We start from the raw sequence: 144,179 nt of genomic DNA, 5'->3' as shown, positions 1-144,179 counted from the left end.
GATAGCCATTCTGACAGGTGTGAGATGGTACCTCATTGTTGTTTTGATTTGCATCTCTCCGATGATTAGTGAATTTGAGCATGTTTTGCTCAAAGTCACTAATATGTCTCTTGGTTTTCTGAATGTCCTCTTTTGAAAAGTGTCTATTTAGGTTCTTTTCCCATTTTTTGATTGGATTGTTTATCTTCCTTTTATTAAGCTGTATCAGTTCCCTATAAATTTTTGAGATTAAACCCTTATCAGAGATAACATTGACAAATATGTTCTTTCATGCAGTGGGCTTTCTTGTTGTTTTGTTAATGGTTTCTTTTGCTGTGCAGAAGCTTTTTATTTTGATGTAGTTCCATTTGTTTATTTTCTCCTTAGTTTCCATTGTCCTAGGAGCTGTATCGGTAAAGATATTGCTACGACATATGTCTGCTATTTTGCTGCCTATTGCTTCTTCTAAGATTTTTATGGTTTTCCGTCTTATGTTTAAGTCCTTTATCCATTTTTGAGTATGGTGTAAGTAGGTGGTCTATTTGGCAATGTAGCAGGATACAAAATTAACACCCAGAAATCTAGGGCTTTTTTATACACCAATAATGAATTCACAGAAAGAGAAACTAAAAAAACAATCCCATTTACCATTGCATCAAAAACATTAAGATACCTAGGAATAAATTTAACCAAGGAGGTAAAGGACCAGTACTCAGAAAATTACAGGGCACTGAAAAAAGAGGTAGAGGAAGACATAAACAAATAGAAGAATATACTGTGTTCATGGATTGCTAGCATCAGCATCATTAAAATGTCCATACTACCCAAAGCAATCTATAGATTCAATGCAATCCCCATTAAAATACCAACAGCATATTTCACAGACCTAGAACAAACTCTCCAAAAATTCATCTGGAATTAAAGAAGACCCCGCATAGCTGAAGCAATCCTGAAAAGAAGAACAAAGTAGGAGGGATCTCAATACCAGATATCAAGCTGTATTCCAAAGCCACTCACTGTTCTCAAAACTGCCTGGTACTGGCACAAGAAGAGACATATAGACCAATGGAATAGAACAGAGAACCCAAAAATTGACCCAAGCCATTATGCTCAATTAATATTTGACAAAGGAGGCAAGAGCATACAATGGAGTCAAGACAGTCTCTTCAATAAATGGTCTTGGGAGAATTGGACAGATACATGCAAAAAAAATGAAACTAGACCACCAGCTTTCTTCTACTTTAAATGACATTTTGATGCTTAAAGATACATATTATTGAGTTGCTTGGTATCAGGCTGCTCAGAAGGCTCTGAGATGCAATGGTGAGCAAGGAGTTCCTGCCCTTAGACATTGGAGACCATTGTGCAAAACAAACTAATATCAAATCACAATAAAATGCAATCGAGAGAATTATCTTTCATATGGCAGGAGCAGTCTTGGGCAGTAATTACCAAGTGGTTTGTTTGTTCGTTTTTGCTTACATACCCCCCAAAAGAAGTTCTAAAATTTATGTTCCCTCCTCACACATATTCGTTGCTGTCTAAAAATTTTGTCATGTTGGAAATTATATAATCCCTATGTTATAAATATTAACATTTTAAAATAATAACACAATAGTTGGAAATTATATAATCCCTACTATGTTATAAATGTTAACATTTTTAAATAACACCTAACTCTTTTATGTTTATGCAACGGGTAGAATAGAAACTTGCTACTCACCATCATCCATTGCTTAAAATACATAAATTTTATCCAATATTTTTATATTTAAAATCTTTCAGTGATTACCCTTTTAATTACTTTCATTCAATAAAATACAGATATTGGTTGAAATTTATTTTTACTTTATTTCTAGTAACTATGAGGTTGCAGTTGTTAAAATTTTCCCTCTGGATTAAATTATAATTAAGATTATTAATAGTATATAATTGATCAAGTAATATGTATAAACAAAATTTTATTGGAAAAAGTATGTTTTAGTGAGGCGAATGGAGCTTTAAAAAAAAAATAGCTTGTAGCCTTGTCCAGTGTGGCTCAGTTCGTTAGTTATATCATCAGCCTGTGCACCAAAAGGTTGTGGATTCGATTCAGGGCACATACCCAGGTTGTGGGCTGGATCCCCAGATGGGATGTGTATGGGAAGCAACTGATTGATATTTTTCTCTCATGTCAATACTCTCTCTCTCTCTTTTTCTTTCTCTCTCTCTTTCTCTTCTCTCTAAAATCAATGAAAAGCATATCTCCTGGTGAAAATTATTTTTAAAAAATAATAACAATAATAATCAATTAAAAAACATAGCTTGTTTATCCTTGGACAGATACTTTATACTAAAATGAGACAAGATCCAGCATCATCTTTATTTCTATTTTAGTTTGTGTATATTAAACTGAGAAATCTTATTTGTATAAATAATGGGAATTGGAGGACAATGACTTAGCAATTTATTCAATTCTTTGGACTTTTTCTGAGTTACACCTAAAATCAGATAATAAGCTATCATCAGAAATTATATTTAATATGCATCATCTGACAACTCACTTTGATCTTATTGTAATTTTGTTGAAAGCAAAGAATTGGAAACCACCTAACTCAGTAAAGAATTTGTTGCCCAGCAATTACAGTTACTCACTTACTCAATTTCTGGGAAGTAAACCAAAAAAAAAGACTTTTACCAATGCTTAACAAATGATTGTTAGTGGTAGCTGTTACTCTCTCCTTTAGTTTGAAACTGGAGCCAGGATGGCCTTTCCAAACTGTTCCAATGGAGGCCAGTGGTGGTGCCTTTAGATGCCGGCCTTGGACCTCCCAGAGAACTGTGAGGTGTCATCGCCCTGGCAAGTCAGTACCTTGGTCCTGAAGGGAGAATCCAAGCTGCCCAGACACCACTGCGATGGCTGATTGTAGGGATGAATTCAACTGGCCACAGGGTGCCGAGATGGAACATTATTTCTGGTTGTACCTATGAGATGTTTCAGATGATATTAGCATTTTAATCCAGGGACTTTGCAAAGCCTATTGCTCCCCCACCCCAGGTGGATGGGCATAATCTAGTGCCTGGGGAGCTGGAATCCAACAAAAGGCCCTCTCTCCCAGTCCTTCAATCAAGGACATCTCCTCTCATCTTCTGTCGGAAGATGGGGATTTACACCAGTCTGCAGGCCTTCAGACTTTCCTACGAACACCAGCTGTCATGGGTCTCCAGCTTACAGGTGGCAGGTCATGGGACTTCTCAGCCTCCAGAATTTCATGAGCCAGTTCCTCATGATAAATCTCCTTTTATTCACATTATATCAGTTCTGTTTCTCTGGAGAACTTTGGTTAACACACACTATAAAAATGTGTGTTTCACATCTAAATATAAACATTTCATGTTATATAAATATTTAAGTTAATTCTACATATAAATATACTTTCTTTTTTTTCATATAAATATACTTTCTACCAAACCTTGAAGCTGCAAGATTAACAGTGGTTATTTATGCAAAACCTCTGCCATATAAACTAATGCCCAACGCAGGTCTTCATTGCCAAACCCATCAGTCAAATCTGACCTCTTTCTGACATTTTTAATTTTAAAAAGTATATTAATACTCACCCCTATAATACCCAGCTCCCTGATGAATTATAATTCTGAGAAAGAGAAAGAAAAAGGAGGTACTGAAACTTGCTCTAGGTTTTACTGAATGAAGTAAGGTTGACCTCCCTAGTTCTTTCTAAAATTCTGCTGTTCACACATGACCCTCCCTCAGGGTCCCTCAGGACCGTATTCAGTGACATTAGCTGGGGGAGGAAAGAGGAACAAGTTATTGAGTGAAAATTATCATTATTCTACTGCCCCACTCTACCATGAATTTAAATTTCATAACATCACACTATAAGGAAAAATACCTTATTTCTATGACATGCTTTGCCCGTAATGTAAATATATGTAAAGAGAAGTATAAATAAATAAATAAATAAACAAACAAACCTTATGGTACCTTGGCCAAAGGCGACTTCTCTGATGCTGATATTTTATTTTTTAAAATATAAAAGAGGAACGGAGAGGGATAGAGAGTTAGCAACATCGATGAGAGAGAAACACCGATCAGCTGCCTCCTGCATACTCCTCACTGGGGATGTGCCTGCAACCAGGGTACATGCCCTTGACCGGAAATCAAACCTGGGACCCTTGAGTCTGCAGGCCGATGCTCTATCCACTGAGCCAAACCAGTTAGGGCTGATGCTGATATTTTAAATGATCCCTTCATTTAGAACTCCCAGAAGTTTTACACACACACACACACACACACACACACACACACACACCAGGGTAATGTAGGGTAGTGAAATTCAGCATGGCTGAAAGGTGGGACATTTTTGGAAAAGAGGAAGAGGCCAGTTGTAAAAAGTGCCTGAGCGAGGAGTTCAGAATATTCCTGTACCAGGTGGTGGAATCTCAGGTTAATTTTAAGAAAGAATATTCTGGACTCCTTGGAAGTTGAGGGTCCTTAAAACTACCCATGACCATATACCTCCAAGTAAGGCTTTACTTATCCTCGTGCCCAGTTTCTATACTGCTGGTCTATTAAGTAGGAAATTAGCAGAGACCCATATAATCAATAGGAACTAACCCATTAAAGGGACATGGGGAAAGTCCTGGCAGGCTACCTCTTAGAGTCAGAAACAGCAGATAAGGTGTCTGTGGGAACTATGCTGTATCAGAGGCTGTATAAGTGGACAGGAACGTTTAGATAGAAATTACTTTTTTAGTGCCATCAGCCATCATTCCCACACACAAGCATGTGCTCATATTTCCTGCTTCCTATCTGAATGATTGCCCATTCTGTCCCTCCAAATCCTTTCCACTCCCCAAGGGACAACTTATATCTAACCACATAACTTCCTTCTTCATCTAATGGTTCTGGAACCAATTCCAATGTGGTTGGGTGAGTGTTTCCCCACACCAGGACTAAACAATACTTGAACACCAGCTGCATGTCCTACAATTCAACTCGGTTCTGACACTATCTACTGGGAGACAGCTTCGGATTCCACAAGTTAAGGACTCAGTCCCTCATGACTGCCCGCTCCCTCTCCCAACTTCAGATGCCGGTCAGAAGCACTTTTGACTAACTAGAGATAGGAAGTTCCAACTAACCCTGCCTTTGTGTGATTAATTTGCTAGAGCAGCTCACAAAACTCAGAAAAGTGTTTTACTTACTAGACTATCAGTCCACTATGAAAGGATATGACTCAGGAACAGACAGATAGAAGACATGCATGGGGCAAGGTATGTGGGAAGGGGCTTCCATGCCCTCTCCATATGCACCACTCCCAACTCAGTTCTCCAAACCCTGTCCTTTAGGTTTACATGGATGTTTCATTACAGAGGCATGGCTGATTAAATCATTGGCCATTGGCAACTGACTCAACCTCCAGCCCCTTCCCCTCCTCAGGGATGGCGGGGGAGAGAGACCGAAAGTTCTCTGGCCAAACAGCCCATCTTTAGGTGTAAGTCAAAAGTCACCTCTTTAATATAACAAAAGAAACTTTTATCACTCTCTGACACTTAGGAAATTGCAAGGGTTTTAGGAGCTCTGTGCCAGAAACAGGGACAAAGGTCAAAGATATATTTCTTATTATGAATCACAATGTCACAGTCTCCATCTTCTCAAACTCCCTGGCTACCATTTGTGTCACAGAACTGAGCACTGGTTCTGGCCTACAGTGCTGTCTTATAGCTTCTGTACACTCCTGGTTTCTGTAGCTGAATTCTGAGCAACTGAGATGAAGCACCATTCCATATTATTCTTCTGTATTGTACTGTCCAATTATGTATTTATCTGCCTCACTCCAAGTCCATGAACTCCTACTAGTAAAAGGGAAAGACTTAGGCTCTAGCATTCTTATTCGCAGCACAAGAGCTAGGCATTCAGAAAATATGTGTTGAATGAGTGAGACTTCCACCTGGATAAGGGGAACGTTAATCAGACCCAGACGAATAACAACTACTATAAATGAATATTTCTCTATCATAGACTTCAGGGCAGAAAGTATTTTCTCTACTTCACAGATGGGAAAACTCAGAGCAATTAATTTACCCCAAGTCACACAGGAAGTGGTGAAGCAGAATTTTATTCCAACGCCATGTCATGCCCCTTTGGCCACATCATACTTCCTTTAATGACTGCTCTTTCATAAATTGTTTTTCATGTTTAGTTGGCAAAAGATTGTTATTACTTGGTGAGACTACCAAGGAAGTGCCGGAAGAAAATGATACCAAGCATTTACTTAATGCAGTGAGTTTTAAAGTCTCACTCTGTCATGAATATCTCATACAAGAAGCTGAAGCTGACCATAAATGATTCTTGAGATGACACATAAAACCAATGCCATCTTCATTCCTTACTACATTCTTAATACATTTGGATCTGTTTCTAAGTTTTGTATTTATTTTTATTTCTTATGTTATACAAATGACTAGTTGCTTCTGGAAAAAGCCTTCTGTTTCCTAATAGTGTAATAAATCTTCCAAATGTTACAAATTTCAGAATTCAGTCCTCCCACAGTTGAAAAAGTTCTGAATGCTGGACTCAGTCCCAACTGGACTCCTCTTTCCACACTCCTATAACAATAGCCACCGTACAATTTTTCTGAGACGGGAAAGGGAAAGTCAGACTTAGATTCATCCCAAAATATAAAGAATAAGCACTCGAAGCCACACTCAGAATATTTTCCTCTACAAGTTCTGCATTTCGTGTTATGCTTAGCAAAGTCTTCAGCCTTCTAAGATTAAACAGATACTTGGTATCATTTTTCTTCTAGCACTTCCATGACTTGAGTTTTTACATGCGCATCTTTAATTCTTCTAGAATATTTTAATTATTTACAAATGGAGTGAAGTAGGGATTAAAATCTATTTTCCCCCTAATGGTTAATTAATTAGCCGCCTCAATAATCTCCATTGATTGGAATTGCCATCTTTATGGCATACTATGTTCTCATACAGGCATGCCCCTTTTTTATGGTGCTTCACTTTATTGCGCTTTGCAAATGTGTTTCTATCAACATCAATGCAACACCCTCAACTAGCAAAAACGATGCCATCTTCAGCCCTAGCTGGTTTGGCTCAGTGGATAGAGTGTTGGCCTGCGGACTGAAAGGTCCCAGGTTTGATTCTGGTCAAGGCCTGGGTTGCAAGCTTAGTCCCCAGTGGAGGGCGGGAGGGCAGAGGGGTGCAAGAGGCAGCTGATCAATGATTCTCTCTCATCATTGATGTTTCTATCTCTCTATTCCTCTCCATTCACCTGAAATCAATAAAAAAAAAGATGCCAACTTTGTGAAGGCTCAGATAATGGTTATCATTTTTAACAATAAAGTTGTTTTTACTTAAGGTATATACATTGTTTTTTAGACATAATGCTATTGCATATTTAATAGGGTACAGTATAATGTAAACATAACTTTATATGTGCTTCACTAGAAGTGGTAAAATTTCAACACCAGTAAGCTGAGAGTTACACATGAATACAGAAATACCTAGAACAACCCTAAGGAAAATATACAATGTGATATAATTAAAACATTATCAATAAATCAGAATGAAACTCCTAAAAAGTGTTATCTATGGAAAGGCAAGCAATAAAGAGGAACAAGAGGCAGAGGGAACAAACAGAAAACAAATAGTAAAATGGCAGGCTTACACACCAACAACAGAAAAGAGCAGGAGAGCAGATTTAAAAACATAATCCAGCTTATACTGTCTACAAGAAATCCACACATCAGGTCATAGACAGGTTGAAAGCAAAAAGGTAGAGGGAAAAGTCGGGTAAATTATCAAAAGAAAAAGCAGGAATAGCTATACTAATACCAGATAAAGTGGACTTCAGAGCAAAGAAAATTACTAGGGACAAAAGGGAACATAACATAATGACATTTTGCTGCTAGTGTATTTGAAATCTTGGGTGATAATGATAAAGGCTGCAGTTGTAAATACACAATCTCAAAAAATGTGTTGAGAAGTCATTGTTCATGCCCTCGATGATACGGCTTTCACCTCAGTCAGAATATGTTTACTCTCCTGATTATAAAATCCATTTTTATATATCAATATACATTATGTGCATACAGCTTGCTAAAGTGGAATAAATTAATATTTACGGGTATTTATAATTTCTAGTCTAAAAAGGTAATTTCCAAAAGCATTATTGAAAAATAATAATAATCAAAGGGGCCTGGGGAGTAGGTGGAGGGATAGATGAAAAAAGAATGGCAGAATGTTGTGGTTTGAGTAAAAGGTTGATTTGATCTGCCATGTCTAACAGGGTCACAGTGACTGCGCTGAGGACAGAGTTTAGGGCTGTGAAGGGGTGAAGCAGAGAGACAGGAGGCTAGTGCAGTACAGAGACGCAGTTGAGAATAATGGTGCCTGAAACCTTATGGTGGCAGAGATACTGAGAAGACCTCAAATTCTGGATATATCCTGAAAGATGTGACAGAGACAAGTCAAGAATGCTTCCATGGTTGTTTTGATTTGAAAATTAGAGGTACTCTAGACTGAGATGGGGAAGGCCATGAGCAGAGGAGGGTTAGAGGAAATATTTAGTTGTTTGATGTGGGGCTTGTTAGGTGTGAGATGTCTGCTATCCCTCAAAGGAAAGATAATTAGCAGATGCTCTGGAGTTCAGAGAAGAGAGCAGGGCTAAGACTATAATTCTGGGAATAATTAGCATCCAATGGCATTTAAAGTCATGAGACTGGAAAAGCTCACCTCCGGAAGAACTAACTATAAATGGAAAAGTCCTGGGTTTTCAAGTGCCTAGAAGTCAGGGACTTGAGGAAGTGGGTCTACAACTGAGAGTGAGGATAGGGAGGAGACTTGAAGAGAGAAGAGAATGTACCAACTATCCATTTGGAGAGTGGGAGAGGAAATCGTCTAGGGAATAGATTGTTGGGCAGCCTACTACTTACGATGAGTGTTCATGAATATTAAATGTCAACTATAATTGAAAAATAAAATATTATCAGAAAAAAATAATACACCCAGGAATGCTCAATACTACTAATATAAACATTGAACATTTTGTGAACTAATCAGTTCTAAGACAGAATTTAATTTAAAAAACATTTTTTAAAATTATGGTCTTAACTGATCTTTAAAAATACCTTTCAGTAGTTTTTTTAAAAGGTGATTGTTCATGAATTTAAAGTGAGACAGGTCAACATGTTGTACATTTTTTCCCAACTACACAGAATTAGATGGGCTTGGGATTAAACCAAGCAAATGAGAAAGTACCGAAGGAGTTGAGGGTGTATAAAAGAAAACATAAAGCAAAAACTATTAGAAATGCAATCGTAGCAGATAGTACAGCATATTACAAAGCTGCAATATATGTTGTTAAATGTGGTACCAGTGTCAGACTGCAGAGTTACCAATGGAGCAGAATGGAATTTTCAGAAACATATGTAAGAATTTAGTATATATTAAAAAGTGGCATTTCTAATCATTAGTGTGGCTATTTGATAAGTGTTATTGGTATAATAGTTAACCAATTGGAAAAAAATGTATACGTTGACTAATCCTCATTTAGCACTGTATACCAAAACAAATTCCAAAGGAATTAAAGATTTAAATGTTTTAAAATTAGAGCATAAAGGGCCTACAAAAAATATTCACAAGTGTATATATAATGTAGGATGAAGATGGACTTTATTCTTTGAGGTACTCATGTGATAAAGGTCACATTTCCAAGAAATTTTTACATTAATGATTTGGGGGGTATGTGGACATAGAATATAGCAAACTGTCAACAGGAAATATGTCTGGAAGCCTGGATTTGGGGTAATCGCATGTGCCTCTGGAAACTTCAGTGTATCTTGCAAACTTTCTTCAAGGTTCTGTATTACTTTTGCTTAGCTTTTATAATACTTATTATTTTAAATTAAAGAAGTGATGTATACTTATAACAAAGGTAAAAGTGAAGAGATGTGTAAAGATAAAATTCCTAATTTCCCTATTTATCACCCCATCTAACTCCATTCCTAGCCACTTGAGATAATAAAATTAACAGCATGGTGTTCATCCTTTTCATATTCACACACACATACAGATGTATATATACCAGTATACATATACTTTATATAGTTTTGTAATTTTCTTTTCAAAATAGGTTCACATTATTAAATATGCATTACTCAACTACTTGCTTCTTTCTCTTTCCAAATCAATAGGTAAAAATCTAAGTTATTCATATGAAGAATGCTGTGGATAAACCATAATTTATTCATACAGTCTCCTTTCGATGAAGAATGAGTGTCCAATTAGGGAACTTACAAACTGCAATAAACATATTTGGACTTTTATCCTTAAATGTTAATGTGCTTATTTCTATAAAATGGAGTTCTAGAAGTAGGAATGCAGAATTAAGAGGTGTGTGGATGCTTAATTGCGAAAGATATTGCCAGATTACTTTCCCAAATTATAACAACTGCAGTAGGCAGAATTCTAAGATGACCACACCATCCTCACCACGTACCTACCCTGCACTAATCCTCTGTATTCTGGATATTGCAGATTCCTTAATTATATTCTATGACCTTCAAATAGGGAGCTTATCCAGGTGGACCTGACCTAATCACATCAGCTCTTTATTTATTTTTTAATTATAGTTGACCTACAATTTTAGATTAGTTTCAGGTATACAACGTAGTGATTCAACGTTTATCTACCTTATGAAGTGATCAACCCAATACGTCTAGTACTCATCTGTCATAAAGCAGAGTTTTCTCCAGCTGATCACAGAAAAGGAAGTCAGAGATTCATTCAAAGCACAGGAAGAATTTGGCTTAAAGATGGAGAAGGTCACTTAAGGAATCTGGACATCTACTGATTGCTGAGAGTAGCCTATGGCTGACACCCAGCAAGGAAATGGGGACCTCAGTTCTACAACTGTAAGAAAATGAATTCTGCCCTAACCAGTTTGACTCAGTGGATAGAGCATTGGCCTGTGGACTGAAGGGTCCCAGGTTCGATTCCGGTCAAGGACACATGCCTGGGTTGCGGGCTCGTTCCCCAGTGGGGAGCATGCAGGAGGCAGCTGATTGATTCTCTCTCATCATTGATGTTTCTATCTCTCTCTCCCTAAAAAAAAAAACAAAAAGAAAAGAAAACTAATTCTGCCAACAACTGGTGAGCTAGAAGGGCCCCAGATAAGAATTGTGGCCCCAGCAAGCACTTTGATTTCAGCACTATAAGATCCTAAGCAGCAACACTGTCCCTGGACCTCAGACCTACAGACACTGTGAGCTAATATGCTTGTGCTGTTTTGAGCCACGAAATGTATGGTGACATAAATAAATATGGTAAGAATTTACCGCCACAATAGTAATGTGCCAGGTACCTATTTTCTTTGTCTTCTTACCAGTATCCAAAGTTACTATATGTGTTTTTTAATTGAGTCAAATAATCTAAAGATGATTTAAAGTATATGGGGGGATGTGCATGGGTTATAGGTAAATACTAAGCATGCCATTTTATAGAAGGGGCTTGAGCATCCATGAATTTTGGTACCCACAGGGGAGAGGTAGACCTGGAACCTGTCCCCTGTAGATACTGAGGTTGGACTGCACAGGTTTACAGAAAGACAGAGCCAAATCTACCCTGTTTCTATGACTCTGATGTCCAGTGAAGGAAATTTTCCTTAGGAAGACACCTCTGAGCTCCAGGCTCCAGACTCTCTCCCAACTCACCTAACCTCTACCGATAACAGTCCCAGAGTGTACACAGTGGTTTCCAATTTCCCAGGACTGGGAAAGACTCTCAGACACCATGATGCCACTTCAGTTCACATAATCTTGCCCAGGAGTGTAGCAAATGAAGCTGAAAGTGAATGAAACAGCAGAGAATAGGAGCAGAAAGGGAAGAGGGGTTAATGAGTCAGAGCCTTCAGGCCCCAGGAGAGGAGCTGATGTCTCGCACAGCTGCATCCCTGGTTAGCACATGTGACCATCATTAATCTATGAACTCAACTTGGCAGAGATTTCCTACTTTATATATTAATTTTTTTAAAAAATGACTAAGTGGTATTAACAAGAAAAAAGGACACTCACCAGCATTTTGAGAAAAGGAGAATAAAACAGGCCGCTGAGCGGATGACTGTGGGGAGGATGACAGGCTAGGGGAAAGAAGTGCAGATTAGTAGTTACAGAGAGGTAAATAGCAGAATAGGGAATATAGTCAATAATATTGTAATAAGTATGTATGGGGCCAGGTGGGTCCTGGAAATATTGGGGAAGCATTCTGTAAAGTATATGATTGTTTAACCACTATGCTGTACGCCTGAAACTAATACAGAATAATATTGAATGTAAACTGTAATTAAAAAATTTTAAAGGTCATTGGGTGAATCAAAAGCAGAATCACAAGGAGAACTGGCTTATCTTTGGCCCCTTCATCCCCAAAACCAGACTCCTGACTCCCTGGGCCTCTGCAAGCACTGAGCTCGAAGCTTTATTTTCTGCGGCTGGATGTGAAGTGTGACACTTGACCACAATGCTGGGATAGGAGGTGACTCCTGAAGGCAGCACTTCCCTCCCTTTCACACAAGGACACACAATTACAGGCCCTAAGAAGAAGAGCCCTAGGTGTTCAGAACAAGTCAGCGCAATAATAATAATGCTTCCAACAGTCCAGGTATTGTGAGGCCATCAGTTAGAGCGAGAGATTCTCTTTGAACCCATTCAACCAGAGTGAAACTGTCTGTGGTTAAAAAAAAAAAAAGAAAAAAAAGCAGCCCTTGGTTTCATGGTCTTCACCTTGCCACCTTCCACAGTGACGAGACAGAAACCTGTCTGGGCGAACATGGGGGAATTCATAGCAGTTGTGATCTGTCATAAAAGTAGCTGCTCCGGATGTGTTCTGGCCAACCAGCTTCTGGTGTCCTGACCATGAGAATATCAGAAAGGGGCCTAGAGGCAGAGCTGAGGGAAAGTGGTCTGAAACCTGGAGTCCTGCCATTACAAGTGTCACCTTTCTAGCCGGTATACTCCCATTTCTAGGGAAGGCTCTGTCTGGGACTAAAATGAGGGGTAAAAGGTACAAGGAAAAGGAGACACTGTCACCTCATGAGTAAGCTATTCGCATAAAGTGGAGACTTTATTAAGTACTTTATAAATGAATCCATGGTGACTTCAATAATGATTAATACTAACTAATTAAGCAGACGCTATGTTAAAATCTTTGGTCTTCATTTCATTGAAAGCATCACAACAATCCTATGAAAAAAGTACTGTTAATGCCCCCCATTTAACAGACAGAAAAGTGAAATTCAGGGACCTTAAGTCCTCTTCAATGACAAAGTTCATCAATGACAAAACTGGAACTGAGCCCTGGTCAGTCTGATTCCAAGACTCATGTGCTTAACCATTGTTTTTATGATTGAGCTCTAAGAAAAGGTTCTTAGCAGAAACAGCATGATGAATGAAAGAGGGAGGATTATACTAGCGGAAGAATGACCACCAAAAATCCCAAGCAGGAGCCCTTCTTGTATCAGACCTAAATGCTGTACCCAAGGAGACTTATTCATTGAAATCCTCTCAGATAATTTAAGTGGGAGACCCCACGTCTCCTTTTCATTTTCTTTAGCCTTTCCAGACAACCTGAAATTGAGAATGTGTTCTTATGTTCCCCCATCACATGGGTCCCATCACATAGGGTCCTTTTTACTATGGCACCAGTACCTTGCACAGTGCTTGCTAGAGAACAGATACTCAGTTAGTTATGAAACTAATGATTGAGTGAATGGATGAATTTTATATCTCTTATACTCTTCTTTCTGATCCTTCAAAATGATGCATTTCTAAGTAAATACATAATAGTAGTAGTATATATGTTAATAGGAACATAGATAGAAGTAAAATATTCTAGGTCTTTTTATTCAGAAAAGGTAGAAGGTAGACTTTGACAATTATGATGGTAACATTTCAAATATAATCCCTAAGAGTAATAGAAACAAAGAGGGGAAATTGGAAGAAAATAAACAAAAATTCAATTAATATAAAGACAAGGAAAAGCATAAAAAGGTGAAAGAAATACAAAGCAAAAGTAAGATGTAGGGGGAAAAGTAAATATATAATAACTTTTAAAATATGATGGCTAAAGTTAATTAAAAGACATATTATTTACTTACATTTTTTAAAATTCAGTTATATCCCATTTACAGAGAACCCATTATAGGCTAGTTATAAGAGAACCATCTAGGACTGTGGGCAAACCATGGCCTACAGGCTGAGTTAGGCTCACTGTCTATATTTTTAATAAATAAAGTTTTATTGGAATACAAGCATGCCATTTGTTCATACTATCTATGGCTCTTTCACTCTGCAACAACAGAGCAAAGTGAGTAATTGCAGCAGAGAATATATGGCCTGCAAACCTGAAACTATTTACTCCAGCACTTTATAGGAAAAAAAAAAAAACCTGTGCTGATAACTGATCTAAAATAAAAAGGCATGGAAAGATTAAAAGATTCAGTTGATCTAGAAGATATTTCTTAAAATTAACTTCTTTGCCACTAACAAAGTAGTCCCAGAAAATAACAAAACATTGCCAAGGGAAATCAAAGAAGACAGCAAAATAGAAGAATATACTATTTCTCCTGGTTCAGGTTGATAGTCCTGAAACTTGTTAAGGTATTTCACTGTAAATTATTCCATAGATTCAGTTCAGTCCTGATCTAAACTCCCAGCACATATTTTATTTTGTTTGTTTTGCTTGGAATTGGACAAACGAATTCTAAAATTTATATGGAATTTTATGGGAATGTCAAAGACCTAGAGTAGCCAAGGCAATCTTGCAGAAGAAAAATAAAGCTGGAGGGCTTACACTATCTGGCATTCAGACATGAAATTGAAGAAATTAAGACACTCTTATATTGGCACAAGAATAAAGCAGTGGTAAAACATAGAGAACCAGTAATATACACACAGTCATCTGATTTGTGTCAAAGATGCCAATTCAGTGGGGAAAGGATAGGCAATTCAATAAATAGTACTGGATCAATTGGATATCCATCTTTAAAATTAATCTTAACTCCAACTTTATCATACATGCAAAAACCTATTCCAAGTGGATCACAGACCTAAATATGAAAGCTAAAACAATAAAGATCCTAGTAAAACAAAATAGGCGAATATCTTCTTGAACTTGGAGAAGTCTACGATCTCTTAAATAGGATACAAAAAGTACCAACCAGAAAAGAAAAGAGTGATATATTGGACTTCCTTTACATCAAGAACTTTTGTTCATTAAAAGACACTCTTAAAATAATGAAAAGGCAAGCCACACAGAGAGATATATTTTTTAATCATACATCTGACAAAGAGTTATCTAGAATATACTTTTTAAATTCTATAAATCAATAAGGAAAAAAAGCAGGCAACCCAAAGGGGGGAATATAAGCCAAAATTCATATAGTCACTTAATAAGGAAAAAAAACGCAAAACATCCAAATGGCCAATAAACATATGAAACTGTGCTCAACATCGTTAGTCATCAGAGAAACGCAAATTTAAAGACCACAATCAGATACTACTACACACCCACCAGAATTACCAAAATTAATATACAAAGAATCCCAAGTATTTGCAAGGATATAGAGCATCTGGAATTCTTCTACAGTATGGTATGGGTAGAAGAGTCAATTGTTACAATTATTTTTATTGAAGATACTGTTTGGCAGTATCTACTAAGTTGAACACATATTCTATAACTTATCAGTTCTACTCTTGAGCACTTATCAATACACTAGAAGCCTGGTACATGAAATTCATGCACTGGGGGAGGGGGTCCCCCAGCCTGGCCTGTGCCCTCTCACAGTGTGGGAGCCCCACAATTGATCGCCCAAAGATGTAGGCCCCACCCACCCATCTGGGGCTCCTCGATGGATTGCCCCAAAGAGGTAGGCCTGAGTCGGGGGTCCCACCTCCATGCCACAAGGAGCCGCGGGACCTTCAGGCCTCGCCGCACAGAGCCACGGGACCCACCTCCACGCCGCACATACAGTGTCAAGCCCCCGCCCACCCGTGCACACAGTGTGAGGGTGTCACGGCATGATGACCACATAGGCCTTTATTAATAGGATGTGAATGCTTATTCCTTCCACCAAAGTCATGTACAAGAATGTTCATAAAAGGGTGATTCTTATGCCTAAAAACTGGAAATGCCCTAAATGATTGTCAGTAATAGAATAAAAAAATATTCACACACTGGAGTACTTCAAAACAATAATTTTAAAAAAACACACACACACACAAAGACCCAAGAACCTTAATAAACCACAAGCAGAATAGACAACACAAAGATAGACCCATTCTGTTACCTACATATATGTGGCCAATTATTTCCAACAAAGGTGCCATGATAATTCATTAGGGAAAGTAAATCCAATCAATGGTGTTGGAACAACACACATCCATTTGTAAAAAAAAATAAACTTTGATCCTTTCATACCATACGCAAAAAATAACTCAAAATAGATCATAGACCTAAACATAAAAGCTAAAAGTAAAAAACTTCTAGATGAAAACATCTTTGTGACTTTACGGTAGTCAAAGATTTCTTACATAGAAAGCAAGACCCATAAAATACAAAGTTGATCAATTTAATTTAAATTAAAATCTTCTGTTCTTCAAAAGAGCAGGCGGGGAGAAAAGCCAAAGACAAGGAGAAAATTTGCAATACATACAACTGATAAAAACTTTTGTATCCAGAACATAAAGAACTCTTACAACTGAATACTAAAAATATAATCAACCCAATTTTTTAAATGGCTGAAATATTTGAATACACATATCACAAAAATTACACAAATGTCTGATAAACACATGAAAAGATATTCCACATCATTAGTCATCTGGGAAATGTAACATAAAACCACAGCTACATACTACTACACACCCACTAGAATGGCTCAGATTTAAAAGACTGACAATAAAAAGTATTAATGAGGATGTATGAGAAACTGAAACCCTCATATTTTACTGGTAGAAATTGAAATGACACAACCATTAAAAAAATACTTGGGTCATTTATTATAAAGTTAAGTTTACATTCACTATAATACCTAACAATTACACACCTAAGTAATGACCCAAGAAAAATGAAAACATATCTCCACACCAAGACCTGTACATGTATGTGCTTAGCTTGATCCATAATAGCCAAAAGCTGAAAACAACTCATCAAGAAATAAATGGATAGCCCTAACTGATTTGGCTCAGTGGATAGAGCGTCGGCCTGTGGACTGGAGGATCCCAGGTTTGATTCCGGTCAAGGGCATGTACCTTGGTTGTGGGTACATCCCCAGTAGGGGGTGTACAGGAGGCAGCTGATTGATGTTTCTCTCTCATCGATGTTTCTAACTCTCTATCCCTCTCCCTTCCTCTCTGTAAAAAATTAATAAAATATATATTAAAAATTAAAAAAAGAAATAGATAAACTACCTAAACCACACCCTAGTGGTCATTTACTCTAAGTTACGTCTGATGTGGTGGCCTTTTTAATAGGCAGGAGAGAAGACTGGAAGGGGACTTAGCGTGAAGTAGGGGGACAGAAGAAGGAAAGAATAAAAGCTTGGGAGGAATCTTGACATCATGGACACAGTGCTAAGCAACATTTTTTTTTTTGCTATGTTAATAGACATGGGGAGATAAGATAAAGGTGTTATTTACCAGCTGCTCTTTAATTCCTCCTGACCACCTTTAGCCAGTGCCGGCCAAGCATCTTCCATGGAGAAGACTGTGTTTGATAATTTGAAAGAGCAGCAAGGAGGATGGTCTAGAATTATGAACAAAAGTGATGGAGAGGCAAAGTTACATGTGAGAACCCAGCATTCACTTGCTCTCAGCCCTGCCTCTCCGGCGGCCACAGAGCCCTGGGTAGATGGCACCCAGAAAAGCAGATGTTGCTACTTCTGTTCTTTCTTAGGAAACTGGAAGAGGATCCACATGTTTCAAAGTCCAGTTAATTAGTAAACAGACACATATGGACACTGGGTTCCAGGCTCTGGAGGCACAATGATGACCAAGAGATTGTGTGTTTGTGTGTGTGTGTGTGTGTGTGTGTGTGTGTGTGTGTGTGTTGTTTTGTTTTTTGGTCTTCATGTCTACCAGAAGAGAAAGATTCAGAAAATGCATGAGAAAGGCCCTAGCCAGTTTACTCAGTGGTTAGAGCATTGGCCAATGGACTGAAGGGTTGAGGGTTCAATTCCAGTCAAGGGTACATTACTCGGTCACAAGCTGGATCCCTAGCCCCAGTTGGGGCTCGTGTGGGAGGCAACCACTCAATGTGTTTCTCTCAATTGATGTTTCTCTCAATTGATGTTTCTCTCTCTGCCTCTCCCCCTCCCTTCCATTCTCTAAAAATATACTCAGGTGAGGATTAACAAAGAAAAAAATGCAAGAGAAAGTACAATAGAGTGCATAAGAAGGGTACCTCGTCTATCCTTTGGGGGAGAAGAGGAGGTGAGAGCTGATTTTCATGAGAAAAATGCTTCCCTTATATTCATATACTGTCTCATGACATGCGATATCTTGTTTCCTTTAAGAAGATAAAGGATGCAGGAGAGGTAGCAGGGAGGTGCTAGTTACCTGGTTACACAGGAAAAAGAGCATTGGTATGGAGGCCAGATTGGTCATAGTCCAAGTCAGGTTACCCAGGCATTGGTGTGGTCCCCTTCTAAGGTAACTCACAGATTTTTTTTTTAAGTTGGTGACAAAGCCAGGGTTGAGTGCCAGATTCATCCAAACCACAATCTGGAAATAACAGGAAATGCAAAATAGGCCTGACCCCAATCTACCCTGCTGCTTTGTTGAAATTACCCTAGTCACCCTGTGATGGTAGGACACCCTGAGTTGCTGGGAGAAGCTCTGGCCACCACTAAACTGGAATCCACGGGTTGGAAAATAACAGTTGAACTCATTTTTATTCATCTTTCTTATGTCTATGTAACTCACATTTATTTCACATTTATTAATATCAGACGTATTTGGGGTATTTATTTAGATGTTTGGTGATGTTTTGGTGGCCAAAAATAAAATATAGGAACTTAACTCTTGTTTACATCATGTAGCCTCTAGCAAAACTGGTTTCATTATGTGTCGTTTTTATTAAAGTCAAAGTTTCCAATATCTTATCCTGGCCAATCACCAGCTCCCAGGGACAGAGCCAAAGCAGAAAAAATGTGGGTCCCAGGAGCAAGGTATTAAAATTGAAGACAGGGTCCATCCACATCTGCCCCAAGCAAGGAGGCTGCAGAAGAGAATATGAAATATGCAATGCGACCTAAATTTCCCCTTAACCAGAAGGGACGGAGGGAGCTGGATGAATAGATGGATTGAGAGAAGGAAGAATAGGGAGAGAAGACAGAAATGCAACAGAAAACATCTGGGGTAGAAGGGAAAACTAGCCACATGTGCAACCAGTAGGGAAATGCCTCTGGTTATAAATAAGTCAACTATACCTCCCTGGAGGACCACATGAAATTTTTCTCTAGTTTTCAACCAAAACTATGGTTGTGCCAATCAGGGTTGAAAAAGCTTAAAACTCAAAGGAAACATTTCCGCTGCTGTGGGTAGTCTGGGGAAGTCCATGCTAACTCTACCCTGTCCTGAAAGGATGTTCACTCACTTTCAGGACAGGGACTAAGAGAGAAAGATTAAAAATGAGACCAAAGCAACCACGACCACAACAAAAAGAAAGAGAGAGAGACAAAGACAGACTTAGAAATGAACACCCACTTGCTTTCAGATGAACAAGTTGAGTCAAAGTGGTGTTAAGGTGATAGATCCTATAGGGTAGCCAAGAATCCCCAGAACTAAACAAATACAGTGGTTTTCTTCTCCTAATAATTTGATTGCTGCAGCCTCTACTTGGTGAGGACAGGAGGGAGAAACAAGTTCTAAGATGCATAAGGATTTATTTAATGCATATAATTCAATCGAGTGATTGCCTGCCTCTTCTGTTTGTTTCTGTTTTGTTGAAAAATTCACTTCAGTTGAACTAGCCTGGGTGAAGTAGGAAGAGGTGGTTTGGGGTATAAGAAGAGATGGTTTGGGGCATCTCTAGAGAACTCTACCTTCCTTCCTCACCCATTCCTTTGCAATCTCCTCCCCACCTTTCTCTCTTTGTGGACCATCCACACTTGTATCTATACTAGCCTCAAAGTCAGGCTCCTCCTGCTAACCAGGACTCTTCAGCCCAAACCGGCCATTTATGAAGGACTTTGATAAGCATCATTTTTGTCATTGTTCACTACAACCATGTGAAAGAGTTGGCCCAAATGTCATTTTTTGCTGTCTTACAGATGAGAAAACTAAAACAAAGAAACAAAATGACTTGTCCAAGAGGAAGGGGCAGAGTTCTGAAAAGAACCCATGTCTTAAGCTCAAGTCTGAGTTTCTTCAAGCAGGTCACACTGGATACATGAAATGAATTTTATGTCAAATCAAATTCATGCTGAAACCTAGCAGCTATAGCATTAGTAACTAAAAGTGATGCTTCCGAACTAACAACGAGACATGATATATCCCCAGTTAACATATTCCACTTTACATATGTGAAATCAGAAACACCAGTCCTTGGAGAACTGGCTGGACTCTAATACCACTTATTTAGTAAGACTTTTCGAGTATTGTAGTGCATGCTGTGGGGTGCCACCCAGATCCCTGCATTCAGAACCAAAGCCCATTCATTGTTCCCCCAGCACTGGGAGTAGGGAGCAGTGGACAGCTCTGTCATTCTCTGCAAACTGCCCTGGCCTGTGACAGTGCTTTGCCTGAGGTCTTGCCTCACTGCAGGGGCCAACCTTTATCCAACCACTAGGGCAGTGATGGTGAACCTATGACACGCGTGTCAGAGGTGACACGTGAACTCATTTTTTTTGGTTGATTTTTCTTTGTTAAATGGCATTTAAATATATAAAATAAATATCAAAAATATAAATCTTTGTTTTTTACTATGGTTGCAAACACCAAAAAAATTGTATATGTGACCCGGCACCAGAGTTAAGTTAGGGTTTTTCAAAATGCTGACACGCCGAGCTCAAAAGGTTCGCCATCACTGCACTAGGGGGATTAGCAATAAAAGCCCAGTTCTCTTGCCTCAAGGTGGAAGGATTCTAAAGGAGTCATCCCAGCTTTAGAGTTATCCAAAGTGTCTATTGGCTCTTATTTGGCCTTTGTTGTAACTGTTTCACATTTCAACTCTTCCCTCTGCATGATCCTACTGCCTTCATTCCCCTGTAGATGTTGCTCATGAGAATATCCTATCTCCTGTGGGAGTTTTCCAGTGAAATCTTATCTAAGACAAGCACAGTGAGGCAGGCTCTCTTAGGTGCCTTTGAAATACTTGGCCTAGTGAGGGAGGCAAAGAAGCAAAGGAGTGGTTACAGAATAGGGTGGTAAATCCACAATGGAGCCACATATCCTGGGGAAGAAGTGGGATAGGGATTTTGATGGTTATAGTAATCCATTTGGGAGAGGAATGTTGTGCAGATATTGAAGAGAAAATGCCAAAGGACTTAGCTGGACAGGATTGAGGCTTGACATGATTTCAGGGAACTGAGGATTTTTCTGCCTATTTCCTTAAAATACTTTTCTACTGGTTTAGAACAGCCTACTTCCTAAATTTCACCATGTTTTATCAGAAGATTCACAGCAGGTAACTCATAAATGCTTTTTGTATTGACGGCTGGATGAGCCTGAAATTAAGGCTTTTTCTGGAACAATGCTACAATGAATTTGCAAAAATAATCTAAATTTATAATCATGAATGCAGAGTTCATTTGTGTTCTCAGACTTGTGATGACTAGATTAATTGGAATTGCAGCATCTCCCCAAAGTGAGTGGGGGTGTGGGGATGGGGGTAGAAAGATATAGTCATGGCTGAGGGTTTCCTCAACTACAAGGACTAAGTGATGCTTAAACCCATCCTCAAATGGCTAAAATTACTATTAGGCTGGTTTCTCCCATTCTCAGGAAGGTGTGTTTTACTAATCTGTTTTACAAGATCAAAAAATTTCTAGGCTCAATAGGTTGTTGGTGGCTGCTCATTATAATCCCCAATCTTTTCCAAAATAGATGACAATGATGATAGACAGATAGATAGATAGATAGATAGATAAAATAAAAACTGAAGTTGGTCTTTAAACCCCCTGGGGAAGACCAAGTAGACTCAGAGTCCACCCATATTAAGGGTTTCTTCAACCAGGAACTTCCTATGAGAAAGAGGAGGAGAGAAGAAGAATAAAGGCAGAAAACCTAGTCATTCAGCAGAAGACAAGAAAGATAGTATCTGCCACACATGTGAAGATTGCACTTTATCAGCCCTTAGCGAATCTCAAAGGTCCCTGGGGCACTTTATTGTCTTGGAGGAATTTTCTTAGTGTAGGGATTTCCCCAAGAGTCTCGGTCAAGTTTCTCACTCTGTAGTTGCAAGAGCCAACTGTCTCACTGTCCAAATGAACTGGACTTTGTGGATCATTGGATGTGCAATGCTATGTGCATGAACTAAAGTATAAGTAACTGGAATTTTTCACTAACCTTTACTTTCAGGTGGAGAGAAATTTGCTCCCCCATCGTCAATAAATAAAATCAACATAATTTCCAGTGTCCTGGAATGAGTAAGCACTCCATCCAAACTGCTCTAACTTCTGTGATCAATCTCCAAAATATTTTTGCTATGAGTTGATCCTCTTTTTACAGTAGCAGCATGTGTATTGGAGAGTATATTTGACCTTGAATCCCAGGTCTGCCAATTACTGTCAGTCTGACCTTGAGCAAGTTACTTAGGTCCCTGAGCCGCAGGTGCTTTATCAGTAAAGCAGAGGTTCTAATGTCTGTGTCGCTACAGTTCTTATAAAGAGCAAATAAACTGTTTGCAAAACACATGATCCGTGGGCTTAACAAATGACAGCCATTGTTATGAGAGTTTTACTCCATATACTCCAAAATACAGCCTTTAAAGAGGAAAAAAAGGTTCATTTAATTACTTGATGTCTAAGTCTTGATATATATGAAACAGTACTGTTGGATTAGTTGAATTATACCATTGCTTTCAACTCAGATTTTCTGATTCAATTATAGCTAGTACTAGAGGCCCGGTGCACAAAAATTTGTGCACTCGGTGGGGAGAGGGGGGTTCCTGGCCTGTGCCCTCTCGCAGTCTGGGACCCCTCAGGAGATGACCACCTGCTGGCTTAGGCCCGCTCCCCAGGGGATTGGGCCTAAGATGGCAAGCAGACATCCCTCTGGCAGCCCGGCAGCCCTCGGGGGATGCCAACTTGCCAGCAGGGAGCAGACCTAAGCTGCAGTCGGACATCCTTAGCGCTGCTGAGGAGGCAGGAGAGGCTCCCACCACCACTGCTGTACTGGCAGCCATCAGCCTGGCTTGTGGCTGACCAGAGCTCCTCCCATGTGAGAGAGCCCTGACCACCAGGGGGCAGCTCCTGCATTGAGCGTCTGCCCCCTGGTGGTCAGTGTGTGTCATAGTGACCAGTCATTCCCAGTCTTTCTGCTGTTAGGGTCAGTTTGCATATTACCCTTTTACTATATAGTATAGAAGCCTGGTGCACGGGTGAGGGCCGGCTGGTTTGCCCTGAAGGGTGTCCCGGATCAGGGTGGGGGTCCCGCTTGGGTGCCTGGCCAGCCTGGATGAGAGGATGATGGCTGTTTGCAGCTGATCACACCCCCTTCACTGTGGGGGTCCTGCTTGGATGCCTGGACAGCCTGGATGAGGGGATGATGGATGTTTGCAGCTGGTCACACCCCCTTCAGGGTGGGGTCCCCACTGGGGTGCCTGGCCAGCCTGGATAAGGGGATGATGGCTGTTTGCAGCTGGCCACACCCCCTTCAGGGTGGGGGTCCCCACTGGGGTGCCTGGCCAGTCTGGGTGAGGGGCTGAGGGCCGTTTTCATGCTGGCGGGCGACTGAAGCTCCCAACCTCTCCTTTTTTTTCTTTTGTTTTTATTCTGGGATTTATTTACCTTCTATGGCTGTCACTGGAGCTGAGAGCCGGCTTTAGCTCTGAGGCTCAGCTCCAGCTCTGAGACCTCGGCTGCTGAAAGCAGGTATCTGGGTTTGTTTGGGTTCTATAATTGTAACACTGTTGTGGTCCTGCTCGCTCCAGCTCTGACGGCTGAAAGCAGGTTTCTGGGGTTTATTTACCTTCTATAATTGCAACATTGTTTCTTAGACTGCAGCTCAGAGGCCGGCAGCGGCAGGCGGGGAACCTTGGCTTCCTCCATCACTGGAGCAAGCAAGCCTCCTGTTCGCTTCAGCTGCCTGGCTGCCGGCTGCCATCTTGGTTGGCAGTTAATTTGCATATCTCGCTGATTAGCCAATGGGAAGGGTAATGAAGTTAATTACCATGTTTGTCTATTATTAGATAGGACTAGAGGCCCGGTGCACAAAAATTTGTGCACTGTGGGGGGGTGGGGAGAGGGGGCCCTCAGCCCGGCCTGTGCCCTCTCGCAGTCTGGGACCCCTTGGGAGATAATGACCTGCTGGCTTAGGCCTGCTTCTGGGTGGCAGAGGGCAGGCCCAATCCCTAGGTGCAGCCCCTGGTCGGGCTCAGAGCAGGGCTAACTGGGGAGTTGGGGCACCGCCCCCTGTCATGCACAGAGCAGGGCGGATAGGGAGGTTGCGATGCCACCCTCAGTCATGCTCAGGGTAGGGCCAATTGGGGGGTTCGGGCGCCACCCCCTGTCACACACAGGGCCCATCAGGGGGGTTGGGGCTCCGTACCTTGTCACGCACAGAGCAGGGTCGATCAGGGGGTTGGGGAGTTCCCCCCGTCACGCACAGAGCAGGGCCCATCAGGGGGTTGGGGAGCTCCCCCCTGTCACGCACAGAGCAGGGCCGATCAGGGGGTTGAGGAGCTCCCCCCGTCACTCACAGAGTAGGGCCGATAGGGGAGTTGGGGCACCGCCTCCTGTCACACACAGAGCAGGGAGAATCAGGGGGTTGGGGCACCCCACCCTGTCACACTCAGGGCAGGGCCGATGGGGAGGTTATGGCTCTACCCCGTCACACACAGAGCAGGGCCCGTGGGGGGGAGGGGGGGTTGGGGCGCCGCACCCTGTCACACACAGAGCCGCAGGGCGATCAGGGGGTTGGGGAGCTCCCCCCTCTCAGGCACAGAGCAGGGCTGGTCAGGGGGTTGGGGCGCCTTCCCCTATCACGAACAGAGCAGGGCGGACAGGGAGGTTGTGGCCCCGCCCCCTGTCACACACAGAGCCGCAGGGCGATCAGGGGGTTTGAGCACTGCCCCGTCACGCTGATCCCGGTGCCAGGAGGCCTCGCGGCTCTGCTGATCCCAGTGCTGAGAGGCATATTACCCTTTTACTATATAGGATAGAGGCCTGGTACACAGGTGGGGGCCGGCTGGTTTGCCCTGAAGGGTGTCCTGGATCAGGGTGGGGATCCCCACTGGGGTGCCTGGCCAGCCTAGATGAGGGGATGATGGTTGTTTGCAGCTGGTCACACACCCTTCAGGGTGGGGGTCCCCACTGGGGTGCCTGGCCAGTCTGGGTGAGGGGCTGAGGGCTGTTTTCAGGCTGGCGGGTGACTGAAGCTCCCAACCACTCCTTTTTTTCTTTTTTTTTATTCTGGGCCAGCTTTAGCTCTGAGGCTTGGCTCCAGCTCTTAGGCCTCTGCTGGTGAAAGCAGGTATCTGGTTTGTTTGGGTTCTATAATCGAAACAGTGTTTCAACTCCAGCTCTGAGATCCCGGCTGGCTGAAAGCAGGTTTCTGGGGTTTCGTTTAGCTTCTATATTTGTAACAATGTTTCAAACTGCAAGCTCAGAGGCCGGCAGCGGCAGGCGGGGAACGTTGGAGTCCTCCGTCACTGAAGCAAGCAAGCCTCATGTTCGCTTCAAGCTGCCTGGCTGCCGGCCGCCATCTTGGCTGGCAATTAATTTGCATATCGCCCTGATTAGCCAATGGGAAGGGTAGCAGACGTACAGCTAATTACCATGTTTCTCTTTTATTAGATAGGATATGAACAAAGCAGATAGAGAAACTATTATTTTATATAGAACTTTAATATGTTTTGATAGAAAATTCAGTGAAACAGAACACTCATTTCCCAGCATTTTGATGAATTAAAATCAGTGAGCAATGAGCTTATACTCAGTGCTCACTGATCCAACCCAACTTGAATAGTAAAATACCAGAGAAGAAAATCATTGTGAAACCAGACCACCAAAAATCAAGTCCATTATTGCCTGTCACTACTGAGCCATAAGCAGAGGCAAAGGGGAATCATTTAGGAGCATTTACTTCATATCACCAGCAATATGGAGCAAGCAGCAGGCTTCATGCTCCCCCCTTCTCCTGCCAGCTGTATGATTATATAGGAGAAAGGGAAAATAGCCGTGTGCAGTGCAGCAGGGGGTTTTTAGGGTTTTGGGGTCTGCAGTGTGTGTGTCTGCCTCCAGGAACTTGAAGTCCCATAACAAGGTAGCTAATCTTTTATGGTGATAAAAACAGCTTAGCCCATTCCTAGGACCAGAGAGAATGGTCATTGTTCCTGAGGCAAACTCCTGGAGGGGGTCAGGGTCCAGACACAGCAACCAAGTTAAAGCATGTCCTGTCCTGAGTCTGCTCTCAAAATGTATTTTCTTTTTTGAGTAATAGGCCCATCCGGGCTTAGAGACGGTCTTATCTTTGTAGCTCTGTTTTTCTTCTCGCAACACATTCTCCAGTGTCCCAGGATCTATAAGAAAACCTCTTGTCTATAATTAGTGAGGTGAATAATCATTAAACAACTGTGGTTCTATTACGTGCCTTTCTGATATCAATTGAAACAATTAATTTGCTTCTCTTTGTGGGTTATGTTGAGGTGTGGAATTTATGAAGAAAAGCTTAAAAAGTTGAAATTATCAAATCCATGGAAGAGAAATAAAATTTCAAAATGGTGTTTATTAATCTAGAAACCTGGGTTCTAGTGCTGTGAGACCATGGTGGAGTCACAGCCTTTCCAACCATGTCCTTGTCTATAATGGGATGGATGACAAACCCACTTGTAGGGCTACCATGTGGCAAAACACAAATGCAGCTAACGCCAGTACCCTAGGCTTTACCACATGTTGAATTTGCATTTACCCAGCTGAGTCTTACAAAAGTGATGCTTTGAAGGACAGAAGGGTAGAGACTATTTCCATTCTGTTTTATAGAAGAGGACACTGATGCATAGAGTTCTTCTGACTCTGGTAAGAAAAGAAACAAGGAAAAGAGAGAAAGAAGGAAGAGAAGGGTCAAGAAGCATATTTGCAAGACACTATTGTTAACCACACTCTCACTTTCGTTAGCTCCTGTGATCCTCTTAGGCACTGTCATCCCATTTTGTCGATGAGGAAACTGAAGTTCAGAGAATTTAAGGTAATGGTTTACCCACAGGTAGTCTACTGGTAAATGAAGACAACAGACATCAAGCCCCACACTCTTCATTTTCACCATATTGCTTCCAAGAAGTGATCAAAGACCAAGAAATTCAGAAGGAGAGAAACATGCTACAAAAAGAATATTAAAATCAATCTTTTTTTTTTAAATCCTTACCTGAGGATATTTTTCCATTGATTTTTAGAGAGAGTCGAAGAGAGAGGGAAAGACAGAGAGAAATATCGATGTGAAAGAAACACATTTATTGGTTGCCTGCTGCATGAGCCCCAACCAGGACCCGGGCCAGGGAGGAGCCTGCAACTGAGGTACATGCCTTAACCAGAATTGAATCCAGGACCCTTCAGTCCGCAGGTTGACCCTCTATCCACGGAGCAAACCAGCTATGGCTAAAATAAATCATTTTTAAGCAAAACTCTTTTCTCACAGATTTAACTGAACTCTGGGGGAAAATGTATGTAGGGTAACATGAGGATTAGGATAAGCTTTGAGGAAGGATTTAGCAACAGATTCAGTTTCCTCACCACTTATGAGGTTTGAAGGACACCATCAGAATATGGTTCAAGAGAGCCGAGGATGGGAGAAGAGCCGAGTGTCTGAGCAGCACTCCCAGCTTCCTCTCTTCTCCTCTCTGCACCTCGCTCTCACTGCCTGCCCGCCCTGCCCCCCTGCCGCCTGCTCGCTCCCCAGAGCAACTTCCACCATGTCCACCTCAGCGAGTTCCCACTTGAACAAAGGCATCAAGCAGATGTACATGTCCCTGCCTCAGGGTGATAAAGTCCAAGCTATGTACATCTGGATTGACAGTACTGGAGAAGGACTGTGATGCAAGACCCGGACCCTGGACAGTGAGCCCAAGAGTATAGAAGAGTTGCCCGAGTGGAATTTTGATGGCTCTAGTACTATGCAGTCTGAAGGCTCCAACAGTGACATGTATCTTGTTCCTGCTACCATGTTTCGGGACCCTTTCTGCAAGGACCCCAACAAGCTGGTGTTCTGTGAAGTCTTAAAATACAACCACAAACCTGCAGAGACCAATTTAAGATATACCTGCAAACGGATAATGGACATGGTGAGCAATCAGCATCCCTGGTTTGGAATGGAATAGGAATATACTCTCATGGGCACAGATGGGCACCCTTTTGGCTGGCCTTCCAATGGCTTCCCTGGACCCCAAGGTCCATACTACTGCGGCGTGGGAGCAGACAAAGGCTATGGCAGGGATATTGTGGAGGCTCACTACCAGGCCTGCTTGTACACTGGCATCAAGATCGCAGGGACAGATGCCGAGGTCATGCCCGCCCAGTGGGAATTCCAAATAGGACCCTGTGAAGGCATTGACATGGGAGATCATCTCTGGGTGGCCCGTTTCATCTTGAACCGAGTGTGTGAAGACTTCAGAGTGATTGCAACCTTTGATCCCAAGCCCATTCCTGGCAACTGATATGGTGCAGGCTGTCACACCAACTTCAGCACCAAGGCCATGCGAGAGGAGAACGGTCTGAAGTACATTGAGGAGTCCATTGAGAGGCTGAGCAAGCGGCACCAGTACCACATCCGAGCCTACGATCCCAAGGGAGGCCGGGACAATGCCCGGCGCCTCACCGGATTCAACAAAACCTCCAACATCAACGACTTCTCTGCCGGCGTGGCCAACCGTAGCGCCAGCATCCGCATTCCCCGGTCTGTGGGCCAGGAGAAGAAGGGATACTTTGAAGACTGGCGCCCCTCTGCCAACTACGACCCCTTTGCAGTGACGGAAGCCCTCATCCGCACGTGTCTTCTCAACGAAACTGGCGATGAGCCCTTCCAGTACAAAAACTAAGTGGACTAGACTTGCAGCCATCCAGCTCCTTCTAATCACTTCTTCATCCAGCGCCCACTCTCGCCCCTCAACTGTCGTAACAAATGTAACTCAAAGGGCAGAATATCAAGGTCTTTTTTTATTCCTCCTGCCCAGTTAATATCTCTTGCTTTCTTTGGCCAGGTTAGCGGGGTCAAGTTCTTAGTCTTTTCACACACACACACACACCCTTTTTTTCCCCTATCACTGAAGCTTTCTAGTGTGTTAGTGGGGAGGGGGTGGGGAAACATAACCGCTGCTTCACTTAATCAGGTGTTTGTCCAACAGGCGTAGCTATCTGGACAGTGAGCATAGTATTTGTGAAGGGAGGGGAGGGACCTTTTTCTTCTTTGAGGTAGCTGAAGGGGGTAGGAGTGCTGGGCTTGTTCTGTGAGTAGGTTACAAACTCCCTTTGGTTGGGAAGTTCCATAAAAGGTTATAAGCAGCTTTCTAATGAAAGTGAGAATTAGGAAAGGGCGGGTGGGGCAGCAGGCAGGAAGCCCTCTTACCTGCCAACTGTGACCCCTTCGCAGTGACCTGCTTCCCTGGCCTGGGGCTGAGTGCCCTCACTGGAAGGCAAGCTCGGCATAAAGGGATGGGATGGGTAGGCCTACCTTCGAAGAAAAAGTTCTCGTTGCTTGGTCCTCCGTTTATAACAAATCAGAGTAGTATTTTTATATTTAAATGCAAAAACAAAAAAATTATATATATGGGTATGCAGTTATGTGTGCTTTTTCTAAAGGACAAAAACCATTCTGGTCACTGGGAGCCAAAGTTGAGGCGAGAAGTCTGATTAGAAATAAGGCTCACCTTTTGAGGGGAGAGGGTTAGGGTGGCAGTGCTCAAAAAGTTGGCTCTTAGGGGCTGTTAAACCCTCACTACCATTTAAGGGTTTCTCTGTGCCCTGCCTGCTCTTCTGGACATGGGTTGGCTAACAGGAGCAAATAGCAGTCACCCGAGCCCCTTGGCTTTGGATTATAAAGACACATGTATGCACAGGGGTTTAGAATTATGAGTTGGCTGGTCAATTTGAGCATGTATGTTACTGACAAGGGGGGTATTGGGTTATTTTCTGGGGGACTAGTATGTCACTAAAGCAGGCCTTTTGATATATTAAAAAAAAATTTTTTTTAAAGCAAAACCAGTTTAGATTTTAATCATATTTGTAGGGATTTGAAGTCTCTTACAGAATTGCTTGTTTGCTTCCACTGTCTCCTTCCTGTCTGCTCCTAGAGGGGAGGGGGACAAGACTGGGGTTAAACACTTGTAATTTTGTATCCTGGTATCTGTTCTGAGTGTGAAATATTCCTTTTTGTTCATTAAGATACTGAGGAGTTATTTTTTTCTTTTATAATAAAAAACAAACAAACCCCACCTCCACACACACACACACACACACACACACACACACACACACACACAAAGAATATGGTTCAAGATCAGCAGTTCTCAACCTGTGGGTTGCAACCCCTTTGGGGGTCGAACGACGCTTTCACAGGGGTCACCTAAGACCATCAGAAAACACATATATAGTTACATATTGTTTTTGTGATTAATCACTATGCTTTAATTATGGTCAATTTGTAGCAATGAAATACATCCTGCATATCAGCTATTTACATTACGATTCATAACAGTAGCAAAATTACAGTTAGGAAGTAGCAACGAAAATAATTTTATGGTTGGGGGCCATCACAACATGAGGATTTGTATTAAAGGGTCATGGCATTAGGAAGGTTGAGAACCACTGTTCAAGATCTTGAAGGGGAGAGTGGATGTTGTCGGAAGCCTGAAAATCCCAGGAATCTACAACAACAATGCCCAGTGAACACCTGTGAACCTGGGAACACCAGTCCCCAAGGGGTGCGAGCACACGGATTTGGAGGAGCCCTGCACCACCTCATGGAAAGGAGAGAGAGAACTACATAACCAGACACTTGTAGAAGAGAGATCATGGGGAGACAAAGAAACAGGCATCACCAGAAAAGGAAATAAACAAAATGGAGGCAAGCAACCTGTCAGAGAAAGAATTCATAGAAATGGTCATAAGGTGGATGAAAGAATGGAAGACAAATTCAACAATATGTGTAAGAACCAAGAGGAAATGAAGAAGAACCAAGAATACATGAAAAATGGCATCGTTGCTATAAAGAACTCAATAGAAAACATCAACAGTAGACTAGAAGAAGCAAAGGACCACATCAGTGAGCTAAAAGACAAGGTAGGAAAAAATACCCAAGCAGAGCAGCTTCTAGATAACAAAATTAAAAAGCAGGAGGAGAGCCTGAGAACTTTGGGATAACATGAAATGAAACAACATCCACATAATAGGGGTGCCAGAAGGAGAGGAAACTGAGCAAGGAATAGAAAACCTGTTTGAAGAAATAATGACAGAAAACTTCCCTAATATAGGGAAGAAAAAACTCACACAAATCCAGGAAACTCACAGAGTCCCAAACAAAATGAACCCCAAAAGGCCGATGCCAAGGCACATTATAATTAAATTGACAAACACCAATGACAAAGTAAGAATCTTAAAAGCAGCCAGAGAGAGACAGAAAGTTACCTACAAAGGATCCCCCATCAGACTAGCGACTGATTTCTCAACAGAAACACATCAGGCAAGAAGGGAATGGAATGAAATATGAAAGTCATGCAAAGGAAGGGTCTGAATCCAAGAATACTATATCCAGGAAGGCTATTAATCAAAATTGAGGGTGAAATCAGGAGCTTCACAGACAAAGACGGAGTTTATTACCACCAAGCCAGCAATGCAAGAAATGCTAAATGTTCTGCTGTAAAAACAAGAAATAGGAAATGAAGAAGGAACACAGGGGTAAAGAATAAAAATGGTGACAAACAAGTACCTATCAATAATAACTTTAAATGTAAATGGATTAAATGCCCCAATCAAAAGACATAGGGTAACTGAGTGGATAAGAAAACATGACCCATATATCTGCTGTCTACAGGAAACCCACCTCAGAAAAAAAGGATGCACACAGACTGATGGTGAAGGGATGGAAAAAGGTTTTTCAGGCGAATGGAAATGAGAAAAAAGCTGAGGTAGCAATACTTATATCTGACAAATTAGATCTCAAAGTGAAGGACATAAAAAAAAGATAAGGAAAGCCACTTCATAATACTAAAGGGAGCAATCCAACAAAAAGAAATAACTCTGGTAAACATACGCACCCAATACAGGAGCACTCAAATACATAAAAAAACTTCTGGAGCATATCAAGAGAGAGATTGACAGCAATACAATCATAGTAGGAGACTTTAGTACCCCACTATCACCATTGGACAAATACTCTAAACAAAAAATCAGCAAAGAAACACCAATCCTAAATGATGCACTAGATCTGATGGAATTAATTGACATCTTCAGAAAATTTCACCCCAAAGCCACAGAATATACATTCTTCTCAAGTGCAGATGGGTCATTTTCAAAGACCATATATTGGGTCACAGGCAAAGTATCTTCAAATTCAAGAAGATAGAAATCATATCAGGCATCTTCTCAGATCACAATGGCATAAAACTGGAAATCAACTACAATAAAAATAATCCAAAAAAATCCAACATATGGAGACTAAATAGCATGCTATTAAACAATGACTGGGTTACCAGAGAGATCAAAGAAGAAATAAAAAACATCATGGCAATAAACGACAATGAAAACACAACCCAAAACCCAAAAGCGAAAGCAGTCTTGAGAGGGAAGTTCATAGCTCTACAAGCCTACTGCAAAAAAAACAAGAAACAATGGTAATAAATTAACTAACCCTACAACTCAAAGAGTTAGAAAGAGAGCAACAAGAAAAGCCCAGTGTAAGCAGAAGGAAGGAAATAATAAAGATCAGAGTGGAGATAAACAAAATAGAGACAAAAAAAAAAAACAATATAAAAGATCAACAAAAAACCAAGAGCTGGTTCTTTGAAAGGATAAACAAGATTGATGAACCTCTAGCCAGGCTCACCAAGAAGCAAAGAGAAAGGATCCAAATAAACAAAGTCAGAAATGAAAGAGGCAAAATAACAACAGACCCCACAGAAATACAAAGGATTGTTAAAAAAATACTATGAACTCTATTCCAACAAACTGGATAACCTGGAGGAAATGGACATATTCCTAGAAAAATACAACCTTCCAAAACTGACTCAGGAAGAATCTAAAAATCTCAATAGGCCAATAACTATGGAAGAAATTGAAGCAGTAATCAAAAAGCTTCCAGCAAACAAAAGCCCGGAGGCAGACAGCTTCACAGGGGAATTATACCAAACATTCAAGGAAGAACTAAAACCTATCCTCCTCAGACTATTCCAAAAAATTCAAGAGGAAGGAACACTTCCAAGCTCATTCTATGAAGCCAGCATCACCCTAATACCAAAACCAGATAAAGAGAACACAATGAAAGAGAATTATAGGCCAATATTCCTAATGAACATAGATGTCAAAATCCTCAACAAAATCCTAGCAAATCAGATCCAGCAGTACATCAGAAAGATCATACACCATGGCCAAGTAGGATTTATCCCAGGGATGCAAGGATGGTACAATATCTACGAATCAATAAACGTGATACATCACATAAACAAATTGAGAGATAAAAACCACATGGTCATATCAACTGATGCAGAAAAAGCATTTGACAAAATCCAACACCCATTTTTGAAAAAATCTCTCAGCAAGGTGGGAATAGAAGGATCATACATCAACATAATAAAAGTCATACATGACAAACCCATCGCCAACATCATACTCCATGGGCAAAAACTAAAACCATTTCCCCTAAGAACAGGAACAAGACAGGGATGCCCACTCTCACCACTCCTGTTTGACATAGTACTGAAAGTATTAGCCATTGCAATTTGACAAAGAGAAGAAATAAAAGGCATCCAAATTGGAAGAGAAGAAGTAAAACTGTCCTTATTTGGATGGCATGATATTGTACATAAAAAAACCCTAAAGACTCCATCAAAAAACAATTAGACTTAATAAATGAATTCAGCAATGTAGCAGGATACAAAATTAATGCCAAGAAATATATGGCATTTCTATACACCAATAGTGAACTTACAGAAAGAGAGACTAAAAAAGCAACCCATTTACAATCATACCAAAAAAAATTAAGATACCTAGGAATAAACTTAACTAAGGAGGTAAAAGACCTCTACTCAGAAAACTACAGGAGGTTGAAAAAAGAGATAGAGGAAGATATAAACAGATGGAAGAACATACCATGTTCATGGGCTGGTAGAATATATATCATTAAAATGTCCATACTACCCAAAGTAATCTATAAATTCAACACACTCCCCATTAAAATACCAACGGCATATTTCACAGACCTAGAACAAACTCTCCAAAAATTCATCTGGAATAAAAAAAGACCCAGAATAGCTGCAGTGATCCTGAGAAAGAAGAACAAAGTAGATGGGATCTCAATAGCAGATATCAAGCTGTATTACAAAGCCACTGTTCTCAAAACTGCTTGGTACAGGCACAAGAACAGACATATAGATCAATGGAATAGAATAGAGAACCCAGAAATCGACCCAAACCAATATGCTCAATTAATATTTGACAAAGGAGGCAAGAACATACAATGGAGTCAAGACAGTCTCTTCAATAAATGGTGTTGGGAAAATTGGACAGATACATGCAAAAAAAAATGAAACTAGACCACCAACTTACACCATACACAAAAATAAACTCAAAATGGATAAAGGACTTAAATGTACGACGGGAAAACATAAAAATACCTGAGGAATCCAAAGGCAACAAAATCTCAGACATATACCGAAGCAATTTCTTCACCGATACAGCTCCTAGGGCATTGGAAACTAAAGAGAAAATAAACAAATGGGACTACATCAAAATAAAAAGCTTCTGCACAGCAAAAGAAACCATCAACAAAACAACAAGAAAGCCCACTGCATGGGAGAACATATTTCCCAATGTTATCACTGATAAGGGTTTAATCTCCAACATTTACAGGGAACTCATACAACTTTAACAAAAGGAAAATAACCCCATCAAAAAATGGGCAAAGAACCTAAATAGACACTTTTCAAAAGAGGACATTCAGAAAACCAAGAGACATATCAAAACATGCTCAAAGTCACTAATCATCCGAGAAATGCAAATCAAAACAACAATGAGGTACCATCTCACACCTGTCTGAATAGCTATCATCAACAAAGCAACAAATGACAAGTGCTGGAGAGGATGTGGAGAAAAAGGAACACTCGTGCACTGCTGGTGGGAATGTAGACTGGTGCAGCCACTATGGAAGACAGTATGGAGTTTCCTCAGAAAGTTAAAAATGGAACTCCTATTTGACCCAGTGATCCCACTCCTAGGAATATATCCCAAGAAACCAGAAACGCCAACCAGAAAGGATATATGCATCCCTATGTTCATAGCAGCACAATTTACCATGGCTAAGATTTGGAAACAGCCTAAGTGCCCATCAAGAGATGAATGGATTAGAAAACTGTGGTACATCTACACAATGAAATACTATGCTGATGTAAAAAAAGAAGGAATTCTTACCATTTGCAACAGCATGGATGGAACTAGAGAGCATTATGCTAAGTGAAAAAGCCAATCAATGAAAGAAAAATACCACATGCTTTCACTCATTTATGGATAATAAAGACCATTATAAACTGATGAACAAAAATACAGAGACAGAGCAGCATCGAACAGACTGTCAGACTACAGCGGGAAGGCCAGGGAGGGTTGAGGGGAGCAGTAAGAGATCAACTGAAGGACTTGTATGCATACATATAAGCATAACCAATGGACACAAGACACTGAGGGGTAGAGGAGGCCGGGGGAGGGTCAAGGGAGAATAAAAAAGGAGACATATGTACTACTCTTTGTAACACTTTAAGCAATAAAACAAAATTTAAAAAAAAATTTTTAAGGATACATAGGCCAAAAAAATAAAAATAAAATAAAATCACATAGTCTTTTAAAAAAAAAAAAAAGAATATGGTTCAAGTTTTTTTGTTTTTTTGTTTTTTAATATATTTTTTATTGATTAAGATATTACATATGTATCCTTATCCCCACGTTACCCCCTACCCCCCCCCGCTCATGCCCTCACCCCCCCCCCGTTGTCCATGTCCATTGGTTAGGCCTATATGCTTGTATATAAGTCCTTTGGTTGATCTTTCCCCCTTACCCCCACCCTCCCCTACCTTCCCTCAAAGGCCCGACAGTCCAATCAATGCCTCTCCGTCTCTGGATCAGTCCTTGTTCATCAGTTTATGTTGTTCATTATATTCCACAAATGAGTGAGATCATGTGGTATTTATCCGCTCTCCAGTTCCATCCATGCTGTGGCAAATGGTAACAGTTCCTTTTTCTTCTTCCTCTTCTTAAAGAATACCTTTCAGCATTTCATATAATGCTGGTTTGGTGGTAATGAACTCCTTTAGCTTTTTCTTATCTGTGAAGCTCTTTATCTGACCTTCTATTCTGAATGATAGCTTTGCTGGATAAAGTAATCTTGGTTGTAGGTTCTTGCTATTCATCACTTTGAATATTTTGCCACTCTCTTCTGGCCTGCATGGTTTCTGTTGAGAAATCAGCTGACAGTCGTATGGGTACTCCCTTGTAGGTAACTGACTTTCTTTCTCTTGCTGCTTTTAGGATTCTCTCTTTGTCTTTTGCTCTTGGCATTTTAATTATGATGTGTCTTGGTGTGGTCCTCTTTGGGTTCCTTTTATTTGGGGTTCTCTGCACTTCCTGGACTTGTAAGTCTATTTCTTTCACCAGGTAGGGGAAGTTTTCTGTCATTATTTCTTCAAATAGGTTTTCAATATCTTGCCCTCTCTCTTCTTCTGGTATCCCTATAATTCGGATGTTGGTACGCTTGAAGTTGTCCCAGAGGCTCCTTACACTATCTTCATATTTTTGGAATCTTTTTTCTTTTTTCTTTTTCGGTTGGGTATTTTTTGTTTCTTTGTATTTCAAATCTTTGACTTGATTCTTGGGGTCCTCTTGTCTGCTGTTGGATCTCTGTATATTATTCTTTATTTCAGTCAGTGTATGCTTAATTTCTAGTTGGTCCTTTTTCATATCCTCGAGGGTCTCACTAGATTTCTTGAGGGTCTCACTAAATTTATCGGCGGTTTCCATAAAATTCTTGAAAAACCTTATAAACGTGGTTTTGAACTCTATATCCAGTTGTTTGCTTTCCTCCATTTCTGTCATTTGTGACCTGTTTCTTTGTCTCCGCATTTTTTATGCTTCCCTATGTTGGTGGAGTGGTTTTGTGTGCTAGGTGTCCTGTAGGGCCCAGTGGCTCAGCCTCCCCCGTTACCTGAGGTGGACACTCTTGGTGCATCCCCTTGTGGGCTTTGTGCACAGTCTTGTTGTAGTTATTCCTTGATTGTTGTAGGATCACTGGGAGGAATTGACCTCCAGGCCAATTGGCAGTGAGAATCAGCTGTGTCTGCAGTGGGAGAACTTCTGTGATGAAGACACCCTTCTGGGGCAAGACTTGCTTCAGAGGGGCTTTGGTGTTCACTGAGTCTGCCCCCTGGGTGTGTCCCTTATGGATCTGAGGAGTTGTAATCCGGATGGTCCCCCTCTGACCACTGGGTACACTGGCTCTTCAAGGTTACCCAGCAGGAGCTATGAAGAGAACTACAGATTCCCCTTCCTTTTTTGGAGTTTGGAGGTGCCCTGATGAGGCCCAGCTGTGAAGCAATGCAAGCTGCTGTGGGGCCTTGGGCCTTCTCTTGGAAGTTCTGGGTCTGTGGCCCAGCTGCAGTTTGTTAGGTAATTTTCAGGTTGCAAAGGGCCAGGGCATTCATATGCAAAAGCCTCTGCTGCAGCCTGGGTGGGGCGGGGTCTCAGGGAATCAAAGGGCGGAGCAAGGAACTATGGCGGATTCTCAGCCCTGCCCTAAGGGGCCGCGCAAGTCTCAGTGTCCTGATAATTTAATTGCTGCAAGCACCTCTGAGGGAAAGCCACCCTCGAGTTCCAAGTTCTGCCCGCTGCCAGACAGTCCAGTTTCTCCCCGTATGAGTCCTGGGTCCCCAGAGACTTCCCGGAACCAGAGTTCAGAGCAGTCGGGAGCTTGTGACTCCCTCCCGATTCAAAAAGACAGCTGCGTCCTCAGGTACCAGCCCCTTTCCGCGCACTCTGGAGCCTCCGTACCTTTGCACTTTACTTCCGCAGCTCCTGGCCCTCAGTGTGCTTTTCTCTTTCCTTCTAGTTGTAGATTTTCCACTCTGCCAGCCTTCCTGTAAGTTCTGGATGATGTCCGTTTTGTCTTTTTATTGTGTTTTGAAATTGTTGTAGGAGGCAGCAATTTCAGTGTTTCCCTATGCCGCCATCTTAGTTTCTCCCTCAAGTTTTGATTAAACCCTGACATCAAAGGTTCCATCATTCCAGAAGGATTCAAATGAGAGTCTGTGTGAAAACAAAGGGATGGATGTTAATTTAAAGTTCTAGTTGTGATCCTTGATCTTTTTTAAATGGAGCTATCTTTTTAAATTATAAAAGGGTAAATATTTTACACATTTTTTAAAATTCAGAAGTAATTAATGTAGAAAGTACCCCCACAAACTCCCCTCATAGCCCCTTCCCCAGTGACAATCATTGTTAACAATTTTATATAGTGCCTTCTCTACTGTATTTGTTTATGCATATATCTACTTTTACCTACATGTGTTCATTGTCTACATACTGTTCTCTAATCATTTTTTCCACTTCATATAGTAGACCAGTGATTTTAAATTTTTTTCATCCTATGGCACACATCAACTAATTTAAAATTCTGTGGCACACACCGATATAGATATAGATATAGATATAGATATAGATATAGATATAGATATAGATATAGATAGATATAGATATAGATATAGATATAGATATAGATATAGATATAGATATATCCAATCTGACCCCCAAAAAAACAGGTATAATTTTGATTCTTTCATTCTAGATGACTATTGTTATATTGACTGTTATCATTTTTTTATTTGACAATCTAAGGGAAAAGAGGTTAGTGGCCCTGACTAGTTAGGTATTGCATGTTTAAAAAATTCTTGCAGCACACTGGCTGAAAATCACTGTGGTAGACAATGTTCCAGGTCAGTAAGGTAGATCTACCTTTTTATTTCAATAGCTGCACAGTGGATATACTATAATTACTATTTTCCTTTTCTTTAAGGATTTAATACAGTACTTTTTTCAGAAGAAAGATATATTGCTCAGCCAACTTTTCATTCTCCTGTCCAGTTTCAACTGCCCATAGAGTTTTAGTTGTTCCCACCATGTAGGTGTGAAAACAGCCATTTCTGTCTTTCCCATAATCTCTGATCACTGGTCCACTAATTCTATGTATGTGAGAAATATTGATATGAAATAAGCATTCATTTCTAGAACAAAGTAGTGTCAAGTTAAAGGTATAGTATCTTCTGCTTCACACAGAACTTGTGAAAAATAAAAATTTTATTGCATGACATTCAAAATCAATATCCCACGGTCAGAGAAGTGATCACAATCTCACTTCATGGCAGAGGTCTTATATACCAAATAAAGGAGTTTTGATTTTCTCCTAAAGGCAATGGGAATTGGTGGGGCATGAATGCACTTGATAGCAGGATCAAATGAATGATATAGGAAAATCTCAGAGGCTGAAGATAATGGCTTAGAATGAAGAAAATCCAGAGGCAATGTGATCCAGTTGCTCATAAGTGAAAAGGCCTTAGTAAGGTATTAAGTATTATACTTAGTAATACTTTACCTTTATCTTACTTTTTAAAGGTATGACCTTATTAAGGTATTTGGAGGGAAAACTGACTCTGGGCCTATAATCACTGCTGATGGAAGTACAAATACAAACTCTGGCCTCTTCTTTTAACTGTCCCTTCTCCTCAATAAATTGCCAAAAAAACCGCCTCACTTCCAAGGTGGTTTCATGATACGGCCTCAGTCCTCACCACGTGGGCCTCTCTCTAGAGAGCTGCTTGAGTGTCCTCATGACATGGAGGCTAGCTTCCTCCAGAGCAGGTGATTCAAGAGAGGCCAAGGAGGAGGTATGGGCTTTAGGACCTAGTGTCAGGGGTCACACAGTGTCATGTCCACATATTCATTTCATTGGAAGTGAGTCCGTCAGTCCATCCCACATTCAAAGGGAGAAGAAGTAAGTGCCATCTCTTGAAGAGTGTCAAAGAATTTGTGGACATATTTCAAAACCATCACTGGAGTCTAGTGTCTAATCCAGATTGATGCACGTTGAGGGCAGAGGGTATGGAGGACTGGGAGACAAAGTTCTCCAGGAATTCACAAAAGCCAAAGGGAGCTCTTCAGCCCTTCACAGACCATAGAATTGGGAGGATTCCATTTAGTTTATCTAGACATCTGAGAAGCAGGGAGGCCAGATGATATTTTCGTTATATTGTTAACCTCCACATGTAATCAAATGTGTTAATGAGATCTAATCCTTCCTGTTAGTCCTCATAAGTTACGGGAACATCCCAAGTATTTCATTATTTTCATGTATCCCAATTTTTAATCCCAACAACAACAAAAAACTGGCACCTTATTAGCATTCAGGGAGTATTTTTCTGTGGCCTCTGGACAGGATTAGACTCATTTCAGTTGGAAAAAGTGAACCTTAAAATGAATCTTTGTGCACCTGGATCCTCTTTGCTGCTCAGGTTTTTGTGAAAGGCAGGATTCCCTCATGTGTAAGGGGGTATTAGACTGAGAAATTACATTATTTGACCAGTTTATTGAACCAGTTGGACACTATATGGTACAGACAGGAATAAATTTTACTTTTTATCACCACTGCCCTGCTTTAAGTTATCTATAATTAATTCATTTACCCTCCCTTGATGAAATCTCAAGCAGCTCTCATAGATTTTTCCAATCACTCTCAGATAATAAAAATGTTACTTTATTCCACCTACTCTAAGATGAACTTATTTTTCCATTTTAACATATCACCCCTGAATCTCAACATCATCTAACAATCAAAATTGGAAGGGTTTTTTTCTTTCCTTTCTTAGTAGTATATTAAAAAATGGACCATCTTATAATCAATAGCATCTTATATTCAATGAAATTTAGTAATCTTTTTCTTCATGTATTAAAAAAATCTTGCCCTAACTGGTTTGGATCAGTGGATAGAGCATCGGCCTGCGGACTCAAGGGTCCCAGGTTCGATTTCCGGTCAAGGGCATGTACCTTGGTTGCGGGCACATCCCCAGTAGGGAGTGTGCAGGAGGCAGCTGAATGGATGTTTCTAACTCTCTATCCCTCTCCCTGCTTCTCTATAAAAAATCAATAAAATATATATTTTTAAAAATCTAATCAAGTGTAGTAATCCAAATATAAAACTTCTCCCTTCTCTGAGCTCTGGCCTACTTCAGGCTTGGAAGTCTATAGTGAGAGAAAATGGGGTGGTTAGATTCCTCATCAGCTCTTATTTCTCCTTCTCCTTTATTCCCCAGCTGATGCTTTGGGACCTTTCAGGGATTGGAGTGAGGTGAGTGAAAAGAAATAAGGTAAATGAAAGTACAATTATGTTTCACAGTACAATTATGTTTTTGTATAGGTATTTTCTCTGTGAGGGATGTTCTAAATGTCATTTTGGTGGGGGGGGGGGAAGAAATGTCAATTTGTTCTTTCTTGGAGTGGTTTTATGGCTTTCTCAGACACAACTTCCATCACTGGGGATCTCTCCCCTACAGATCCTTTGATATACGCTGTGCCTCCTCCAGTGGGTCACTTACAACTTCCCTTGTAGCTACTGGTTTCTTGTGGTCCATTCCTCTATTGTGTTCAGTCCTCTTGGGTGGTGTCCCATTCAAAACAACCCAATACAGTTTCCTCCTGTGAGGCCTTATGGATTCATGGGAAATCCAAGCACCCTTCATCACACCAGAGGCTAGAAGTTGTGGTGGATTCTAAAGGAGCCACTTTCCCTCCGTCTGCTCCAAATAATGGAGCTCAGGCCACTGGCTCTCACTTTTAAAACAAGCCATGTGGAGGGTAGCATGAAGGTGGTGGTATGTTTATTGGTAATAAGTAGGTCTAGGCCCACAAAGTTTCTCAGACTCAGCACTATTGGCATTTTGAGCCAGATAATTCTTTGCTGTGAAGAGTTGTTCTGTGCACTGTAGAATATTTAGCAGCATCCCTAGCATCTACTAACTAAATGCCAGTAGTTCCCTTCCCAAAAATGTCTCCAGACATTGCTGAGTGTCCCTGGGAGACAAGGTGGGTGGGTGAGGTCAAAATCACCCCTTATTGAAAATCACTGGTCTAAGGTATAACCTTGGGAGTGAGTCTAAAGACAGTGATTCTCAAATTTCTGAAATAGTAAGCTAAAGCAGTGCTTAGAACAAAGCATATCTTTAAATGCATGGAAAAGAAGAAAGACAGAAGATCAATAATCTAAGTACCTATTTCAAAAAGCTAAAAAAAAAAAAAAAAAGGAGCCCTAACCGGTTTGGCTCAGTGGATAGAGCATCGGCCTGAGGACTCAAGGGTCCCAGGTTCAATTCTGGTCAAGGGCATGTACCTTGGTTGCAGGCACATCCCCAGTAGGGAGTGTGCAGGAAGCAGCTGAATCGATGTTTCTAACTCTTTATCCCTCTCCCTTCCTCTCTGTAAAAAATCAATAAAATATATATTTTTTTAAAAAGGAGCATATTCAACCCAAATCAAATATAAGAAAAAATAGTAAAAATAAAAGCAAAGATCAACAAAATATAAATAAGCATACAATAGAGAAAAACCAACAAAGCCAAAACCTATTCTTTGAAAAAAAATTAATAAATTTAGATACCCCTAGCTAGAATAATCAAAAAAAGGCACAAATTATTAGTAACAAGCATGTAAAAAGGGTCAGTACTACAAATCCTACAAACATTAACATCATAAAAAAATGTTAGAAACAACTTTTTGCCAATAAATTTGAAAATTTGGATGAAATGCTTAGGTCTTAGAAAAATGCAAAATATCAAAACTGAAACAAAATTAAATAGAAAAGATGAATAGTAATATATATTTAAATAAATTGAATCTATAATTTAAACATCCCCACAAAGAAATCTTTAGGCCTACATACCTACACCAATGAATTCATTCAAGCATTTAAGGAAAAAATAATCAAACTCTTTCAAAGAATAAAGAAAAATAAAAACACTTCTCAATAGGATTTATAAAGCTAGCATATAAGGATATCTTAAAGGTGGGAGGGAGGAATCATAATTTTTTATGAATAGCAATTCTAAAACAAAATAATTAAATTGAATCAAGAAGCATACAAAAGATAATGCATTATTGACAAGTTGGATTTATTCCAGGAATACAATGTTTAATATTCAAAAATAGCATGATAACATCAATAAATCCATAAAAAGCATGTGATAAAATTAAACACTTACTCATGACTTTTTAAAACTTAAAAACAGAGAACATTAAATGTTTTCTTTTTTTAATGGCATATACTGTACACAAGGTAGGGCAGCTCACATGCCCAGTTCTGGTAATGCTGGCTAAAGACAAAACAACAGAATCAGTGGTTGGTACTATGAAACACACTGATAAATTCCCCAGCTCTACCTGAGGCCTGAGGATAGGATGGGTGGGTATCCAAACGTCTCTGTTTTACCTATTCCCCAGGTTCACGCTGTTGATCAAGGAACCACTATATTAAGTGACTGAACTAATCAGGAAAAACTGAGGCTATGCAACAACACCACCAAAATCTCAAGAGCTAAACACAACAAAGGCTTATTTCTAACTCAAAGTTTGCTGTGGCCCAAGGTACTTTGGGGCAACTTCCCTCATGCAGCAGCTAAACAACCCAGAATCTCAGTGCTTCTGCCATCTTCCAGCTGCAACATCTGAAAATGGCAGCATCCTTTGGTTGATTCCACAGATAAAGACAATGCTGGAGGTTCTCAGGCTGGCAATTAAAGATGTTAACCTAGAAATAACATGTTCGTTTTGCTCAGAAGTATTCACCTGGCCCCACCTACCTGCAAAGAGATAGGGAAGTGAAACATTCTCCTGTTCTTGGAAGAAGAGGGCAGGAGAAGAGGGTATGGAAAAGTTCTAAAAGCTTCTACCGAAATGACTCTCCATCTACCTCAACACTAGACGTGAAATCCAGTCTGTTGCCTAGCAGCTCGTTAGAAAAGCACACCTTCTGGGCACTTCCTATGGTTTTGAAAAACAAAGTCCAAAATCTTGACATGAGCTTGATGTGCTCTCAGAGCCCTATGCTATCTGACCTGCCTACCTCCTGGCCTCACCTCCTTCCTGTTTTTCCCACATCCTGAGCATGCTGGTTACACTTGATTTGCTTCCCAGCATACCGTGGTCACTCAGGGTGTTACCTATTCTGGTCTCACTGCATGGACTCTTCCTGGTCTGTTTACCTGATTACCACCCATCTTTGTTTTGTAGGCCCATAGCACTCTGAATTTCTCTGTTGCAGCATTTCTCTCATTTCTCTAATTATTCAACTTTTTTTGTAAACATTTAATGTTCTCATTCCCTCCTAAAGTATGTATAGGAAACATGTCTATCTTTTATTCTGAGAAGATAGCACAGTGCCTAGCTCACAACAGATGCTCAGTAAATATTGACTTACTGTATAATTTCCTATTCTGCTGCAACCAATTAACACAAACCTAGTTTCTTAGAATAGCACATGTATTATTAACTTAGAGTTCTGAAGGTCAGATGTCTGACACTCGTCTCACTGGGCTAAAATTCAGGATCAGGCCAGGTTGCATTCCTACAGGAGGCTCTAGGCTCTGCCTCTTGCCTTTTGCACCTTCCAGAGGCTGCCTGCATTCCTTGGCTCATGGCCCCTTCCAGCAATGGCTTCACTCTGAACTCTGCTTCCAGTATCACTTTGCCTTCTCTGACTCTGACTCTCCTGCCTCCCTTATAAGGATCCTTATGATTACATTGGGCCTACTTGGATGGATAAATCAAGATAATCTCCCCAATTCAAACACCCTGGGGAGCTTTCACATTCGGCAGAGGGCAGGGGGTAGAGGGTGCTGTGACAATAGGATGAAGAGGGTGTCTGTGTGGAAGAACAGTGAGATGGGGGTTATTAGGTTCTGAGTAGGGTGAAGAGATCTAGCTGTAGGTTTGGGAGCCGGTGATGATGGCAAGGCAGGGTAGCAGATGGAGCAGACAAGGAGGGTGACCACACAGCTCAGTGCAGGCTGTCAAAGGCTGAGTGGGTAAGGGAGCAAAGGTGATAACAGTGACCCATCACAAAGCCACTGTGGGGTGAACAGGGCCTCTGAGAAGGTGAGGGGAGCAGAAGAGACAGCCTGGCTGGTGGGGCCTAAGCAGGATGAAGAGGATATTAGCACAGTCCCGGGTTGGATGTCAGAGCCTGAGCCTTATGGACCAAGGAGGCAGTTTATAACAGTCATGAAAAGGAGTTGCAAATACAGAAAGAGAGAAATCTAGAATGACTCTGTGCTATTAAAATTATCACTACTTGGATGGACTTATACTTTTCAAACCTATAGACAGATATAAAAATACGTATAGACATAAAGGTGTGTGTGTGTGTGTGTGTGTGTGTGTGTGTGTGTGTGTGTGTGTGTGTGTTTTCCCTAGCTCTATCCACTGAGAGGACCTGGGAGCAGTGACATCCTAATGCCAATAAACAGACCAATGTCCACATTTTCATCCCTAAATACCATTCTCCACTAAAAAGAACCAGGCTTCTCAAAGGAAATGGCTGGGAAATTACAAGGTGAGCTTGGAATATCTGTGCATTCCAGAAAGTTAGAAAGTACTCAAGGAAGATAGGGACACTGCCAAATCAGGGGCAGATTAGAACCCAATGAATCAAGTAGGAATCCATGAGTCCATACTTATATAAATGAATGGATTAGTTAATTAATTGATTGATTGACTAATAGAGATTGGAGAACATTTTTCCTTACAGCAGAATGCCAAATAGTAAATGAAGAATGAATGATTAAATTAAATTAGAAAATCACTATCTGGCCACCATCATAATACTATTGATTCAGACAAGATTAATCAATGGATGCTAAAACTAATGGGTGAACATTTGATGCAGACTAGGATATTTAAATAGAATCAAATTCCTCCCGCAAAATAGACATTTTAAAGGGAAAAAGAAGGCTTTTACAGTAAAGAAGCCTGACCCATATTCCTAATCAAATGATCAAAGTGAATGTCACCATTAATAAAACAAATTGAAATTGTGCACCACCTACTGGAGGCAGTGAGAAGATCACCACTTCTGTGATTGATACCCCGGGCAAAAATAAAATTAAAAAAGCATTATCTAAATCTACTGATGAAGAGACATCAGACCGATCAAGTTGAGGTCCATTCCACCAAACACCTAAGCCCTGTAATCATATATGGTGTCAACGCCCTGAATGTCAAGGAAAGACTGAGAAAAACTCTCCTGTGAAGACTAGAAAGACATGACAACTTAATGGAATACGTGATCCTGGACTTGGTGAAACTCCAGTGGTGTCTGCAGATTACTGGGTAATAATGTACCAGTGCTATTATGTTTTTTGGTTGTGTTATCGCTATGTAGAAGGATGTCCGTGTGAGGAAATCACTCATTAAAATATCTCTGGGGGCAGGATAGGGCAGGACGGGCGGTGCAGTTGATGACAAGGCATCAATAGTGGTAACTTCATCTTCAATGTTCAGAAAAAGAAAAAGTTATTATACCATTCTTGCCAGTATTCTTTAAGTTTGAAATTATTTTAAAATAAGAAAACAACATTAAATTGAAAATCTTTCAACTCTTACAGGTAAAGCCAAGGACTACAGAAGATAAAACTAGAACTATTATTCCCTGAATGACATTTGCTTTTGGTGATTTACAATATTATTTAAATCAAGTTTTTTTCTGACATAAAAATATAGCTCCCAACTGCACGATTCATCTATAGAATGAAAAGGAAGGACTCTGGTTACCCTAGTGGGAGGATAAAGGGGAAGCAGTGAGTAGAAGATAGTGGGGAGGAGCTTCTGCAACTCTAGCATTATCTATTTCCTGTTCTAGGTTCTGGAACTTGGGTGTGTATCCTTTTTGTGTTCCCTCAAGCTGCACATGAAAGGTTTATGCTCTTTTCTGAACACATGTCACACTTCAATAAAATTAAAAACTACATAATCCCTAATCTTAAAAAATTTATCATCCACCAAAAATACTAGTTGATGACAGCTCTGTCAGAACGGCATGTCCAACACTCACAAATCAGCAGTGAACCATAAAAAGAACCCACAATGAAGCTCTGATTCAAGGAGATTCAAGGCAGAAGGTCACAGGGACCCAGAAGAGTCATAAAATCCACTCACCAGCTCTCCATGTCACCTTATGCAAACGTGGTAGATGGATGCCAAGATGCTATTTTACTCCCAGGTTGTTACTGCCTTCCTCTAATAAGGTGAAGAAACAGTCACAGATGTTTATTGTAATGGGACTTAGTTTGACGCCTTAACAGTTATGAGCATGTCTAAGTGAGCCCACAGAGCTGGTGGCAGTACGCCAAAGGGTGTGGGTAGAAATAAGGAGCCCTTCTTCCATGTGCTGGATGGAATAGGGATGTACCTTCTCCGTCAACATCTGTCTAAGTGTACCAGCCCTTTTCCTCCTCAGCATGAGTAATTCTTACTTACAAATTTCAAGTCCCACAATCAGAAAACACTACAGCCATCAGAAAACACTACAGCCATCAGAAAACACTACAACCATCAGAAAACACTACAGCTGTGTGAGCACTCAGACCCTGCTCCTCAGGTCGGGCTCTTACACCACACCATGGTTCTGCCCTTTTTTTTCCAATTCCATTTGACATTCAATATTATATTAGTTACAGGTATACAGCATAGTGGTTAGACGTTTATGTAATTTACAAAGTGATTGTCCCAATAAGTCTAGTACCCACCTAACATCATAGTTATTACAATATTATTAGCTATATTCCCTAAACTGTATTTTACATCCCTGTGACTATTCTGTAACTAACAATTTGTACTTCTTAATCCCTCCACCTCTTTCACCTGGTCCCCCAGCCCTCCTCCCCTTTGACAACCATCAGTTTGTTCTGTGTCTATGAGTCAGTTTCTGTTTTGCTTGTTCGTTTATTTTGTTTTTTAGATTCCACAAATAAGTGAAATCATATGGTATTTGTCATTCTCTGTCTGACTTACTTTACTTAGTATAATACCCTCTAGGTCCATCCATGTTGTCCACTTCTGGATATTTTCCAAAGAAATCCAAAACACTAATTCGAAAAGATATATGCACCCCTATGTTCATTGAAGTATTATTTACAATAGTCAAGATATGGAAGCAACCTAAGTGTCCATCAATAGACAACTAGATAAGGAAGATGTGGTACATATATAAAATGGAATATTACTCAGCCACAAAAAGGAATGAAATATTACCATATGCAACAACGTGCATGGTTCTGTCTCTGAATGCTTCTCAGACTTGAAACCTGGTGACTTTGTTAAAAATGTGGGTTCAGACTGGAGTTGGGCTTCCACTCGAGTAGAGCCAGTCAGCCTCATTTCATCCATCTGCTTCCCAGGGACAGGGAAGGGGTGAGCTGGCAAACCTTTACATGGACCAGTGAAGTCATTGAGCTTCTTTACAATGACACAGACACTCTCAAAACATAAGCCATGAAGCCTGAGAGAAGACGTGAGTAGTGTCTCCTCCCACTACTGTGGGTGAATGGTTCTCTCCACTTTGCCCTTCTTGGATGCAGAATCCCACAACCCGCATCTAGACCTGGGCTCTGGCACTTACAAGTACTGTGATTTGGGTCTATCTCCTCAACTATAAATTCAAAATAGTAACATAAACTTCGTTCTGTTGGTATTAAGTAAAATTGAGTCTGGGCGGTTTTATATAACTAAGCAATGTTAATGAGTAGTTAGGGCATAGAAAGAAGTCACAATGGAGAGGGGAGGTAAAGAGATATACAGGCAGCATAATAATAACAACAACAATAGCAGTGAATATTATTATGACTCACTGGGTGACAAGCCCTGTCCTTCAGTTTTCCATGCTGACACTTCATACTACCTCACTCTCTGCACCATAACACTGGGAGGCGAGTATTACTATTACCCCCCATTTTACAGACAAGAAAACTGATGGCTCAAGAGGTTCTTTGCGTGCAAGAAAATACAGTTGATACGTTGGTAAAACAGAACCAGAATTGAAATCCAGGTCTGTCACAGCCTTACCTCTAAATAGCAAAATGAGTTTCAAAACCATCTGTTTTATTATAATCACCTGAAGGGCTTGTTAATATCACAGATTCCCAGGCCCGAGTCAAGACCCACCAAAGTGATTCTTACCCAACTGGCCCCAGAGCATCCATCTGAATTTAGGAATCACTGCCCCAATGTGCCGCCTTCCGCTAATCATGTGAGGGAACATCAAATGTTTATGTAAACAGACATGATCAGCATAAAGACCCTAATGAACAGTGATGAGCATGTCTAAGAGAGCCACGTGGTGTGGTGAAAGTGGGAGGCGGGAAGAGGAGGTCAGAAAGGCCTCCCAGAGTCACTGTCTTCATGCCCATCACTGTCCAAATGCCCATCATGTCCCCCCTGTGGCCAATGAGAAGACCTTGGTGCTCCTGCAGCTGAGTCTTGGCCCAGGACTTGCTTGGAGCTGTGTGAGTCCAGCATTGAACCCCAGGTGCTTGGGACTGACGACGGCAGAATGGAGCCTGGTATCCTGGGGTAGAAGTCAAGGAGTAGCGGAACCAGGAGAGAGACTAGTCTGGACTAGCCCTTGAGGTGTTGTTTTTTCCTTCATGAAGGTCGTTAATGCTTCTGTCTGTGACAGGAAGGACCTGGGGAAGTCCCTCTGACTTCCCCCTGCTGATACTGGTCTGAGTTAGCCCCTCTACTAGTGTTGGCTTCCTGAAGCCTCTGCCACTGCAGACCAAGGGGATCAAAACCTTCACCCACCTGAAATGGGTTCAGTCTACCCTAAGCCTGAGGCAGAGGGCAGGTCACTTATGGTCACCCCGCAGACCCTCCTTCGCTAGACTGGGAGAGGGTTCAATCCAGGACACCAGCGTTTTAGCTGTGGTTCTGGAGTAGTTGTGGTACTGCCCTAGCTATGATGACAAGAAGATTACCATGTCCTCACCTTGGGTTTCCTAATCTGGAACATAAAGTGTTTTTTTAATAATTTCCAAAACCCTCTCACGTGTAAGCTCCATGAGAGTATCAGGCTACAGAATAAGGACTCCGTCAATACTTTATGGAGGAATACTTAAAAGAATAATTTTCAGAGACCAGTTGCCCTGCCACACCCTCAGTGGACAGCTGTCGATTTCAGCCACAGCTACAGTGGACAGCTCCTGGGAAGCTCAGAATGGCCTGTTCTGACCATCCCTGCCTCATGGCCTTCCTGACAAATTTATGTCTGATTCAATACCCTTTCAATAGTTCCTTTTGGGCCTAAGTCAACCAGAGTTCATTTATGCTGCTTGAAACCAGGATCCCTAACTGATAACAGCATACTTCCCAGAAAAGTCCCTTTTTATGGTTAATACCGGTGTGCTTGCCACATGGAGAAACCAAGCCTGGACCGAAAGAAGTGGTTTCCATGCCGTCATTTGGTCACAAGGAAGGTATTTAGTGGTAAACAAGCCCTTTACCACCCCACAAATTATATGGCAGGAAGGAAAAGGTAATAAGCTCACTAAGATGTTAGTTACTCATGGGATGAGGTTGTATTAGTTTGCTAGGGCTGCTATAAGAAAATACTAGACACTGGGTGGCTTAAACAACGGAAACTCACAACTCTGGAGGCAAGAAGTCCAAGATCAAGGTGCTGTAAAATGTGGTTTCTGGTGAAATCTCTCTTCCTGGCATACAGCCAGCCACCTTCCTGCTGTGTCCTCGCATGGCCTTTCCTCTGTGTGTGTAAGAGAGAGAAATCCCTGGTGTCACTTCCTCTTCTTATAGGACACCAGGCCTATCAGGTCAGGGCTCCCTCCTGATGACTTCACTTAACCTTAATTACCTCCTTAGAGGCCCTACCTCCAAATAGAGTCACACTGGGGGTCAGGGCGTCAATACATGAATTGTGGAGGACAAAATTTAGTCCATAACAGATATCTTCCCAGTATCGCCGAAGAGGAACATGAGGTTAAAACCCAAGGTCTACATAAAGCCTTTGTACTTTCCAGTCCTGCTTGTGGTGGAAAGGATCAAATCCAAGCAATACTAGCTTGCAGAGCACCAGCCAAGAAGCATGTGGATGTCACAGAGCAGTAAGAAATGAACAAACATGGGGTGCAGCCAGCATGACTGTCAGCCCTGAGCCTGTGGCTGGAATATCCCAAAGACACCCACTGGTGCCTCTCTGAGGTCCAGCTGTGTCCGTGGCTGGCACACTGCCCAAACCTGACTCTCTGCATTCAGAGATCTCACATTCAGGTCCTGACTCTACAATACTTGGTGAGTGCTGGCAAAACCCCCTCCCACACCAAACTTTAGTCAGGCTCCTTAGACCTCTTTTGTCCACCAGGCCTCCCTTGGCCTGCTGAGCCCATTTTTAGCAAAGAATCCTGCAAGCCAGCCAATTGAGAATCCCCCCACCCTTGATAGCCAATCAAGCTCCTTTCTCTGTACCCTGATACTTAAACACGTTCCTCTTAGTAATTTTCCATCCACTCCCTCACCCTGCCCGTTGGCTAAAAGTTCCCACTGTTGCATTGAGAGTCGAGTTCTATTTTCTCACCTACTGCAGTAATTTTGAATAGTCTTCCTTGCCATTTTTAACAAGGGTCAGAATAATTTTTCAGCTTATTAGGGGCAGGACCCACATCTGACATTTCTCTTTCCATGTCTCCACAACACTCAGCGTGTGCTTCAGCTGGTACTTTGTCAAGAGGTGAGTGAGTAGGTAAGTGGCTGAGTGACAGCAATGAACCCCAAGGACTAGCTACAGGGGGAAGCCAAAAGCACCTGATGTCTATGAAGAGTAGCAGGGGGCTCAACCTTGAAACCGAAGGACGGAGTAGAGCAAAGGAAAGAAAGAAGGGAGCCTTGTCCACGTGTCAAAGTCAATTGGAACCACATATACTGTCACTTTGGACCACTCCAGGAGCAAAGGGCCCCAACCTTGATGGTCCCAGTGTCTCCTGAGGGTTCCAGGTCCAAGAGGCAGCATTTGGCAGAGGGACAGACTCTGGATGATTGATCGTTCTGGCCCTAACTCTGCTGCTCTCAGTTGTATGAGATTGAACCTTCTGGTGCTTAGTCTCTCGGTGTGTGGAATGAGATTAACAAGCCTCCCTCTCAGGAGCAAGGAGAGAATTATGTGATTTTTCCCCTTTTTTAGTAACACTTGATATTTATTGAAAAGAATGCAAATGCTGTTTCTAAGGGGAATCAAGGCGCTGGGCTGAGTGCCTGTCTTTGTTTTGTTTTCAGTATGTTTTAGCCCAATGCACACATCCACCAGACTGCTGCAATTATAAAAGAAAAATGGCAGCTGTGCAAAACTGGTGAAGAAGATAAAAGGAATGTGACGCCTTGGCTGCCAGGAGATCTTGGGAGCAGGTAGGGAACTAACCAGGCTAGAAGAATGGCCCCTTTGGGAGTTTATGAGCTGATAAAACCATCATCTTTATTGTCAACTCATCCAAAGTACTACATTTTATCAAGGACATTACAAATGCTATTTTTTTAAATATACATTTTTATTGATTTCAGAGAGGAAGGGAGAGGGAGCGAGAGCTAGAAACATCAATGATGAGAGAGAATCATTGATTGGCTGCCTCCTGCATGCCCCACACCGGGACGGAGCCCAAAATCCAGGCCTGTGGCCTTGACCGGAATCAAACCTGGGACCCTTCAGTCTGCAGGCCGACACTCTATCCACTGAGCCAAACCAACCAGGGCACAAATGCTATTTCTAAGCCACACAGGTTCCTGGTAGAAGGTATTTCATCTCAGCACACATTTTGTAAAATGTGCTTTAACCATCACAACACTAAGATTGTGTCAGTATCTCTATTGTACGAACAGGGCAAAGTGTTTTCTGGGGCAGCATTTCCTAAATAGTGTTCCATGGAATGATAAGAGTCGTGCTGAGACACAGGGTCACAGAGTTAAAAAACAATTCTGTCACCAGATATGTTTGAGAAATATTGCAGTAGAAGATCATGTTCCTGAGCCCAGACAGGAGTCAGAGACCTGGGTTTGAGGCCAGGCTCTGCCAACTATTAGCTGTGTGGTGTTTGTTTGTTTTCCATTTTATATATTTTTTTCTTTATTGATTAAGATATTACATATATGTCCTTATCCCCTTCATTGTCCCCCACCACTCATGCCCTCACCCCTTACACACGCACTATTCCACTCCTTACACACGCACACGTGCACATGCTCACACACTACTTCCTTTCAGGAAGAAAGTCACAAGCTCAACTGAGTAGAAATCCTACTAATCAAGTGTTCTTTCTTCCTCTTCACTCCCTAAACTTCTCCTAAATGAACCTATTTTCATAAACTTTAAATTATTTGCAATGAGATGGATTACCTTTGTAACTCTCTTTTTAAAGCACTTTTAAAAAATGTTGAAGACTTATCTTAGTCATCATGATCTCCAGAAAGTCTTCCCTGACCATCCCAATTAGACACCCTATTCTGAGCTCTGCCTCCCACCCATGCTACAGGACGCACCATGATGCACTGAAATTACCCAAGTGTTTGTATCCCTTGCCTTAACCAGGCATAAAGCACCAGGCGTGCAGGGGCCGTGACTTCCTCATCCAGGTATTCCCAGCACCTCAGTCCATAGCTGGCAGGCAGTGCCTGGCACCAATGGATATATAATTGAATCTGGACATCTTCCCAGGAAAAGAATGCTTGGCAAGGCAGAAATGCTACCCCCTGCCCTGTAGGGTGGGCACTCAGATAGTACCCCTTCCAAGGCTCAGGGAGGTGTTCTTATTACATCCCGGAAATCCCCTGGTTGGGGGGCTTTTGGGGTGACATCCAGTATGTAAATACACAGGCCAGGTCCCCACAAGCAGTGGCAACAGTGCCATGTGTGAAAGTTCCACCGGCAGCAGAGGGCTCTTTCATTAGTCATTTCGATGTGCACAGCTGGAAGGAATCTGGCGAAGCTCAATTTGGCTGGGGGGTAGTGCATTTTCCACTCGTGGGCGTCTTGAAAATTCATATTAGAGAGAGAGAGACCAAAATGGGAAGCCAGAAATGGATGGTGGGGACGCTAAGGCAGCAAATATAATGGAGAGAAGCCTGAACTTAGGTCAAAGAGCCAGGTTGCCCTGCCACTTACAGATGTGTGATAGCCTTGGGCAAGTCTACCTTCTACCTGCTCTCAGGACCCTAACATGCAAACAGAGATACTAATGCAGTGGTTCTCAACCTTGGCTGCACATTAGAATCACCTGGGAATCTTTTTAAAATCCTGATTTCTGGGCCTCATCCTCTGGAAATTCTGTTTCTTTGTTATGGGGTGCGGCCACAACATTAGTAACAAAGAAACAGAATTTTCGGAGGATGAGGCCCAGAAATCAGGATTTTAAAAAGATTCCCAGGTGATTCTAATGTGCAACCAAGGTTGAGAACCGCTGTATTAATGCCTCCGGGAGGCAGGAAAGGTGGACTGAGTTAGTGCGCGTGGAAGCCTGTGCTGACTGCCAGCCAGAAGTCAAAAGTTAGGCATTATTGGGGGGTACACAGGTGGAAGACGGGGTTCATAGAGAGGAAAGGCAGGCGGAGGCTGAGGGAAGAGGCGCTGATCACACCAACTTCAGCCCTCCCTGCAGTGCCTGCAAAGGAGCCTTGGGAGAAGAAGAGATCAAAAGGAACCAGCTCTTCTTGCCATGGCTGGGTGAGGGTCAGAGGCCCGGAGTCACGCCACTCATGTCCCTGCTAGCATAGACTTAGGGATTTTTAAACATTATTTTGAAAATACATTTACTATGAATCCTGGAGCTGACTCCACTGATCACTTTACTCTGGATTGCCTGCCACCTCTCCTGATGTTGACCTCGGTTTGTTCGGTTTATTCCTGTATAAGATGAGAGGCTGGATCTTTGGGGGCCCCACTGCTTTTCTCCTCACGCTACATTTATGCATTGAGACCTGTGTATTGAATGAGCTGCATGCAACAGGATGCAAATAAAATGCACTTTCTTTTTTCTTTTTTCTCTGTCCCTTCAACACTCCTATCTGCATTTGCACTTTCTCTGCCCTTCGGGTGAAAGCTGAGCAATATCATGGACTCTCTAGCCACTCTCAGCTATGAAGTGAAGAGGCCCTTTGTCTTGGTCTTTAAAAAGCCGACCCAGTTCTCCAGTTCTCAATGCAAAGTTTCCCTTAGTGGCCTTTCACTTCGGGCTTGAAACCACAGTGCTAAGGGGAAGGTCATGGACTTCACATTTTCCCTGCTCCGCCTCCCTTATTCTACAACTCATCCTCAACTTCAAACCTTGGCAAAGAGGAGATTTGGGGGAAGGACACAGTTGTTTGTGGCTCTTAATGTCATGACACTGCCTTAATGTCCTCAGGATTTGGCAAAGGTCAAATGCTGACTTTAGGACAGTGCTTAGGCACATTGCAGTAAGAGGGTGTGGCCACCAGGTGGCAGTAAGGCTTTTTGATTTCCTTGCCAGAAGAGCCTACTACCAGGTTTAACGTGGCCAGACTATTTCCTTAGCTAAATATGCTTTCCCTCCTTTTAAGGATGAAATAAAGTAAAGGGAATACCTAAAACCACAAACACATTAACTTGACTAACATAAACTAAATATAATTTTTAAACAAAGATCCTTTGCTTGACCAAACTTTAGTCAGGCCCCTGAATCCTCTCCTAGGCCACCTGTGCATGTCCTTATAAATTCTAGTTTTAGCAAGAACCCTGCCAAGTCGGTTTAACCAGAACTCCCCCCACACACACTCAATATCTAATCACCTTTGATACCTGCTCAGCTTCCTCACGCTCCAGCATCTCTCAGGTGATGTCCAATTGTAGCCAGACAATCCATGGGTCTAGGCTGCCTGTCACTACTTGAGCCAATTTAGCAGATACAGGGTCAAATCATATATGAGAACTCACATTAATAAATCATATTGATTTATTCCAATACTGCAGGGAGTATGGGAGAACAGCAGGGCATCCACAAAAATCTGCTCTGCTCCCCACCATAAGCCAGCCTCCTGTTTTGGGTAGAAGGATGAAGATTACATGGAAAGTAGGCAAAAGGGATAAGAATGGGTATGCAAAATGAGCAGTTTACAGGTAATGCGGGCTGGAGGTTTGCAAAGGCCTATGCCTGCGGGTATGCAAAGGACTGGAGGTCTTCAAAGGGTTGGCGCCTCTGGTTTCTGCAACAAGGTTGCTAATCTTTCCATGATAATAGGCAGCTCCTGGTTGTGGAGGATGGGCCACATTTCCTCCCAGGTCTCCCATGCAACTCCCAGCCAGGTTAGACTGTGCTCTTTTTTTCTTTTTTCTTTTCTTTTCTTTTTTTTTTTCTTTTTTTTTTTTTTTTTTGCAATATGACTCTTTTTTTTTGTTTAAATCTTTATTGTTCAGATTATTACATTAGTTACTCTTTTTTCCCACCATAACTCCCCTACACCCAGTTCCCACCCCACCCTCCACCCTCACTCCCCACCCACTGTCCTCATCCCTAGGTGCACGATTATTGTCCAATCTCTTCCCTCACCCCCACACCCCTTCCCCCCCCCCCCAAGAATAGTCAGTCCATTCCCTTTCTATGTCCCTGATTCTATTACAATCACCAGTTCATACTGTTCATCAGATTATTTATTCACTTGATTTTTAGATTCACTTGTTGATAGATGTGTATTTGTTGTTCATAATTTGTATCTTTACCTTTTTCTTCTTCCTCCTCTTCTTAAAGGATACCTTTCAGCATTTCATATAATACTGGTTTGGTGGTGATGAACTCCTTTAGCTTTTTCTTACCTGTGAAGCTCTTTATCTGACCTTCTATTCTGAATGATAGCTTTGCTGGATAAAGTAGTCTTGGTTGTAGGTTCTTGGTATTCATCACTTTGAATATTTCTTGCCACTCCCTTCTGGCCTGCAAAGTTTCTGTTGAGAAATCAGCTGACAGTCGTATGGGTATTCCCTTGTAGGTAACTGATTTTCTTTCTCTTGCTGCTTTTAGGATTCTCTCTTTGTCTTGTGCTCTTGGCATTTTAATTATGATGTGTCTTGGTGTGGTCCTCTTTGGGTTCCTTTTGTTTGGGGTTCTCTGCGCTTCCTGGACTTGTAAGTCTATTTCTTTCACCAGGTAGGGGAAGTTTTCTGTCATTATTTCTTCAAATAGGTTTTCAATATCTTGTTCTCTCTCTTCTTCTGGCACCCCTATAATTCGAATGTTGGTATGCTTGAAGCTTTCCCAGAGGCTCCTTACACTATCTTCGTATTTTTGGATTCTTTTTTCATTTTGCTTTTCCGACTGGGTGTTTTTGCTTCTTCGTATTTCAAATCTTTGACTTGATTCTTGTGGTCCTCTGGTCTGCTGTTGGGAGTCTGTATAATATTCTTTATTTCAGTCAGTGTATGCTTAATTTCTAGTTGGTTCTTTATCACAACATCAAGGGTCTCATTAGATTTCTTGAGGGTCTCATTACATTTATCGGCGGTCTCACCAGTCTTCTTGAAGATCTCACTACATTAATTGGCGGTCTCACCAGTCTTTTCAAGGGCCTTATTAAATTTATCGGTGGCTTCTAGACAGTTCTTTAAAGACCTTAAAAGTGTGGTTTTGAACTCTATATCCAGCAGTTTGCTTTCCTCCAATTCTGTCGTTTGTGTCCTGTTTCTTTGTCTCGGCATTTTTTATGCTTTGCTGTGTCGACAGAGTGCCTTTTGTGCTAAGTGTCCCAATTACCTGAGGTAGACACTCTTGGTGCACCCCCTGTGGGCTTTGTGCACAGTCTTGTTGTAATTAAGCCTTGATTGTTGTAGTTATCACTGTGAGGAATTGACCTCCAGGCCAATTGGCTGTGAGAATCAGCTGTGTCTGCAGTGGGAGAACTTCTGTGCTGGAGACACCCCTCTGGGGCTAGACTTGTTTCGATGGGGCTTTGGTGCTCACTGACTCTGCCCCCTGAGTGTGTCTTTTATGGTTCCACAGAACTGCAAACTGGATGGTCCCACTCTGACCTCTGGGCTTCCTGGCTCCTGGATCTCTAGGGAGGTGCTAATCTAGCCTCTGCCTTAGACTATCCAGCAAAAGCCTCCCTGCAGGGCTTGGGCGGGGCGGGTCCCACGGGATCAACAGGGCAGGGTTAGCAATTATGGCCCTCTCAGTCTTGCCCTCAGAGGCTCTGCTTCTCAGTGTCCCAGTAATCTCTGCAAGCCCCATGGAGAGAAAGCTGCCCTAGGGTTCTGAGCGATGCCAGACAGTCCCATTTCTCCCGTATGAGTCTGGGTCCCTAGAGACTTGCCCGGAACTGGAGCTCAGAGCCTGAGACTCCCTCCCGATTGAAAACGACAACCACACCCTCAGCCGCCAGCCCGCTCTGCATGCACTCCGCACCTTAGTATTTTACTTCAGCACTGCGCCTCCTCTGAGTCTCGGTATGCTTTTCTTTTTCCTCCTAGTTGTAGAACTTCCACTCAGCCAGCCTTCCTGTGGTTCTGGATGATGTCCGTTCCATCTTTTAGTTGTATTTTTGAAGTGGTTGTTCGACTCCAGTGTTTACCTATGCCGCCATCTTGGTTTCTCCTCTTTTTTTCTTTTTAATATATATTTTTATTGATTTCAGAGAGGAAGGAAAAGGGAGAGAGAGATAGAAACATCCATGATGAGAGAGAATTGTGGATCGGCTGCCTCCTGCAAGTCTCCTACTGGGGATCGGGCCCACAACCCTGGCACGTGCCCTTGACTGGAATCGAACCTGGGACCTTTTGGTTCACAGGCTAATGCTCTGTCCACTGAGCCGAACTGGCTAGAGCTAGACTGTGCTTTCTTTAATCTGAACAATGCAATCACAGTTGACAGAGCATCTATACTAATATAATGGTAATAGGCTAATTAGACCGGGTCAACCAGCCATCTTCCAGACATCTGACTTCCTTCCAGACAAAACCATGGTGGTGAGGGCTGAGGCAGAGGCAGTTAGGGACAAGATCAGGCTGGCAAGGGAGAGCAGGTAGAGGCGAGATCAGGCTGGCAGGGAGTTAGGGGCAAGATCAGTCTGGCAGGGGAGGGCAGTTGGGGGCGAGATCAAGCTGACAGGAGAGGGCAGTTGCGGATGACCAGGCCTGCAGGGGAGGGCAGTTGGGAGCAACCAGGCCTGCAGGGGAGGGCCGTTGGGGGCATTAGGCAGGCAGGCAGGTGAGTGGTTAGGAGCCAGTGGTCCTGGATTGTGAGAGGGATGTCTGACTGCCGGTTTAGGCCCAATCCCACAGTCAGACATCCCCCGAGGGGTCCCAGATTGGAGAGGGTGCAGGCCGGCTGAGGCACACCAACCCCCCCCCCCATGCACTAATTTCATGCACCGGGTCTCTAATGATTAATATTTCTTATAATTATAGTTGATCACCAATATTCTATTTCTGCCCCTAACACAATCACCCTGGCTTGTCTTCAGCAAGAATCCTGTTAGGACAATTTTACCAGCACCTACCTTAACCCTGATATTTCCTCTTAGTGAATTTTCTTTTTTTTTTCCTCCTGCTTTTACTTTTAGTCACATTTATTTTATACTGAATTTAATAAGCATAAATTTATGCCGGTCCATAAGTTTTTGTGTGTTTATCCAAAGGAAATGGAAACAGGATACTAACAAGATATCTACACTCCCATGTTCATGTTCATTGTAGCATTATTCACAATAGCCAGGATCCAAAAACAACCGGTATTGAACAGATAAATAAGAGTGGTGTATAAACACAATGGAATATTATTCCGCCATGAGAAAAGAAAGAAATCCTGCCATTTGCAACTACATGGATGGACCTTGAGGGCACTATGCTAAGTGAGGTAAGCCAGAGGTAGACAGACAGTACTGCATGGTCTCATTTAGACGTGGGGTTTTTTAAGTCTAACTCATAGAAACAGAGAATACAAAGTGGGAAAGGGTGTGGAAGGGTGGAAGAGAAAGGGGGAGAGGGAAGAGAGGTTGGCAAAAGTGTACAAACTTTCAGCTCTCAGAGGAATAAGACATGAGGATCTAATGTAAAACATGATAACACTGTATTGTATAATTAAAATTTCCTAACACAGTAGAACTTAAAGGTTCTCACAAAAAGGGGAGGGATGATAAATATGTGAGATGTTAATTAACTAGTTGGGGGAGGGGGAATCCTTTCTAGTTAGATCTATCAAATTGCCAGGATGTAACTTTAAATATCTTACAATTTTATTTGTCAGTTATACCACAATAAAGCAGAATTTTTTTTACTTAAAATAAGTACCTTTATTAGTATTAACTATTCTAGTAATATCCATTTGTTCAGATTTTGACTAATCACCAGTTATGGAGTTAAGACTTAAATGTGGTATAATTTTATCCTCACAACATACCTAAAAGATAATTATGTATGTTACCCCCCTCACCCCCACTTAGGGTTGCCAGATAAAATATAGGATGTCCAGTTAAATTTGAACTTCAGATATTTACTGTGAGCTTGTCCACACAATATTCAAGGCATCCTTCTTGCATAGAACACAAATATTTCATGGGCCACATTTATATTAAAAGCATGTTGTTTATGAAATTCAAATTTAACTAGGAATTTTTGTTTGGTACTTTTTATTTGGTAAAACTGTCAACCGGTTCCTTTTTTTTATTTGATAAAATTGGCTACCTGACCCCTATGTTCATGGATAAGGAAAATGAGCCTCCTGGAAGACAAGTAACTTGACCAAAGCTCACACCTGGTAAGCAGTGTTGCTGAGCTCTGAACCCCATTCCCTCATATTATGTTGCCCCCTCCTTGTCTGTCCTGGAAGTTTTCATCACCTGCCAGCTGCTTCCATCGTCTGGTAAGATAACCCGTGTCACCATCCCACCTACCCAGGAGGAAACCTTTCCTGCCCAGCCAAGGATCCCCTGAAAGGGAGCCCCCTCCACTAAGTTTACCAAGTCTACCTTCCTTGCAAGTTTACCTCTTTTTGAAAAACAGTTAAAACGCCCTCATTGTTTTGTGTGTTTTTCCCCCTGGTATTCATGTTTCTGTAACTCTTTCAAGGCTGCCTCTAAGTAACCAACGTTTAAATACAATAGCCCAGCTCTGCACAGTAGCAGTATCTTAGCCAGTGAGGTTTATCTGAGGCGCAATTATTGCTAATTGAAAAGAAAAGAAAAAAAACAATAGCCCATCCCACGTTGTTCTTCAGGCTTAAATTACCTGAAAGGTAAAATAGCGATTTAAACCTAAACATAAAGAGGAAGAAAAAAACTGTCATGTCTAAGCTATCAGGATATCACGCTTAGTATTTCTTTTTGTTATTGTTTTTTTTCTAGTCATATCTCCCAATATCTGAATAATAGATTTAAGCAACTGGTGTTTCACTGCTGGGTTTACCAGCTAGAGTGGGACTGTAACCAGACAGAACACCTCCATGAGGTCAAAGGTCATCTCTAGCCAAAAAAGTTTGCCACAAAGGAGCACTTAAAGTGCTTGAATTGGTGCCAGGCAAGTATTAAGCACCCAGCAGGTGTGAGCTAGAGTTACCCTTATTTTCAATTCCTGAGGATTGTACTGATGGTAAGATCAGGAATCGAGAGTTTTGTAACTAAGAAACCATAAACAATGCAGAAAGAGAGAGTATGGTGGTGCCTAGAGGGAAAAGGGCCTGGGAGAGAATGGACGACTCGCCTTCATTCAACAACCACTTTTTAAATAACTGCCAGGCCTGAAGGGTGGAGAGCCTGTGCAACAAAGAATTACCCAGTCCCACATTAGTCACTTTGGGTTTGAGAAGCCTGCCTGACAGGCTCTGACTACATTCAGGAACAGCAGTGACATTATAAAGGTGCCACGATGAAAAGGAGAGAAAGCTTATCCCACCACTTACGAAGTCATTTTAACAGAAAATGGAACCTGAATCTGACAAAGCCTCTTGAAATGTATATACAGACTAGATGCGTTATGATATTAAAGAAGTGTTGCTAATTTGGTGAATTGTCTTGCAATTACTATTTTAAAAGTAGTTCTTATCTATTAAAACTACATGTTGAAATGTTCACAGATGAAATAATATGTCAAATTTGCGTCAAAATGATACAGGTGAGGAACTGTGTGAAACCAGATTAGGCCATGAATTGATCATTGTTGAAGCTGGACAGAGGGCACATGGGGAGTTATTCTCTCTCCTTTTATACATGTTTAAATTCTCCCATACGAAAACATTTTTTAAAGAAATATTATGCAAATATCTGTTTCTATGAGAATTTCATATTTTTCAGAAAGAGAGAAAATGGCCTTCTCCCCTTTCCTATAGTCCCTCATCTCTCCAAATGACCTGGTCACGTGCTACATGCTTAGAAATGTGAGCCCCATCAAACAGAAAAGAAAGCATGCCCAGAATTTGCTCACCGGTTGTTAAGTGCTAAATAAATAGAAACCAACCCTTTGCTTGTGAAGAGAGAGTAGCTGGGAGGGGCCCTTGGTAACGTAGCCCAAGGAGGAATTGATCCCCCAAAGGCTGACGCAGCACTGGGCACAGGGTGAGCCATCACCTCTGCCACCCATGAGAAAGAGAACACGTGGCTCCCTGACCTTTGGATCCCCAGCACCTGGCACTGTGCCCGGCAAATAGTGGGTACTCTACCAATGTTTTTTAAAGGCTGGGAGGAGGTTGATGCAGTGGATTTAGATTTTTAAAGAAAATGAATGAAATGGCTTACAGAGCTTTAGTGATGTTTTCCAGTCCTCCTCAGATATCTTTGTTGCGGATCCGCCACAACTAAAAAGTGACATCACCACGTCACCGAGGCAGAGGAAGGGGCTCCCTGAATTAGCAAGAACTTTCAGGCAGGTGCTGGGCTGAAGCTGTCAGCTGCTGCTTTGCCAAAGAAATCTTATACTTAAATAGCTACTCCTCACGAGCCCACTCAAGTGCGACAGGTTACTTTTAACCTTCATCACAGCCCTCAAGTCAGAGTGCTGAGTCAAACCCAAGCCCCCTCCACCCTCCCCACCTTACAGCCTACAGATCACCTGTGCAGCATCGATCTTATGCTCAGTGTTCCTATAAAACACACACACAAATAAATAGAGTGAGAGGGAACTTTTGGAGGAGATGAGCATGTTTATGGTTATATAGAATTTTTAAAGTTGATGTTCTTCCTAGAGGTCCAGCAACTTCCTTGATGACCTCAAGGAAATAAGAAATTGTATGGCCCTTAATGCACATTGCTATATTATCTCCAGAAATTTTCCAGTTTTACCAGAATCAGATAAAACTGAAAATGTCCCCTTGCTAATCTGAGCAGGTAAGAGTATTTATGAATTGAACGTGCACTTCTTTGACTTGCCATGAATTTGAGTGATTCCTCATATATTTATTGGCTAGTAATATTTCTTTCTTTGTCAACTGCATTTTTTGCCTATTTTCTATATTAAGAATAATAACACTTTAACTTACTAAGTGGAAGTGTTTTTCCCAGCTTGTCATTTGCTTCTTAATTTTGCTTATTACATGTTCTGATATATGGAATTTAAAGGTTTTCCATCTATGCAAATCTATTCCTTATGGTTTCTTCATTTACACTTGGGGAGTCTTCCAACTCAAAGATTATACAGTAATTGTGTATGTTTTCTTCTAGTCATTTTCACACTCTATTTGCTTTATATCTCACGTTTACATTTTAAGTCCCTAATCCATATTGGATTTATATCAGTTTATGTTCCAAGTAAAGTGAAGATTGGGTTGTGCTTTGCGTTTTAAGGGTTGGCTTTGTATGGTGAACCATGGCCATCTTCATTTTTGAAGTTATTCTGTGTCCAAAAGCTTTGGTTCCCTTAGTAATTTTTAAGTACAGAATTTTTTGGCACACCCTCTTCAGTGGAGTAATAAAATGTTCTCATTATGAAAGGAATTCAAGCAATTACAGCCGAAGCCTTTTTACTAGTGTCTCTGACCAGGTACATTTCAGGGTAAAGAACATTAACTATCCGTCAGTGGCCAGCTGCTGTCCCCTGGGGCTTCTGTGAGTGAGTCCTTCAAAGGGCTGCAAAGAGTTGAAGGTGGTGTTCTACCAGCAGCATCTGTAAAGGCGTGTTGCTACAACTCCCTGGAAAGGTCAATCCCCCGAGGGTGCACAGGTTTGTCCAAGAGCTTAGCATTCGTACAGGAAAGCTGCTCAACCAAAGGAAAGCATGATTCTCTGAGAAGTTAGACATGTTTAGCTGACCTGACCAAAGATTTCCAGCAACCTACTGTCTACACAGCAAAGCCACGGAGCAGGAAAAACCCCTCCCCCAACAAGTATGGAACCACATAAAGAACATCAACTTGAATGTCTGAACACCTGTCCTTCCTCCATCACTGATGGTTCAACCTTGGGTAAATCACTTAATGAGTGTGTTTCCTCTTCTAAAATGGGTGAGCTCAAAGATTTGTTGCAAGAACTAAATGAGAAAATCCATGTGAATGTCCTGTGTAAACTGGAAAGCTCTGGTCAAATATTGGTAGTGATTAATGAGCTTATGCTTGAACTTATTCTACTTTTCTTGCAATGGATGAAAAGGCAGTGCTGGCTGTACTGATCTGGCCAACCCATCCTGGAAGAGCTCTCTGTGAGTCTCTCTCTCTCTCTCTCTCTCTCTCTCTCTCTCTCTCTCTCTCTCTCTCTCCCTCTCTCCCCCCCTTCCACTCTCTATAAAAAACCAATGGAAAAATATTCTCAGTGAAGATTAAAAATAGAAAAACACACTCACTCGTGACCGCCCCAGCCCACCCTCCCCAATCATTCTGGGCCATTCCCTTCCTCTCTGCCCTGTCTCCAGGTTCATCAGCCACCTTCCAGTTCATTGCTTAGAAGACTTGCTTAGCCTCCGGGGTCTTCTTACATATCAGTTCCCTCAGCCCATCACTTCCCTTATCCCAGCCGAATAAAGACCTAAAGGACGAGAATGTTACATTTCTACAGTAGGTTTCAGCTCACAAAAAGGAGATTCACATTTTCCATGAATTCTTACATTAAAACATAGTGAAGTGGGCAGAGCAGAGATCACTGTTCTCTGTACAGATGAGAAAGCTGAAAAGTCATCATCTTTCCCAAGCTCATGGGGCTGAAAATAATAAAACCAGATTCAAGTTCAGATCATCTGCCTCCAAGTTCACAGCTCTTTGCACTATTTCCATTTAGCATGTAGTTTTGTGTACCTACTACGTAACAAATAAATGAGGTCATGAGGGAGATGTAAAACACAATTCCTGACCTAAGAGAGTCAAACACTTGAACCTATAAAACAATTTGAGACTGTTCGCACCATCAGAACATGCTGAGCTGACAGACTAGGAACTTGGGGTCAGAGGAGAGCGTGTAGGCGTACAGCCAGGAGAAGCTGGTACAGAAGGTGAATTTGAGTTCTGCAGACCAGCCCTGAGACCCTGTCCATGCGGAGGAGGAGACTTGAGTTCACTGTGTCCCCTCTGAGCTCATCTCCTTGACTTTCGCTGATGAAGACATTTCAGAACAAATCAACAACAAGCTGTACATGCAAATATCTGACACTGTTACAACTCAAAGAACTCTTCTTACCCAGTTATTCCAGGATGAGTCTGGCGTCCTCTTGTTTCTTTCTACTGCTCTTCCATTTTTTATCTACAGCATTCAGTTCCTATTGACTCAGTGGCACACAACAGTTTTCTTCTCCTTGTGTGGCCTTGGCACCCTTATCAAACATTATTTGACCATATACAGAGGGTTTATTTCTGGCCTGTCTTTTTTGTTCCATTGTTCTATATGTCTATCTCTATGCCAGTAGCACACCATTTTAATAGCTGAGCTTTGTAATATGTTTTGAAATCAGAAAAATATAAGACTTCCAACTTTGCTCTTCTTTTTTTCAAGATTATTTTGCCTATTTAGGGTGCCTTGAAATTCCAAATGGATTTTAGAATGGATTTTTCTATTTTGGTAAAAAAAAAAAACAACAATAATAATTGGAATGTTGATAAGGATTGCATTGAATCTGTAGATTACTTTGGGTATTATTGACATCTTACTAATAAGTCTTCCAATCCATGAACATGGGATGTCTTTCCATTAATCTGCGTCTTTAGTTATGTTTTATAGTTTTCAGTGTGAACATGTTTTAAATTTTAAACACAAAAATTCCAAGTGGCCACTCACAATAAAATAATTTAAGTTCTGTTACTTTAACTTTATGATCACTGAGCTATTGTTATTTACTTTGAATCTCTGTTTAAATGCCAGGATTATTCCTCAAGAGTTGGAGACAGAAAGTGCTCTAGAAGACAACTTGAACCACAACCAATTCACTCCCAAAATAAATGAGCTCTGCATATATAGAGAATAAGTGGAGAATTCTCCAAATCAACTTCTATGTAAAATACTTTAAAACTAACGAATAATTAAAATGTGCTCATCTGGACGGTATGTGCATGTGATTAAAACTCAACAGTAACTGCAGCAATGGTTCAGAATTTAGACCAGCATCAAGATTTTTCTGGGGGGAGTATTTTATCACTAATTTTGCTTAGTGATCTTTGCAATAACAACAAATAGACTGATATTATTACCATTATCTTTCAATTTTCAGAAAATGCATGGCTTAATTTCCTGTACATGGGGAGGACTTCTCCCACCACCACCTTTAGTTCTCCCCTAGCATTGGGTCTCAAGGAGTTTGAGTTTGGAAGCTCACAGGCTACTTAGCATTAAGGACTTGGTGGGTTATCTTGCACCCTTCAGTATCAGGCTCCTTTGCTTCTACAGTCCCTGCCACTCTCCACTCTCCTGGCTTCTGCTTACCTAACCTGACCATCTTTTAGCTTCTACCCCTACTATGAACCACTGACTGAATCTATTGTCTTGCCTTCCAGCCACCAAGAGAGAATCCAGTAATAAAGCACTTGGTGCCTGGCCCCATCACAGGCTGTTAGCCAGTCTGTAGGTTCATTGCTACGGTGCCAGTCTCCAGTCCTGTGCAATCTCCAAAGGCCAGCAAGTGGCAGGGCCATTTGCTCAGCTCTTCTTGGGGGAAAGGAGGGAGGGAGCCTGGGCCAGGTGGGCATGCAAATTGGTTCCTCTCAAAAACACTTCCCTTTCTCCTGTGTTTCTTTTTTCTTCCCTTTCCCCATTTTCATCTCTCCGACAGTCTCTGTATAAATACAGATATGAAGCTTCAGAAATGTATATTCACCGCCTGCTCTGTAAACACAATAAATTCTTTTCTCGATAGGATGGGGGCTCTTTTGCTTAACTAAAAGCAGATGAGAGAATTGGTTAACCTAACTCGCCGTCTTTCAAACCATTTCAGGTTGGCTTTTGGTCTTTATCCAATTATTATATCATGTTTTTAAATCTAATCCTGTAACCATTTATGAAAAATTTTCTGCCCCCCCCCCCCCCGCCCAAAAAAAGTCATTATTTGTGAAACTTACTAAATAGTCTCTTTCAGAGTACACAGTAAACTTGCAGGGTGCTGAATTTGGGGCAAGAAGTGTTGGAATTTACTACTCAAAGCCCCTCTGTGAGTTACTCATCATCTAACATTTTAACATCTGCTGTCTTTTCATTTTTGCTCCCCCATTTTTTACTCTGATTTCTCTCCAGGTTGTGGATGTCCCGCAGCAGATACAGGAGGGAGGAGAGACCATATTCATTAAACACAATAAAGAAGAGCAGTGGGGAGATTGTCTGCCCTTCTCACATAGCAGGTAGATGGCACTGCCTTGATCAGTATATGTTCCAGCCCTCCTATTTTTTTCTGAAAAGAACATCAAATTTAACAAGAAAGTTTATAAGAATTGGTTTTAAAAACATAACCCCACCTCCCTAAGATTAATTTCAAGTTCCATTTATCTCCTCCCACGTGCATAAGAATTTTTGCCTAGCTACAATTCTAACCAGGGACACATTGCTCTTTTATTCCCAGCTGCAGGCAGACAGGAAATTGCTATCGTGGCTGCAGGAAGGTAGCCAAATGCTCCTCTGGTCCTTTGTGCAATCTAGCCCCACGCCCACCCTGTCTAACAGGTCACAAATGCTTACCACTAAAGTAGGGCCAAACCTTTAGGAGTTCCCAACCTAAAGAGCGACATCACAATACATAGCCATTCTCCTAAATGGCCACTGCCCATCCTTTCACCTTTTCCTTTAATCTGCCCAAAGCAGTAAGGACAGAAGAGACTCAGTCAGCCAGGAGTCATGGCTCTCTGAAGGTCCTGCACTCCTTCCTTCCTGTCACGCAGGAGGTGGTTCTAAGGACAGAGAGGCCCTCCCTAACTGGGTCAGCTGCATGGAAACTTCTTTTTCTGATCCCAGAGCCTCCACCCACTCTGCAAAGTAAATGTTTTCCTCATTTCTAAATAGTCTCTTTCACAGTACACAGAAAGCCCAGCTTTCCCTTTTCCACATTCTGGTCCCTCCCTCCCTGGAATGCCTCCCTCCCCCTTCTCCTTTTCTCCTTTCCCAATATGCCTCCTGCAGCCCTTGGGAGAGCAGCTTATCTTTCCCCTCTAGAAATGGAGTTCTGCGCACAGAGCACCCACCTTCGGTGGAGTGCAGAGGTTAAACCCAACTACCCACAGGGGCCAAGAAGTACAGAGGTTTCTTCCAACTCTGTTTGCATATTAAGTACACAGGATCATTCTTACTTTTACAAAGAAATATGCTCTACCTTGTTCCTCCTGGAAACACATGGCTGTCAGGCAACCTTTCATTTTCACAGTGTTGACAGAGATAGGGACATGTTAGGGTAGGATTCATTTTCCTCCTAATTCCCCTCTAATAAAAGTAACAGTGTGAGAGGGGAGCTAAAATGACAATAGACAATGTCAGTAAATGTTGGAGAACTTTCTGAACAAATAGGGACAGACAGTGCCAAGGTGGCTACTCCCCAGCCAGCATTTGCCAAATAGAACATGGGCCCAGCGTGGGTAGATCTTGACATTTTAGGCAGGTATCCAGATATTTTTGTGAAAAATCATGTTTTTAAAAAATGTTGACGGCTAATTCAAAAGAATTGAAAACGTTTCAAAGATTAAAGTAGACAAGTTTTGCAAGAAGCAAGAGGATTGCGGGGTGCAGTCTGTGGCACTGTAAATTCTAACAGGCTCTTTCTTATTTCATTGTACTTGCTCAATTTACAACTGTCAGTTCCATAACTATGCCCTTTACAGAGATCACTAACCTGTTCCTGTATTCATTCTCCATATTTGTGGTAATAGCTTTGTCTTCTAGTCTAGCTCCACAATACTGCTAATAGTGCCTCAAGGTCAAATTACTCTCCTTTTCTTCTCCTTCTCCCCTACAAAAGGAGGTAAGACATAGAGTTTTTAGAACCAAAGATTGGAGTCAAATTAATTTAGAGATTAAATTAGAGTAGTGTTACAGTTTTCTTGAGTGGTTAGGAATTTTAGCAAGAATCTTACTGCAAGTTCTTGCTCAGAAGAGAACTGATCAGCATGCACCCACACACATGAAAACATTACTGTGCTGAAAACAGAAATCACAGTGAGTCACTTCTAACACTGCCATGTACCTCCCTTAAGCCTGAGAATTTTCCCCACTTCTGAACTCCAACCATTTGGAGCCCTCCCCCTATCAGCAGTTATTCTGCATTTTTATCATTACTTCATGCCTGCCGCCTTCGCCGTAAGAGCAGGGACTGTATCTCCATTGCAGCACCAGGCCTGGCACAGTGCCTCGCCTCTAGCTGACAAAGCAAGAGTTATTGTGTAAATTATCATCATCCAGATAATAGCTACCATTTCCAGATCACTTACTATGTGCTAAGTAGTTCACCTAAATCAGTGGTTCTCAACCTTCTGGCCCTTTTAAATACAGTTCATCATGTTGTGACCCAACCATAAAATTATTTTTGTTGCTACTTCATAACTGTAATGTTGCTACTGTTATGAATTGTAATGTAAATATCTGATATGCAGGATGGTCTTAGGCGACCCCTGTGAAAGGGTCGTTCCACCGCCAAAGGGGTCACGACCTACAGGTTGATAACCACTGACCTAAATGATACTGGAGGCTTTCCCAAATCAAACCATCCAATCCAAAGCAGCACCAGTCACCACTAGCACACCTTATTTTATTCCTCTGAATAGGATGCCTGCTACCTAATATATTTTTATTTAATTATGTCTCCCCCCACTAGAATGAAAGCTCCAAGAGAACAGTCATCTTGTCTAAGTCGTGCTTGGACAGAAGATCACAATAAGTATGTTTTAAATTTTACATTTAGATTTCAGAATAATTGTATTATTTTATAGTTCATAATGAGCTCTGGGAACGGGGAGTGGAATAAAAATGAAAACTTTAGTCACATTCCCTCAAGCATAACATTGGTGCGAGAATTTCTGCTGCAATCAGAAAGCCACTTCCTCTGACCTAAGGTCCTCCACACATCTGGATCTTGCCACATCCTCCGATATGACACTATTCATGATGGCTGGGCGGGCTGAAGCTGCCCGATTCCAGACGCTCACACTGTCAGAGCCGGGAGTGCAGGTCGTCCGTGGTGGGTGGGTGGGCAGGCCCTCCTGCGTGGATTCTGCGCCTCCGGGGTCCTGGGGCGGCTGTGGGATTCTCCGGGTTGGGACCCATTCCTACTGTGCTGCGCTTTTTCACCTCCAAAGCGCACACACACTGCAGGGTCTAATGCTGCGCACCCCGAGCCTGCCTGGGGCGACCTCACCTAAAGGGACACGCACGCCAGCGCCCACTGGCTCCAGGGATGGTAAGAGAGGTGGCGGCGATCTGGCGAACCAGAGCTGGCCTGGCCTGGCCCCGCCCCGCCCCGCCCCCGCCGACTGAGGCCCCACCCACCCCTCCAACGACCAGGCCCCGCCCACCCCGCCCCTCTGAGCCCAGCTCGTTCCGAGGTAGCACCTCCTCCCGAACCCGCCGGCGGGTGCGTGTCGCTGCTGCGCCTTCTCCTCCGTCACCGCTGCCGCCATGCCCGGAGGTCTCCTTCTCGGGGACGAGGCTCCCAATTTCGAGGCCAATACGACCGTCGGCCGCATCCGTTTCCACGACTTTCTGGGAGACTCGTAAGTGGCCACCCCGTCGCCCTGCCCTGGCCTCGGGCTGCGCTCCCATCTGAAGGTGTCTCCCCTGCGTCTTCTCCCTTCGTCCTCCGGCCGCTCGGTGCCTGCCCGCCGCCACCTCCCCGCACCGGTTCCTGCACGTGCCTCTCACTGTGCGTCCCCTGCCCCGCGGCGGCCACTGGGTTCCCTCCCGCGTCCCGCCCCAGCATGCCCAGCCTGGCTCCAGGCGGGGAAGGGGGAGGGGAAAGAAATCGGGTTTCCGCAGGTCCCGGGACCCGGAGCGCGGTGCGGAGCAGGGTTTGTTGCTGTTTAACTCGGTTTGTAAGTTGTGCAAGCAGCATGTCCAGCCAGGCCCGGTGGGGACTGAAACCGGCGGCCTCGGCGGTCACCTCCCGGGACCCCTGCCTGGATTCGGCCCCCTCCCTCCCTCTGTTCTGGAACTTGCGCCCGGGGGAAGGTGGGTGTGAGTCCGGGGACTGCTGCTGGCAGAAGGGCTCTGCCTGCTGCCTGGGATTTGCAGGCTTCTCGGCGCAAAATGTAAAGTTTAAAGCCACCAGCTGCCGGATAAGCGGCCGGAAGACTTTTTGGCCACAGCCTCCTTCAGTGGCCAGGATAAGATTTGATAAGAACTTTGGGAGGAACCAAGAACACTCTGTGCATAGGTGTGTCCTTCATTCCAGAGCTTGCAACACTGTGAGGGAAGGGCTTTCTGAGGCTGTCCAATTGCAGCGACCTCTTCTTGCCAGGACACATGAACCTCTGCTGGCTGTGACCCTTTGTTTCCCAGTGGTGTGCCCCTCCCCCTCGCCTAGCTTCCAGCAGCACATGGCCTGGCTAGAGCGATACAAATTGGTGACCTGTTATCTGGCAATCATACCATTATGACTAGGAGTAAATTGCTGTCACCCTGGTTTTATAGCTCCTGGATCTGCAGACGTTAAGTTGCTCAGCTTCAATCAGAAACTTCCCAGACATGTCTAGTTACATGATGGTTCTGGAGTTCAGGAGCCCTGTGGTCTTCTGAGGCTTAACAATTCCTCCCTGGGTTTGAATCCTTTTATATGTGGTATCCAGGTATGTATATATAGAGAGAAGGAAGTTTTTGAGATTAACCAATGATTGGACAGGGCTGTTCAGAGAACCTGGGAGAGACTCTATACCTTAGGCCTGTGGTCAGCAAACTGCAGCTCGCGATCCACATGCGGCTCTTTGGCCCCTTGAGTGTGGCTCTTCCTAAGCCTTAGGAGTACCCTAATTAAGTTAATAACAATGTACCTACCTATATAGTCTAAGTTTAAAAAATTTGGCTCTCAAAAGAAATTTCAATCGTTGTACTGTTGATATTTGGTTCTGTTGACTAATGAGTTTGCCGACCACTGCTAGACGTAGGAGTTACCCAACCCCTTACAACTCTAAGTCCATTTCCAGCCTCTCATCAAGGGAACAAACAGTTTGTGAAAGAGAGGGCTCAACTAGAAAATGATGAGAAATGGAACATTCGGACCCTGAAGGCAGGAAAAGGCTTCAGAAACACAGACCAAGGCCAGTCTATACTCAGAATCTAGGTATTAGCATTTCTCCAAAACCCCATGGTATTTTTCAGAGTATGTTCCTTCCCATTCCACTCTCTGTCCTCACCCCCACACAGCATAGGAATCTTACCAGAACTCTTAGGCTGTATGAATTAAAGATAAATATTAACATAAAGCATAATTACTATAGCAATAAGTAAAAATGCTGTCACTGCCTCAGCTAACTCCGCTTTCTTGGGTTTTGTTGTTGTTGTCATCACCATAGTTTATTGGCCTCTAGATCTCTCTTGATTTGATTAAAAATGGTACCATCTCTGGGAACCACCAGTGGAAAAATGAGAAAAATACCCACATCTATAAAAGACTATATAAGCCCTGGCCAGTATGGCTCAGGTGGTTGAGCATCATCTGGTGCACTGAAAGTTGCTGGTTCGATTCCCAGTCATGGTACATACCTGGGTTGCAGGTTCGAGGTTGGGGTGTCACAGGTCAGGGTGCATTCTGAAGGCAACTGATCAGTATTTCTCTCACATTGATGTTTCTCTCTCTCCATCTTCCTCTCTCTCTAAAATCAGTGAAAATATGTATTTTTTTTTTAAGGTTGTACAAGTCGGCCCCACCCCCAAATGACATTTGAGCTCTTTATGTCATTATAGTACATGGATTTTTGCCTAATATAATATTTTCCAAACTCCATTCTGTATGCAATCTCAATTCAGACTGTCAATTTTTGTTTCGGGTGTTGTTTTTTTAGGGGGGGAGAAAAAAATTAAAATAACCATAAAATTTCACAGGCATCTACTCCATCCTCCTCTCCACTCCCCCAGACAATGAGATACAACTAAGAGGTTTGGGGACTGTGTTTGGTGAGTTTATTGAGCCTTAATCGCTGTTTCTTTACGTATGTGGTGTAAGCAGCTTCACAGCTTTTTCACTAAACAAAAACGTGTGTTTTCCTGAAGTTTTCTGGGGGGTTAGTGAGAAGGGACTGTTCCCTTAAAGGAGGAAACCTATTGTCTTTTGAAAATGAGGAAGGAAGGAAATGGGATCATGTAATTAACTCTCACCAGCAGCAGTGGGGAGACTCTGAGGGGAAGGCAGGCCACAGTCAGACATGCCAGAGTTTATTCCTATTCCTAGCTGAGTGGTAAACTGGAGTTTGGCTTCTCCGGAAGGAGAGAGGGTGTGAAGTGATTCAGAGAAATGGTCTCTTGACTGGAAATGGAAGGAAAACGCCTGACTTGCCTCATTCATCACCCCGTTAACATTTCTTCTCAAAAGTCTCGTCTGAACCCTAAACAGACAGATCCTTTTCCATAGAACCTAAGGCCTACATTTTACTCAGAGCTACATTATTACAAAAGATATGTATCCCCCTTGTTGCCCTTTTAAAAAAGTAGACCTACCACACACCTCCACAGTGTTAAAGATATTACCTTCCTTCCCAGTCTTTCCATAGCCTCCTCCATCCTTTTTGTAAGAAAGTCTTTTCCTTTCCCGAAGCCTTGGAGTTGAGTGACAGCTGTGAGTGGAAGGGGGTACCTTCATTTCTGCTTTGTTTTTTGTGCTTCGGGGAACTTGGCAAACTTGGTGAGCTCAGCTTGGCATCTAAGCTAGATCTAGTAATCTAGGTTAGGGTCCTGCTTTAATTTTGTAAGCCCCTGGGAGTGTGGAAAACCGAGAGTTAAATTTCCCTTTTCAGTAGAGTAGTTTCCATGGTCACCAAAGAGCAGGAACTGGGACTCCAAAGATTCTTGGTGGCTCAGCTTAAAGCATGCTTAAAATCTCTACAAGTTTAACTTCAGGCAGTGATGCTCTAGATAATAGTATTTACCTAAAAATCTGTAGTTCTAGAATCTACATTGTAGTTTATCAGGTTTCTACCTACTTGGTCTGAAGCAAGAAGAAAAAGAAACCACAAATGAAGAGATAGGTAAAATTCTCTTTGAGACAGCATGGAGGGACCTGGAGAGTATCATACTAAGCGAAATAAGCCAGTCAGAGAAAGACAAGTATCATGTGATCTCACTCATATGTAGGATCTAATGAACAAAATAGATCCAGAGACATAGAAGCTTGGAACAGACTGTCAGTCTCAGAGGGAAGGCAGGGGTGGGTGGGAAGAGATTAACCAAAGAACTTGTATGCATATATCATAACCCATGGACACAGACAATAGTGTGGTGAAGGCGGGGGGGTGGGGGGGGATGGAGAGTAGTGGGGGGGGTTAGAAGGGGTCAATGGGGGGGAAAGGGAACATATGTAATACTGTCAACAATAAAGTTTTTTTGTTATTTTTGTTTGTTTTTAAAGCTGTGACAGCTAAAAAAAGAGAGATAGGTAAAACTTTGAGAGTGCTGTTTTGTCAAGATGCAAATATTGGTTGTCCTGTAAAGCTGTCTGATAAAAGGTTTTATAGCCATTCACTTCAAAGAAGCCACGTGTCAACTTTAATTTTACATATAAATAGAGGATACCAGCCTATTTATTTTAGATTACAAAATCTGTTTATTCATGTAATCAGCTGTTCGTTTGGATTCAGAGACTTTGGGAACACCCATTATTGGAGCTGAATGTTGGGCTGTGGTTAGGGAAAAAAAATAAAGAAGAGGGCAAGAAGAAAATAAGTTATTTTAATAAGCTACTTGGTTTGAGTAGCACAGGTTTTATTAGTTGAAAAGGAGTCAGAATGACTCAAAAGAGGCAACACCCTTAAATTAGTCTTTTAAAATATTTGTCATCTTGATTGTAAGCATTCATTTTTTGAAAGAACATCATTTTTTACCTCAGATTTGTGACTTCCCATTCTGCATGCTGGTGATAACCTTGTCATTCAGTTGTGACCTTTGCCTTCATTGCAGATGGGGTATCCTCTTCTCCCACCCTCGGGACTTTACCCCTGTGTGTACCACAGAGCTTGGCAGAGCTGCAAAGCTGGCACCTGAATTTGCCAAGAGGAACGTTAAGCTGATTGCCCTTTCAATAGACAGTGTTGAAGACCATCTTGCCTGGAGCAAGGTAACGTTTCTATGGCTGTGCTTTGAGGTTATAAATGGTAGAGTAGAAATAAATGAAGTTTTACTGGAGGGGGTGAAAGAGAGGACGCAAGTACATGCATGTCCTTTAGTTCAGACTTGAAATGCTTTGTTTTCTGTGTAGATTTCACTCTAGTGATTTACCTTTGACTTGTCCTTGAAGTCTGTGTTCAACTCTCCATTCTTATATTTCCTTTGAGTTTTGTGTTCTGTTCTGTTTTGTTTTTGTTTTTTTAATATCTCTCTTCTGGTAGCTTAATGTCTGAGTCAGGGTGTTTTTGAGGCAGGGATCAGATCTATAAAATTATCTTTGCATGTGGTGGTGTTTCCAGATGTGATGGACTTAAGGAATGCATTATTTCTGATGGTTTTTATATTTGGAAACCCAGAGGCACCTTGGATTGGTATCTGATACTATACTATTCGGCTTATAAAGAGGTTATTGCTGCTTTCTTAAAGCAGTAAAAACAAGCTGCATTTTAACAGACTTGGGCATGAAAAGAGTCAATGCTTAGCCATGGCCAAGTGGCTCAGTTCATTGGGCGTCATCCCATATATTGAAAGGCTGCAAATTTGATTCCTGGTCAGGGCACATACCTAGATTACAGGTTCAATACCCAGTCAGGGCTTGTGCAGAAAGTAAAGGATTGAAGTTTCTCACATCAGAGTTTCTCCCCCCGCCCCCTTTAAAATCAATAAACATATCCTCGGGTGAGGATTTAAAAAGAAGAAAGAAAAGGGGCTATGCTTACAACCTAAATATAGTACCCTATTGCTCTTCCTATCAGTGAATAATTGGGATGGGGAGTGTTTGTTCATTCATTAAAATTGCTTAGAGAAATTACTATGATTATGGTCCTCTTCCCTGTCTTGCAATAGGATGGCTTGCAACAGATTGAATTCAGAGGATGTGCCTGGTTTAGATTTCTCTTTCCCCTTTGACCTGCCTTTTAGGATATCAATGCTTACAACTGTGAGGAGCCCACAGAAAAGTTACCTTTTCCCATCATCGATGACCGGAATCGGGACCTTGCCATCCTGTTGGGCATGCTGGACCCAGCAGAGAAGGACGAGAAGGGCATGCCTGTGACGGCGCGTGTGGTGAGTTATCAAAGTCCATATGGAGTCCTCATGACTGGCCAGGCTGTATGGCCATGTAAATGCTTGGAGCACCTAGAGCAGCGGTTCTCAACCTGTGGGTCACAACTCCTTTGTGTGTCGAACGACCCTTTCACAGGGGTCGCCTAAGACCATCGGAAAACACATGTATAATTACATATTGTTTTTGTGATTAATCAGTATGCTTTAATTCTGTTCAATTTGTAACAATGAAATTGGGGGTCACCACAACATGAGGAACTGTTTTAAAGGGTCACAGTATTAGGAAGGTTGAGAACCACTGACCTAGAGGAAATAGGCGAATATATGTTAATGTCTACATATTTCCTCAGGGAAATAACTGTACTGGTAGCAATCTCACTGATTATGTGTAATGCTCATGCTAAATTTTTAGCTAAAATTTTAAGCTGGATAATTCATAGCTTATGGAAACCTACTTCTAGAATTGAGTAATCTTTCCTATATCTCTCCTGACAGCCTCTCTTAAATGGGATGGATCATGTCCTTCGTCCTTGGGCACCTCTGGTTTTGAATTCTAGTTAGTTCTGTCCTCAAAACAGACTTAGTCCCTCATCTGCAAAAAGTACAACTACGTGAGGGCCAGTATCCATTCCCATTTAGTATTATTTTTATGATAATCACCCCTATTTAACATAGTACCAGCCGGAGCCCTTTCCTGGATTCAGTTTGCATGTCAGTTTTTCTTACTGGGACAACCAGAACCAAATATAATCTCCTTTTAAGTGCAGAAAAATAACATGAACACTGATGTATACCTGAGGCTAATACAATACTCTAGGTCATTGTAATCGAAAAGCTAAAAAATACATATTTTTATAAAAAGGGAAATGACATGGAGAAGAAAAGTGCCTGGGTTCCTGCCCCCCTGTGACGTTTGGTGTGCCGTTTTAGATATTGGGGAATTTTTTCGTTCGCTTTGCGTTTATACCTTCGAACCTTTGTCATGACAGGCAAGCATTCCAAGAGGCTTTCATATCAAAGACCTTGTCCTATTTAAGTGTCTGTGTATTTACAGGTGTTTGTTTTTGGCCCTGATAAGAAATTGAAGCTGTCCCTCCTCTACCCCGCGACCACCGGCAGGAACTTTGACGAGATTCTCAGAGTAGTTATCTCTCTCCAGCTGACAGCAGAAAAGAGGGTTGCCACCCCAGTTGATTGGAAGGTAAAGATGCTAAAGGGCAGGTCCCCAGCGCACCTGAAAGGCCTGTGTGGCTAATGTCCAGTGGCCACCCTCGGGCTCTCTGTTTCCAGCGCGCAAGTCCACTGGGAGGATTTTTCCTCATGGCTGAGTTTAAGATTTGCTATTCAAAGTCTTTAACACTTTTATATAAAACACAAACTCCCATGTTGCTTTCTAGCTTTTAGCTTATTTGGGCAGATTAATTGGTCAGAATGATTCCCTTTCCTAATAAAAGGATTTTTTAAAAAACTTTAATCCTTCCCTGATGGCAAAATATTTACAATAAAACTTAGATTGGCCACTTAAGTCCTGGCTGTAAAACTTTTGGTGTCTTACTGTCCTGAAGTATTTTCTTCTCTTAAGCTTCATTAAACCTCTGTAGAATTCTGACACTTGTTTTCACGCTTACAATCTCTAGGATTTCTGCAATATGTAAGACATGGATAATATCACAAGAATATTTTAACTTCGCTACATTTTTAAAAATATGCTAACCTGAATACCAGTTTTTGTTTTTCTGATAAGTATATCAGATAAAATGCTGTGTCCATTCCCTGAGCATACATTTATTGAGCCCAGATATAGCCATGAACAATAAAGTTCCAGACCTCTTAGACTCACGTTCCAGTGGTAGAGACAGGCAATAAACTAGCTTATAGTGTATTAGGTGCGCGGAACAATGGGGAGCGGAGGGGAGAAGGGGAGTACTGTGGTGGGAAGGCTGGCTTTCTGCCTGGCTGTCAGGGGGGCCTAGTGCAGGAAGCTTTACCTGAGGGTGAGCGTGGCATGTTGGAGGACCATGGTAAGTCAGAGAACCTGGGGATCTAAAGTTCATTCTCGCCTTCAGGCTTTACCATTGGATTTCACCATTCTCCATGTCTGTCCGTAGGTTGGAGATAGCGTGATGGTCCTCCCAACAATCCCTGAAGAGGAAGCCAAGAAACTCTTCCCTAAAGGAGTCTTCACCAAAGACCTCCCATCTGGCAAGAAATACCTGCGCTACACGCCCCAGCCGTAGGTCTCACCCTGCACAGTGAGACAGCGGGTGCCAGCTGCCAGTCAAGTGTCCTACAGCAATTCCATAGAAACATCCCACTATGATCACAGCCACGGTCTCTAGGTTGCTGTCCTCCTGGCTTATTAAATGAAAATGGCACTAAACACCCCGTGGGATTCTTTGCTTCATGCCTTCACCAGCATTCTGTTCTGTTCCCATGCCTCAGCCCTCTCTCCTGGCTCTCTAAAATACAGTCTGTATTTGAGACTCACATCATATTGGATCTCTGCAGGTTTGTGATCAGCAACGTAGGATCCACTGATAGTTGAAAAGCTGCTTTGCTCCAGCCCGGAATGACCATCAGGTTTTTTAGCTGTTCTAATCAAATCCTCTCTTCCATTACACATTTTGGGGAGCAGCAGAACTTGAGGTTCAGTTTCCTCTGTCAATCTGTAAGTATATAACCCTAGCAGTTAAAAGTAACCGGATATTCTTCAGTACTCAGTGTTTTGATCACAACTAAGGGGAAAGATTTCCATTCTGTACTTTTACAGGAGAGAACTGAAATGGGATGAGCAGGGGGAAGGATCTTTACATTTTTTTAAAAAAATATTTTATTGATTTTTCACAGAGAGGAAGGGAGAGGGATAGAGAGCCAAAAACATTGATGAGAGAGAAACACCGATCAGCTGCCTCCTGCACACTCCCTACTGGGGATGTGCCCGCAACCAAGGTACATGCCCTTGATCAGAATCAAACCTGGGACCCTTGAGCCAAACCGGTTAGGGCTAAATATTTTGCTAAGAAAAATTTTCAATACATTTCTACCAAAAGAGGGAGAAAAGGCTCCACTTACCTGCTGGAGGTGTGAGCAGAACAACAGCGCCACCTGCCTCTCACAGCAGGTATATTCGTGTCAGTGCTCCGCCTTGCTAACACTGAAAAGGCTCCCCCTGGGGAGGAAGGGAGGAGAGGATGACTGAAGTTGTTTGTAGAACTATTCTTGCTGAGGGTGGGGCAGTACTTTCTGAATGTTGCTTTTGGGGGATCTGGCAAATAAATCCGTTGTTAAAACTAGATCAGAGAATTCTGTTGTCACATTTTGAAATACTCGGTTAGACCCGTGTCCTGAGGGCAGAGGCTTCCTCACTGGGATTGGCGTTGATGCTTCTCTCCGGAGACAGATATATAAAATTTCTAATGACCATGGAGGTGCAGCTGGCCTCATGTGACTTCATCACAGCACTTGGCCCACTTTGCTTCTTCGTGGTACCTGTGTGGGTCCTATAGTCCCTTGAGTTTGTGACCCCCAGGTGTAACACACCTAATGCCTTAATGGGATTGCTGAGCTTCAGAATTTGAATCTTGAGGATAATGATGCACATAGGTATGCTTTTCTGGAAAGTACTAGTTACTCTGAATTCACGTCTCTTGGACTTATGCTGTGCTAATAAGGCCTCAGTTTGGAAAAAAGTGTCACACACCTGGTACAGTCTCTTGCACGTAGCCCTCTATATTTTTATTGAGTAAAATATGATCCCTGGTGCCATGTGTCAGAGAAGTCGTTAGTTTCCTTTAAAAGGTGGATGACACTAAGAAGGTTGAGAATGAAGGTAAAAATTCCAAGTTTTCACAGTATCCTGGGGAATGCTGGTCTGAAGGAGACCTATGACTGGCATCCTGTTTCTCATCTCTTCTCCAAGTCACAATATATTTTGCCTTCAAAGAACTAATACTATCTGGTACATCTACTCTACCCGTAATGATGACATCAGTATAAAAACGCTTTAAAAGCTCAAAGGAAAGGGGCTCGTGCTGTCAGATTTAGTTCTGGCTCTACCACTAAGCAACCATGAAGTCATGAAATGGAACAAGTTTCTTTCCAAGTCAATGTTACATAATAAATATGCATTTCTAGGTAGAAGTGGTCCGAAGCATATTTTTATTTTTATTTATTTTTTAAATATATTTTATTGATTTTTTACAGAGAGGAAGGGAGAGAGATAGAGAGTTAGAAACATCAATGAGAGAGAAACAGCTGCCTCCTGCACATCTCCCACTGGGGATGTGCCCACAACCCAGGTACATGCCCTTGACCGGAATCAAACCTGGGACCCCTCAGTCCGCAGGCTGACGCTCTATCCATTGAGCCAAACCAGTTTCGGCAGCCTAAGCATAGTTTTAACACCCTTGGGCATGAAGATTAGAGTTCCCCGATAAAGAACTGTTGCCCTCAATTTTCATTGGAAGAACAGAATAAATTGCATTATGCATCCAAAGATTTAATTGAAAGGTAATATATGACCATGGTGGCTATGAGAGAAGCATAAGGAATTTGAAAGTCCATGCAACTTCAAAGAATAAGCACAGACTAATCTACGTTAGTAAAATGATTAACTTGTGGCTCCTGTGTGGTCTTGCCACATATCTGATTTCACCTCTAACCTCCACCCTCAGGGTAGGAATTTGCATTGAGCAGCTCAGTGAAGGGTTAAGGAGCCAGAGTGGTCTTGCCTAAATGGCCAACTCAAGATGCCAATTTTGGTGCAGTGAACTGGTGTTAGTGATTTACTCCATTAAACCATGCCCCTTTGGGGCAATGCAAATTGAGGCAATATAACTGATTCTAGCTTAGTCAAGGTGCATGGACTGGGTAAAAGGTCATTACCACCTTCTCGTCAGTGATTGGTCCAAAAATGAGCATGTGACTCAGTTCTTGGGGAGGAGACAAATACAGGATTATCAGCATTTCTAGAATAATTCTCACTATTGGAAGCCATTCTTTTTGGTCTTGCATTGAATATGAACAAGAAAACATGGAAGCCTGGATTGCTGCTGGGAGAGGGAACCAGCCATGGAATAAGACAAAAAGTCAATAGGGTAAAGAGAAAGAAAAAATCTGCTATCACCGAGACTACTGCCCACAAACCATGCTACCTCTTGACTTACATAAGATATTTCTGTAGTGTTTAAGCCTAACGGATGTGCATGGTGAGGTGCCTCCTAAGTGACCTGGAGGGCAGGCATCTGTTTTCTGCTAGTTTATTCCCTGCACTGTAGATCTCAGGCTTCAAAATGCACTAAATGATATGAGGAACATGTTAAAATCCAGGACCCACCCCAACACTGATTCTATAGGTGACCAGAAGTTCTTCATTTGTAACAACCCAGGTGACTGATGCCGAGGACAGCAGACACCCAACATCCATTTCCCATTCTTTACTAAAAACAGTAGGTTATGTTAAGGTTGGCAAGGTGAGGTGCCAGTTAAAGTTCATTTAATAGGTGTGGGCATGTGACTGTGCTTCCCTCAGTGGGGTCCCTTCCTGACTAAAAGGCAAGGCCACCTACAGAGAAAGCTCCTTGTCTGACTGAAACGCCCACCGGATACCTGGAGTGACCGATGATTTGCCATCTGAGAAAGTTGCTGGCCAAGGATGGAGGAGAAGGCTGCAAGGAGCCTGGGTCCGTGCTTATTCCTCAAGCCACAGCACCAGCCATGTTCTGCCTGTTGCCAGGTCTCTGGTTACATCAGAAAAATGAAGCCACATAGGTTTCTGTAATGTGCGGCTACACCCCTATCTGCTGACGCGAGTGCTCCACAGCCACTCTGAGAAATACTGCCTACGTGCTTGGTGTCCAGAAAGTTCTTCATAAATGGTTATGCTTGACTTTTTCTCTTGTTTCTTTCTATTATGATTTTCCCTAGAGTCGAGATTCTTACATTCTTTCAAAGTTTTGTTGAAATGAAAAAGACAATGGAATCTAATAAGTACACCATGAAAATCAACTTTATTTGACTTTTAAAAATAAAATGAAAATAGTGTCAAACAGTACAAGGCCAGGTAAGATTGTTAACTTCTCAACTTTGCTTTCAGTAACTAAGATTATGGAACATAGATCTGTTTTTCAAGAGTTACTAAATTGGGGAGGGGACAATAACTTTGGAAAATGTTACGGGAGCACTACTTATAGCAGTATCACAAATCAGAGTTTAGATTCTGTGCTTTAGATAGTAATATATTGTACAATGCTTTTAATAATTTGTAAAACACTATAACGTGCTCTCAGCTGGAGCAGGGTTCTGTTTGGTGGGCCATGAGTCTTGAGACAATCTTAACCTGAAAATTTTTTGAACCACTCAGGTTCAAAATGCAACTACTTAAAACTGGAGCTTTTGCAACAGCCCATCAATTGCTTATTAAATCAATGCAGCAATAAATTGTTTCAGCAACTTCTAAGTAAACTTCTCATCAGATGACCCTTCCGCACGTGAGCCAGGGTATTGGCTCAGTCTGAAACCTCACTTCTTCATATCGTGTTGGCACCATTAGTGTCCTTTTCTATAATGAGATCCAGTGTCCAACTACAAAAGAAAGTCCAAAGTAAAATATTAGACTTGTGTGCATTTCAGAAAAAAACTAATCAACTTAAGCACAACCAGAAAACTTAGGAAAAGTTTCCATTTTATTATCTGGAACCTTCCCTCCAAGGACTTGGAGTGATACATTGTCAGTAAGTACATGTACATCTCTATACCATCCAACCTCAGCTTGTAAAGAGATACTACATTAATTCAATTACAGTAGTCGATCTCTTAAGGAAAAGAGAAATATTAGGAGCATTGAATTCCAGTTAACGTGGTGACTGATTATAGGGTAACAGGAAACTTTTTTCCTAAATCCGAATGAGAATTTTTTAAAATAATGGAGGTGGACCAAAACAGTGACAAATGAGGAACCCAATTACTTGGCTCCCGGTTAGGTTTTCCATTTGTGAAATAGGGTTTCTATAAGAAAGAGGAGAGGATGACGCCAGGCTGACTGCCTAAAAAGAACTACGTTGTTTTGTTTAAAAGGACTATTAACCATAAGTTTTGTCAATGCAACTTTCTGTCCCCAAACAAACACACTGCAAACCACCTGGGTTGTCAGAAATGACAATGGCAGGACCAGAACTTCTTAGGGTAGCTGCCTGGTTGGGATATGGTGGGCTTGAAGCTGCATTTGTACAGCTCACCATATTCAAGGGCATGTTTATTTGGCACCATCTTTGACACCATTACTGCCGATTTCTGCATTGGCCGAGTGCCCTATTGTTTTGTCAGAGCAGCCTTCCTCCCCACTCAACAGTGGGCTCGTGCCCAGATGAGCTTTGTTAGGTGCCTAACAGACCCCTTGAGTAATGTGGCTACCCTCCTCCCCACCAGACTGGCCTCTGTCTGTCCTGGCCCAGTGTGAGCAGCCCTCTCCCTCCCCAACTCTAGGCATGACTTCAGCACATCTTGGACTTTTCTAAATTAGCCCTGATTGCTGAGGAAAGTGGGAAAAGATGCTGGGGCCAAACGTAAGTGACTCTGTAATAAAATGTTTTGGGGTCTCTTGTTTTATCTTAAAAATTCATGCAAATTTGTCATCCTACTCCAGAATATGTTTGTTTTCATATAAAAATGTTTTAAATAATCTAAGTGAAATGAGTTAACTTTTTCTTTTAAAAGATCATCAAATAAAATTGACACTCTAGGAAGGTACCCATGATCAGCTGTGGCCCCATGTGTCCCCAGCACAGCATCCACACATCCATGGGAAAGGCACACTCCCAAGGAGAAGCATCAATACTTAGATGTTAATGGCCCTTCCCGCCCCTAATCCCAGAGACCTCTACTTTTGAACTAAATATCAGGGGAAGGGGGTGGAGGATGGAAAGTGGGAAAGGTGGGGGGGGGGGGGAATGGGGCAAAATGGCAGCTTCTAAAAATAGTCTATAATTTTAATTATTAATTGACTCAGGTGAGCTTGATCCAGTATTTTCCAATTCAGTGAGTTTCCACTAAGAGTCTCTTTTTCACCACCTACATTTTGCTATTTGACTTCAGCGATGTAGTTTCATATTCACACTAAGAAAAGTCTGACTCAAGTACCAAGTTTGTTACCTCATCTTTTCTCTTCCAGGTTTGATCTCTGCTGGTCACTTGAGGACCAGTGTTGACTGAGCCTGTTCAAACACATGCATCAAACAAAAATTAAATCCGGAGTTTAAGAATAAAAGTAGCAGAAGAATATTTTAAAATACCAATTTGCTTTCTCCTTGTAGGTCTCCCTTTCTCTTCCCTGTTAAATGGGCTCTTCCTTCCCACAGGGAGATTTGTTAATAGGCTCCCAAAAGTCCAATAGGGGACTGAGAAACTCAAATGACAGCAGGCAGGTCACACGTGATTAAAGTGGGCTGGATATAAGACAAGAGGGAGTGGTGTGGACAGCACCTGCTTCCCCAGTGGGAGCCAGCTGGCACTCAGCTCTGATTGTTGCCACATACAGAAATGGGGACTGAGTGTTGGCAGATGTTCTGATATTTTCGAGAGAAGCTCAAAATCTGGATTTTTTTTTAATGTGAAATTTCTGGATGTTTATACTTGGCAACTAATTTTAAAATTGTAAAAGAAAACATGTGCAGGTCAAATGCAGTGTACCGGCTGCATCAGTCCACGGGCTTAGCATATGTGACTTCTGTCTCAAACTCATTGGGGAATACAGAATGATATATTTCCCTCAGTGTCTCTGGAATCATTCAAGGAAGGAGAGAGGCCTGCAGGCCCCGGAAGATAGGACCTATTTCCACATCCTATCTCTGACTCAACAGCCCTCAGGGTGTCCTGAGGCTTGCCATACACCACTGTGTCCCATGAGTAATGTGGAGCAGCTGAGCTAGAGGCCAAAGGATGCAGTAATGGTCATCGCGGTGTTAGCCAGCTCGGGCAGGAGGCCCAGGAGCAGAGGGAGCTCCCAAAATCAGATGCTGCATATAACCCCAGAACAGGGCATGGAAGGTGAGCCCTAAGAATGTCTGAGTTGAACTTGCTACTAGGGGAGAAGTGAAATTACATGTTGAATGTCTGTCTCTCCTCCCCACAGGGGTAGACACCTTGTTTGGCTCACTCACCGACTAGTGCCTGGCACAGTGACCAGCACACACTGGGGTTGCATTTTATAAGAATTTTGCAAATGAGAAATAATGAGATATAAACTAATAGAATGTCACTTTCGGCACACAATTTAAGTCATATATACCGCCCACCCCCCAATTAACAATTGCATCATGTCTAAGTTAGCAGGGTCACACGAATTGTGAACACTGGAAATGGTGCTAAGTAGAGGAGTAAATTAAGGAGGACTCTTCAAGCTGGGGCAGCTGGGAGAATGATTATGGGGCTCTGTAAGGGGAGGGGGGAATGCTGAGCATTGAATGAAATATCTTGATGTATTTTCTCTAGAGCAAGGCCTTCCTATCTAGTCTTTGTTTACTGCTTAGTACCGGGATACATAAAATGGGGTACTAATACCCATTCAGTGACTATAGTTAGTTAGTGACTATCAAAGTACACCTCAAAGCAGGTTATCTGAGTTGTAGCAGTGACCATGGTTTGGAATTCTCATTGGAGAAGGATAAGGTCCCAAATTCCCTTAGGTTGTTGGGAGCAAACCAGCTCCCCACACCAGGACCCACTGAAACCTTCCCCATGCCCACTCTTCCCCAATGGTGCTGTGTGGCTCCAGGTTCCCATGGCAGAGTGAAACATAAAAGCTGCTCCCCGCACCTAGCAAGGGTTTGAAGGGAAGGTCATAGAGCAGAGGAGCCACCTGATTTCAGCGTCTAGAAGTCTGATATGTGCCCTCCCAGAAGCAATGTGGCTGTCAGGGTGGGCCCAAGAATGGGGGTTGATGATAAGCCCATACAATACCCTCAACTCGTTTACATTTATCAAAATTCCTTCCCAATGCTTTTCCAACCACTAAAGGGAAACCCCTTACCTATGATCTTGGAATCACTGGAAACTTTGACAGGCTCAGTTGCTTGGATAATCAGTAGCTTGCTTAAATCTGAAGTTCCCTGAACCTAAAGGAGAAAAGTCCAAATTGGTCAAAAGTGCATTCTTTGATCTCTAAGCTGGCTGCTTCCTAAACTTTCCAAAGAATATTAGAAATAAGCCAAAACCTAGAACTGGGCCTTCAACCTAAACTCTTTCTCATTTCAAATCCTCTTTAACGTTGCTTCAAAAAGCCTTGTACCAGCAAATTATTTTTGGCATATTTATAGACATCAGGAATTTTCTGCACATTACTTGTAACTGGACTGGAAATTCTCAGTTTAAAACAGAAAACCCATAATCCACTGAGTTACTTTTACTCCTTTGAAATACAAGGGCTCAGGACCCAGCCTTCCCACGTAGCAGGATGGTCTTCTTTTCTTAGAGTTTTTGCCCACAAAATCTGCCCTCCCAGAATGCAAGTAGTGGAAAAGTAACAATAACTATCATTTCTAGGGAGAACCAATATGGCGGTGTAGGCAAATGCCTGTACTCGCTGCCTCCCACAACCACATCAAAATTGCAACTAAAATACAGAACAACCATCATCCAGAACTGCCGGAAAGCTGGCTGAATGGAAGGCCTACAACTAGAGAAGTAAAGAAGAAAGCGCACTGAGACTGGTAGGAGGTGCGGACTTGCGGAGCGGCAGGTCCAGCACCCACCTGCTGCTTTATTAATTGGGAGGGAGATTGCCTCTGCGGAGGCCGCCCATGAGGAGCAGGAGGTCCCAACTCTACACCAGATGTCCAGCTGGGGAAAGAAGTCCCTATAGGCTGTAAAATCCAGTGGGGATTGGGGCTCAGTGACACAGAGGCTGCTGGAGACGCAGCTGCTCCTCTTAAAAGGCCGGCACCACGAACTTAACTTATAAGCTCCCGCTTCTCTGAGTTCCAGTGCTGGGTGAGGCTCTGGGGGACCCAGACACATACTAGGAGAAACCAGACTGTCTGGCATTGGGGCAGGAACTCGGGGGCGGCTTTCTTCCAGATGGAGGTGCTCGCAGGGGTCATTGTTCCTGTGCTGGGACCTCCCTAGTTGCAGGGATGACTGGCAGCCATTTCTGTTTGCTCAGCCCTGGTGATTGATTCCCTGAGACCTCGCCCCACCCTGTTCCTTTCTCTGGGGACCTACAGCCCCACACCAAGGCAGACAACATGGTGAGCAGAGAGCAGGCTGATCCCAGCTCTTACCTGCCCCTCAATCACAGCCTTGTGCAGGGCACAACCTGCATGCAGTACACAGAAGTCCTGGGTATGTTTTGACCATTTTGTTAAGGGCAGGTGAGACCTGCAGAATCTTTCCAGGTTAAATTTATTTTTAAGGTGGTCAGTTGAGTATTAAAGCCACTTATGCAGCACCGTGGAATGCAAATGACTCTAGAAATGATCCTTCTTACCTGCTCACAGGTTTTAGATAAGATGCAAGGTGCAAGGAATGGTGCCTCTGTCTTTGTATCCATCACACTGCCATACACGACAATCACCAACTTCATGGTCGCCCAGTCAATAGTCATCTCGTTACAGTTTGATAAAGTCTCCACGTATGCCACATTGAGTGCCACACACCTCTGGAATGTTATGTCCTACAAAAAAATTACAATTTTCTATAAGTCATACACAAGGTCATACACAATGACACAAGGTATCAAAACGAGAAAATTCAACAGCAATACCGTCATAATATGGGACTTTAACACCCCACTGTCATCAATGGATAGATCTTCCACACGAAAAAATCAAAAAGGAGACAGCAATCTTAAACGACACACTAGATCATATGGATTTGATATTTACAGATTATTTCATCCCAAAGCAGCAGAATATACATTCTTCTCAAGTGCACATGGGATATTCTAAAAGGTAGATCACATTTTAGGACACAAAAATAAGTCTTAACAAATTCAAGATTGAAATCATACCAAGCATCTTCTCAGATCACAATGGCATGAAACTAGAAATTAACCACAATAAAAAAAACACCTCAAAAAACATTCAAACACATGGAAGCTAAATAGCATACTATTGAACAATGAATGTGCTACCAATGAGATCAGGAAGAAAGCAAAAATTACCTGGAAACAAATGAAAATGAATACACAACAACCCAAAATCATAGCATTAAGGCACCTCAAGAAACAAGAAAAATCTCAAATAAACAATCTAACCCTACACCTAAAAGAACTAGAAAAAGAACAACAGGAAAAGTAAGTAGAAGGAATGAAATAATAAAGATATCAAAGCAGAAATAAATGTCATAGAAACTAAAAAACAATATAAAAGATCAATTAAACCAAGAATGGCTCTTTGAAAAGATAAACAAGATTGATGAACCTTTTACCAGACTCGTCCAGAAACAAAGAAGATCCAAATAAAATCAGAAATGAAAGAGGATAAGAAACAACTGACATCACATAAATACAAAAGATTGTAAGAAAATATTATGACTGACTATAGGCCAACAAATTGGACAACCTGGGTAAAATGGGCAAATTTCTAGAAACATACAATCTTTCAAAACTGGCCGAAACCGGTTTGGCTCAGTGGATAGAGCGTCGGCCTGCGGACTGAGAGGTCCCAGGTTCGATTCCGGTCAAGGGCATGTACCTGGGTTGCGGGCACATCCCCAGTAGGAGATGTGCAGGAGGCAGCTGATCGATGATTCTCTCTCATCGATGTTTCTAACTCTCTATCTCTCTCCCTTCCTCTCTGTAAAAAATCAATAAAATATATTTAAAAAAAAAAAAAAAACTGAATCAGGAAGAAACAGAAAACTTGAATAGACCAATAACTAATGAAATTGAAGCAGTAATAAAAAGACTTCCAACAAACAAAAGTCTTAGACCAGATAGCTTCAAATCATAGGCAAATTTTGCCAAACATTCAAAAAGCACATATCCTTAAACTACTCCAAAAATTCAAGAGGAGGGAAGACTTCTAGGCTCTTTTAACAAGACATTCAATAAAGTCTAGCACTGATTTATTATTAAAACTCTCAGCAAAGTGGGAATAGAGGGATCATACCTCAACATATTAAAGGCCATATATGAAAAACCTCCTGACAAAATCATACTCAATGGGCGAAAACTAAAAGCATTTCTCTTAAGATCAGGAACAAGACAGGGATGTCCACTTTCACCACTCTTATTCAACACAGTTCTGGAAGTTCTAGTCACAGTGATCAGACAAATAAAAGGCATCCAAATTGGAAAGAAGTAAAACTCATTATTTGCATATGACATGATACACATAGAAAACATTAAAGATTCCACCAAAAAACTACTAGATCTAATAAATGAATTCAGCAAAGTAACAGGATACAAAATCAGTATCCAGAAATTGATGGCATTTTTATACACCAATAATGAACTATTAGAAAGAGACTTAAACCCTTAATCACTGAGGCACCAAAAACGTAAGAAAATTAACAAATATCTAAACTTTTGCAACCTGAGAACTGTTCAAATTCTGGAATCTAAACTTGTACTCTTGAAACTTATAGAGTCTTATTAATGAATGTCACCCCAGTACATTTAATTAAAATAAATAAATAAGTAAATAAATTCTGGAATCTCCAAAAGAGAGATTCTTCTTTAGAAGATCAGACATAATTGTCCTCTCTGTCTTTGTCACAAAAATATGAAGTGCATTTTGTAAAAAATACAGTCAATCACTTATATTTTAATCTTGTCACTTACCTCATCGACAAGAGCTGATTCAAAATACTGATAGGCAGTGTTGAGAGCAAGCTTTAGCCATATTTTGTATTCCAGGGACGGCCAGAAGACATCAAAGCCCTCATATAAATCCTCCAGGGAGATGAAGCAGGCCTGAAATGACAAGATGTCATGCAGCAAGCTCAATTTGGAACTAAATTACAAGACCATCAGAAAACAAGATGCCTGTCACTTTCATCTTTATCAAACTCTACCATTTAAAAGCACTGTATTATTGGAGAAGTTGTTTTTTATGTATAAGGCAATACAATTTATAGTCCAATTAAAGCTATGGACTTACTAGTAGGCCAGGAAAATCAATACCAGTCAATAGCTAAGATAAGGATATGGCTCATGAGCCCAGGATCCAGGAACTAAGCCACATAAGTTACCTATTTTTATTGCCACAGTAGATAAAGTAGGCTCATGTAAAGTCTGTTTCCGAGGCGAAAGGCTTCCCTGCATAAGGAAGACTACACTTCCAGAATTCACGCTACATGAACTTCAGTCAATTCAATTCAGTTTTGTGACTAAATTCATGCCTCCTATCCTCTTCCAGAAATGAAATGGTATGAAACTGATACAGCAACACTCCCTCTATGCCACACACCCCTGAGACTGGTCCCTCTCGATTGCATCAGAGTCCCAAAAGCTTGAGAATTCTGTGTAAGCAGAAACTTTGGCTCTCTTCTATTTGAAACACCCGCCACACCCTCAGCTAGTAGAATACCAGGCTACTTATTTGTTGAATAGATAACTTCCTACGTAGCAAGTGAAAAATGAAAGAAAGGGAGATTCAGAACAAGCATTCTTTAAAAACACTGCTTTTGTATGATGGTCTATACATGCCAGGCACTTCACATAGGTGTTTTCCTAATCTTGGTAACATCAGAAGTGAGATCTACTCTCTTTTAATGAACGAGGACACAAAGGCTCACAGAGGTTAAAAATACCACACTCCAGATGCCACAGCCAGGAATTCAGATGGCAAATGTGCCTTCCCAGTTGCTGGTTGAGGGACTAAATAATATATCAGAATGCCAAGGAAGCGAACATGCTAGCATTCGTCATTTACTTGAGGAAGTGTTCATGAATAACCTACAATGTAGACAGAACCAGGGCCTTACCTGTAAAATAGTTTCACAGATGGCAGTATATTCAATTTCACGCTTAAGCAAACAGCTCAACTCTCCAATTATGTCCCCACAAGTACAGTACTCTGTAAATAGGGTTTGGGACTGTCTAGTCATCCTATGGACACTGTCGATTCCAAAGGTAGGAGGTGAACTATGCAGCTGCAAAGGGAAATCCCAAGTTAGAAACCCTTGACCAGACTATAGGGTCTCCCACTCTTTCTTGCATTCATTACAATGGAAGGTAAAGGTGCTTTATGAATCCTCTCAGGTGTGAATTGGGCTTCACAAAAATCACGGTTTCTTTCACATTTAAACTCTCGGAGGCATGGATTATTTCTGATCTTTAGCTTTACAATTTTCTCCTTATAAACCTTCCTTATGTAAAATCTCACACAAAGTAGTTATTGCCATCTGCAACTAATGTCACTCCCCCTGAGTCCATTAGATATTCTTATTGTCACAAGCCAGTGCCTCAAGTGAAAAAAACAAAAACAAAAAAACCCACACCTTTTGATTCCATAAATGTATAAATCGGACATCTGAATTAATTCACCTCCGAACCAAGCAGTTCAGTAAAAGCCTGTCTCCCTTTAAGGTGCTTAAGAATAGCTACCAGGAAACAGCAGAAGAAAACGTTTTTAGGGTGAACACAAGATGGTTGAGTTCCCCCCAGGAAAAGAACTGGTAGGCACAAGTGGGGGAAGAAGAAAGGCATCAGACTTTGGGAGGAAACTGCAAGAATCAACCAGAAGGATTACAGAATTTCCCAGAAAGTTTAGCTGTAAACATCAAAGACAAAGGTTATTTTTCCGGACACAGGAAATAGGAAACAAAGCGTCACTGAAGAAGTTGCTGTGACAACTGTACCCTCTCTGAGAGATCCCCATTCAGACTCCAAAGAGCTTGGACATTTTTTACATTTAATTTTGAATGCAGTTCAAAGGCCCCTTGAGCAGTGAGGAATGTCCCTGCTCTTTACAAACCAAGGAAAGAAGATAGCATCTGTGGTAGGCAGAATTCTAAAAAGCCAATTATACTTGAGTCTAGGTACCGCTATGAAGGGATTTTGGAAATGGAGTTAAGATTACTGACCACCTGATCATAGAGATGATTCTGGATTGTCCTGGTGAGCCCAGTATAATCACACACGCCCTCAAAAGTAGAAAAGGAAGTAGTCATTCAAAGAGATGTGACTGTCATCTAAGATCTGGGAATTATTGGGGTCAGGAGCTAGGGCTCACCCATGCATTCAGCTAGTAGTAATTTGGATTCTAAAGGATTCCTGTCCCCATCAATCTACTGACATCTTTCTTTTTCTTTGGTCACTAAAGCCTCCTACTGGTCAGATTAAAAGTTGTATTTTTCTATTCTCGTCCTATTTGACCTCTGAGGGGATGTGACACTGTGGTCCATTTCCTTAATCCTGACTCATTTTCTTTAGGTGAGTAACTCCACCACTCCAAGTACTGGGTTCCTTAATCGAACATCATGGAAAAGACTGCTTCCTCCCAGGATTGTTGTGAGGAATAAGTAACAGTTATAAAAACAATTTGTAAAATGAGAAGCACCTTTCAGATGTTAGGTATTAGCATCATCTCTCAGCTGTGGTGCTCACACTGGGAGAAATGGTTTCATTTGGTAAAAAGACTATGTTAAAATTTTGAAACTTTCTTGATTCCTAAATTTCTCCTTATGCTATAATTACATATTGCAAATACATTTTAAATAAAAAATAAATAGTCCCTTACAATTGCCATTCCTGAAATAATTAGGTAGATTCCTTGTGGCATTTCACCTTCTTTACAAATAACATCTCCATAGTCAAAATAGGCAAGTTTGGCTCGTTCCTGAAGTAAAAAAGAAAAGAAAAAGTCAACACAAAAGCTTCATAGTCTACTTTTCTCAGTAGAAATATTTTAAAGCAAAAATGTCTTTCAAGTTGCATGAAACCACAAGTTATATTATTTGGTTTGTTAATGAATTATAATAATGTGCTGACATAACGCATTAACCTTTAGAAAAAAAGGGAGAAGCAAGCAAACCATAGACTTTGTGATTAGTAATCAGCACAGTGACTGATAGAAACACCCAATAAATTCGAGGTTGGGTAAATGTTTACAATAAAGTGTGATAAGAAGACAGACAGGACGCCCTGGAAAAATCCAGAAAGGCCACAGGACTGTGTCTTGAGTGTCCAGGGAAGACTTTACAGAGGAAAGAACAGCTAAGCAGAGACCTGATGGAAGAGTTACACATGGCCAAGATTCGGTGAGCCGAAGACCATTCGGGCAGAGGGTTCAGTATACGCAGAGAACAGAAGCAAACCGAGTATCTGCTTGGGGTGAGCAGAGACTCAGTATGTCTCAGGCAGGGAGCGGTGGTCACCTGGACTCAGTTATCCATTAGGCCTCAAGAGGCACAGTGACTAGGGTTCACAATCGTTTTAGGGACTCAGCAATACTTTCGTTTCTTTTAAAATCAGAAGGAATGAAAGAACTTTTAAATAGAAGAGAATGTTTTAACACTAAAACAGTTAGTACTGGTCAATACTAATAGTCATCTTCATGTGAATACAGTCAGAAAGTATAATTTTGGGAACTTTTTTATGGAGGAAGAGACCCACTGAGGCAAAAGAGTGCAGGGCCCATGAAGAGTCATGATGCAGCCTGGGTGAGGCAGGACTGGGAGCTGAGCCAGAGCCAGGTCTTGCAGGATCTGGGAGGCCCATTAAAGAGTCCAGTTTTTTCCAAAATCAGGGGGAAACCCCTGAAGGGTTTGTAACGGGAGAATTATGGTGACAGATTTGCATTTTACAAAGATGTGTGAGAAACATATTTCCAAGTCATTCATAGTAGTTATCACTAAGTGTGGGATGGAAGAGTGAACAGTCCTCTCTTTTCAATTTACTTCTGGGTTATTTGAAAATAATCATGGATGACTTAACGATTTTTTTTTTTCAAGTTCACCTAAAGCCATTTACCCAGAGTATGGATTATTCAGACCTTGTTTTTCTACCATTGTCTTCTGGCTTACCTCTATAGAGTATGGGCTTTTAGTAGACCACACCTGTTGGAGGATGAAAGAAGGGAGGAGTGGTGAAAATTAACGATGGGGGCTGTGATGGAGACCAAGATTGAACTTACAGTCTTCATTAGGAGGTGTTTTATGTTTCTTTTCTCTGTGGATTTCAGTCATCCACACAATCCCTGGGCTGTGTCTAATGAGAATAACGCCCCTGTGCTCCCAACTCATTACCATTTTTATCCAGCGGAAATCAGATTTAAGTGGCTATCAAGAATCAGCATAGGAAAAGGGCCACTTAAAGAGAGAGGTACCTGAAAGGGATAGAGAAAGCCCAACAGTTTCGCATAGGATGGAGGGGAGGAAGATTGTGCCCTGCTCATAGATTCACCTCAGTGTCTGTGAATCATTAATTTATGGAGTTTTCTTCTCACCCCATTGTTCCCCATTCACCATTGGATCATCAGTTATAATTATACTTGAGAAAATTATTACCTATAAAGAACCAAATTCTAACTTTGGTTAGAATTGGATTTTTGAAAAACTAAACAGTTTCCATAAAAGCAAGGACTTCATTTATTTTGTTCACTGCCATATCCCCAAACATAGAATAGTTTCTGGCACATAGAATAGCTTCTGATAAATATTAGTTGGAAGAGCCCCAATTCCTAAAGCAACACTCAGTTGACTTTAGACAACACACGAACTCAAGACTATACCACAGTCCTCACTATTCCCTATTACACTACACCCAGCTGGTTTTACTTTTTATTTTAAAAAATTTTAAATTGATTTCAGAGAGGAAGGGAGAAAGAGAGAGAAATAGAAATATCAAGGATGAGAGAGAATCATTGATCAGCTGCCTCCTACATGACCCCTACTGGGGATGGAGACTGCAACCTGGATGTATACCCTAACTGGGAATCAAACCATGACCTCCTGGTTCATAAGTCAACATTCAACCACTAAGCCATACCGGCTGGGCTAGTTTTACTTTTATATTATCTTCCTGACCTGTATAGTCATTTAAATTTGAGGACCTTGCTCTAAAAAGTCTTTTCCAGAGTGGTCATCTGGAAGTCCAGACTCTACAACATAAAATAAGATGGGATTGCTAATGATCAGGTAACAGAGAGAGCTCATCCTGAGCAGATAATCCATTGTAAGAAAACAATCATTGCTTTTTAGGCTTAAAATGAAATCTACTCTTCTAGGTTTTGCTAGGCCTCCATTTGACTTATCCTTTATTGGCCGTTACAGGAATCTTGCTTTAAATTTTGTAGTTGTTAATCTTATATTAGGGAGTGGGAAAAACTAAAAATAATTATTAAACCTGAGCCAGAACAGAAGACAGAAGCTTTACCTTGAAGAACTCAATGAGAACATCTTTATTTTCCAGCCAAACAATATTATGAAGATATTTGTCAGGAGTAGGGGGCGGGATTGACATTGGAAAGTTATTCAGTGCTTTTATTTTTGAAAGAAGTACCTAAAAACAAACAATCAAAACAAGGGTGATCAGATCCTATAACAGAAAAGGTACACTTGGTTAAAACTGAGGAAATCTAAACAAACAACTGTTATGCAAACTTAATCTTGATTTTTGACTCAGAGCTTCTCTCACCGTATTTAAATTGTCCTCTAACTTTTTTGTCCCTATTCTCCCCTCATTATTATTTTCACTGATGTCTTATCTCATATTCAATTTATCATCCTTATAATCCAATTAACACTTACATTCTACCCTGCCTTAATCTTAAATTATCTAAACTTCAAGGTTGATTACTATATGATTTAATGCCATGCTCTCTCCATTATCTTCATGTGTATGATTTGCTTCTCTAAACCCTTCTAGTGGAGGATACCCTGAGAAGCCCTCTCTGGCTTCCCCCACCAAGTAAGAGATAACCACTTATCTCCATATTCCCAAGGCATCTACAGGTCTCCCTTATGGAACTCATTGCATTATAGTAGAAGTAGTAGTTGTACTTCCGTGTTTCACCCTCCATATTATGTCACTTTTGTTGATTGGATGAACAAGTGACTGAGTGAAAGAATGAGGAAGAGCCCATGGATCTTAGGAGACAGTGTTGTATCCATTAACTATCCCCATCTCCTCAAGAGTCCATAACAGATAGTAAGTATCCCATATATATTTACTTAATTAAATCGAATAGACTTACCTACCTCCTTATGACCTGGGATTGATAATTATATCTCTTTGGCTGACAATTTGACAATTAGCAGGCATTCAATTAGTAACTGTGGAATGATTGTTTACCCGTTACCTTTCTAAACAAATCGACAGGAAAAAATAAGTCTCTCTCCCCATAGGGATTATTATTTATTTATGGGTATCAAGCATTCAGTTGAATCTCATATAGCCTTCAAAGTGATAAATGAAAAAAAAATGATTGTTTACCCGTTACCTTTCTAAACAAATCGACAGGAAAAAATAAGTCTCTCTCCCCATAAGGATTATTATTTATTTATGGGTATCAAGCATTCAGTTGAATCTCATATAGCCTTCAAAGTGATAAATGAAAAGAAAAAAAAATACAAAACACAATGCGTGCAGAGGTGTAATTTGAAGAATACTCTAAAGTAGCCCTTCCACTCTCTAAAAATCAATGGAAAAATATCCTTGGGTGAGGATTGAAAACAAACAAATAAGTAAATAAAGTCACAGTACAGGTTGGGGTGTCAGGCTAATGGAATCAAGCAACATAAAAATTGCTCCGTTACCTTATTCATCTCGATGCCCTCGTGCTTATCGATAATGCCTCTGGAGCAAAGGAAGGCGAGGTGTTTCAGAGACTTGGCAATCACGGTCTGGATTGCCTGCCTGGTCTTCAAAGCAATGACCACATCACGATCCTCGTGCTCTATTAGTCCTGATGCGAATAAACCTCTCAGTAAGCAAACCATGCAATAGCCACAATGACTAATATTTGTGTAATAAATAGTTTGTGATTTCCAAAGTATTTACACAACAGCCTTTTTGTTCCTGTCTCAGACAGGACTGGTGAGGCTGGTAGAACCAGAGTTATTTTCATCTCCATTTTATGGGTGAGAAAACCGAAAAACGGCTTTCCCCACTGGCGAGGAGAAAAATCACTCGTGCTGCCTATTCCCATGGCACTCCTACCTGGCCCATTATGAAACTCGTTCCATTGCAATATTATTCTTTTCACCTGTCTCATGGATAATTTTATATAAATTACATATTGTTTGTTGGCTAGTTGAATAAATGACTTGAGATCAAAGAGCCCCTGGACTTTGGCTGGTGAGTCTTTCTGAGATCAAATCCCTTTTTTTTTTTTTCCCTCTTTCATGAACATGAGGAAGTATGGACAGGACCGGGAGTCAAGGCTAAAACTGTGTCTATTCCATCTTTGTAATCCTAGCATCCAGCGCAATGCCTGACACCTGGGAGGTACTGGAGTCATTTTTCTAACTAAAATGAGAAGAGCAGTCAAATGAAGGATACGATGATCAAGAGCGGAATCTAGTGTCAGACACGCCTGGGCCTGAGGCCTAGCTCACCACTTACCAGGCAAGTTAACTTCTAAGCCTCAGTTTCACCAACTATACATGAAGATGACAACAGTATTTACCTCATAGAATAATTATAAGCGTTAAATGAGATAATGTATATAAAGCCACTAACACAGTTCCTGGCATAATTAGTATTCAACAGTCCGTTGCAGTAATCATATGGGAACAGGCACTCCCTCTTATAGGACTGAATCAAGGAAACTTTGTAATATTCTGTACTAACCTAAAACATAATGTAAGACAGCAGCTCCTAGGCCCCTAATCTTTCAAAGCACAGAAGTAAAAAATCTATCGACATGAAAATGGCAGCAGTGGGCCCTGGATTTTCTGAGACAGCTCCCAAATATTGACCTATTGTCTCCGAAGTTCAAATTTCAGTCATTAGACCACATTCTTTCTGTTTTGATTTGGAAAGTCTGATCTTTAGAAGCCCACGTGGCGTCTTACACTGTGATTATAAATGCAAAGTGGTTTTACTTGATTACTTTTATAATAACTTCCATGTATTAGGGGCCCACAATTTTCCAGGCTCTCTACCAGCTCTCTACTTTTCACACACCGGAAGCCTGGTCCACAGCCCCCTCAGGAGGAAAGCAGACCCAGGAAGCTTTGTATAGGATCCTAGCCGTGTGTTGTGATTCAAGCAGAGCGACCACAGATGCTCAAGAAGTGGCATCCCGTGCGGTCTCACACTCCTGAGTAGCCTTGCAAAGTAAAACAAAGCCAAACACCCTCTGTGAAACAAAGGTAATTTTCAAATGTCTTTTTCTTACAACCTTAAAGAATCTGATCCTTAATACACTTCCCACACTTCTCATTCTTTCCTCTGGGCTCCCACAGCAAATAATAGAACTCTAACTTTCTGCAGTTAGCTACTCATAGGCACATATCTGCACTGTTTGCATACCTGGCTCATTACATGTGTTCAGTAAGTGCTTGTTGGATGAGTAAATGGGTGATTGCAGAATTGAATGAAAGCATGAATTTGTCTTCATTTGGTTAAATTACGGGATGGTGGGCCCTAGTGCAAATTAAGCCTGAAACATTGCTGGAGGCAAAAATGACAAAACTGAAGCTGTCCTACTTAGGGCACATCATGAGAAGGCAGGGTTCTTTGGAAAAGACAATAATGCCGGGGAAAAACAGAAGGCAGCAGCAAAAGAGGAAGACCAAACATGAGATGGATTGACTCCATAAAAGAAGCCATAGGCATGAGTCGAAAGGAGGTGAGCAAGCAGGGCTGTTGAGGATAGGACATCACTCATGTGTAGTAGGGTCACCAGGAGTTGAAGCCAACTCAATGGCACGTAACACACACAGGGAATCAGATACTCCAACGACCTACCTAGTTCTTTGATAGCATCTCGTTTGTTGGTTTCTAAAATTTCATACAATTTCTGTAAGAAGTTAGGAAAAAAAACATTAATTTCTTATTATACCAAGTGCATTTCTAACTTTAAAATCTGAGGGGCCCCTAGCTGGTTTGGCTCAGTGGATAGAGCATCAGCCTGTGGACTGAAAGGTCCCAGGTTCGATTCCAGCCAAGGGCATGTACCTTGGTTGCGGGCACATCCCCAGTAGGAGGTGTGCAAGAGGCAGCTGATCGATGTTTCTCTCTCATCGATGTTTGCTGGGGTCCAACCCCAGCAGGTCCAGGGGTCCCCAAAGGTGTGGACGGAGTCGGCGAGTAAGGAATGACACGGAGACAGCGTTCAGTTGTTCAGCAGCCTAGCCAGGATCTCCAGCCAGGATCTCCAGCCAAGTTCTGGTCTGGATCTCCAGAGAGGTTCTGCTTAGGATCTCCAGCCAGGTTCTGTGTCCACGTTCTCTTGCTAGGTTCTCCAGCCAGGTTCTGTAGCCATGTTCCCTCGCTAGGTTCTCCAGCCAGGTTCTGTCCAGGTTCTCCAGCCAGGTTCAGTCACCAGGTTCTAGTCAGGTTCTCTTGCCAATTTCTGTAGTCAGGTTCAGTCCAGGATCTTTTGCCATGTTCTCTCCAGCGAAGTTCTTCTGTCTGTAGGTTCTGTGTAGGTTCTGTGCCTAGGTTCTGTCTCTCTTGGTTCCGTATTCTAAGTTCTGTCTCTTGCTGTCTTATTACATCTGTATTTATACCAGTTGATTCAATCCTTTCAATCTCTATTACAAAGGTTAGGGCGTTTCTTATCTTCATTCCAGGGAGTAAAGATTATGTAGCTTAAGCATGATTGTTCGTAGTTAAAGTGATTAATTACCCGCCTGGCACTTAGTTAAGAGGTTTTATTCCCTCCCTAACTTCAGGGTAAAATCCATACTTGGGGAAACAACCTTTCTCAGAGACCTTGGTTAAAACACATAGTGCCAAGAAGGTGAGCAAACATTTTAAGAACAGCATGCCATATATGCCAGGTCCTTTGAAACAGCAAGCATGGACCGGCTCCCGGCAGATGTTTCTAACTCTCTATCCCTCTCTCTTCCTCTCTGTAAAAAATCAATAAAATATATATTAAAAAAAAATCTGAGGGGGGAAGTACAGTAGTCAAAATCTCACTCAGTTTATGATTTGGGGAAGATATTTGGCTCAGTTCTGCCCTCTGTGTGATTCTGCTGCCTTCCCCACGCTCACGCTCATGTTACAATGAATGCTGTGCTTGCCCAACTAGTATTTCTCAGAAAAGATTGTTGTGCACCGCACACGCACCCAGGAGAATTCTCAGAGATAGAGCCCCACTAGGGGAGAGCCAACTGAGCAGTCATTTGGGGAGCCAGTCTATTGGGAGCACAAAAACAGTGGAATTAATGAGAAGAATGTGCTGTCAATTAGTTCATGCTTCCTACTGATAATTCCTGACACGCATAGCTCCACTCCGGGGTCACCGATCTCTGTTCAATCATACAGTAGGTGTTCGTCAAATGTCCCAGCCAGCACTCTTCATGGAACTACTCTCTGGCTTTGAGTCTTTCAGGAGCTTGCACTTGGACACACCAAAACCCCTGTGACCTAACAACTGAAGTTTCCTCAGACTGCCAGGCACAGGTGACTGAATTTCTGCACCCAGGCAATGCGTGGCATGGTGCTAGTTACAGAGAACAGCTGTTGGTCATCTCAAGTTTAATCAGTGTCAGTAATGAGAATATGCTGTGATTGTGTTGGTTTTAGAAAAACACATGTAATAAATCCCTCATTTTGAATATGAGAGTAAGGTATACAATTTTTATTAGGTTTTTCTCCTCTCCTGACAACATTGAATCAATATTGGGAAGATGTCAAACTACTGGCCTGACCAGGGCAGTCACATACTGTGGTCCAACCCCCTTCATACCAAACAGGGCCCACAGCAAACCGTAAGATGGCTGCAGAACGACCCTGCACAGGAGCGTGTTGGAACCAATTCTGCCTACAAAGAGAATATAACCGTGAGAGCCTGGACACAATGTGACTTCTCTAAAGGAGAGCGGCCACGGCCTGGTTTCTTGAACACGTAAGTAGTTAGGTTTCGTTGTTTGGGTTTTGATGTTTTTTTTTCCCATAAGACCAGTACTAGTCTCTTACCCGTGGTCGGCAAACTGTAGCTCGCGAGCCACATGCGGCTCTTTGGCCTCTTGAGTGTGGCTCTTCCTAAGCCTTAGCAGTACCCTAATTAAGTTAATAACAATGTACCTACCTATATAGTGTAAGTTTAAAAAATTTGGCTCTCAAAAGAAATTTCAATTGTTGTACTGTTGATATTTGGTTCTGTTGACTAATGAGTTTGCCGACCACTGCTCTTACCTGATATATTGATTCTCTGCTAGAAATCTGTTTTATCAAAAATTTGGCATCCTCTTGGCTTTTGACATAGCCTTTGGTGATACTATACATCAAGCTGAGGCGCCTCTTGATCTGCACATCCACAATGTTGATCAGCGTTGGGATTAATAACTGCAATAATGGAGAGGGGGAAACCTGAAAACGTGACGAGGCAAAGCATGCTCAACAAATCTTTATGCTAGGCTTCATTCAAGAATTGTAAGGTTATATCAATGACAAAAACGAAGACTGCTACCTAGCAGAGAGTACATTGAACATACAGGAAAAGGTGATAATGCTGTGAGGAAAAAATAAACTTAAGCAGGTAGAGAGGGATCAGGAAGATGGGTTGGGAGACTAGGCATACAGGGCGGGGGTGGGGCATGTTGCCATTCTATGTAGGTGGCCAGGGAAGATCTTCTGTGTAAAAAAGAGAGATTTGAGCAATGACTTGAAGGAGGTGAAACTATGGACCAATCAGTTACCCATAGAGTGTTCTAAGGGAAGAGACAGCTCCTTCCCTCATTTATTTCAAAATAGTGAGGTTTCTGCCTGGCTGGTGTTGCTCAGTAGTTGAGTATCGCCCTATGAACCAGGAGGTCATGGCTTGATTACCAGTCAAGACATATGCCCAGGTTTTGGGCTCAATCCCCAGTAGGGGGTGTGCAATGATTCTCTCTTATCATTGATGTTTCTATCTCTCCCTCTCCCTTCCTCTCTGAAATCAATAAAAATAAAAATAAAAATAATTCAGTGAGGTTTCTGAACATATTTAACAAAGAGTGTAGGAAAAAAAGACCCAATATTTTAAAATGTGAAGTTTTACCTTGATCAGAGGAATAAATCTAATTATTCTTGTATACCCTAATATTATTGTAAACTGAATAAGAACCAAGTTTTCCGGTCTCAATTTGACAAAGTATACACAAAAGCTATCAGTAATTCCAATAATCAGGATACAAAATTCCAGAGTATTCCAATGTTGATGAAAATATTTCCTTTTCAAAATTATTATCTGTTTAGAAAACAAATAGAACATATGTCATTTCATACTACCTATACAATGTTGTATGTGAAGGGTAGGGGGGAGTCTTAAAAATTAACAGTTACATTCTCAACAAATGAGTTATATTCCAGAAATTGGGTTTTAAGTTATTCATTTGGGGAATTCCAAAAAATTATTTTTAATTTTCAACATAAAAAATCATAATTTAATTCAAACTATATAATTCTCTAATTAATCTGAAGTGCCCAGAACAAACCATGAAAAATATCGATAAACAGGTTCTTTGTAAGACTATTGATAATAATTAAAGTGTGAAAACAATCTTTTGAAGTAAAACATAGTTCTCCTAATGAGGACCTAGCAAACCAGTTTGTTTTTATTTGCTCATTTATTTTTTTGCATCATTACAGAGAGAAATTGAGGGAAACATCCTGTCTGAACATTCAATTCTTGTCACTTGACCTTTGAGAGTCTGTTCACTTTATGATAATTGCTGTATCTGATATCCAAAACTGTGGCTATTATACTGATTTCATTATTAAACCCAGAAAATTAAAAAAGATTAAAATTCTAGGATTCTATCAACTGTTAGAGCAAGTGGCTTCTAGTATCAAGTTATTTCAAAAATATGACAAAAATAAATTTACAATATCTGAATTTTTTTAATGGGATATATTTCTATTTAAAGCAGTACCTTTAATGTTGACTGTAATACATATAAAAATATAAAATAGTAGTTTACTAATGTCAGAGACATCTCATTTAACTTTCTTGGCACTGAAGTTAGATGAATTATCAGAGGATAAATGTACATTAATGATATAATATGTCCTGCATAGTCAAATTCTTCTGAAAATACAATGTGATATATAAATATCAGAAATTTATTATTCCTGAAAAAAGAGAGATCAAGTGAAATGTTAGATCACTTTAAAAGTATAACAAGATGGAAAGTTCAACATTTATTTAAACAAATCATTAACAGTAATTTGAAGAAAGTGTAATATAAAATAATAAATAAGAAAAAATCTAAAACATACTTTCTATACATAAAAATCATAGTGCAGAAATAAAAATTTGGCTCTGTGAATCTATGTCAGGCATAGAAAGTATTTTTAAAAATCAAGGTGAATGTACATAGGAAACAGTGAAAAGATTTATAGATTGAAAGCAAGAAACAAATTTAGAGAAAAAAGTAGCATTGTTTAAAATTAAGGACAGGGCCCAGTTGAGGTGGCTCAGTGGTTGAGCATTGGCCTATGAACCAGGAGGTCACAGTTTGATTCCTGATCAGGGCACATGCCAGGTTGCAGGCTCAATCCCCAGTGTGGGGCGTGAAAGAAGCAGCCCATCAATGATTCTCTCTCATCATTAATGTTTTTATCTCTCTCTCCTTCTCCCTTCCTCTCTGAAATCAATAAATATCTACACTAATAAAAGACAAAGATGCTAATTGACCATGCCTTCGCTACGCCCTAAGCCACGCCCACCATCCAATCAAAGCGACTGTATGCAAATTAACCCAACCAAGATGGTGGCCAGCAGCCACAGAGCTGGAGCAAGCAGGAGGCTTGGTTGCCCAGGTGGTGGAGGAAGCCAAGCTTCCCGCCTGCTCTGAGCCAGCTGTGACCTTCGCTCATGGCAACAAAGTTTCAATTATAGAAGACAAATAAACCCCAGATACCTGCTTCTAGACAGCCTCCACTGGGAGCTTGGGTGGCTGGGGGTTGTGGCCAGCCTGAAAACAGCCATCAGCCCCTCACCCAGACTGGCTACACCCTCATGGGGTGAGGGTCCCCGCTGGGGGGCTTAGTCAGCCTAAAACCGGCTCTTAGTCCCTCACCCAGACTGGCCAGGCACCCCAGCAGGACCCCCCACCCTGAAGGGGCTGTGGCCAGCCTGTAAACTGCCCTCAGCCCCTCACCCAGCCTGGCCAGGCACCCCAGTGGGGACCCCCACACTGAAGGGGCTGTGGCCAGCCTGCAAACAGCCATCAGCCCCTCACCCAGGCTGGCTAGGCACTCCTATATAATAAAGGAGTAATATGCAAATTGACCCTAACAGCAGAACGACTGGGAATGACTGGTCACTATGACACACACTGACCACCAAGGGGCAGATGCTCAATGCAGGAACTGCCCCCTGGTGGTCAGTGCACTCCCACAGGGAGAGCTCTGCTCAGCCACAAGCCAGGCTGATGGCTGCCAGTACAGCGGTGGTGGTGAGAGCCTCTCCTGCCTCCCAAGCAACGTTAAGGATGTCTGATTGCAGCTTAGGCCTGCTCCCCGCTGGCAAGTGGACATCCCTCGAGGGCTCCCTGGCTGCCAGAGGGATGTCTGACTGCCAGCTTAGGCCCAATCCCCCAGGGAGCAGGCCTAAGCCAGCAGGTGGTCATCCCCTGAGGGGTCCCAGACTGCGAGAGGGCACAGGCCGGGCTGAGGGACCCGCCCCCCCAGAGTGCACAAATTTTTGTGCACCGGGCCTCTAGTCCTATATAATAAAAGGCTAATATGCAAATTGACCCAAGACATGGCAAATAAAACTTGAAGAAGCCAAATCTGACCATCATCTGCTTCTTCCTACCCCTCTCTCCTGGAGAAGTCAGGATCTGCTGAAACACAATGGCGACAGGCAAGCAAGCACTCTGCTCAGTTGCCACTAAGCCAGTAACAGTTGATCATAATGTCAGTGTGTGTGTTTTAAATAAGAAAAACCAAAGTAAAGTATTCTGACAGTGTAAAAAGGTCAGATTGTCAAGTATATTGCTATGAAAGGTTCACAATACTTACCCATATGGAATAAAAAATCCCGTATCTTTATGATATTCCAAGAGAGTTAAAATTTTTTTAAACTTTATAAGCCAACTTCTAGCTTTTACATAAGTTGAAACATCATAAATACTCATGAATCTAAGAGAGAAACATATGCATATGTTAGGAGAAAGAGCAAGCACTAGCTGTCCTTGGGGGTAATCTAAAAGGAAAAGTTATACTCTATGTAATGTCGATTTATTACGCGTGCTGAGTGCCGAGCCTCTGTATCCATCCACTGGCCACTCATGGTCATGGGACAGGAACATACTTAGCATCAGACTCCTGCTGTGTCTGTTCCTGGAACCATTCCTGACCTGAGTACAACAGAATTAAGACTTCTCCAGACCAATTCTTTGGAGTTCGGAATCAAGCTTCCCTTTGTCATGCCTTGCTAGCCCAAACCTCTCCAGGTCCTTCAGGCCCTAGCTTTCCCCCAACTTTATCCAGGAACTGATGCCAGATCTCCCAGATAGATTACCAGGCTGCTAAACCATTAGCTGTCACCCAGATGGGATCCCCTATCATTGTTGCCCTGCAGCTGTGTCTTGAACCATCCATTGCTTCTGTTTGCCAGTACTGTGACCAGGTATCAATGTATCTCTGAGATTCTGAGCCTTTCCCACCAGGTTTAATTGCATCTATCAGCTAGGTCAATTCCTCCAGAGCCTGCTCTACCTCATGGAGTGTCTAATAGCAGGCTCCAGGCTTTCCTACCTCTCATAGACAGTAATTTAGTGAATTTGATATAAAGACAAAATAATTATAATAGCAATTGAAACTATCTGGGTGCTCTTTCATGACTCTCTTAGCCTGTAATTTAATTACATTGTAGTCAGATCTTCCTCCCAAATCTCCTAATGTCACCAACCTTCAGGGAGGGAACTGTAAACAACTCAAATAGGAAATAGACAAATTGATGGATGGATGGATGGATGGATGGGTGGACAGGTAGATGGATGAGATAAATAGATTGATCAATCAGGACATTTAACTCTCAGTTCATTTATTCCTTATCACAAATTAATTCAATTTTGGAAATATCAATTAAATAAATACTATACTTACTTTCCTTGGATGGGACAATAGCTTTTGGTTGCACCAATTAATATTCGGGCTGCCTCTGTATCAAGGATTCCATCTTGACACTGTTTTTCAAAGCTACTCTAAACATACAATTTTAAATAAAAATTACAAAGGACCAAAACATAAATGCAGTAAATTCTGCTTAATCTTTATATAGCCCTCACTATTATTATTGAATTCATTACAATTAAAGTATTCTTTTACCAAAAAATGCTATAGCAGGAAATACATTTTATTCAATTTAAATATTTACTGAATATTCAGTTTTGCAAAGTACTGTTCGGGATGTTTTAAAAGATACAAAGGTTCCTAGCTTCAGGAAACTCAAAATTTGTACTATTCAAAGAGTTTACTTTAGTAATACAAACAGCTTCAGTAGCATCATCTTTTTAAAAAAATACATTTTATTGATTTTTTTATAGAGAGGAAGGGAGAGGGATAGAGAGTTAGAAACATCGATGAGAGAGAAACATCGATCACCTGCCTCCTGCACACCCCCTACTGGGGATGTACCCACAACCAAGGTACATGCCCTTGACTAGAATCGAACCTGGGACCCTTCAGTCCACAGGCCGACGCTCTGTCCACTGAGCCAAACAGTTAGGGCAGTAGCATCATCTTTGTACAGCAGCATAGATGATGCAAATTATTTATTCAAAGGGTAACTACCCCACAAAGAACTATCAATAAATAAAAGCAAACCGGGAGAGAATCAAGATGGCGGCAGAGGTAAACACCTGTACTTGCTGCCTCTCACAACCACATCAAAACTACAACTAAAAGACAAAACAACTATCATCCACAACCACAGGAAAGCTGGCTGAGTGGAAGTTCTACAACTAGAAGGAAAGAAAAAAGCACATTGAGACTGGTAGGAGGTGCGGAGGTGCGGAGGCACGCACGGAAAGGGCTGGCAACTGGGTGCGCTGTTGTTTTTTTCAATAGGGAGGGAGATACAGGCTCATGATTGCTCTGAACTCCAGTTCCGGGTGAGACTCTGGGGATCCAGACTCATATGGGGAGAAACTGGACTGTCTGGCATTGGGCCGGAACAAGAGGGCGGCTTTCTCTCAGAGGTGCTCAAAGCAATCATTGTTCCTGTGCAGGGGCACTGGATGCAGAGATGCAGGGACCTCTCTCGTGCAGGGCTGACTGGCAGCCACTGCTGTTTGCTCCACCCTGGTGATTCCCTGAGGCCCTGCCCCACCCAATTTACAATCCCACCCAAGCTGTGCACAGCGGCTTTTGCATATGAATGGCCTGTTCTTTCTCCGCCTAAAACCTGTCAAACTGCAGCTGGGTCAGAGAGCCCCACAGCTTCCAAAACAAGGCCCAAGGCCCGGAAGCAGCAGCCTGCCTTGCTTCAGAGCTGGGCCTCATCTGGGCACTTCCAAACTCTATACAAAGACGAGGAATCTGCAGATCTCTCTGTAGCACCGGCTGGGTGGCCTCAGGCAGTGGTTGACTTTGCACCTCCTTGGAGATCCAAGAGCCAGTGTATCCAGTCGTCAGTGTGAGACCATACCAGATTACAACACTTGAGATCCATAAGCAACACACTCCAGGGGCAGACTCAGTGAGCAGCAAAGCCCCACTGAAGCAAGTCCTGCCCCATAAGGGTGTCCCCTCCCGCCCATCTGCGCGTGCAGCTCCTCCTGAGTGGTCGTGATGCTCAGCTAATTAGCATATTCCCTGTTTATATAGATAGATAATTATAAAATTTATCTTCTCTTTTTTTCTTTTTCTTAATCCTTACCGAGGACATGTTTATTAACTTTAGGGAGATAGAGGAAAACATCAATTGTCTGCCTCTTGGTGCTCTGACTTGGAATTGAACCTGCAATATAGGATATGCCCCAACCGGGAATCAAATCTGCAACCTTTTTGGTGTACGGAGAACAATCCAACCAACTGACCCTCCTGGCCTGGCCCTTTTGTCTTCTTGAGCTGTCTCCCTTTGTTATTTATTTTTGTAGTGGTTTTCTTCCATTCCTTTCTCTATATCTACTCTACATTTTTTTCTTTGTGACTACCCTGAGGCTTACCTAAAATATAGATATACTAGCTAGACCAGCCATGGGCAAACTACGGCCCGCGGGCCGGATCCAGCCCATTTGAAATGAATAAAACTAAAAAAAAAAAAAAAAAAGACCGTACCCTTTTATGTAATGATGTTTACTTTGAATTTATATTAGTTCACACAAACACTCCATCCATGCTGTTGTTCCGGCCCTCCGGTCCAGTTTAAGAACCCATTGTGGCCCTCGAGTCAAAAAGTTTGCCCACCCCTGAGCTAGACTGTATTCTTATGTCACTCCTCAGCCCCAAAAAATGTCAGGAGAAAAGTCCTCCCTTTTAGTTGCCATGGATATTAAACTTGGAGGTTAAAGTTACCTCCTGGGACTACTTCCTTCCTCACTAAACTTCCTCATATGCTGATCATGCACTCTTGCCTTATAAATGTACCCATCGCTTCTACTCATTGTTCATAATGGATTCATTGTAGAAGCTGCAAATATTCCCAAGGCCTAGGCTTCAGAACGTTCCCAATATCACTTTCCCCACATTTTATTAGTTAAAACAAGTGACAAGAGCAGCCCAAATTCAATTGAGGGAAGTTACTAGATAAGAGACTTCCCAACTCTGAGAAGGACATATCCATTAATTGCAATGTGTGAACTTTATTGGAATCCAATTTAAAAATATAAACTAAAAATATGCATTGGTCATATTTATCAGACAATTGGAAATCATTGACTTGATATTTGATGCTATTAAGATCTTACTAATTTTAGGTCAATATATTTTTTATAATACTTTTTAAAAGATTTTAAAATTTAGAGATACATATTAAAATATTTACAGATGAAATGACATGATATCAAAATACTATGGAAGGTGGGGGAGTGAAAGAAGGTGGGAATGGGGTAGGGTTGGTCCTGTGTGGATGGGTTTTTAAAGAGCGGTACATGGGGGTTCATTACACTATCATACCTACTTTTTTATATGTTAGAATTTTTCATAATAATATGTTTTAAAATAAAAGTAAAAAGGACTCTATAAATAATGAGTATTTTAAATACTTGTAATATTGACTAACATTTGTCTTATTTAGAATGTAGCCCCAATTTAAAATGTGCAATTTGATAAGTTGATTTAACTTGATTTTACCTAGAAATCTTCCTATGTTTATAGTAGAACATTTAAATATTAAATTAGAAATATTTTAGGAGAATTTTTGATTCACTAGATTTATTTTAACTTATTAGATTTATAAGAATTAAATGATTACTTGAAATAATTTTCTATAGCCCTAACTGGTTTGGCTTAGTGGATAGAGCATCAACCTGCGGACCTAAGGGTCCCAGGTTTGATTCGGTCAAGGGCATGTACCTTGGCTGTGGGCACATCCCCAGTAGGGGGTGTGCAGGAGGCAGCTGATCAATGTTTCTCTCTCATCGATGTTTCTAACTCTCTATCCCTCTCCCTTCCTCTCTGTAAAAAAATCAATAAAAATATATATATATATTTTTTTAATTTTTCTATAAAAGATACTCAAATATTTGAGGATATTTACTTTACTAAATATGTAAATTACATCAAGCATAATTCAGATCCCCAAAAAGTGAACTATTAAAATCCACTAGATTTAGAAACAGAATGAGATTTGTTACTTGAACTTTAAAGCCTAAAGAGATTCTTAATTTTTATTTTTAACTTTCATAAATAAAGCATAAATTTAACAACCAATAGACTATCAAATGATGAAAAAAATGTTTCTCTAGTCACCTGTAAACCATAAGTAAGAATTAAAAGCATTGCAAGAATAAAAACAAACTTAAAAGCAGATTATGTGAACAATACCAACCATTTGTATGATGGCTACATGCAATCTGGCTTCTTCTATTAAAACTTCATCAGTTGGGGACTCCTGCTCTTTTTCGCCAGTCGAAATGTGGTGAAACTGAACAGCATTAGACTGTTTTAAAAGCATACAGAGGTAAAGTTAAAAGCAAGTGAAAATGGCCAAAACTGGTTTGGCTCAGTGGATAGAGCGTCGGCCTGCGGACTGAGGGGTCCCAGGTTCGATTCCGGTCAGGGGTATGTGCCTGGGTTGCGGGCACATCCCCAGTGGGAGATGTGCAGGAGGCAGCTGATCGATGTTTCTCTCTCATCGATGTTTCTAACTCTCTATCTCTCTCCCTTTCTCTCTGTAAAAAATCAATAAAATATATTTTTTTTTAAAAAGTAAGTGAAAATGATTAGTCACTCAGAGATTTCAATACTCAATCAGAATTGCTCAAATGAAGGACCATGTGCATGTGGATAACCTTCTACATATTGTGGCAAAGTAACTATTTATTTGGGGAGATTTAGAAGTGAAATTCTTCCCCCAAATGGCCTATGCTTGACTGTTCTTTTGTTTTTTCTAATACTAATCTGGGGGGAGATCTCTCAGTTCCTGAACTGGTTAGAAGCATCAGCTTGAAAGTCCATTCATAATTATTCAATCAGCCAATTGGTGAAAACACTAATTCTCGCATATTTGCCAAATGGGTTTAGATCACCAAGACAAAATTCAAAGAAGTCTTCTCACCAAGATAGCAAAGCTAGTAAACATACCCCCTTCCAAGTTTTCTGACATTTCATTAGCAGAATTAAGTTTCTTATAATAAATTAAAGCAAGAGAGGCAGACCCAAGAAGGGAAAGAAGCCAGGCATCAACTCACAGAAATTCTGTATTTAATCTTCGATTTTTCTTCTACTAAGGTCCAATTAACATTTGTCAAAATTTTCTCTGTTTTAAATAAAGTTATTGTGTTCTGTATTATCTCCTGGATGTGGTCAATGGCATTTTGCATGGCCATCTGTCTTGGAAGAGAGATTACACACAAACCTGTAACAGAGAAAGCGAGAGCTTTATAGAATTCACTGATGGCTGCCATGGGAAGCAGGAACATTGCATGATGTGGTGAAATCTTGGCATCGCCTACATAGCTTAAGGCAAAGACAAGGTTTGGTCCAGAACTTTCCAGAAAATCACCCAACTATTTGTTTCCTTTTGGCTGTATAGCTTAACTTAATCTGACTCAAGTGCTAAAGAATGTTTCATTAGTTTCCTTTCATTCCCTATAGCTATAGACGTGACTCACTATTTCAAGGCACCAATGGATATTTCTCAAAGTGTGGAGAACTCCATGTGTCTTCTGTAGGCAGAAGGGCTGCTTAAACTATGCAAATTCCTGGGCTCCATTCCATACCAGCAGAAGCGGACTGGCCTGGGAATATGCATTTTAACAAGTTATGAGTCTTATAGATAATAAAGTTTAAAGGTCACTGCAAAAGACATCTCTCAAATTTAACATCTCTCTTTCCTTGGCCAGCAAATCTAATGTCCAAAACTTGTAGCAGCTTGTATTTGCTTAAAGTATGAATGTGAAGTTATAGGTATGAGGCTCACTTACCAAAACGAAGAATGTAATTAAGTGAGCTTAGCCTGCTTGCTCAAAGGTCCATCTCAGTAAAACAATTTTTTCTTCCTAATTGCATATGAAATGCCTCATAAATGGTTTCACAATGTTTCTGTTTAACTTTATGCCTCCTCTATGGGCACTGTGTTCAACTGTAGTGTTTGAAATTCTGGGGATTCAAAAAGGTCTGGAGGCATATCCCTGTCAGTTCTCTATAGTCCCAACAAAGATGCGTTTGACTATAGTTAGAAGCTTTGGATTTAAAATACCCCTGGCTGAGACCACACTGGACGAATTTATTCATGTGCCTAATTACATCCTACCCATGTGATGGCGCCACAGCCCCATCTGGGAAAGTTGCTCTGGGGAAGCATGAGTATATGGGGGAGCAATAAGTTTGAATGAATGAACATGTTGAAGATGATCTCTGTCACTGGTTCCATGCTTTCTAAGAAACCTTATGGATTACTAACTTGGTTTATCAAGGGAAATTGGTATTATAAGCCCTAGCCAGTTTGACTCAGTGGATAGAATGTCGGGCCCACAGACTAAAGCATCCTGGGTTAGATTCCTCAGGTCAAGGGCAGATATCTCAGCTGCAGGCTCAATTCCCAGCCCTGATGGGGGCGCATGCAGGAGGCAACCACTCTCACATCGAAGTTTCTCTCTCTCTGTCTCTCCCCCTCCCTTCCACTCTCTCTAAAAACTCAATGGAAAAATATCCTCGGGTAAGGATTAACAACAACAACAACAAAAAACCTGTCCCTACAACCCCAACAATAATCTGTTTACATTATTTTCCCCAATTAATTAATGAAATATAGATATACGTTACCTAATGTCCTGGCTAAATGAATCATCATGTATGAATTTATTCCCATCGTCATTAATGATAGTACTTGTACATAAAATATAATCTAAAAAAACAAACAAAACACAAAAATACTTAGAGCCAAAATGTTAGTAAGTTCTCCAAAGGGAAACGTTGTTCAGTTAACCACCAACAAAATGCTACCTTAATCCACATTTTTAATCCTGCCTCTGATAGGTAAATTGAGGCTAAGGGTTGTTTTGTGAGCACTGCATGAATACAATATACTAGGGCAGAAATTAGTTTTCAATCTGAAGGAGAAAACAAAAGATGTCATAGTTTCTGGGAGAGAGAAGAACCCTGAGAGGCAGCAGCCAGGAAACCAGCACAGACCAGGTGGGGGAGAGACCCCAGCAACAGCAGGCGGTGGGGACCACAGGTGGGACAGGGCAGTGTGCCTACCACCAGCATTTCCTGCAACTGGACAGGTGACTCTGCAGGAGGCAGCTGTGCTGGGGTCTGGAGAGGGGCCGTGCAGAAGCAGAAACACAACCACATTTGTAGTTCTTGGCTCTGCTATTTTTCCCCCATGTACTTTGGGGCCAGTTAAGCACTCTGAGCCTCAGTGTCCTTCACTGAAAAATGGAGTTAATAGCAATATATCCTTCAGGGAGCATGTCCCAAGCTTGACTGGTAACAACAGAGCTCCTGACGTGCTGGTTAAAGACACCAACTCCCCTTCTTCCATGCAGACTCTATTCTGTAGGTGGGGGTGGAGGGGCACAAAAGGGATTCTGAACATCAGACAGATTTGGGAAACACTGTAAAATGATACTCAAATGTGAGTTAACATGTCATTGACTTGCTCTGAGGCCAATTTCTTGCACAAAAGAAAACTGAAGGATTTCAGATGTTGGTTATTATACTTTTCCTTTGGAGCGTGGAAAGGTCCAAAGTCTTGGCAAAGCCACAGGCTTGTTTGAACTCCAAATTAATTCCCAGACCATTCCCGCAGATCTGAAGTGCGAACCCTCAGGAAAGAAGGTGAGGAATATGATACTCCATTAAAAAAAAGCACTTCCCCCTTTGGGAGTTAGGGACCTGAGTTCTTTCCCTAAAATGCTCTTCTCTGTTTTGAATTCTCCACATGCAAGATGGAGAGGGTGAACATTGCTCACAGAATGAAGATATCCGAAAAGCACTGCACTCCGGGGGCTTCCAGGACAGGAGCGAAATAGCTAAGAGGAGGAAATCCTGAGCTGGGAAGTAGATGACAGCAGGAAACTGTATATCTCCCTCCAGAGTCAAGTTCCTTAGGCAGGTGTTCTTAATTCATATTATTCAAGTGCTTTTCTCCCTCCTAGGGGCAGGTTTGAAATTCATCTGACTGGGAGGTGCCAAGGGTGTCCTGGAGATTTCTAGAATCTTCTAGCAACTTTTCCAGCTAGCTCACACAGTACTGTCGCAAATGACGAGGTGCCTTAACGTGGTCAGCAGATGCACTAAGATCTTTTGATCTTCGCATAGATGCTGCCACCACCAGGTTGCCCATTGGCTAGGCCCGTGGTCGGCAAACTGCGGCTCGCGAGCCACATGCGGCTCTTTGGCCTCTTGAGTGTGGCTCTTCCTAAGCCTTAGGAGTGCCCTAATTAAGTTAATAACAGTGTACCTACCTATATAGTTTAAGTTTAAAAAATTTGGCTCTCAAAAGAAATTTCAATCATTGTACTGTTGATATTTGGCTCTGTTGACTAATGAGTTTGCCGACCACTGCTAGTACATATTCAAGTAACATTTCAGGTTTTACTCTAATGGCTGTAGGGATTGGACTGCTCTAGACAGGGTATTTTTTTTATGCTTTCTGACATCTATTAAAAAATAGCATTTATATGCTCAATGACATTTATTGAGCATTTACTAAACATCCTCAACTGGAAATGGAGGCTCCACCAGTTTAGGGAACTTGCCCCAGGTCACTCAGTCTGTGAATGGCGGGCCAGGATTCGATCCAAAGTCCATCTGTCTCCCATGCCCATAATCTGTATTTGACTGTTGGTCCCTTTCACATTGCCAACAGCAGTCAAGTTTCCTCTGCAGGTTTCTTTCTAGTTGAAAGAATGTATTTTTCAAATCTAATTTTTAAAAGGGTTAACTTTATTATTGGGTACAATGACAAGTGCTACAAAATTAATAAATATGAATAATCAGGAGACATGATTTTCCTACCATTTCTGGCGACTCCACTTTTTTATCAGACAGATTATAAATATCAGGAGCCAAGAGCAAGTTAAAAACACCTTTGATACCAGACCATGCTATCACAACTCCCCATCTCCAATTATATTCATAACTCGAACGCATCAGAATAGGGCTCACCAACACAATAGTAAGCAATCTGGGGAAAGAAAACACATTTTGAAGTCACACCTTATGTATTGTTATTCATAGTTGAAACTATGTACTAAGTACTAAATTTCATATAAAAATTTTCAGGAAAGAGAAGACAATCCACTTTATTAATAAATTGTTCAAAACTTTCTGGAGCTAACCAAATCTACTATCTTGCACATAATACTCAATCTTGAAAAGTAATGCTAGAAGTTCTATACAATGTAAGGAATTATCATTTACACTAGTGTGTACTGTTTCGATTTTGGTAGTAAATTCCTATAGTGAAACTTCTTCCAATAACATCAACGAGTTCATATATTCCCTGAAAGGCATTGTCTGGATTCAGAAATTAGCCTGGAGGACATACAATCATGGCCAAAAAGTAACATCATTATAGACACATTAATAAACTTGGCTCAACCACATTTTTCTTGTGTTCTCACAAGAATCATACACTAAATGCCACATATATCATTTCAATTTGCGCCTTATTTCTCTATGGATAATTTTTCTATAGGACCCCGTGCCAAAATTTAGAATCCATCTTCAGGGACTCTGCACCAAAAGGATATCAGTATTGTCCTTCAAATAAGGTTTCAGTAGAAACAAAATTGATATGTTCTCAGCCTCAAAAAAATACACTGTGTCTCACTTGCTAAGCTGGGAATTTCACAACACAATTTAGACAGTTCCTGTCACTGAGAAACAGAAAAATCTACAATTACCATTTATAATGTCTGTAGTTAATTTGGGCAAACTCCTTGGCCTTGCATTTAAGCTGTTTGCAAAGTAATTCTTACCAGTCTTACTAAACAATCTTTCTCTAAAATACCAGTGAGTCCAGCCAAGATAGAACAATGTGTGCTGTGTCCTGGTAACAAACACAGAGAGGCAGCATAGCAAAGCTCTGGAGTAGGTCTACCGGGTTCACATTCAGGCTTCTTTCACTAACTCTATAAAGCTCAGCATGTTACTTAACCTCTCTGAGCCTCAGTTTCTCCTTCTAAGGGTGTCCCAAAATTCACGCAAGATTTGAATTTTATGCCATTTATGCTGTAAAGTGTTGCCAGAGAAAAAAAAGGATAGCATGACAGCTGACAGTTCAGGGTTATTAAAAATGGAGCGCTACACGAAAGAATAATGCGTTTTCATTGTTGAGCAATATTTTAAAAATAATGAAGGTTTGGCAGCTACAGTTCGCAATTTTCGTGCAAAATATGGTCGGAATAGTGATTTAACTTCATCAACTGTGAAGAGATTAATTAAAAAATTTAGGGAGACTGGATCAGTTAGTGATCTTAAACACTCTGGCGGTCCTTCAACAAGTCGTTTGACACAAAACATCGAAGCAGTTCGTGAGAGTGTTGCTGAGGGTCCAGGGACATCAATTCGGCACCGTGGTCAAGAATTGGACATTTTGAGAAGCTCTCTACAGTGTATTCTCACGAAAGATTTGCATCTTCATGCTTACAAAGTTCAACTGACTCAAGAACTGAAGCCTACTGACCACGCACAGCGAATAGAGTTCATTGAATGGATTATGGAACAAGTGGATGCTGACTTTTCGAACAAAATCATCTTCAGCGATGAGGCTCATTTTCATCTTGATGGCTTGGTTAATCAACAGAATTGTCGCATTTGGGGTTCAGGAAATCAATGAGTGATTGTTGAGAAACAAATGCATCCACAATGTGTCACTGTTTGGTGCGGATTTTGGGCTGGAGGCATCATCGGACCATTCTTCGAAAATGCAGCTGCTCAGGCAGTAAGAGTTAATGGTGCTCACTATCGCGACATGATAATCCAGTTTGCTATTCCATACATAACCCTATACTGTATACTTTATGAATCAATAAAAAAGTTACAATTTTTAATGATAAACCTGTGTTTTCTATCAAAATTACTTCTTACGTGAATTTTGGGACACCCTTATAAAAATGGAGATGATGGGGATGATAATTATACTTGCCTCCAAGGATTATTATGAAGGTTCAGTTACATGGGACAGCATGCATAGCGCTAGAATGACATCTTGAACGTGGCCAGTGCTCATTGCGTGCGCAATGATGATTATGCCCTGGCCTTAGTTTGACTCATCCTCTCTGAAATGTTCCTCTCAACAAGTCTCTTATGGAAAGCCCACCCATTTACTGAGGCCTCTGCGGATGACTCTCTCCATTGAAGCCTTTCGTCTAAGGTGGAACCGTAAGTTCCCATAGTATCTCTGAAACTCACTAACCATTCGACCTTGGACAAGATACTTTGCCTTTCTTTAGCCGGTGCCTTCATCTATAATACAGAGATAATAGTTCATATCTCCTAGTGCTGTAAGGAAGACGAAATGAGATCATGGACATGTAGCTGAGACAATGTGCAAAAAGCCATGTGTCTTTCCTCAACTCTCTGACCACTCTCCACTTGCACATGGGAGAAAGGTGGAGATAAAGGTGAGCTGTATCCACTACCTCCTGAGTGACAGTGACTATCTGAGTGGCATGAAGAAGCCACATTCCAAGAGAACATCCTGTAAAGTGAGTACCCTTGGCCAGGCCTATCCTGAATGGAAATAACAATGTTTCAAAGACACTGTCATAAATTCTTATGGTAGACACGACTACCAGGAGTGGACTACCATGAGTGGGCCATGGCAGTCTAGAAAAAGCATGTTTGTGGGGGTCAAGTTTAAATCCCAACTCTGCCTTTACCAGTTGGGTGACTCTGAGCAAGTTTTTAACCTCTCTGTGTCATCTGTGAAATGATGAAGTAACACCTACCTCATTGGATTGTATTCAAATTAGTGGCCTAATGTACATGGTAACTGCTTAATAAATGGCTTTAGCCTAGCTATGGTGATAATAAGTGATGGTGAAAGTCAACGAAAACGTTAGGAGCCATTAATCTGGTCCAGTGATGCTCAAACTTTTAACAAGCATGTTGAAACAGCTTCCAGAATCTCATCTCCAGAGATTCAACTCTGGATGATGATTGGGATGGGCCCATCAATTTGCATTCCTACCAAGCTCATGGGTTATGCGGATGCTGCTGTTCTGCCTTGCCCCTTCTCCTGTTACAGGTGGAATCTTGACCAGTGAATAGACACCCACACCCCTCGTGGCTCAGCAAGCTATCGCCAGGACTTTGACCACGATACAGGCTTCCCGGCTGCACATCCAGAGCTTTTCTGTGCTGGAACCCACTGCTTCCCAATTGTAATTATGAGCTTGGAAGACCAGGAAGCGAACTTTAAAACACAATTCTTACCTTACAAAGTTCACTGTGATAAATAAGACCAACGTGAAATTTAGTGTGTGAAACTTAAAATAGTTGTTTTCTCCACATCCAATTACGATGCCAAAGAAAGTGTATATTAATTGTTGGAACACAGATGTAAACATTATTAAGAACCTAGGGTGAATGGAAAGGAAATCATGTTTAAGTAGCGTGTTTTTTAAATAGCTTCCTTCTCACAAAGCAGCAGTTGCCATGTATCTGCCACGCTTGTCCTGGAAAAGCTCCTTGCCTCTATCACTGTCACAAGCAGCATCAAAAGTATCTGTGGGAACTGGAACCGCCCAGTTCCATGTTCTCCGTGGCCCTCATCGCACCAACACCCGTAGGCCACCTCTCTCAGCAACGTAATAAAAGCAAGGCAGAAAGATAAGGATACCGACCCCCTGCCCCACCCTCAGGTCAGTGCTGTGGCAGTTTTGCTGAGATCAGCTGGCAGCATATCAATTGGGGGCCTGCCACAGCCACACCTGGGTCACCTTGACTTTGAGAGAGCTGACTGGACCCACCTCCATGCCCACTGCATAACTTCTTCCTTTGCGATCCGCATGGAAGAGCCTTACCTTGAGGGTCTCCTGTCTGCTTCTACTGAATTCCTAACTTCCTGCACCGCTAACTCTACTTCTGTGTTCTTCACAAAACCATGCTAAGCGCTGTCTCTGGAGGTGATCCTCCTCTGAATCCCTCCAGTGCCCATGACCTACACCATTTGTAAGCAGAGAAGAGCAGTAAGGATCACCCAGATTGCTTTCCAAAAACCTACGTGCGGCCCCACCCACCTTCAAAGGCTCTTACGGAGTAGACCAGAGCACAGAGGTTAGGGCCTGGGGCTGGGCTGTGTCCATGTGGTGACACGCCTGGGGTCAGGGCCAGGTCGGACCTCTACAGGCAGATCTCAGATCTCACCTCCTCTTGGACCCTCTAATGGGACTTTCCCCTTCAGCTGACTTGGTGAGACCCACCTACAGGGAGCCCAGCCTCCCTGTATGTGAGTCTCAGTTTCCACACTTAGGAGGCCTCCTGTTAGCTGCAGGTATAAGCCATGTGCTCTGATCCAGCTTTACTCCAATTAAGCAGACAGTCTGGTTCTCTGTCTGAATCCAATCTTTTGATTCAGTTGATTCAGAACTCCTAGAAGGGCCCTAGCCGGTCTGGCTCAGTGGATAGAGCGTCGTCCTGCAGACTGAAGGGTCCCAGATTCAATTCCAGTCAAGAGCGCACGTACCTAGGTTGCAGGCTTGGTTGGGGTGCATGCAGAAGGCAACCAATCAATGTGTCTCTCTCAACATTGATGTTTCTATCTCTCTCCCTCTTCCTTCCTCTCTGAAATCAATATAAATATATTTTTAAAAGAACTAGAAGGGAAGGGTATGAGTGGGACTGCAAATCCCAATGCTTAATTTTCTGAAAATTTAGAAATGAAGAAATAACTGAGTAGAATGCTTTTTAAAATGTCTCTACAGGACCTTAAAAATACATACCTTATATATAGTAGGATCCCAATGAACATATAATTATTTTCACTTATTATTAGTTTCTTACATCAACACACCCACCACTTAACAATGAGTGTCTTCTGAGAAGGACTTATTTTCATGGCCCAAACCTAAGATACAATGTTCGGGTCATAGCAGACATTAAACCAGCGGTTCTCAACCTGTGGGTCGCGACCCTTTTGGTGGTCAAACGACCCTTTCACAGGGGTCGCCTAAGACCATCCTGCATATCAGATATTTACATTACAATTCATAACAGTAGCAACATTACAGTTATGAAGTAGCACTGAAAATAATTTTATGGTTGGGTCACAACATGAGGAACTGTATTTAAAGGGCCAGAAGGTTGAGAACCACTGCATTAAACAATGATTGGTTGAATAGGTGAAAGAATAAACAATTAAATCAAGAGAATAATTTAGAATGATGCTGACAGACAGCACAACTGAGCTCAGAAACTGTCCAAATTCAGACAAAAAGTATATGTTTTATGAATTAGTTATTCCCAAGCTTCTGGACTTTAAAAGCCAATTTAACAAATTTGCCAACTAGAGCTATTAAAAAAGTACAATCTTTTATCACAGGACTTTCATAAAAGAAAGAACATTTTAAATACCAAAAAGGTAGGAAGGCTATAATTTCAGAACAATGCATAGTCTTTACATTAAAAAAATAAATCTTGCCCAGCTGGCATGGCTTAGTGGTTGAGCGTCAAGCTATGAATCAGGAGATCACAGTTCGATTTGTAATCAGGGCACATGCCCAAGTTGCGGGTTCAATCACCATTTGGGGCACATAGAAGAGCAACTGATAGATGTTTCTCACATCGATGTTTCTCTCTCTCCCTCTCTCTCTCTCTATCTCTCTCTCTTCCTCTCTCTCTAAAAATCATGCAAACATATCCCCTGGTGAGGATTTTTTTTTTTTTAATGAAAAGGTAGAAAAAAAGTTATAAAAAGGGAGTTTTATTAGTATCCAGGAAGTGCAGGGCCACTTAAGCACTAAATTTCTATGAGATCTATACCAAGCACACAATAGGAGACTTACTTAGTTATTATTATCTCCATCCTCGGTTTAAAGCTTAAGGAATCTAAATTCAGTCCTACAGTGATCAAAGCGACCATCCCTGACAATTTTAAAAATTCCACTAGGAGAAAAAAATGAATAAAGTTAGTTGCATTCAAATCTGCACATTGAGGTACTTTATCTTGAGTAAAGGACTGGTGCGGAACATAAGAGTAATATTTCTTGGAAAGTTGCTTCAAGGGATTGGCCTAATCCTGTAGCTCAAGGGTATCCCTTCTGTAAATGACCAGATGATAAGTAGTCTTGGTGGGCCAAGTGGTCCCTGTTGAAACTACTCAACTCAGCTGTTGTAGTACATAAATGCCACAGGGAACATGTAAATGAGTGAGTGTCCAATAAATCATGACACAGGAACTTGAATTTGAAATAACTTTCCCATGCCACAATATATTTTTCTTTTGAGTTGTGTTTTTTTTAAAACCATTGTAAAATGTAAAAACTATTCTTGGCTCGTGCGCTATGCAAAAATAGGAATATTTGATCCACGAGCTGTAGTGCCAACCCCTGCTGTAGATGGTCATTGAGGATAGGGCTAATAGAAAAATAGTGTAACAGCCTCTGCCCAGCACCTCAGGGGTGTCCTAGGGGTTGTGGTCCAAGTGGCTGCAGGTCCTGAAGCTGGCAGTTCTTTTGCATGATACAGACTCCCCTGTAACTGTCATTCCTTGGGCTCTAAACAGCTGTGTCAGTATAGTCTAGGGCAGGAAAAGCAGCTACAAAGGACGTTTGAATACCATAAATGACAACAGTTCTAGGCTGTAGAGCAGTGATGGCGAACCTTTTGAGCTCGGCGTGTCAGCATTTTGAAAAACCCGAACTTAACTCTGGTGCCGTGTCACATATAGAAATTTTCTGATATTTGCAACCATAGTAAAACAAAGATTTATATTTTTGATATTTATTTTATATATTTAAATGCCATTTAACAAAGAAAAATCAACCAAAGAATGAATTCGCTTGTCACCTCTGACACGCGTGTCATAGGTTTGCCATCATTGCTGTAGAACCTTCGGCTGGAACCTTATAAACATCGGGCAGAAAGAAAGGAAAGGAAGTGCTTTGGAGCAGGGCAGAGCTGGTTGCTCTGGGAAGGTGACCGCCCCACTTTCTCCATCCTGCATCTGTAAGAGAGCAATACCTCAGAGACCTGCCGTGAGCATTAAATTCGTTAATGTGAAAAGTGCTCAGCGCACTTTTAAGAGAATGAATAAATGATCATCATTATTCTTATTATGCTATCAGTTTTTACAGCCTGGCTTTACTGCTGAGTAAATCAACACCGTTCACTAATTTGAACAGGATTTTATTTTTCCTTTGTTTTATCTCATCCCTTAAATCCGCTTTGGATTTCTTTTTATATACTTTTAAACGGAATTTAAGATAAGTAACAACGACAGTAAAACCAGTTGTGCTGGGAACTGTGATGATAGGGAAAATGTCTTTCAAAATCTTATTTCCAATTTCCTATAATTAGTATTACTAGATTTTAAAGCTCATCATAGTCTTTTTCAGAAACAGTCACTGCTTAGAGACAGCATCTGCAATGAGGGAACCACTGAACAACTTTATCTTAAAACTGATGTCATCTTATTTAGTGTAATCCCATTGCTATAGGAATATATGGCACGAATGCCTACATTAATATAAGCATGTACATTTATTAAATGTATTTTAAAGGCTGAGGTGCATGCACTCAGCTCTCAAACAGGTCAGAGCTGCCTCCAACACACCAGCATGAGCGAGCCACATGGCACACTTTATCTCATTACTGCCTGCAATCCTCCTACGAAGGTAGTGTTACTGTATCCCTTTTACAGATGAGGGAATTAACTCAAGTTTAGAGAGGTTAAGAAACATTCCAAAGTCACGAGCTAATAAATGGCGAAGCTGGGATTCGAACTCCAATCCGCCTAACTCCAAAGCTCTTCACAGACGAACATTTGTGTATTCAACCAGCATGTGTTCAATTATTAATGGACATATGGCAAGCGCTGGGCGTGGCTGGGGAAACATAGAAAAGAGAAGGAGTAAAGAGGAATGAGAGACAGCCTCCACCTCAAAGAACTCCTGGTCTAGGGGAAACACTGGATACACTAAATTAAAAATACTTCCTTCAGACATTTAAGGCATCCATAAAGGATTCACAGGAAGTTGAAGGAAATGCCCCTCCAGTGAATGTGTTCTGTAAGTTTTACTGACTGATTCAGGACAGTGAGCAACACCCAGGGGCGCTTCTTCGGTGTAGAGCAGCGGTTCTCAACTCGTGGGTCGTGACCCCTTTGCAGGTCGAACGACCCTTTCACGGGGGTCGCCTAAGACCATCCTGCATATCAGAAATTTACATTATGATTCATAACAGTAGCAACATGACAGTTATGAAGTAGCACTGAAAATAATTTTATGGTTGGGTCACAACATGAGGAACTGTATTTAAAGGGCCAGAAGGTTGAGAACCACTGGTGTAGAGGAAGTCATGTTTAGGTAACAGGATATTAATTATCTCTTAATACCAAGGCCTTTTGTGCATGGAGTCTGTCCCCTGTGTGAAGTGAGGGAGGGCAGCCGAATTTGCCTGTGTCACTAGAGTCTCTATGGCTCTCTGGGCCTGGTGACCTGGGTGAGGCCAGTATACTAGGAAACTCTCCCACTCTCACTGGACTAGACTGGCAGGTGATGGTGGGAGGTGTGCCGATGTGATTACTCCACTCTGTCAGACACACACGTGCCTGATTCCTCCCTCTCCTTTCCTGCCCTCTCGCTTCAGGTGAGGGGCGCCACGTCTACAGTCCCCATCGGTCTGGTGCTTGTTGAATTAAAGACTTGAGCACCTCCCCCAAGGTTCTCCTTTGAGAGGTGGGTTGCTGAGGGTCAGAGCAGGAATCGGGCAGAGCTGATTCCTCTGCAGGGACTGCCGATGACTAATGTAAGGTCCAACGGTGGGGCTCAGAAAGAATAAGAGAGTCACCACACAGAGAATGTGGAAGGAAGGGACGAGGAGTTGAAATTAAGGGGATGTTAAGAGAGACCAGGGAAGAGCTGGAGGTGGCAGGAAGATAAGATGACAAGATGCACAGAAGAGCCACAAGGGGGAAGCGGCTGGGAAAAGGCAACTGGATTCAAGGTCAAGGGAAAATAGAGATGTATGAAGTTCACACTGAGGACAGCACTTTTTGTATTTGGTTCTGCCTTACCAATGTAGAAAGTCATGTACACCATTGAAACGCAAAGAATGATGCTAGTCAGCGTGTTGCTAAATAGGTCGGTCAGAATGAACTGAATGATTCTCGCACTCCAATATCCAACCAGTATGCTCCCGAAAATGTGGAAGATAAAGTCCAGGAGTACATGGAACTCTAAAAAGAAAAGAAAATGAGAAAAAAAAAAAGTTGAACTATAACTTTTGTTTCTTTTGTTGATGGTATTTGGGTCTACCCACTTCGGTTTGCTCATTTTTTGAGTGGAGACCTTGATCTTCAGCAGATGGGAGTTTCCCATGAAAGGCTGACGAGAGAGACTCTCTGGAGATATTCCCTCGCCCTCTGCAGCCTGAGGTTTGTTCATCCAAGGACAGCCCCCAGGAGCCAGTCTGGCAGAGTTCTGTGAAAAGCCTATGACAAGCTGGAAAGTGAATGTCCATCCAAAAGATACCGGAATGTCCATTCAAATTCAAATGTTTTACAAACTATGTCAGGGCCAACCAAACCTTGTCCAGGACCCTCACCAACCTGCAGTCCCTTTGTGGCCCCTGCCCCCAGCCCGGGTGGCATCTGAGAACTAGAGAGGGAAATTTCCTAAAGTCACAATAACTGGGGACAGTAGTGACAGTTAGTCAGCAGGTTTCAGGCAATGCCACGGGCAGTTCTAAACAACAAAGATTGCCCCATCCTACGTGCCTGTCAAGAAGCACTACCAACGCCTCTGTATCCCCAGCATTTCTTTCTCCTCCTAGCCCTCTCTCTTCCTACATTTCAGGAGGATGGATGCCTTTTGCTTCTTCATGCTGTGATTGTTTTCCCTTTCTGCTCTGCTCTGACCATATCTGGAAACCTCGCGAGACCATGTGCTCTACAGCCCAGTGAACTTGAATCACATGAATCTGACTATTAGTGCTTCAAGGCCCTGACACTCCAGTACTGCCCTGAGCCATTCTGCTTTCACCAGCGCCACGCCAGATCTTCACATCCAGCCTCTGAGATCTGGGTTGATCCAGGAAAGAAGGAAATCTGAGCCAAGCGGGAAAATGTGTGTGTTTGTGTGTGGGTGTGCACCCACACATGTACATGTGTAAATGCATATTGAGGGAGATGAAAAAATTTAACTCTTTCCCCCCTAGTGTCCAAGAAAAGACTGAGATGGCCTGTAGTTATTTTCTTGTTGCCCGATATACTATTTTAATTGGTCCAAGAGTAAGTATAGAAAAAGAGGTAAAGACATCTCGAATGTGCTTTAATTTCAGTATGAACTGAAATGCACCTGGCAAGCACAATTTTAAGAAAATATACAGACCAAATAAATAAATAAATAAATGTTCCTACCCCTAAACACGAACATGTGAACTAAGTTGTTCCGAAGAATTCCAAAAAAAATGCTTGTGACGCCACAGATGATCATGGATTCTCCTCGGATGATATCAGTATACATTTTGGAAATGCCTGGAAAAGGAAATATGGTCCATGAAAATGATGCTCTTGCACAAGAAACACAAAGACAGAAGAGAAAACATATGCTAGAAACAAAAGAAGGCAGCCATGCCTGGGATAGGTCTGTAAGACAGTCACAGTCACCAGTTTTGTTTTGTTTTTAAATATATTTTATTGATTTTTTACAGAGAGGAAGGGAGAGGGATAGAGAGCAAGAAACATCGATCAGCCGCCTCCAGCACGCCCCCCACCGGGGATATGCCCGCAACCAAGGTACATGTCCTTTGATTGGAATCGAACCTGGGACCCTTCAGTCCACAGGCTGACGCTCTATCCACTGAGCCAAACCGGTTAGGGCCGTCACCAGTTTTTAATTCCTCCACTGTGCCTTCTATATCTCTAATGGCAAAGGGACACAGCCATGGTGCTCCTTGAAGTGTCCATGGACTCAAGCCAGGTTTGAGCTTCAGACTGAGACAAGACACTTCTCAGGACACTACATTTGGCTTGAGTAAACATGAATAATTTGACTCAAAAGAATCACATCTTAGAAATAAGTACAACATGCAACCCAGCTAGTCTACTCTTGTACATGCATTGAAGAGAATTGAATGTGTCCACACAAAAATCTGTACATGAATGTTCACAGCAGCATTACTCATAATAATAATAAAAAGTAGAAACAACCCACAGTCCATCAGCTGATGAATGGATAAACATCTGTAGTCTCTCCCTACAATGGAATATCATTCAGCCACCAAAAGGAATGAAGTTCTGACTGATACATGTTTGCAGCTATGGATGAACCTTATAAACATTACACTAAGTGAAAGAAGCCAGACACAAAAATCACACATTGGTTTGATTTATATGAAATGGCCAGAATAGGCAAATTTGTCTTACTAGGAAAAAAGGTTATTGGATCCAGAACCCATGTACCACCTGAGCATTTTTGACACAAAGAAAATACCAACTAAGAGCCAAATACTTTTGCTAGTTTTCTTTTCAAGAAATAGAAGGCTTTCTATTCTACTCCTTTGCTGAAAACATTTCTTAATATGGAAGCTGCAATAAGTAATTATAGTATATAGTGTATTATAGCCACTTAGAGTCAAGAGACTGCAAAAAAGGGAGCAGGAAGAGAAGGAGTTGAGTAAAACAAGGGGGAAATGCCAATGACTAAAAGAGAAGGACAGATGAAGAAAAGATAGAAAAAAATTGTACTTGGAAAATAAAGAGAAAGAAAAGAGGACAGGACCAGATTCTTTGAGGATTTAGAATATTACCATCACAAGTGTCTTAAAACCTCCTATGTTTTCCCAACTGTAAGGATAAATGGGTGTAAAAATGGGAATATCACTTGCTAGAAAGCTTGGAGGCCTCCCACTCCAATCATAAGGCAATATATTTCCACAAAATAGAACCACTGCCTGAAAATTGGTTAGGGACATATGTCTGAGTCCGAAACCAAAACCATAGCATCTAACCATTTCATGTGTGTATTGCTGAGTTAATAAAATGTGACAAAAGGGAGATATTTCAGCGTGAAATCATCTTTTACCAAATAAGATAAGATGGGATGCTTGTATTGAATAACATAGTTACCAGACTATATTCTTACCCCGTTTCCTTTAAATCAACCACAGCCACCTGCCCAAGGTTAGCTCATCCAAAATGGAGTTCCAACAAGAGGTAGCGAGGCCTTGAAAACGTTTCAGTGGCATAAAGCACAGTCTCTATAGCTGAGAATTCAGTAGAACGGTAGAAGAATGCTAATTTTTATCACCTTCTTTTTGGGGGAAAAAAATCCTTTGAGATTAGAATTGGTGTTATTTAACTCAGATCCTGAGTGGCCTTATTTGCATTGTGCCCTTCAAGTCAACCAAGGCCCTAAGAATAGCAGCCTAAACATCTACTCCGCGGGATGCACAATTTGCGCAAGAAAAATATAATCAGAAGCAGGTAATTTATCATCGTTTCTTCGAGGTATCGGAGAGCAGGACATCCTACATACCGATCGTTTTCAGTGTGTTCACAGAGTGAATAGGGTCGATGATGCCCAGGGTCATGCTGAAGAGCAGGCAGCATTGCAGATCCCACGAAGCCTTATTGAATTTTATAACCACGTACCCGACTATGATGAATGCCGTAGAGAAGCTGATAAATCCTGTTAATAAGACCTGTGGAACCAATTCATTACATAGTATTAGTTTCAACAGCTAAAAATAGCATGACTTCCATGTACTTACGGAAGAATCAGATCCTGGTTACATATTTTTTGTTGTTATTGTTAGTCCTCACCAGAGGATATTTTTTTTTTTTCATTGCTTTCTAGAGCGAGTAGAAGGGAAGGGGAGAAAAAGAGAGAGAGAAAGAGACATTGACATGAGAGAGACATATCTACCAGCTGCCTCCTGCACGCACCCCGACTGGGGCCAGGGATCAAACCTGCAACCAAGACACATGCCTTTGACTGGAATTGAACCCCTGGCCCCTCAGTCCACGGGCCAACACTCTAACCATTGAGCCACTAGCTAGGGCTGGTTACATCCTATATAATAAAAGCATAATATGCTAAGTGTCCAACTGACCAGTTGACTGTTCATTGGACCACCCAACCAGTTGCTATGATGCACACTGACCACCAGGGGACAGACACTCTGACCAGTAGGTTAGTTTGCTGCTAGGGTCTGGCCGACTGGGACTGGGCAAGAGGGCCGGACACACCCTGGAGCCCTCCCGAGGTCCCTCCCTGGTTGGCCAGCCTCCATCGGCGCCGATTGGCCCCGATTGCCAGCCAGGCCGAAGGACCCCACCTGTCCATGAATTTGTGCACTGAGCCTCTAGTATTTTATATAATTCCTCTGGAAGATCACTTCAAAAGGTAATCTAGTTTACCCACCTCAAAGAAACCATCCCTTCCAAACAAGTGAGAGTCTATCTTATTGTGAAAAGATCAATTCCCTAATATTTCTTGTTCTTCCAGCTCAAGAGTTCTCAATATCAAAATGATCTTAAAATGGGATGCAAACTTCTCCTGCGGCTGTGTAAAACATTTCCTGGTTTCCTCAGTATCACCATCTGCTGGGCTCCAGGTAGAAAGAGAAGGACAGCAAAGGGCCAAAAGTACATGCCAGCTGGCCAGGATCCCTGGTTAAGGACATTCTAGAAGAAACCTTATTTAGCAAACCTCTGTATAGTACATTCCAATGGCCAAACTCTTCTAAGGCTACCACATATGTCAGAGATGCTAGATAATGTGGTACTTATAGTGGGCCCACTACCATACCAAACAAACAGTAGTAAGTTCCTGTTAGTGAGGGGAAAGGGATAATACATACCAAATAGGCAATCGGCAGTGGCTGCCTCAGAAACAGAAATAGAATGGAAATAGAAGAGACAAAAAATATATAAAGAAAAGTGAATCAACTTGATTGAGAAGAGAAGAAAGCGTGAGAAAAAGCAAAGGGAAAGCATGCTCACTGCAGAGTACAAAAACTATCTGGGAGAAATAAAGCCAAATCTATTTCCTTTGATTTTTAAAATTTTATCTTTAATTCAAAAACAGTAAAATTCATTCTTTTGGGGGTACTGTTACATGAGTTTTGACAACCGCATGCAGTCACTTAGCCACGACCACAGTTAAAAACAGAGCAGAGCCCTGGCCGGGTGGCACAATTGGTAGGAGCATCGTCCCAGGCACCTTGAAAAGGTGGGTTCAGTTCCTGGTCAAGGCACATACCTAGGTTGCAGGTTCGGTCCCCAGTCCGAGCATGTGCAAGAGGCAACCGATTCATGTTTCTCTCTCTCTCCCTCTTCCTCACTCTACAATCAATTTTTAAAAATCTTTTTAAAAATAAACCAGATCCATCACTCTCAAAAATATCCCACACTGCTTTGTAGTTAATTTCTTCCCTCATCCCCAGTCCCTGGAAACCAATGAAGTGTTCTCCAAACCTAGAGTGTTGCCGTTACTAGAAGGAAGGCGTATGAATGGAATTGCACAGCATGTGGCCTTTGAGTCTGAGTTTCTTTCTCTAGCATTTGAAATTCTTCCATGTTGTTCCTGTCAATTGTTGTTTTTTTGTTGCTGAGTGATATTTGATTACCATACCAAACTTCATAAGTAACAAAACAATCTACTGAATAAGTTCAGACCCTGTACTCAACAATTAGAGAATATACATTTTTGGAAAACAAACAGAACATTTTGGAAAACTGATCAGGTACTAGGCCGCAAAGCAAATCTCCACAAATCACAAGAGTTGATATGCAAAGCACATTCTCTGGCTACACTGTGGGGAAAGAAATCATAATAAAAAGCCATATTTGGAAATTTTTAAATAATTTCAAAATGATTAACAGGTTAAGGAAAAAGTACAATAAAAGGTAGGATTTGTATGATAATAAAAATGCTAATAATCAAATCATGTGGGATTACACTAAAAGAGTAGTTATAGAAAAATTTAAAACCTTAAATGTACAAAGTACAAAAATAAGTAAGCTAAAAATCAAACAACTACTATCTAACTCAAGATGTTAGGGGAGGGGATCAAAACCAAACCAAAGAAAATAAAATGTTATTTGAAAGGAAAAATAAATTAGTCTGGCAAGTATGGTTAAGAAAAAAAAGAGAGAAGGCACATAAAAAAAAAAAAAAAAAAAAAAAAAACCAGTCTTAGCAACAAAAGCTGTATCTACGGATACAGTTGAGATTAAGTCAGCTGTGAAATTAGAATCCAGGTTCTACCATTTATCGGCCTGTTTGTGACCTCTGAACCACAGTCTGTTTATACGTCAAATAGAGATGATGTTTACTCAATCACAGTGGTCCCTCAGCAAATAGTCATCCCTCCTCCCTCCCCTCAACTCTCTCCAATTACTGGTTCTGCAGAATGAGGAAGGCACAACAACTAAAAGTGTGGGATTTGTGACTTAGTACCTTTCTTTACAGACAATCATATTCTCGGTCAACATGAATAAGAATTGACCATAATTTCTTTTTTTATATATATATATTTTTATTGATTTCAGAGAGGAAGGGAGAGGGAGAGGGAGATAAAAACATTAATGATGAGAGAGAATCACTGATTGGCTGCCTTCTGCACGCCCCCCACTGGGGATGGAGCCCACAACCCAGTCATGTGCCCTTGACTGGGAATTGAACTGTGACCTCCTGGTTCATAGGTCAACGCTCAACCACTGAGCCAGGCTGGCTGGGCGACTATAACTTCTTTTAAAAATGTGTTCTTACCTGCCAAAGCACATTCTTGAGGATATAAAAGTCCACGTCCAAGGCAGCCATAAATATAATTAAAGGTGAAACATAACAATAAAGTGAAAAACTTGGAGTTCTTAGAAGAGAATAGACAACTTGGTGCATCTAAATCAACAAAAGCAAACAAATTAGTTTGCTGCCATTTTGAAGTATTAGAAAGTGGGTTGAAGGTCTGTCAATCAACATATTTTAGGATAATCCGATTTGCAATGTATGAGGGATGATCTGCAAGGCCAGTCCTGGAGGCCAGGGGTGAGATTTCTTGATCTGTTATATGTGTTACCCTATTCAGTGAGAATTGTGTGGGCTTGGGCTGCAGGCATACTGCTTATTTAAGTAATCAGCGTTTTCAAAAGCGAAACCCCTACCATTGGTGATGTCTGAGATGATTTTAGGTGGTCCACAGATAAGTATTTCTTATTAGAGATTTATTCTAATTTGCATTAAGGGGGGGGGGGAAACCCTTGCACAGACATTTGCTCAGGATTTAAAAATCTTTCAGGGTATTGAACCAAGATGGCGGCATAGGTTAACGCCGGAGTTTGCTGCTTTGAACAACTACTTCAAAAGTGAAACCAAAAAACGGAAGGGACATCACCCAGAACCACAGGAACGCTGGCTGAGTGGAAGTCCTACAACTAGGAGGAAAGAGAAATGCATAGGGACACTCAGAGGAGGCGCAGTGCTGAAGTCAAATTCTGAGGTGCGGAGTGCGCGGAGCGGGCTGGCGGCGGAGGGCGCGGTTGGCGTTTTCAATCGGGAGGGAGTCGCAGACTCTGAGCTCCAGATCCGGGCGAGACTTTAGGGACCCAGACTCAAACGGGAGAAGCGGGACTGTCTGGCTTCGGTCAGAGCGAGTGCAGCTTTCTCTCTGAGCTTTGCAGTGGGTGCTGGGACTCAGAGAGGCAGAGCCCCTGGGGACAGGACTGAGAGCCGCCATAACTGCTCTCTCCGGCCCACCCTGTTGATCCTGTGCGACCCGCCCCACCCAAGCCCTGCACAGAGGCTTTTGCCGGATAGCCTCAGGCAAAGGCTAGATTAGCACCTCCCTAGAGGACAGAAGTTCTCTCACTGCTGACACAGCTGATTCTCATAGCCACTTGGCCTGGAGGTCAAACCCTCTGTGGAATTAGCTACAACAATCAAGATTTAACTATAAGACTGCGAACAAAGACCACTAGGGGGTGCACCAAGGAAGCATAACAAAATGCGGAGACAAAGAAACAGGACAAAATTGTCAATGGAAGATATAGAGTTCAGAACCACACTTTTAAGGTCTCTCAAGAACTGTTTAGAAGCCGCCGATAAACTTAATGAGATCTACAAGAAAACTAATAAGACCCTCGATCTTATATTGGGGAACCAACTAGAAATTAAGCATACACGGACTGAAATAACGAATATTATACAGACTCCCGACAGCAGACCAGAGGAGCGCAAGAATCAAGTCAATGATTTGAAATGCGAGGAAGCAAAAAACACCCAACCGGAAAAGCAAAATGAAAAAAGAATCCAAAAATGCGAGGATAGTGTAAGGAACCTCTGGGACAGCTTCAAGCGTACCAACATCAGAATTATAGGGGTGCCAGAAGATGAGAGAGAGCAAGATATTGAAAACCTATTTGAAGAAATAATGACAGAAAACTTCCCCCACCTGGTGAAAGAAATGGACTTACAGGTCCAAGAAGTGTGGAGAACCCCAAACAAAAGGAATCCAAAGAGGACCACACCAAGACACATCATAATTAAAATGCCAAGAGCAAAAGATAAAGAGAGAATCTTAAAAACAGCAAGAGAAAGAAACTCAGTTACCTACAAGGGAATACCCATACGACTGTCAGCTGATTTCTCAACAGAAACTTTGCAGGCCAGAAGGGAGTGGCAAGAAATATTCAAAGTGATGAATACCAAGAACCTACAACCAAGATTACTTTATCCAGCAAAGCTATCATTCAGAATTGAAGGTCAGATAAAGAGCTTCACAGATAAGAAAAAGCTAAAGGAGTTCATCACCACCAAACCTGGATTATATGAAATGCTGAAAGGTATCCTTTAAGAAGAGGAAGAGGAAGAAAAAGGTAAAGATACAAATTATGAACAACAAGGAGCAACTAAGATGGCGGCATAGGTAAACACCGGGAAATTATCGCCTCACACAACAATTGAAAATTACCGCAAAGGACTGAGCAAACATCATCCAGAACAACAGGAAGGCTGGCTGAGTGTAAATTCCACAACTAGAAGGAAAGAAAAGCACGCTGAGAGCCAGAGGCGCTGCGGAGGTGAAGTGCAGAGGTACGGCGGCACGCGCGAGAGGAAAGGGGGTGGCGCCTGAGGACGCGGCTGTCTTTTTGAATCACAAACTCCCGACGGCTCTGAACTCCGGTTCCGGGAAGTCTCTGGGGACCCAGGTCTCATACGGGGAGAAGCTGGTCTGTCCGGCAGCGAGCGAACTTGAGGGCGGCTTTCCCTCAGAGGTGCTTGCAGCCGTTACCGGAACACTGAGACGCGTGACTCCGGGCGGAGAATCGGCCATGGCCGCTTTCTCCGCCCTCTGACTCCCAGAGACCCCGCCCCACCCAGGCTGCGGCAGAGGCTTTTGCATGTGAATGTACCTAACTGCAGCCGAACCAGGCAGACCTGGAACTTCCAAGAGAAGGCCCAAGGCCCCGCAGCGGCTTGCATTGCTTCACAGCTGAGCCTCTTCGTGGCTCCTGCTGTGTGGCCTCAGGCAGAGGCTGAATTAGCACCTCCTTAGATCCAGGAGCCACTGTACCCAGTGGTCAGAGGGGGTCCATCCAGACTGCAACTCCTCAGATCCATAAGGGACGCACTCAGGGAGCAGACTCAGTGAGCACCAAAGCCCCACTGAAGCAAGTCTTGCCCCAGAAGGGTGTCTTCAGCACAGAAGTTCTCCCACTTTAGACACAGCTGATTCTCACAGCCAATTGGCCTGGAGGTCAATTCCTCCCAGTGATTCTACAACAACCAAGGCACCAAGAGTGCACCAAGAGTGTCCACCCTATGTAACTGGGGAGGCTGAGCTACTGGGCCCTACAGGACACCTGGTGCACAGGGCCACTCTATCAACAAAGGGAAGCTGCCAAAATGCGGAGACAAAGAAACAGGTCACAAATGGCAGAAATGGAGGAAAGCAAACGATTGGATATAGAGTTTAAGGCCACGGTTATAAGGTTTTTCAAGAATTTTATGGAAACCGCCGATAAATTTAATGAATCCCTCAATAAGTATAGGGAGACCATGGAGGACATGAAAAAGGACCAACTAGAAATTAAGCATACACTGACTGAAATAAAGAATAATTTACAGAGATCCAGCAGCAGAAAAGAGGATCCCAAGAATCAAGTCAAAGATTTGAAATACAAAGAAACAAAAAATACCCAACCGAAAAAGAAAAAAGAAAAGAGATTCCAAAAATATGAAGATAGTGTAAGGAACCTCTGGGACAACTTCAAGCGTACCAACATCAGAATTATAGGGGTACCAGAAGGAGAGAGAGGGCAAGATATTGAAAACCTTTTTGAAGAAATAATGACAGAAAACTTCCCCTACCTGGTGAAAGAAATGGACTTACAAGTCCAGGAAGCGCAGAGAACCCCAAACAAAAGGAATCCAAGGAGGACCACACCAAGACACATCATAATTAAAATGCCAAGAGCAAAAGATAAAGAGAGAATCTTAAAAGCAGCAAGAGAAAGACAGTCAGTTACCTACAAGGGAGTACCCATACGACTGTCAGCTGATTTCTCAACAGAAACCATGCAGGCCAGAAGAGACTGGCAAGAAATATTCAAAGTGATGAATAGCAAGAACCTGCAACCAAGATTACTTTATCCAGCAAAGCTATCATTCAGAATAGAAGATCAGATAAAGAGCTTCACGGATAAGAAAAAGCTAAAGGAGTTCATCACCACCAAACCAGCATTATATGAAATGCTGAAAGGTATTCTTTAAGAAGAGGAAGAAGAAAAAGGAACTCTTACCATTTGCCACAGCATGGATGGAACTTGAGAGCGGATAAATACCACAGGATCTCACTCATTTGTGGAATATAATGAACAACATAAGCTGATGAACAAGGACTGATCCAGAGACGGAGAGGCATTGATTGGACTGTCGGGACTTGGAGGGAAGGTAGGGGAGGGTGGGGGTAAGGGGGAAAGATCAACCAAAGGACTTATGTGCAAGCATATAGGCCTAACCAATGGACATGGACAACGGGGGGGTGAGGGCATGAGCGGGGGTGGGGGGGGTGGGGGGTAGAGGGTAACGTGGGGACAAGGACACATATGTAATATCTTAATCAATAAAAAATATATTTTAAAAAAAATAATAAAAAATAAATAAAAACAATGGGAAAATTTAAAAAAACAAACAAATTATGAACAACAAATATGCATCTATCAACAAGTGAATCTAAGAATCAAGTGAATAAATAATCTGATGAACAGAATGAACTGTTGATTATAATAGAATCAGGGACATAGAAAGGGAATGGACTGACTATTCCTGGGGGGGAAAGGGGTGTGGGAGATGCGGGAAGAGACTGGACAAAAATGGTGCACCTATGGATGAGGACAGTGGGTGGGGAGTGAGGGCGGAGGGTGGGGCGGGAACTGGGAGGAGGGGAGTTATGGGGGGGAAAAAAAGAGGAACAAATGTAATAATCTGAACAATAAAGATTTAATTTAAAAAAAATAAATAAATAAAAATCTTTCAGGGTATCTATAGTGTATACGATGTGTGTCATATATATTTCTATTATACTATGTTACCCATGAAGCTGGCAGTTAGAAAAGAGGAACCATGCTTCGTCATAGCTGCTGCTTTTTAGAACCAGAGTCTCCACAGGTATTGGAGACAACAGCCCGGAAAAAGCCAGTCTATGTCCAGGGCAGGAGCCAGGGCAGGGCTCCAAAGGAAGACGATGAAGAACCCAAGAATGCAGTCACATTGTCCACACTTACAGATCGGTGCTTTTTCTCAAGCACCTCTAATGTGTGTCTCCTTTACTGAATAGTATTTCATTTTTAAAGACGTTACTACCAGATGATTGTTTTTCAGCAGCTGTTCACATAAAAAAAATCCATGCATTCAGAATGGGCGGGAGTAGATCTTGTTTTGTGTCTCTGTTTTTTTATTTACTCTCTAGCTTCTGGTACATACATCACCTGAATAAAACTGTAGGCCAGGTGTCCTATCACAAATCCTGTTAGAGAGAGAACTGCTAAGACAATGACTTCAGAATTCTTTATAAAGGACCTCAGGAATCCTAAAGAAATAAATGGATGTGTTATTTAGACATCATATATAGTTTCAAAACAGTTTCATATCCCCTCGCTCTAGTTATTTAATTTTAAAGTTACTCTGAGTGTCATATAATTATGAATAAATAATTAACAGGGAAAAAAACTTCCTCTGAATGTCATTTCATTACAAATGCTGCCTCTTAAATGTAAGATACACATAATGAGGTATCTCTTACAGGTGAATTTGGAAAATACTGGAGTGCCAAAAACCTCCTATTTGCGCACCCCGTGTCACTTACCTATGGATCTACTGATGAGAAATTATGAAAAGTCAAACTCCCTATCTACAGAGTACACTATATATTAATAATTACTCATCCTGAGCTACAGCCGCATAGATTCCATAATTTTCCTAAAAGCCAGAAGTACTATTAAACTGAGTTCTAACCACAGTGAAAACTGCCTTCACCGGGTAAGTAACAAAAGATACTTGCTAACTCTGTCTGTGTGCATTTTCGTGCCTTGAAACTCCACTCTAAGATTCACTGCCTCCAGACATAAAATATAGGCTATAATCCAATTAATGTGTGCCTCAGGTGACATTCACTGGCATCCCAGCTCCTGCATTTATTGACAGTGGGAACTGCAGGTCAAGCCAAATCAGTAAATATTATTGGCTGCTTCTTACTTGTAAGGCCAGAGGAAGATATGTTCCTCGAACTATTTCTGCAATGCCCTTTACTGGTGGAGCACTTATCTCTTTGGGTTTATCGAAGATCTAGAACTAATGAAATTCATGGTCACCGGACCTCCCGGTAGCAACAGGAAACCAGGTCATTAGTGAATATCTTAAAGACCTAATACAATGAGTAAAATGGAAGGTTTTTTAGGTGTGTTCGCTTCATTGTTTGCTTCTTTATAGTCTTCCTAGTTCCAGGAAGGATTTTTTAAAATTCTTTATTGTTTAAAGTATTACATGAATCTCCTTTTTCCCTCCATTGACCTCTCCCCTGCCACCCCCTCCCCCAAGCACAAGCCCTCATCCCCCTTACTGTCTGTGTCCATTGGTTTTTCTCATATGCATGCATACACATCCTTTGGTTGATCTCTTACCCCCTAACCCCCACCCCCCACCCCCTGCCTTCTCTCATGGGTTGTACAGTCTGTTCAATGCTTCTGTATCTCTGGTTTTATTTTTGTTCTTCAGTTTATGTTGTTCATTATATGCCACAAATGAGTGAGATCATGTGACATTTATCTTTCTCTGACTGACTTATTTCGCTTAGCATAATGCTCTTTAGTTCCATCCATCCAAAAAGGATTTTAAAGTGGCTGACATTTTCACCAAATAAACATTTTTAAAGGGAACTAGAAACTTCTCTAATCACTAGCATTGAATGGGGGAACCAAGCACCTGCGTTTTTAAATGCTGTTTTATGTGAATGAATATCGCTCACCATACCTGCTGAACTCTTAATCACTGTTTAAGAGGCCCTTCCCTGGGAAACCTTTCCTAATTCCTCAGCATGGTTAGTATGGGTGGTTCATCTTCCCACTCCATCTATGCAAATTGTGAACCATATGTCTAGGTTCTATTTGCCCCAATTGCCCTCTCCTCATCCCGCCTATTTTGGTCAGGTGTAGGCAGGCAGTGTAAGGCCTCCTGCATAGAGATGGTCCACCATGCCTTCTATTACACTGAGCACATTGTATTGTGATGATCTGCTTGCCCACTGCCCCAGGAGAGGGCTCCATAAGGTTAAGGGTTGTCTTCTTCTCCTGTGCCTTTCACACTACTGTGTTCAGCCAACATCACCAAGTAAAGGAACACAGTGTAGATGCTACTGAAGTTACAGGGAGCTAGACTGACAGCATTCACTCACATCTTATGATTGCAGCGGACCCTTCTTTTGATGTAGTTGTGCATACTTTCTGCATTGACAAAGGCTGAAAGGGCAGAGGAAAGATGAAATTTAAAAGCTGCTACCTAGCCCTAGCTGGCTTGGCTCGGTAGATAGAACATCGGCCTGTGGACTGAGAGGTCCCAGGTTTGATTCCAGTCAAGGGCACAGGCCAGGGTTGCAGACTTGATCCCCAGTAGGGGGCCTTCAGGAAGCAACAGATCAATGATTTTCTCTCATCATCAATGTTTCTTTCTCTCTCCCTCTCCTCCTCCCTTCCTCTCTGAAATCAATAAAAATGTTTTAAAAAATAATAATAAATAAAAGCCGCTACCTACCTCCCAAGACAGTAATGAAACACACAAGCATTGGAAAATACCCATGCACAAAAGTGTAGTCAGCCGACCTTCCACAGAGTAAATCTGCTGTGTTACCACTTCCTCTCCCCAAGAAGGTAGAATTCATTTTTGCCACCGCTTTTTCAGTTCTTCCTTGAGGAATTCATAGGTGAGTTATTACTGATACTTGCGCGACGACAGACCAGCCTGTGGTAATATGCAAAAAGGAGAAAGTGAGACTTGCCAGGAGCCCACGCACACACATTCTTTCCACCAAAGATTGGCCCTCACTCAGATCCGAGCTCATTTCTCGCCACAGGGCACTCATCACACCTCCTGTTGCAGCTTGTGCCCCGGGACATTGTGCAGGAAACAGACAGCGGTGTTAGCTTAGCAGACACTGTGTGTCCCTAGGGGAGGGCTCATGTGAATTTCTGCACTTCCCACTGTTTGATATGGTAATGTCATACCGAGCCTTCCCCTCTGGGCACACAAGGGCTAGGGGCTGAATATTAATTTTTCTTAAGGCTGTAGACACAGCTCATGGCACACAATAGGCTCTCCCTGAATATGTGATGAACTGAACTCGGTGAGGGGCACTTCCTCCATGGGTACCAATCATTCTGGAATTCCCTTCTCCTACTGCAATCCCATGGCCCCTTTTCCTCTCTAGGACCCTCCAAAACCAAAATGGCAAATGGGAAACAAGGTCAAAGTTGAGTCATACCAGTTAGGTGGGGGTGGTGAGGTCTATGAATAGCCCGAAAACAAAGGAAAAAACTAAAGTATGTGGTGTCTTCGAGTGAATTAGGAAAAGTCCCCTCTCCTGACCCCAGGGCACATGGCTTGGCATCTGAACAACAAACAGCCTGGGTTTCAGCCTCCACCCCCGTGTGCTGGTTCCCTTGTGTGGCACAGAGCCTGCATGGCGGTCCTGAGAAGGACTCATTCTGTTTTATTTTTCCTTGTGGCTAGTCTTAACCTGAAAATTCCTGGAGGTTCCTGAAGTATCCCCAATAATATCTAGAGCTGCTCTACAAACCACAATGATTCCCGTTGGAAGCAGAGGGTGGGCCAGAAATGAGAATCAAAATGCTACATCTTCAAATCACTTCACCTGTCTTCAGGTCCTTGTCATCTTCACATCCTGCTGTCGCCACTTGTCACTCCAGCATCACTCTCAAATCAAGTTCTCCAAAACTACCAAGACCAGTGGTATCTTCTGCCAAGGCTCAGCGGTTCCGAACTGAAACCAGAGGGAGGCTGTCAAAAACCACGAAGAGCAAAGCTCACTCAGCTCTGCCTCTGTTTGCCAGGGTCAGTACTGCCAACTGATACCACCCTGAAAGCCACTTCCATGCCTGATTCCTATTGGTTTCTTGCCAACTCACTTTCATTCTGATTGGCTACCTACACCATCCCCACCCCCAACCCAGAAGCAGCTAAGTGATCCAATTCCATGGAAGCTTACACTGCTTACTGCTCAAGCTGTGTCTGTCCCAACAACTGTCTTAACTGATTTTCCTTACCTGACATAATAGCTGAAATGGTCATTGACCATGAACCTCCTCCTAAATTTTTAAAAATATACACTCTGTTGGTTAAGGTATTACAAATGTGTCGTAATACCTTAACCAATAAAGAAATTAAAAAATAATAATAATAAATAAATAAATATATATACTGTTTTTCTTTGTTCAACCCTAACCCTTTTCAGCACTGCCTTGTCTCCCCTCTGACTTTTTCATTCATCCTTTTACATTTTCTTTTTCTATCACTCCTTCCTTTTCAATGGGAGTGTCTCTCTCCCATTGTCCTCCTTGACTCCTATTTTTCATTGGCTTTTGGTCCTTAATTTGAAGAAACAATCTCACCTGCTTTCATTGGAGAAAAAAAATACACCCCAAGCTCTGTGATGCCTAACTTATACCTTTTTGCCTCAACCCTAATCACTGAAAACAAATTCAGTATAAATTTAACCCAATGAACATTAATTTGTAGTTTACTTTCAAGGAAGTTACTTTGTCACAATGAAATTCTGCTCTCGTTCCTATGTCACACCTAATGAACCCCTCCATGTTCACATGCTTAAACAGTAACGTGGCGTCCAAGGTGAACGTCCCAGAAGAAACGAGATACACTGTCCTGAGGCTGGGTGTGTGCAGCTTGTCTGCTGGAGGAATGGGAGTGGAGCGGGGCACTGGCACAGCACAGTACGGAGAGTGGGGTCCGGGGCTCATTTTTATAAAGGTGACCAAGCTCTATTGATGAATGAGACCCAGTGAGTTCTACGAATCAGCACCCAACGAGAATTCATTCAACTCTTACTTACTCACCATACTATCGGCTCTTTAGGTATGAAGAGAAGACAAAACCCCTACCCACAAAAAGTGCACAATTCACAAGGGGAGACAAATGTGTGAAAGATCCCATGGAACACAGGATGAGGTTATTAGCACTATGGCTGCCCCCAAAGCACGCAGGGTTCCTTCTTCCTAACGTTAGGGATACAGAAGGTCGTGGTGAGGGGTGACAGAGTGCTCCACCAAGGATAAGGATTACCTTTCTTGCTTCCAGCTGGTTGAGGTATAATTGACATGTAAAATTAGAAGACAGGATTGACTTTGGAGAAGTCAAACTGGAGGCAAGATGGAAAAGAGGAGGTGGTGTCTTAGTCTGCTTGGGCTGCTATAACAAAAAAAACTATAAACCAGGTAACTTATAAGCAAAAAAAATTTCTTTCTTTCTGTTTGGAGGCTTGGAAGTTCAAGATCGTGGTGCCAGCAGATCCGGTGTCTGGTGAGAGCCTGCTTCCCAGATGACCATAACCTCACCCGGTGCCAGAGGTAACCTAATCCCATTCATGAGGGCTCTGCCCGAATGTCCTAACCACATCCCAAAAGCCCCACCTCCTAACCTATCGCATTGGGCATTACATTTCAACATATGAATTTAGGGAAAACAGACACAGCAGCTGGTGTAAGAGGGGAAAAGTTCATAAGACTGTACAGCAAGCATGTCAAACTCGTGGCCCGCAGGCCGCATGCAGCCCACCACGAATATTTTTGCAGCCCAGCCAATATAACGGTATGTAAGAAATGTTTTAATAAAAATTTTGTAACTTAATTTTTACAATATCCTGTTATATATAACTAGAGGTCCGATGCATGAAATTCGTGCAAGAGTAGACCTTCCTTCCCCCAGCTGCTGGCAGCGGCTTCCCTCCGGCACCCGGGACCCAGGCTGCCCTTGCAGTCCTGGCTTCATCTGGAAGGTCATCCGGAAGGACATCTGGAAAGACATCCAGTCTAATTAGCATACTATGCATTTATTATTATAGACTAGAGACTTGATGCACGAATTTCGTGCACTGGGGGGGGGGCGGTCCCTAAGCCCGGCCTACGCCCTCTCGCAGTCTGGGAGCCCTTGGGGGATGTCCAACTGAGGGCTTAGGCCCGCTCTCTGCGGGCCTAAGCTGGTAGTTGGACATCCTTAGCACTGCCATGGAGGCAGGAGAGGCTCCTGCCACCACCACTGCACTCGCTAGCCATGAGCCTGGCTTCTGGCTGAGCAGTGCTTCCCTTGTGGGAGCGCACTGACCACCAGGGGGCAGCTCCTGCGTTGAGTGTCTGCCCCCTGGTGGTTAGTGCACGTCATAGCTACCAGTGTTCCCCTGTTTGGTTGATTTGCATATTAGCCTTTCATTATATAGGATTAATAACTCAATGTTGGCTAATGATTGATTACTATAATTGTGTTGCATTCATTTCCCTTATGTGCCTCTCCACTAATACTAGCAGTGAATATTTTATTTTATTTTATTTTTATTTTTTTAAATATATTTCATCAATTCTCCACTGAGAGGAAGGGAGAGGGACAGAGAGCCAGAAACATCGATGGGAGAGAAACATCAATCAGCCGCCTCCCACACACCTCCACCAGGGATGTGCCCGCAACCAAGGCACATGCCCCCGACTGGAATCGAACCCAGGGCCCTTCAGTCTGCAGGCCGACGCTCCATCCACTGTGCCAAACCGGTCAGGGCAGCAGTGAATATTTTAGCAGCCGATTGGCACGTCATTAGTCTTGGACTGACTTGATTGGTGTGCGCAACAGGAAATATTTCGTTTTCGGAGAACAAGAAAAATAGGTTTATTTGTGTTACGTTTTTTGTGCAAGTTATTTAGTGTCTGGTAAGTTAACGTTCAAGAAAAAATATTAATTTTTATTAAAATGTTCTATTATTTTATGTTAACAATTACTCGTTTATTTCAGCCCTTTGTATTCAGCATGTCTATCAAAATAAACCTGCGTTTCTTTTTTTTTAAGCTTTTTCTTCTTTAAAAAATGTATTTGTTTATTGATTTCAGAGAGGAAGGGAGGAGAGAGAGATAGAAACATCAATGATGAGAAAGAATCATTGATCGACTGCCTCCTGCACGCCCCCTACTGGGGATCGAGCCCGCAACCCAGGCATGTGCTCTTGGCCGGAATCAAACCTGGGACCCTTCAGTCTGCGGATTGATGCTCTATCCACTGAGCCAAGCCAGCTAGGGCAACCCTATGTTTCTATGAAAATTGAAGCTTTTTTTTTTTTTTCCCGACCCACATAAACTTAAACCTCGTTTATTTGGCCCGTGTTAGCCTTTGAGTTTGACATGCTTGACGTAAAGAAACCATTAAGGGCATAAAGTGCCAATACAAAGAGTTTCATGAAGTCAGCATTAGCAAGTAGATCGAAAGCTACACATCTCTGAGGATAATGACTAAAAGGTGAATAAAGGAGAGAGAGGCCGATTTT

The 144,179-nt window shown here is 41.9% G+C and overlaps 2 protein-coding genes and 1 pseudogene across 2 annotated transcripts; 2 read left to right on the top strand and 1 right to left on the bottom strand.

Annotated features, from left to right (window-relative positions):
- Positions 1 to 27,990: 27,990 nt before the first annotated feature.
- Positions 27,991 to 29,906, top strand: LOC118673438 (annotated as a pseudogene).
- Positions 29,907 to 71,390: 41,484 nt separating this feature from the next.
- Positions 71,391 to 80,528, top strand: PRDX6 (peroxiredoxin 6). The gene is made up of 5 exons (XM_036343223.1): positions 71,391 to 71,568; positions 75,959 to 76,115; positions 77,087 to 77,233; positions 78,288 to 78,434; positions 79,342 to 80,528. The coding sequence occupies exons 1-5, from the start codon at positions 71,474 to 71,476 to the stop codon at positions 79,468 to 79,470; spliced, it is 675 nt and encodes a 224-aa protein (XP_036199116.1). The 5' UTR covers positions 71,391 to 71,473; the 3' UTR covers positions 79,471 to 80,528.
- Positions 80,529 to 84,025: 3,497 nt separating this feature from the next.
- SLC9C2 (solute carrier family 9 member C2 (putative)) lies at positions 84,026 to 140,914 on the bottom strand. The gene is made up of 27 exons (XM_036343901.1): positions 140,908 to 140,914; positions 139,379 to 139,531; positions 137,062 to 137,162; positions 131,846 to 131,974; positions 128,606 to 128,771; positions 126,487 to 126,603; positions 125,143 to 125,304; positions 121,913 to 122,012; positions 119,343 to 119,486; positions 115,917 to 116,085; positions 113,715 to 113,796; positions 112,139 to 112,305; positions 111,277 to 111,387; positions 107,391 to 107,488; positions 106,302 to 106,421; positions 104,207 to 104,405; positions 103,333 to 103,521; positions 102,489 to 102,638; positions 100,089 to 100,140; positions 97,931 to 98,079; positions 96,549 to 96,674; positions 93,913 to 94,011; positions 92,156 to 92,323; positions 91,011 to 91,142; positions 88,713 to 88,898; positions 87,258 to 87,342; positions 84,026 to 84,045 (listed from the first exon to the last, which is right to left on the bottom strand). Exons 1-27 carry the CDS (start codon positions 140,912 to 140,914, stop codon positions 84,026 to 84,028), a joined length of 3,381 nt encoding a protein of 1,126 aa, XP_036199794.1.
- Positions 140,915 to 144,179: the final 3,265 nt, after the last annotated feature.

This window comes from Myotis myotis, unplaced genomic scaffold, assembly GCF_014108235.1.
Source record: "Myotis myotis isolate mMyoMyo1 unplaced genomic scaffold, mMyoMyo1.p scaffold_m19_p_18, whole genome shotgun sequence".
Taxonomy (NCBI): Eukaryota; Metazoa; Chordata; class Mammalia; order Chiroptera; family Vespertilionidae; genus Myotis; species Myotis myotis.
Note: the sequence above shows the minus strand (reverse complement) of the source record. Positions and strands in the feature narration are given on the sequence as shown.

Bases quoted from the DNA above. Each gene is read 5' to 3' on its own strand.
- PRDX6 (XM_036343223.1), top strand. From the start codon at position 71,474: ATGCCCGGAGGTCTCCTTCTCGGGGACGAGGCTCCCAATTTCGAGGCC. The intron at 71,569-75,958 runs GTAAGTGGCCAC...CCTTCATTGCAG, and splicing joins CACGACTTTCTGGGAGACTC to ATGGGGTATCCTCTTCTCCC. The intron at 78,435-79,341 runs GTAAAGATGCTA...GTCTGTCCGTAG, and splicing joins CCACCCCAGTTGATTGGAAG to GTTGGAGATAGCGTGATGGT.
- SLC9C2 (XM_036343901.1), bottom strand. The intron at 131,975-137,061 runs GTGATGTATGTA...TTGTTGATTTAG, and splicing joins TGGCCTACAGTTTTATTCAG to ATGCACCAAGTTGTCTATTC. The intron at 100,141-102,488 runs GTAAGAGCAGTG...AACTTCTTACAG, and splicing joins GCAGAGAATCAATATATCAG to AAATTGTATGAAATTTTAGA.